This window comes from Dipodomys spectabilis, unplaced genomic scaffold, assembly GCF_019054845.1.
Source record: "Dipodomys spectabilis isolate Male_0828 unplaced genomic scaffold, ASM1905484v1 ptg000094l, whole genome shotgun sequence".
Taxonomy (NCBI): Eukaryota; Metazoa; Chordata; class Mammalia; order Rodentia; family Heteromyidae; genus Dipodomys; species Dipodomys spectabilis.
Window position 1 is genome coordinate 16,387,715 of NW_024870771.1, and position 144,179 is coordinate 16,531,893.

At 45.5% G+C, this 144,179-nt stretch overlaps 1 protein-coding gene across 2 annotated transcripts; it reads right to left on the reverse strand.

Annotated features, from left to right (window-relative positions):
* Positions 1 to 32,720: 32,720 nt before the first annotated feature.
* Steap3 (STEAP3 metalloreductase) lies at positions 32,721 to 83,587 on the reverse strand. 2 transcript variants are annotated; one of them, XM_042685247.1, is made up of 5 exons: positions 83,434 to 83,587; positions 53,601 to 54,100; positions 50,605 to 51,132; positions 43,643 to 43,807; positions 32,721 to 35,526 (listed from the first exon to the last, which is right to left on the reverse strand). In XM_042685247.1, the coding sequence occupies exons 1-5, from the start codon at positions 83,534 to 83,536 to the stop codon at positions 35,245 to 35,247; spliced, it is 1,578 nt and encodes a 525-aa protein (XP_042541181.1). In that variant the 5' UTR covers positions 83,537 to 83,587; the 3' UTR covers positions 32,721 to 35,244. The 2 variants fall into 2 exon arrangements, with proteins under 2 accessions (XP_042541181.1, XP_042541182.1); XM_042685248.1 differs by lacking the exon at positions 83,434 to 83,587 and adding an exon at positions 76,597 to 76,641.
* Positions 83,588 to 144,179: the final 60,592 nt, after the last annotated feature.

Consider the following 144,179-nt stretch of genomic DNA (forward strand, 5'->3'; position numbering starts at 1 on the left):
TGTTTTCTTTTGATTGCTAGTTTAACTGTCTTTGGAAGGGTAAAGGAGGGCAACATAAAGGGTGAACAAATGAACAAATGTAGCAGTGATATTCACGAGACACTGAACTGACAATGAACTGTACAACTTGTGAGTGGGGATGGGAGGGAAAAACTGGGAGAGAGCAAGGGAAGGGGTGACACTGTTCAACAGTAACAATACAAGTATTTTTCAAAAAAGAATCATCAGATTTGTAAGTGAGAAGTCTGGGCCCTGGATCAAGGTGGGAGAGCTTTTTCAGCTGGAGTTGAGGACAAGAGACCAGAATGTTCAAAGTCAGTGTGTATTGGTCTGGAGCCTGTAGTGGGTGCCCCTGCACTTGAAAGCATCTGACTGCTTTTGTGACTGCTTTTCTGCTGTGCTGTCTGCCCAGAGGCGATCCTGAACCTGGTGAGGGCTTTATCTCCCAGGTAGGAAGCAAAGCACTGTGGTCGTTTTTGTTTTTTTTTTTTACCACAGGCAAGATAAGTGTCCTAGATTGTCATTTGTTTCGTTTTGAACTGTCCCTGGAAAGCGGAGCAGAAATGGAATAGTGGCTTTACAGCTGTACAAATTTCAGAAGATTCTTTTCCCCACTTGCCTTAAAGCAAAGTTGCTTGTTTAAAAAATGACCTAGAAGTGAACTTGCGGTGACATTTAAAATTATACAAATTTGAAAAGGCAAATGGTGCACTTTTGCATGTATTGGAATTATTTGTCTTGCTGTGTTTGCTTTCAGCAAGCGTGAGCTGAGGAAAGAATGCTGGCTCTGCAGTCAGACAGCCATGGGGTGGAAGAAGGGAAGCTAGCTCTGGTGCTAGCTAAGAGGGCTCACCTGGAGCGACTGCTCAGCCTCTCCGACTTGTTTCTTGCTCTGTCAACTGATGGTGAGAATCCTGACCTTACAGAATTGCCGTGACTTTAGTAGCATGAATCTAACTCAATGCTTATCTAACCTAGATTGGGAGAGGACTTTTGTCACATCAAAAGTTCAAGAAGGAATAGCTGGGTGCTAGTAGCTCAATCCTATCATCCTAGCTACTCAAAAGGCTGACATCTGAGAATCACAATTCAAAGCCAGCCTGGCAGGAAAGTCTGTGAAACTCGTATTTCCAATTAACCACCAAAAAAGCCAAAGTAGAGCTGAGGCTTAAGCTATGGTTCACCAGCTTTGAGTGAAAAAAGCAAGGGACAGCACCTAGTTCCTGAGTTCTAGCGTGTACAGGTGCACATGCACACGCGTGAGCATGCACACACACACACACACACACACACACACACACACACACAGAAAGTAATACTATCACACAAGATGAGTAGATATTGAAGGAGATCTGATATCCCATCCCACTTTCAGTGGTACTAGGCCTTTTCCTGGGCAGGCCCATCCCCTGTCCTCCTGCTTGCTAATTCTGGTTGGCCTGTCTGATTTTGCAACACAGTCCAGCTGTGTCCTTGGAACCCAGGAATCCTTGTTATACAAGGATCCATCCCCTGTCTTTTCCCCAAGTGTCTTGCCCTTCGCCCATTGCTTGTCACAGGATTCTTTTCCATGTCTCTTGTCTTCTGCTTAGAATGTTGCCCAAATAGGACTACTGCATCCCTTTAACAGTACAGTAACTTAAATTTCCTTTTTGTCAGAATGAAGACATCCCTTTACTGATACCAAGGCTTGAACCCAGGCTCTCAGCTTGTTAGTTCACGACTGGGACTCTACCGTCTGAGCTACAGCTCCTTCCCAAATCCATCCCTTTATTCTATAGGCATGACTTGCCTAAACCAGAGTAGGTTTATCTGTTAATTTTTTTTTTCCTGAATGACCTATCTTTTGATGAAAGTTAGGTTAATAAGCACTACTATTTTATCTTGGCTTATCTGTCCTTTTGTCTAACTGTGTGTGTGTGTGTGTGTGTGTGTGTGTGTGTGTGTGTGTGCGCACGTGCGCACATGCACCAGTCCTGGAGCTTGAACTCAGGGTCTTGGGGCTGTCCCTGATCTTTTGTGTTCAAGGCTAGTGCTCTACCACTTGAACCACAGCTCTACTTCCAGCTTTTTTGGTACTTAATAGGAGATAAGAGTCTTGTGGTCTTTACTGCCCAACCTGGCTTTGAACTAAGATCCTCATATTTTGGCCTCCTGAGTAGCTAGGACTACAGGCATGAGCCACTGATGCCTGACTCTAGTGCTGTTTTATGAAATTAGAGTGCATCAGATTTGGTGCATGTATGTTTATCTTTTTGACATCTTCTTGATAGATGATTCCTTGAATATGTAGTGATCTTCCTCTCTTCTGACTAATTTTGGCTTGAAGTATCCTTTGACAGATAGGAATATGGCTATTCCTGCTTCCCTTCGGGTCCATTTGTTTGGAATATCCTTATCCATTCTTTCAGATTCAGTCTATTTTGTCTTTGCCAGCAAGGTGACTTTCTTGCAGACAGCGAAGTATTGGATGCTATTTTTTTAATCCATTCAGCCAGTCTGAAATTTTTTTTTTTGGTGCTGATCCTGGGGCTTGAACTCCAGGCCTGTATATTGTCCCAGGAGGCTGATATCTGAGGATTGTAGTTCAAAGCCAGCCTGGGTAGGAAAGTCTGTGAGATGCTTATCTCCATTTAACCATCAGAAAATCAGAAGTGGCTCTGTGGCTCACGGTACTTGCCTTGAGCTGAAGAGTTAGAGGCAACACCCAGGCCCAGCGTTCAAGCCCCATGACTGACCAAACAAACAAACGAACAAAAAACCCCAACAAAACAACAAAACCAACCAACCACCCCCTAAAATGATATTAATAAAGGAAGAATGATAGTAAAATACACTAAAAGGAAATAAAAATAAACCTAAGAACTAGAGAAGATTCTTTCTAGGTCCTCTACTTTGGGAGCCTGCCAGGGGTTGTGGGTAAGGCAGTAGCTTTAGCTGGAGTTTGTTAATAGTTTCTGCTGTTCAGGCCAGTGCTGTCTGTGGACTGAGAACCAGGCCAGTTAAGGATCAGTTGTGCTTCAAGGCTGCATTTACTTTAGAAGCTTCATTCCTTTGCATATTGGGAGTGACTGCTCACTGGGAAGAACTTTGCATCCTGTTGGCTGGGCTGATCCTCATATATTCCAGAAGCCTTCCAATTAATGAGGGCCAGGACCAGCAAATGTCCAAGGTGAGGGCGTATCTCTCAGGTGTATGGCAGAGGCAGAGCACTGAGTTCTATACAGGAGAATGAAGGGAACTTGACTGCTTATCTATGCCAGTGCTTTTGGGCCTTAAATCACCCTACAAAAATAAAGAAAAGTGAAATGGAAGTGATCTGTGCAACCCGGGCCCAGAGCTTTCAGTTCTGCTGGACAGCAAACCACTTGCTGCAGGAAGGCAAGCCTGCAGGCTTACCACAACACTGACCACTGGTTTAAGAGCTCCATGGCCCTGAATTAACCCTGAGGATGGGGCTCCCTCCTCACCACAGAGAACAGGGCCACCAACCACCATCCCCTCCACAGCACAGGCTCCCTGTTTCTTAAACTCCTCAGCAGCTCCGCATCTGACCTTCTCTATTCCAGGACTATCTCTAGTGATTTTCTTCACCTACTTGGAATAGTAAAGTGTTCCCTGGTTCCTTAAATTGTGATTGTTCCTTGTTTTCAAGTTGCCAGAGTAGCTCAAACTCAAACAGGATGGCACTAGGCTATAGCTTCTGAGATATGGAGAGACAAAATGGGTTTCTCCAATGCTGGCCTGACACACGGGAGTCACAGTTATACCAAATCTCCACACTGGATTTGAGACTTGTGAGAAATGTAGGTTCATCCTGAGACTAGGATTGCTCATCTCCTGTTACCAAGGCTGCCCAGTTTATCTTTTGGCTGTGGTTTCAGCATGTGTGTGTGCTGGTATTGGGGCTTGAACTCAGGGCCTGAGCACTGCTTCTTAGATTTTTCGCCCAAGTCTACCACTTGAGCCACAGCTCCCTTTCTAGCTTTTGGTGGTTCATTGGAGAAAAGAGTCTCATGTACTTTCCTGTCAAGACTGGCCTTTGAGCCACAAAGCTTAGATCACAGCTTCTTGTGTTGCTAGGGTTACAAGTGTAAGCCACCTGCCAGCTCTTTTTTCTTTAGTTGGCAGCACTAGGGCTTGAATTCAAGGACTCATGCTTGCTTGGCAGGTACTCTGTCTTTTGGGCAAGATCTCTAGCTCTCTGCTCTGACAATTCTGACTCCAACTCTTTCCCAGCTTCACATTTGCATCAAGGAGTTGGGAATATGGTTCAGTGGTAGAGCACTTACTAGTGCATGCAGAACCCTGGGTAAAATCCTCCTCACTGAAAAACAAAAACCAACAAAAAAACACCCCAAACCCAACCACCAATGCGCTTGTGCCTTGTATCTTTCCCCCAGGACTCTATCTTCATAGCTTTCTGCTGTATTATCCCTGTCTATGGCTTTGCAGAGGAAAGTATCTCAATGAACAGTTCAGTCAGTTGTGCTGAGCTAGAGATCCACTTGCATGTCTTCTCATTTCCTTTTCAAATTGTGAAGAATAACTTACATAAAATAGAAGGCAAAGCTTTTGAGGGTATAGTTCTTTGAGTTTCATAGTTAGCAGGTATAGTCCACCTGCTAACTATGGAATAGGTGCCTGGACTCCTGAAATCTCCTTGGTGTCCCTTTCAGCTCCTTCCATGCTCCACCACTGCTGATTTCTGTCACCATAAATGAGCTTCTGGGACCATCAGTTCTGAGTATGTGAGGATAATACATGTATATATTATATGTCCATATATATGCACACACATGGTCCAAATCACTCTCCCAACTAAACTAACTGAAGAGCAATTCTATTATTATGTGACATTGGAATTTAAGTAAGAGCTTTTATTTAAAAAAAAACAACACAACAGGGCTAGGATATAACTCAGTGGTAGGAAATCTGCATGAGGCTCTTGGCTCCATGCAAAACACAAATAACAAAAACAAACAGGAAAAAAACAAAACAAAACTCTAACCAGCCGCAGCCAAACCAAATCAAACAAAGCACAAAAACAAAAACAAAGCCCACAGAATGTTGTCCAGATCTGACCTCCTCTTTCCGAAGTGAGGAAACGTTTTATTGTTTTCTGGAAAGGCCTTTGAGAGAAATCAGTTTTCTTTATAAGTGATAGGCCTTCATGTCACTTAAAAACTCACTCAGGGATGGACTTGAGGAAGATGGCGACGGGGCAGTAGGGAAACGCCACAGCTCTCTCCAACCAAAAAGAGAGTTCGAGTTCCAACCTTTAATCTCCCCAAGAGACCGACAACAACAAAAAGACGAACACTCAGAGAAAAACCAGAGGTGGAAAATAACAAAAAAAGAAAGAGAGGAAAAGAAGAATTTCAGAACAGAGAAGAGCGAAGACCCCTCCCCCAACCTTTCCTGGCCGCGCGGCAGTGCGCCAAGCCGCCGGCCAGCCGGCCCGGCAGGGGCTGCCGGAGCCACAGAGACACAGGGGGCTGCTTGCAGATCACCAGGTACCGGATTGCAGAACAGTGGATCGCCAGGAACAGAGAAACCTACCAGCCGGGAGTCTCCAGGAGGATCCCACCCCACCCATCACTCTCCACCGGAGCGGAGAGGCTCCATCCCGCCAAAGCCGCCCGGCACCAGCAGCGCCACAAAGGGACCTGTCGCGATAGCAACGACCCGGCGGGGGGCCGCCCAACCCAGCCCGCAACCACCCCAACTGAACTCGGACTGCAACAACAACTGACGGACTGCAACAACAACTGACGACCTACAGGGTGAGTACCCATCAGGGGACAGGGAATCCATCAAGGGAGACCAGAGCTGGAGGGAATCCCCAGACCCTGACCTAGACTCCCTACCCCAACACCCGGACCACAGGACCCACTAAAACTGGGAACTGTTCGAGAGCCCCACCAGCCGGTGGAGCACACTCTGCTGGCCAGGCCAGAGCAAGAGCGCCCCGGGAAGGGAGCTTAAATGCTCAAGCCAGGAACAGTGCCCCTGGGTCAAGACTACCAACAGTAGAAGAAATTTGAACTGTGTCCTCCAGGCTGCATAACCAAGGTGGTATACACATTAGCACAGGCCTAACGAGCGCGCTCCAGGCTGGGGCCGGAACCAGGCCAGGGGACCGGCGCCTGAACAAAGCAAAAAGGGTCAGAAGTGGGGCTGTGGCTCAAATGGTAGGGTGCCAGCCCTGAGCTGAAGAGCTGAGGGACAGCACCCAAACCTAGAGTTCAAGCCCACAACCAGCCCAAAACAAACAAAAACACATCAGGAGCCCATAGCAGACTCCAGTATTTGGGAGAGTGCATCCAGAGCATCTGATCTTCCCAAGAGCACCCGCAGGAGCAAACACAAGCAGTCTAGGCTGCTCAACCCTTCCAAAGGCGGGAATTGCTACAGCAGAGAGCTGAGAATCCTAAGTGAATAGCAGCTGGAAATAGGCTCCCAACAGAATCCAGATCAGACACAGACTCTCTCTACCAATAGAGAATCAGCAACCAAGCAAAGACAGACACACCAAAACAAGATTGAAGAGCAGTCTCCTGAACCCCCATGCGAAAATCACAGAGAAAAATCACAAGGTTTACCACTACCCAGGACAGCAAGCTCACCTCAAAAGCCAGCAGCCACGCAGGGGAGAGCCCCAGTGGGAGCAAAGCAGGAATGGAAGACAAAAACTACATCCAAGGGTTGCTGGAGGCAATGACTCAAGAAATAAAGCGAGAAATGGATCAGAAATTGAAAGAGCACAAGGATGAACTATCAAAAGATATACAGGATATCAAACAAAAATTGGATGCAAAAATAGAAGCTGCACAAACCTCAGTAAGAAGTGAGATAAACGCCAAATTAGAGGTAATGCATACTGATATCACCTCATTGAGAGGTGAGATCAGTACTCTGAGAACCAACATTGAATCCATAAAGGGATCCATTTCCATCATGCAAACCACAATAGAAGCCACGGTCAACAGAGTGAATGAAATGGAAGGTAGAGTGTCAGATACAGAAGACAGAATACACCAACTGGACCAAAAAGTGACAGATATGGAAAAATCACTCAAATTAAACCAAAGGGAAATTCAAGAGCAAGCAGATAATGCTAAAAAATTTAACCTCCGCATAATCGGAGTGGACGAAGGTGAGGAATTCCAGAGCAAGGGAATGCAACACCTATTTAACAAGATAGTCAATGAAAATTTTCCCCACCTCAAAAACGACCATCTTAACTACATCACAAAAGCTTATCGAACACCCAACAAGCAAGATCCCAGGAGAAACACTTCTAGGCACATAATAGTAACAATGATGGATCTGAATAATAAGGAAACAATCCTGCATGCAGCAAAAATGAAGAAGGAGCTATACTACAACGGGAAAAAAATTAGAATCACTGCAGATCTCTCCACACAAACAATGAATGCAAGAAAAGCCTGGGAAAGCACCATACGAGCCCTGAGAGCCAATAACTGCCAACCCAGACTGATATACCCGGCAAAGCTAGCATTCACATTCGATGGAGAACTGAAAACTTTTAATAGCAAAGAAAAACTAAATGAATACATAAACATTAAGCCAGCATTACAAAGAATTCTAAGAGGGGGGACACAACCTGAAGAAAGCAACCAGGAACTGGGACCTGCCCCAAACAGGCATTACTCAAAGTCTAACTGAGCAAGCACAGGAGGAAAGGAAAGAAGAAAAACTTAGGAAAACGGAATGGCAGGGACAACAATGCATCTCTCTATACTTTCTCTTAATATAAATGGGCTGAATTCGCCAATTAAAAGAAAACGAACTGAGGACTGGATCAGAAAACAAGACCCATCCATCTGTTGCCTTCAGGAGACCCACCTCTCAGCCAAACATACAAACAAACTCAGAGTGAAGGGGTGGAAAAGGATCTACCAATCAAATTCCCCCAATAAGAAAGCAGGTGTAGCTATCCTGATATCTGACAAAATAAACTTTTCATTAAAATCAGTACAGAAAGACAAGGACGGACATTACATATTAATAAAGGGAACAATCCAAGAGGAGGATATAACCATCATCAACTTATATGCCCCAAATATCGGTGCACCTAGATATGTTAAACAAATGCTCTCAAACTTACAGAATAAAATAGATCCCAATACGATAATACTAGGAGACTTTAACACGCCACTCTCACCAAAGGACAGGTCTACCAACCAGAGGATTGGCAAAGAAGCTACCGAATTAAGTGAGGCCATACTTCAAGCGGAATTAACTGACATCTACCGAGTATTTCACCCTAAAACAACACAGTACACATTCTTCTCAGCAGCTCATGGAACTTTCTCCAAAATAGACCATATCATAGTTCATTCAAGGAACTTAAGCAAATACAAAGGGATCGACATAATCCCCTGTATCCTATCTGACCACAGTGGAATCAAGCTAGCTCTCAATAACAAAGCATACCGCAGAAATTTCTCTAATACATGGAAATTGAACAGCACACTCCTTAACAAGGCCTGGGTAACAGAAGAGATCAGAGAAGAAATAAAGCATTTCCTAGAACTCAATGAAAATGAAAACACCTCACAAAGAAACTTGTGGGACACAGCAAAAGCAGTCCTGAGGGGCAAATTTATTGCCCTCAGTGCCCACATCAAGAGAATGGAGACAGACCAAGTAAATAATCTCATGTTGCAACTAAAACAGCTAGAAAAACAAGAAAAAATGGGACCTAAAGCTACTAGACGAAGCCAGATAACCAAATTGAGAGCAGAGATTAACCAATTAGAAAATCAGAAAACCATAACCAAAATAAACCAAACAAAAAGCTGGTTCTTTGAAAAAATAAACAAAATTGATGGCCCGTTGGCAAGATTAATTAAAAAAAGAAGAGAGGAAACCCATATTAATAGGATTAGGGATGCCACGGGAAACATCACAACACGTACCCAAGAGATCCAAACAATTCTAACAGACTACTTTCAAAAGCTATACTCTCTAAAGGAAGAAAATCTGGCGGAAATGGATGCATTTTTAGAGAAATACAAGTTACCCAAACTGAGCAAAGAAGAAGTTAACCAATTAAATAAGCCAATATCCTATAATGAGATACAGGAAGCTATCAAAAGTCTTCCAACAAAAAAAAGCCCAGGACCAGATGGATTCACAGCAGAATTCTATAAGACCTTTAAAGAAGAACTAATACCCATACTCCTCAAGCTCTTCAGAGAAACAGAGAAGGAGGGAGCTATCCCAAACTCATTCTACGAAGCCAATATCACACTCATCACCAAACCAGGCAAAGACCCAACCAAAAAGGAGAATTACAGGCCAATCTCCTTGATGAACACAGATGCAAAGATCCTTAACAAGATTCTAGCTAACAGAATCCAGAAACACATAAAAAAAATAATACACTATGATCAGGTAGGCTTCATCCCAGAGACACAGGGATGGTTTAACATACGTAAGTCAATAAATGTAATCCAGCATATCAACAGAGCCAAGGTCAAGAATCACATGATTATCGCCACAGATGCAGAAAAGGCCTTTGATAAAATTCAACATTCATTCATGCTAAAAGCTCTGGAGAAAATAGGAATAGAAGGAACATTTCTAAAAACAATAAAAGCCATTTATGACAGACCAATAGCCAATATTATACTTAATGGGGAAAAGCTACAACCAATCCTCCTAAAAACAGGAACAAGGCAAGGATGTCCACTGTCTCCACTCCTCTTCAACATAGTCCTAGAACCCTTAGCCAGGGCAATAAGGCAAGAAAAAGACATTAAAGGGATCCGCATAGGGAAAGAAGAAGTGAAACTATCCCTTTTTGCAGACGACATGATACTATACCTCCACGATCCCAAAAACTCCATCCCCAAACTTTTAGAAATCATAAGTCACTTCGGCAAAATAGCAGGATACAAAATAAACCCACAAAAATCAGTTGCCTTCCTATACACTGATAACGCACAGGAAGAGAGGGAAATAAAGGGAGCAACCCCATTCACAATAACCTCCCAAAAAATAAAATATTTAGGAATTAACCTAACCAAAGATGTAAAAGAACTATTTAATGAGAACTATAAAAAGTTAAAGAAAGAAATTGCAGAAGACACTAGGAAATGGAAAGACCTCCCATGCTCCTGGATAGGCCGACTTAATATAGTAAAGATGGTGATACTTCCAAAATTAATATACAAATTCAATGCAATTCCTATTAAAATCCCAATGACGTACATCACTGAAATACAGAAAACAGTCCAAAAATTTATATGGAACAACAAAAGACCTAGAATAGCCAAAACAATTCTAGGGGATAAAGACAATATGGGAGGGCTATCCATGCCGAACTTCAAACTCTACTACAGAGCTATAATCACAAAGACAGCATGGTACTGGCACAAAAACAGACCCGAAGACCAATGGAACAGAATAGAAGATCCAGATATAAATCCACAGGCCTACAGCCAGCTGATATTCGACAAAGGAGCCAAAGACATACAATGGAAGAAACACAGCCTCTTCAACCGCTGGTGCTGGGAAAACTGGGCAGCCACATGCAGAAAACTAAAAGTGGACCCCAGCCTATCACCATGCACCAACATCAACTCAAAATGGATTAAAGACCTTAACATTAAACCTGAATCTCTGAAACTACTGCAGGACAGAGTAGGAGAGACACTTGAACTAATAGGCACAGGAAGGAACTTCCTGAACAGAGTCCCAGGGTCACAACAAGTTGGAGAGAGACTCGACAAATGGGACTACCTTAAAATAAAAAGCTTCTGCACAGCTAAATCTATCGCAACTAAGCTAGAAAGACAACCAACTAATTGGGAAAAAATATTTACCAGCAATATATCAGACAAGGGGTTAACATCCTGTATATACAGGGAACTCAAGAAACTAATCCCTCCCAAACCTAACAAACCAATTACTAAATGGGCAAGGGAACTAAAGAGGGACTTCTCAAATGAAGAAATAAAAATGGCAAAGAAACACATGAGGAAATGTTCATCATCCCTGGTGGTGAAGGAAATGCAAATAAAGACAACCCTGAGATACCACCTTACCCCAGTCAGAATGTCCCACATCCACAAATCAACCAACGACAAATGCTGGAGGGGATGTGGAGAAAGAGGAACCCTATTACACTGCTGGTGGGAATGTACACTTATACAACCACTTTGGAAAGCAGTCTGGAGGGTCCTTAGAAAGCTAAAGATTGACCTCCCTTACGACCCAGTCATACCACTTCTAGGCATCTACCCTGAACAACAGGAACCAATATACAAGGACACGTGCACCTCCATGTTTATTGCAGCACTGTTCGCAATAGCTAGGATATGGAAACAACCTAGGTGCCCCACCACAGATGAATGGATCCAAAAATTGTGGTATCTATACACAATGGAATATTATGCAGCCATTAGAAATGACAAAATAATGGCATTTGCAGGGAAATGGATGGAGCTAGAAGGAATCATGTTGAGCGAGGTAAGCCAAGAACGAAGAGACAAACGGTACATGGTCTCCCTCATAAGTGGATGCTAAATCCAAAAGGTTAGTGATACGACAAAACTAACAGGACTTAAGAAACAAAGAACTCCCGCTCATCTGGTTGAACCACTACTAAATATCCTCATGCTGCTGATCACAAATATGGTATATAACATGTGAACACTGTTATATATTACAGACTGTGGTAGACAATTTGCTCCAGGGAAGTTAGAATGAACTTGTGACTTTGAAATTATGTAATCATTTAATCACAATCAAAAAAAAAAAAAAAAAAAGAACCTCGGGGAAGGGAGGGAGGGAGGGGATGGTAGGGGGAAAACAATGGAGGGGGTAACAATGTTCAAGAGGAAGTGTACTCATAACCTCACTCATGTAACTTTGACCCTCTGTATAGTAGCTTTACAATAAAAAAAAAAAAAAAAAAAAAAAAAAAAAAACTCACTCAGAGGAATTCTCAGGTAGTCAAAAATAGATCCTAATATCTTTGAACAAGGATCATTTCTCCTTCATGGACCTTCGATGCCACTCTCACAGAGCAGAACCTGACATATCTCCTTTCAGAAATGTATGTCTGAAAGCAGATTGTTCCTATCTGTAATCCTAGATACTCAGGAGACTAAGATCTGAGGATGGAGGTTTTCAGGACAGCCCAGGCAGACAGCGCAGACAGAAAAGTCTTGAGACTCCATCTCCAATTAACTGGGAAAATGTTGGAGTGGAGAAATTGATCAGGTAGTAGAACACCAGCCTTGAGCCAAAAAAAAAACCCAAGTGAAAGCTCAAAGCAGAAAGCAGAAAGTGCAAACCAGCCAGCCAGAGAGGTCCTAAGGCTCCATCTCCAATTAACCAGAAACATGCGGGGCTGGAGGCAGAATACCACGTGATAGAACACAAGCCACAGGCAAAAAAGCCAGGTGAAAGCACAAGGCCCTGAGTTCAAACCTCAGTACCAGCATATATGCAAAAAACAGGGTGTATAACCTCTCCTCAAATAGTCAGAATTGATTGTAATGTAATGTGTGGAAATTTAACAATGAAATCCATTCCCTCCTGACAGGGGCATCAAGCGCTCTTGGGCCCTGCTCCTGTGAGTGAGAAGTATGTTATGGAGGGGTAAAGACGAGATGCACTATTGTCTGTTCCTGGCTAGTGGTCACTCACCCTGTAGGAAAGGCAAAGTCGGGGCTGGGAAGGTGGCTCAGTGGTAGAGCACTTGCCTTGCATGGCTGAGGCCCTGGGTTCGATTCCTCAGCACCACATAAGCAGAAAAAAAAAGCTGGAAGTGGCGCTGTGGCTCAAGTGGTAGAGCGCTAGCCTTGAGCTGAAGAGCTGAGGGACAGCGCCCAGGCCCAGAGTTCAGGCCCCATGACCGGACCAAAAAAAAAAAAAAAAAAAGGCAAAGCCTTCAGAAGAGAGACAGGCATAACAGGTGGTATTTGTGGATAGTCCACCGTGTGGGGCCCGACTAAAGTACTCACATGCACAGCTGTCGCTCTGTACGCTTGGGGGCCATCATGGGCAATAACATCCAAGTATACTCAAGTCCCATATATAAAATGGTATGCTGTTTGCATTTCATCAACACAGACCCTCTGAATACTTTTTATTTTTTTCTAGTACTGGGGCTTGAACTCAGGGCCTTGTTCTTACGCAGCTTGTTCCTCGAACCTGGTGCTCTACCGCATGAGCCACATGTCCAATCATGCTTTCAGCTGGTGAATGAAGATAAGAGTCTCATGGACTTTTCTTCCAGGGCTGGCTTTGAACCACAGTCCTCCAGATTTCAGCCTCCTGAGTAACTAAGGTTGTTGGCTTGAGCCACTGGCATCTGGCCCTCCCATTTACTTTAAATAATCTCTAGAGTATTTATAACACTTCATATCATGTAAATGCTATACAAATAATGGTTATGCCACACAACAAGAAATCTGTTGTGTTCAGTAGCGATTTTCTTTTATCAAATATTTTCTCCCTGCAGTTGGGTGAGCCCAGGCTTGCAGTATTGGTGGATCTCAAGGGGTGACAGTAGGAACTCACTACTGTTCATGAGCACCAATGAGGAGCAAGACATTGCAAGGTATAGTAGCTTGCCCAAGATCGCCCAGTTAGCAATCCCTAGAGCCTGCCTATAACTAGCTTTTAAGAGGAAGAGCATGGGAGGAGAGGTTCCCTCTGATCACCGAGTTATCAGAAACAAGCTCCTAATTTTAGCTGCAGTAGATGATACCCTACTTTGTCTTTCTCTTCTCACTGTTACCCACTTCCTTATGAGCCAGCTCAGAATGGCTGGAATCAACATCACCCCAGCCCTCCCTTCCTTCCTTTTTCTACCACCGCCTTGCTCTTTCCTTCTACTCCCTCATTCCTCATCTTGACCATTGAAACACTCTAATGTCTGGTGTCCTTCCTTGCAGACTCTTACCCATGAGCCTATCCTTCATGCTTGCTGCCAGAAGAACTTTTAAAAAATGCAAGTCTCACTCTGTCCTTCTCTGTTTAAAACCATTTGGTGGATCCATTTCTTTCAGAATAAAATGCGCATTCTGGTAGGGCACTGGAGACTTCTAACCGTATTTCCTACTTTTTCTCTTGCTTTTCCCTCTGGACCTACTAGGTTATCCTATCCTTCAGACTTCTCCCATCTACCTTCCACCAGTCTTGCATTCAGTTTAAAGACCACATCTCTCTCCTGCTACCAGCTAATAGTCACTAGACTGGACTCTTTCCTCCTCACTATGACTGGCCAGGGTGTGATAATATGCTATGGACTTGCTTTTTGCCTTTTTTTTTTCTTCCGTGCTTGGGATTAAACACCTTGTGCATGCTAGCATTCTACCACTTAGCTGCCCTATAGCCAATCCATTTGTTTGTTTGTTTGCATACTGAGCAAGTTTATTTGAAAGTTAAAGGAAAGCAATTGAAAGTGGGAAGACTCTCCGAAGAAAGGGGCCCCAAAGAGGAGTCCTACCTGTTCTTTTAAAGATTGATCTTTTCAGCCATATAGATGCCCCATGGCTCACACCTGTAATTCTAGCTACTCAAGAGATTGAGATCTGAGGATCTCAGTTCAAAGCCAGCCTGGGAAGGAAAGTCCTTGAGCCTCTGATTTCCAATTAATTGCCAAAAAGCTATAAGCAGAGCTGTGGCTCAAGTGGCTGAGCACCAGCCTTGAGCACTAATGATCAAGGATGGTGCACAGGTTCTGAGTTCAAGCTCCAAGATTGGTATACGCGCGCGCGCGGACACACACACACACACACACACACACACACACACACACGATTGATCTTCTTCCATAAGATGGGGCTCTCCTTGACTTTGGGGATCAAGTCATCTTTATTGCTGAACCTCTCCTGCTACCTGGCCTCAACTAGGAGTTAATAAATGTGTGGCTGTATTTATTTGTGTGGAAGAATGGATTATCTTTCCTTGTTGTGTTGTTGTACCCTTTTAAAAGTTCTTGAGCTTTCTGAAACTTATATTAAGAAAGTCAGATGCCAGCACTGATATCCAGATAGCAGCCGCTGCCCAAATTGCTTGACAAGATTATGTGTGCCCCACAGCCAGGACACAATTTCTGCTTCTTTGATATTCTCTGAGTGCTCTGGTGCAATGTTGGATATGCAGCACCTGCTTAGAATTCACTTGTTGCCCTGAGTTGGCTGGAATGGGACATAAAAGACAGAGGAAATGTTCAAGCTATAGAGGACTGGACACATAAAAAGAGACAGGATGGATTCAAGTGGGGGAGGGCATGGCTCCATTAAACCAATTACTGAGACTTTCTACCGATGTCCCCAGAGATGCCCGCACACGCCTGCGCCAGCCCTTCCCAGCGCTGTGACCCCAGTGAAGGTCTTCATCGTGTGATTTGTTGCAGTAAAAATAAGGAAGAAATTTAGAAGTAGTGAAGGTCACTTTGTGCTGAGACTATGGCACTATATCATGTTCAATAACTTGTCAGCTAATAGTTATTGTGTCATTCTTTTCAAAGGATTTTAGGCATCATAGGTACCTTTATTATATATGTACCTGTGTGATTTGGATTTGACTACATTTTCCATTTTTAAGACTTTAATAAGAACATGTAAATAAATCCATATTCCTCATGGAAGGGGATGGAGGAGGAAATAGCAAATGAATGACATTTTGTGAAGACTGTGGTAGGCTTTTTGTCTATGTTGTCATCCTTTGTGATGATGGAGTATAGATTTTATGTCCTCTGCTCATAGTTAAGAAAACCAAAGTTCAGATCAGTTAATCTGTTGTTAATCTCCCATACTCCAGAGTCTGAGTTGAAATGTTAGGTTTCTCACATTATGTTACCTGTAGATAATCAAACCTAAATTTATTCACATGAGGTGATGGGTTACATCCTTAAAAAAAAAAAAAAAAACCTTCCATCTAGTCACATTCTGCTGACAAATATCTGCACTATATTTCTTTTAAAAATATCCATGTAAATATGAGAAGCTTTTTAGCTGTTAAATTGAGAGAGGTGCCAGATGCTGGTGGCTCATACCTGTAATCCTAACTACTCAGGAGGCTGAGATCTAAGGACTGAGGTTCGAAGCCAGTCAGAGTTGAAAAGTCTATGGGACTCTTATCTCCAGTTAACCACCAGAAAGCTAAGGTGGAGGTGGAGCTGTGGCTCATGCGGCAGAACACAAGTCTGGAGTGAAAAAATGAATGGACAGCTTCCAGGTCCTGAATTCAAGCCCCAGTACTGGTGTGTGTGTGAATGCACACACATATACAGTGAGACAGAGAGAAAGGAGGGAAAGAAGGAGGGAGGGAGGGAGGGAGAGAGAGAGAATGTAAAAGAAGCACAAGTCACGGCATGCAGGCCAGTATTCTGGGGAAAAGGTAATTTAGCCCATTCATGCATCAAAGCCTCTTGGGGATCCTATACAAGGAGCTGGTGAGTAGAAGTTAAGGGAGAGGCCCTGGGGACTAGAGCCCTGCTGTGGGAAAACTTTCTGCCCTTCCCCATCCTCTGTGGTTCTGGGTAATTCAGCATGAGCTCATTTTCATCATTGCTGAACTTAGGCTACTTGTTCCTCCCTCATGGGGTGTGAACGCTGGGCTGTCTGTGGAGCACGTGGCCTGCTTCCTGTCAGGTTTATACTCCAGCCAGGGGAGACATTCTGCTCAAGAGAGGGAAGAGGGACAAAACTGACTTTGAAATCACAGTGGTTTCTGTGGAACTTAGTGTTTGGAGTAGGTGAAGGATGTGGCATTGGGGAGGCATGGAAATGATTGTTGAAAGTATTTTCTGTCTCATTGATTGTCTGGCCAGACCACCGAGTCTTCCAAGTTCCCGCAGGTCTGAGTCCTTTGATCTTGCAGTCAGGGGCTCACTGTGTTCTGGACTTCCTGGAAAAGGCCATTGCCTACGTTTCAGTCACAATGGCAAAGCCCAGTTCCAAGTCTTGAAGTAGGAAATGATAGGAATCTGCAATTCTCAAAAGGTGAAAGTCCACTCCCCCCTCCCCCCTTTGGCCAGGTAGCAGGTGCCTGAATTCCTCGAAGCAGGCCACACCTGGCTGAACTGGAACCTGTTCAGTGGGTTTGGATAACAGGTTCCTGGAACCAGCCCTACATAAATTACTTCAGGTCCAAACCACAAACTTACAAAGCTCGTGCAGAAACTTTTTGTACTCCAGCCACCTTCACCCAGGACCCTGCTTAAGTCCCTTCATCCCTGTCCCCAACATGCCACACCTCACATCTCTCCTCAGGTCTCCATGAGGAGCTGATCTGGTCTGTTGAGATCGTTTTCTGCTCTTTCTTTATTCTAATACCCTCATGACTCAGTTTCCCACAGGAAAGACCTCCAATCTGGGTCTTTAAGTGTTATAAACTGGAAAATGGACACAGGGAAAAGAAAGTGGAGAGAGGGGAGCAGGAGAACTGAGAGCAAGAAGGAAGATTAAGGGAGGGAAGAGAAAGTTGGAACCAATGCAGATCCTGAACCAGTGCCCAGAAGCTTGGGGAGAGGAGGTGGCGTCACTGGGTAGGGCTGGAGCAGGGTGAAAGTGTTCCTGCCAAGCACATCACATAAACCACCACAAGAGGGCACCAGAGGATGCTAGGTGCTCAGCCTCCACTGCCTCTGTCCCAAGCTTATTATCTGGGTGCCACTGTGTATCCAGCCAATGTTTGAAGGGAGATGGTGTAGCAGCATTTCTCAGGCAGCAGTGCATCCCCCCAAAGGCCCTGCCGAGAGACTTTCTGGTCTGAGGGATGGGGGAATGTTCACTGGGGCTACTTTACTGTGAATGGCGCAGCGAATTACCTTGGGTCACCTGGGCTTCCCCAGCCCTCAACCCCAAAGACAGAACCTCAGAAGTGGGCAGTCTGTTATTTCAGGGGTGGACCCTGAAATACTCCCTGGAGGGCAGATATATCCTTTTCTACATCGGCCTTGAGGCTTTTGTAAGAGCAAGATAGGCTTTGGTGACTTGGGTTTAGTGCTTTCACCCGATTGCCTACATTTCATCACAGTACGCTCTGCTATGAAATCTGGATTACTATTTAATCTTCCCTTCCCAGTTTTGCTGTTCCGGCCTGTTACTGATTATGCAGAAGTACGTGTTGCTGGCTGTGTGATGCCTGCCCTCCAGGACAGAGCTCTGCCTTCTCCACAGCCCTTTAGTCTTACAGATGGAGACCCCGGGACTCACCTTGCCCATCAGAGCCCACAGGACTGACACTTCACAGGCATTTGTAACCTGGGCTACCAGACAGGAAGCTCAGTACCACCAAGATTCCACATGTTGTTTCCCTGCCCCTTGACCCCCATCGCAGGGGCTCAGGGAATAAATGCGTTCAAAGGAAGAGCCAGCCTCAGACACCATGGGGAGGAGAGTGGCTGTATGCAGTCACCCGAAATCACCTCCAGGACGGGAGTCTTGGTGAATGACAGGTCCACCCTAGCCGTGGACAGGTCCAACCACAGCCGCAGTTCACAGTGAAAACAGGTACTTGCGTGGAGGATAAACTAGCAGTAAAATAGTCACTACTTAAAAAGTGACACCTTTAGCAGGTAAATAGTTATAACTTAATTATAAATGAATTTAAACTTTAAAATTAATTGTTTATTTTGTATTCATACTGGGGGCTGAACAAAGGGCCAAGTGTACTTACTCATTTGCTTGGCTTTTTTCATTCAAGGCTGGCACCCCTATCACTTGAAGCATACCTCCATTTCTGGCTTTTTGCTGGTTAATGGGAGGTAAGAGTCTCATCAACTTTTCTTCCCTAGGCTGGCTTTGAACCATGATCCTCAGATCTCAACCACCTAAGTTGCTAGGATTCCAGCCGTGAGCCATGAACCACCTGTCCTAATTAGTTCTTTATATGACCAACGGTTTGGGTCTGTTTTCTGTTATAACCAAAACCTAGAGCCTGGGAAATTGATGAAGAAAAGGGTTCTGAAGGCTGAAAAAATTGGGTGGCCGTATCTGCCAGGCCTCTAATGAGGGCCTCAGGGCTGAGCAACAGAAGGCCAAGCTGGCTGTGTGAAAGAGAGAAGCCAAGCTCTGCCAGGAGCTACAGCATTCCCTAACAAAGGTGTCAACCCACTCATGAGGACCCTACCCCAGCACCCACACGCCCCTCCACCAGGGCATATCCCCAGGACTGCGATATGGAGGGGTTTCTACACTTGAATTTCATGGAGTACAAGCTAGGAACACCAAAAAAATAGAACAATACTTTGCTAAACAGTAATGAAGTCTAACAATTATCTATGAAAATGAAAGAGCATTTCAACACACGCATAGAAGGAAGTCTTGGAATAAACTTGGACTAACCCTGTGTGGTTTTGTGCACTTATGTAAATAACATGTGCTTAAGACAAATTAAGCTGGATATGGTGGTGCATATCTGTAGTCTCGGCTCCTCAGGAGACTGAGGCAGGAAGATCACGCCAAGTGAGGTGTTTCTGTTGGCTCCCATTGACTGCCCTAATTATCTTAATTTAAAACTTTCTCCTTCAAGAAGATATCCCACAATCTAATGGCTCAGATTGTGGATTGCCTTCTACTTTCTGCAGATTTAAAGAGCAAGCTCACACCCAACCCTCTTTATCCTGGGAGGCTATGAGGCTATGCTTTTTTCCTTGCTCGGTCCTAGAACCTAGGACAGAACAGAGCTTTGTGTCTCAGGCACACAGCAATCATTTGCTGGCCAGTGAAAGGGGAAATTTAAGTTTTTTTCTTCGCATATGAATCCAATAAACTATCCATAGAAGGCACAGTGGTAAATTGTGAAACATGGCAATAAAAATGTATGCCACAAACCTACTACACAACTTCAGAAAAAACTGTCCAGCTCCTACCCACCCTTGCTCCCCTAGAAATATAAACTATCCTGAACTTTGGCTTTATCATTCCCTTGCTTTTATAGTTTTAAAAATCACATATGTATGTGTTCTTAAATAATATTGTTTAGTCTTTTTTTTTTTTTTGGGTCCGGTTGTGGGGCCTGAACTCTGGGCCTGGGCGTTGTCCCTCAACTCTTCAGCTCAAGGCTAGCGCTCTACTACTTGAGCCACAGCGCCACTTCCGGCTTTTTTCTTTTTGCTTATGTGGTGCTGGGGAATCGAACCCAGGGCCTCATGCATTGCAAGGCAAGCGCTCTACCACTGAGCCACCTTCCCAGCCCCAATATTGTTTAGTCTTAACTTGTGTCTGGTCATTATAAAAAGTGTACTCCAAACAGCATATAATCTATCCTCAATTTGTTGTTTATCAGTTGTGTTTCCTTAAAACATTGTTTTAAAAATCACATACATACATATTGCTAAACAACACATCATTGCTTTGCTTGGTTTCTGAGGTTTACACAAGTAGTACCACAGAGCATACACTATTCAATCACTCATGTTTTTCCCTATTCCATGTTATGGTTTGAAGTTTCACTTGAGCAAGTCAGTTTCTTTTCTTGCTGAATAACTTGTCCTCATTTGCAAGGTACACTTTATCAGTGTAACTCTCTGTTGATACAATTCATGTTGCCTATAGTTTGGAGCAAATATGAACACTACTGCTATAATATTCTTTAAAGTGAGAAGGAGAGGGAAGGAAAGATGGAGCCTACAGAATAAAGGAGATGGGAAAGAGAGGAAAAAAAAGAGGGGTCAGGAAGGGCCAACACCTCAGGTAGCCCCAAAGTTAAATAATACTTGTTATTGTTTTCAATAGATGCCCCTGGGTGGGCATGATAGTGCATGCCTGTGACCCCAGCTTCCTGGGAGGCTGAACTGGGAGGGTTGTGAGTTCCAGAACAGTTTGAGCAACTCCATCAAGATCTGGTCTCAAAAAACGAATGAAGGAAGAGAGGGAGGAAGAAGGGGAAAGAGGGAAGGAAGGAGGGAAGGAAAGAAAGAAAAGGAATGAAAGAAAGTAAGAAGGAAGGAAACTTAGCACCAACTATGTCCTGGGGAAAGGCCTTTTTTTCCCACTGTGTTTCCTGAGAGGTCAAATAAAGAGCCTTGCAGTCTTGAGGTCCCCAGAGAACAATCTCACAGTTCAAGTGATAGCAGTTTTGTGGGAGTGAGGCCCTGGGAGGCTCCACTTGGCCCCTGAGCTCATCCGTGGCTGCCTGGCTTTCCATCATGACTGTGGAAGTCTGGTGTTCAAAGCAACGATACTACAGAGCAAGGAACAGGAGCAGAACAAACTGCAACAACAAAAGCTCTGTTTTTTTACTGAGATTCAGCAGTTCCCATGAATCAATGTTTGGATTGTTGTAATCATCGGATTAATTTCCAGAGTTCAGAACGTGTTGAGTCTGACTATGTATTGCTAGCTTTCTTGTTGCTCTGATGGAGAAGATAATCTGAGGGTCCTCCTCCATTATCTTCATTGGTATTCCACTTAGGACTTAGAGTAATTGGATCCATGCTTTTCCTCAGAATATAAAACTGGGGGGGGGGGAACTCATACTTTTAATCCTAACTACTCTGGAGACTCAATCTAAGGACTGAGCTTGGAAGCATGCCGAGGCAGAAAAGTCTACAATTAGCTGGGTACTGGTGGCTTACGCCTGTAATCCTAGCTACTCAGGAGGCTGAGATCTGAGGATTGTGGTTCAAAGCCAGCCTGGGCAGGAAAGGCCGTGAAACTCTTATCTCTAAGAAAACAGCAGAAAACTGGAAGTGGCACTATGGCTCAAGTTGGTAGAGTGCTTGCCTTGAGCTGATGAGCTAAGGATCAGCACCCAGGCCCAGAGTTCAAGCTCTACTACCGACAAAAAAAAAAAGTCTACAAAAACAAACATACAAACAACTTTGATTCATCAGGAACATTGTTGATATATAATATTTAAATGTTTTTTTGAAGCCCAGTAAAATGTACAGATCTTACATATACAGGTTGTTGATTTTCTACAGTTACACATATCTAAACAACTTGCACTCTAATCTGTATATTAATATATAAACATTCAGTAATTTGATACACAGTTTCCATCACCCCATTCTCATTTTCGGTCAACCTCCTCCTCAAAGAGATGACTGCTCTTCAGAGTTCATTCATTATGGAGTTCTTTGCTCTTAGTAGTTTGTTTATATAGAAATTAAGTTTGCCTAGCCCAGAAATGAATGTGAATGAATGACTTCCGGGTCAACATAATGTTTTTACAGAGAACTGTTGCATGTCAGTAGTTCAATCCTTTTTTTTTTTTTTTTATAATACAAGGCTTCCAAAAGAATACTTTGTAATGCTTTATTATTATTATTTTTCTGGAATTTTCTTCCATGCTGTTGATGCCTATTTTTGTAAATTGTAGTAAAAGCACTCTGTGTGTGTGTGTGTGTGTGTGTGTGTATATGTGCATGTGTGCACGTGCATACATGCGCGAGTTGGTACTGGGGCTTGAACTCGGGACCTGAAGACTATCTTTAGTTTTCCTTTGAAGGCTGATATTCTACCACTGCAGCCACAGTACCATTTCCAGCTTTTCTGGCTAACTGGAGATAAGAAATGGTTAGATTTGTCTTCCCAAGCTGGCTTTGAACTGTAATCCTCAGATCTCGGCCTCCTGAGTAGCTAGAAAACCAGGCGTAATCTACCGGTGACAGGCCCAACACCTTATTTGTGAGTGTATTTCTATTGGCATACATTCCTAGTCTGAAAGGGTTTCATTGTGGTAATCCTTTAAATAAAACACCTTGACTTTCTTCTTCTTCTTTTTATGTGTGTGTTCATATCTTTCTTTTCTTCTTCTTTTTTTAAAAAACCAGAATGGAGTTATACATCCTAGGCTCTTAGTTCATTTTCTAATGTTCTTGGAATCATTTGTTGGCTGAAAGATCAAGTACGCTGGTGGGAAAGTCTTGTCTAAGCCCTGGTGGGCTATGACAACCAAGTATGTGACGGTAGCTAGGCCACTGTGAAAGGAACGTTGGAAGAACTTCCAGAGAAATTAAAATATGCAAAAAGTGTATCTCAAAAACCAATAAAACATGGTGTATCAAGTTTCCATATCTGCATGGATCTGTTTTTAGGTTCTCTGTTCTGTCTATTCCTGTGCATATACCATATTGTGTTAATTAGGATAGCTTTAAAATACATCTTGATATTTGGTGGGGCAAGTTTCCACATCTTATTCATCATGTGTACCTTAACTCATCTTGGGATTTGACTTTTCCACAGAAATTTTGGAATAAGTTTATATACTAGCCATGCTTTTAGCTCTGCAAACCCTACGCATTGCCACCTGTCCTGTTTGCATGCCAGGCGCACATTGATGGCACATAATATGACCCCATCACTTTACCATGGCCCTGCCGCGGTGTCGCCACCACCTTTGGAAAAAGTCCTCTTCTGGCTGTTTCTTGTTTATTTATTTAGTGCCTGTCCTGGGGCTTAAACTCAAGGCATAGGCATTGTTCCTTAAGTTGTTTTAGTTTTGCTCACAGCGAAAGCTCTACCATTTGAGCCACAGCTCCATTTCCAGCTTTTTGGTGGTTCTTCACAGGTAAGAGTCTCACAAACTTTCCTGTCCAGGCAGGCTTTGAATGGCTATCTTCAGATCTCAGCCTCCTGAGTAGCTAGGATTACAGATGTGAGTCATGTGTTTTTACATTTGTATTGGCAAACATGAAGTTATCCACAGTAAAGAGTTTCATTATGGCATTTAGATAAATGCATATAATAATGTCAGTCATGGGGCTTGAACTCCGGGTCTGGTGCTGTCTCGCAGCTCCTCAGCTCAAGGCTAGTGCTCTACCACTTGAGCCACAGCGCCACTTCCAGTTTTCTGGTGGTTAATTGGAGATAAGAGTCTCATGGACTTTCCTGCCTGGGCTAGCTTTGAACCAGGATCCTCAGATCTCAGCCTCCTGAGTAGCTAGGATTAGAGGCATGAGTCACTGGTGTCAGGCTGGGGTTGTATTTTTCAAACACAATCCAGAGCCTAGACTCTCACCAAGTCCTTATTAGATTCTCAGACTCCAGCCCAGCATGCAACCACACTAATCACCACAAAGCCAAGTACAATACAATCAGAGATAGCCTTTATGCCCCAGACCTAGTGAAAGTTTAAGCCTGCCTTTTCTGCCTTGCCTGTTCCCTGGGGCATTATGAGTGCCTGCCTACCTTTCTGGGTCTCCCTTTGTCTCCTGATTGACCTCAGGGCTCCCCTGTGTGGCAAAGCCTGGTATTACATGCATTCTCATGGGATTGGTGAGGTTTTATTTTTTGTTGTTTTGTTTTTTGGTTGGTTGTTTTTCTGGATCTCCTGCAGTACCATTTCTAAAAACAAGAAAACCTATTACAATCGCTTACCAATTTCTTTTAAAAAAAAGCCTATTGGTATTTATTGCATCAGATCTGTATATCATTTTACAGAAAAAGAATAAAGTATTGACTTTTCCTTTCCAGAAGCATGTATGTATATACCTTGTTTTCCTTTAATGCATTCAATAAAAATTATATAAGTTTCTAATTGCAGGGCTCCCACAAATGTGTTTATATTTTGTTGTCACTATAAAATACATTTCTAGTAATCATTTTGTTTGATTTGTTGCTAGTATATGACAACTCAGATTTTTCTTTCTTCTTTTTTTCTTCTTGGTTGTAGGGCTAGAACTCTGGGCCTGGGCTCTGTTCCTCAGCTCTTCATCTCAAGGCAAGTGCTCTACCACTTGAGCGATAGTACCACTTCTGGTTTTCTGGTGGTTAACTGGAGATAAGAGTCTCATGGACTTTCCTGCCCAGGCTGGCTTTGAACTTTGATCATCAGATCTCAGCCTGCTGAGTGTCTAGGATTATAAGCGTGAGCCACCAGTGCCTGGCAGATTTTTATACTTATGTAAAGCAACTATCTGTACAAACTCTCTCATTGTCTAAAATAATGTTTAGACCTTTTTGAGTTCCCAGTGTGAGCAACTGTGTTAGCTGTAGGCAGTGAGAATTTCATGTCTTCTCTCTTCTGTTCCATATATCTTTATTCCTTTTATTATTTACTTCTTTTGCATTGGCCAGGACTTCTGGTACAACCTTAACTAGAAATGGTGATAGGGCATCCTGTCTTGTTCCTGACTTATTCATTTATTTTAATACTATTTTAGTAGTGTTGGAGATGGGATCTAGGGCCTTGAACATGCAAGGCTAGTGTTCTACCACAAAGCTATTCTGCTAGTCCTTGTTCCTAATTATATGTAAATGATTACCAACATTCTACCACTAGAATATTTCCTGTAACTTGTGTGTGTGTGTGTGTGTGTGTGTGCACATGCGTGTGAGCATGCGTGTGTGCTGAGCATGAACTCAGGGTCTGAGTGCTGTTCCTTTTTTTGTTCAAGGCTAGCATTCTGCCTATTGAACCACAGCTCCACTTATGGCTTTTTGGTGGTGAATTGGAAATATGCTCATGGACTTTCTTACCTGGCCTGGCTTTGAACCTTGATCCTCAGATCTCAACCTCTTGAGTAGTGAGAGGCACTGGGGTCTAGATAGCCTCTGTAACTTTTTACTAGATTATATTTGTCAAGTTAAGAATGTCCCCGTTCAGGGTTGGAAACGTGGCTCAGTTGGTAGAATGCTAAACAGTTAGTGAAAGCAGCAGATACCCCAGTCTCGGGCCAAACAAAAAAAATGTATGTTTAGATGGTTAGTCTATTGCTGTAACAATACCTGAGCCTCAGTAATTTATTGGGAAAAGAGGTTGACTTCACAGTATGGGAGGCTGAAAGCCCATGCCTGGTGGCCCTCTCCATTTGGCCTTTGACAATTTTGTGGTATTTGGCATCACAATGTTCAGAACACTTGTTAAAAGAGAGACTATGGTGAGACAGAAAGCCTGCAGGGCGGGGGAGAGCAAGACTTGTGCTTTTCACAGCAACTGGCTCTTGCGGGAAGTAACTGGGCCCCTGGAGAACATTAACACTGTCCTAGGAGAGTGCTCCCAGTGAAGACCTACTCTTCTTAATCCTGCCGCATTGGGAACCTAGCTTTCAACTGTCCAACCCTGAGGGATGCATGCAAACAAAATCCAAATCACAGCAACTGAGTGCTGAGTGGGGATAATTTCTTTTTCTCTATCTATTGAGATGATCAAAAATTTTAATGTGGTGAATGCTGTTAATAGTATTTATAGAGCTTATGTTAAACTACACTTGCATTCCTAGAATAAGACAAACTTAGTCATGATGCATGATCTTTTTATATATCCCAAGATTACATTGGCTAATGTCTTTGTTTAGGGTTTCTGCATTTGTGTTAAGAGTGAGGTTGGCTTGTAATTTTCCTTGATATTTCATGTCTAGTTTCTTTTTTAACCTCTCACGACCTCATAAATTAAGTTGGAGAATTGTTCACCTTTTATGGGGAGGGAGTAGTGGTATTGGGGTTTGAACTCAATACCTCATAAATACTTCATCTTTTAAACATTTTTTTGGAAGAGATTTTATAATAGAATTATTCTCTCCTTGAAAATTTAGTAGAATTTTGCTGCAAAACTACCTGGGTCTGAGGTTGTGGTGTGTGTGTGTGTGGCAGGGGGGCATTTTAAACTACAGATATAATTTCTTTAATGACGTTAAGAATATTCACTTTAGTTTCTAGATATGTACCTGTAAAGAAGATGTAAAGACCTAGGAGATGGGGATCTAGCACAGTGGAAGAGTAAGCTCAGTCCTCTAATCTGAAAAAAAAAAAAACCCAACCCAAAACATATAACTGTATTCAAATCGAATTGAGTGGCCTTTAATCTTCTTGTATTTTTTTTTTTTCTAATTTTTACTTTTGGGAGGACTAGGGCTTGCACTCAAGAGCTTGCACCTGCTAGGCAAATGTTCGACTCCTTCCAGCTCTATTTGCATTTATTTTGATTATTGCAAAAGCATGGGTCTCGTGAATGGCGTCAGTGGATTCTGTCACCCTTTTCTTGCAATTTTTGTGCAGGAAGTACCTTGAGATGAAGGACAGCTATTGAGCTGGCCCAAGCTTTGTCTTCATTTCTCCCAGAACAGGATGCCTTGTAATGCGTAAGCTCAGAGTTCAATGGCCCTCAGGTATGAAGCCTGAAGTGGACTGCTTTGGGGGTTCATCAACCACAGTGTGAAGTGGACACATGTGAACAAGACTCCACTTGCCCTAGGCAGCTTCCTTTCATATTAGCGGGTTGATGGCCCTAAATCCTAGGCTTCTGTGCACCCTGTCTGTGAAAAATCCACCACACCTGACTCGGGAAAGTGTTCTGTGTCATGGATTCAAGAAACTGGTTTGTAAAGTGTGTGCTAAGATGAGTGCCAGATCTAGAAGCTGCTTGATCTGGGAACCTTAGCAGAAATTAGTAAGAAATTTAAAGTCTTCCCTGGATACCTAGTGAATAGACTAGCAACCCCCTCCTTCCCCCCCCTCCCCCCCCACACAGATAATACAGGGAGGGTAGGAATTCCTCTTCCTAGTTGTTCATAGGTACATTTCTAACGCTGACTTTTTGTTTCTTAGGGTTTTTTTCTATGCTATTTTTTGCTTCTTTTCTTTCTTCATTTTATTCCCTCCCTCCCTCCCTCCCTCCCTCCCTCCTTCCCTCCCTCCCTCCCTTCCTCCCTCCCTCCCTCCCTCCCTCCTTCCTTCCTTCCTTCCTTCCTGTTCTTATCTTTCTTTTTCACTTGGCTTGCTTACTCATCTGGTGTTCTACTACTTTAGCCATACCTCCAGCCCAACTTTCTCTGGTATCCCTATTGGGATACCAAACTTAAACTCAGGGTCTGGGAGCTATCCTATAGCTTTTTTGCTCAAGGCTGAAGCTCTATTACTTGAGTCATTGCTGCACTTCCACTTTCTGCACTAACCACTTTCTGATGGTTAATTGAAGATGAATCTGCTGCACTGTCCTTTTAGGGTTGGCTTCTAATCATGATCATCAGATCTCAACTAGGATTATAGGTATAAGCCATGAGCACCTGCATCCCACCCAGCATTTTGGTGGTTAATTGGATATGAAGTCTCATAGACCTTTCTGCCCAGGATGGCTTCAAACCTTAGTCACTCAGATCTCAGCCTCCAGATTATTAGGATTACAGGTGTGAGCCACTGGTGCCCAGCTCATTTCTTGCTTTTAAAAACTAAAATTTAAAGCATTGGTGGCTCACTCCTGTACTTTTAGGTACCCAGGAGGCTGAGATCTGAGGATTGTGATTCAAAGTCAACCTCAAACAGGAAAAGTCATGAGACATTTATCTCCAAATAACCACCACAAAGCTGGAGTTGGATGTGTGGCTCAAGTAGTAAGGTACCACATGGTGTGAAAAGCTAAGGAAGAGCATGGGGCCGAGTTCAAGCATCAGTATAGTACTGGCACATGTGTGTGCGCTCGTGTGTGTGTGTGTGTGTGTGTGTGTGTGTGTGTGTGTACCCCCACCCACCCCCACACTCCCACCCCAAACAAAAACTCTGAAATTTTTGCCTTACTTTATTTCTTCTGCCCCAATGTTTAGATGCTATATGTGTAATTTCAGTTTTTTGCTGGTTACCCTTCACATTTTTCTGGGACTATTTAACTTAGTTCAATGAGTCCACATTTAGTCCCATTCCTAGGCAAACATAAGGATATTAGAACATTTTAACTTATTTCCTTAGTCAACTAACTACATGGTTTTTAGTGTGTTTTTAAACACACACATACACACACACACACACACACAAACACACACACACACACGGGCTGGGGGTGGAAGGAAGTGTGGCTCAGTAAAAGACAGTTTGACCAGCATACATAAGGTCTGGAGTTTGATCCCTAGCACTGAAAAATAAATAAACGGTAATAAAGCAAACCCCTTGTATGCGTGGACATGATTATTCTGTGCAGGCCAGGGTTGCTAAGATATCCTTGCTCCTCGTCTTCTCCTTTTTTCAGATCCCTCATTTTTTGTTTGTTTGTAACATCCTTACTTTGCCTTCTCTTTTGAAAAGCAGGAAAAGAAATTGCAGAATTTATGATTCTAAGCTGCCATTCACATCTTCTCTGCATTTTTAAGATACTATGTCACTATAATTTTTATTCCTATTGTTAGGAAGTCTGCTATATTATTTTAATTTCACAATTGTGGGTGATCTTTTCCATTTTTTATTTTTTAAACTGGTTGCTCTAAAGATCTTCTTAGTGAGCCTAAGTGTGGCTTTACTTTTAAGTTGCTTTCTTCTTTTCCTTTTTCTTTTTCTTTTTTGACAGTTGTGGGGCCTGAACTCTGGGCCTGGGCGGTGTCCCTCAGCTCTTCAGCTCAAGGCTAGTGCTCTACCACTTGAGTCACAGCGCCACTTCCAGCTTTTTTCTTTTTGCTTATGTGGTGCTGAGGAATCGAACCCAGGGCCTCAGGCATGCAAGGCAAGCGCTCTACCACTGAGCCACCTTCCTAGCCAAGAGTTGCTTTCTTATCTGGTGGTAGCATTATGATTTTTGATTTTTTTTTTTTATCAGTTGTGGGGCTTGAACTTGGGGTCTGGGTGCTTGCTGCCTCCAAGTTTCTGCTCAATGCTAGCACTCTACAACTTTGAGCCACAGCTCCCTTCTAGTTTTCTGGTGGTTAATTGGAGATAAGAGTCTCATGGACTTTCTTATTTGGCTTCCATCCACAATCCTCAGATCTCAGCCTTCAGAGTAGCTAGGACTACAGGTGTGAGCCACTAGTGTCTGGCTATGATTTCAGGTTTGTTTGTTTTCTTGGGTCCGGTCGTGGGGCCTGAACTCTGGGCCTGGGCGCTGTTCCTCAGCTCTTCAGCGCAAGGCTGAGCCACACCGCCATTTCCGGCTTTTTTCTTTTTGTGTATGTGGTGCTGAGGAATCGAACCCAGGGCCTCAGGCTTGCAAGGCAAGTGCTCTACCACTGAGCCACCTTCCCAGCCCCTGGTTTCAGATTTTTATTTTATTTTTTGTTCCTGTCTTTCATTGGCCTGAAGAAAACGCTCAGTTTTTACCTCTGAAACATTTGCCTCTCTGCCACTATTTCCTGGAACTGTAGTTATTGGTATCATAGATTTTGTCTTAACTTGTTTCTCCTTTAACCTTTCCTTTATATTTTCTACTCATTTGTCTTTTTTTTTCATTCTAAGCAATTCAACTGCATTTTAAAATTCACTAATTTCCTCCAGTCTGTTGATAAGCTCAAAAAGAATTTTTGCAACCATTTTTCATTTCTTTGATTTTTTTTAGAGGAGGCATAATTGGGATCTGAACTCAAGGCTTAGGGCTTGCTAGGCAGGTATGCTATCACTGGAGCTACAACTTCAGCCCTTGTGTGTGTGTGTGTGTGTGTGTGTGTATGTGTGTGCGCACGCGCGCGTGCATGTGCCGGTCTCCTGGGGCTTGAACTCAGGGCTTGGACACTGCCTCTGAGCTTTCTGTTCTCAAGGCAAGTGCTCAAACTTGAGCCACAGCACCATTTCAGCAGTTGGAGACAAGAGTCTTATGGACAGTCCTGCTTGGGCTGGCTTTGAAACATAATCCTCAGATCTCAGCTTCTTAAGTAGCTACTATTACACTCATGAGTCACCAGCACCTAACTCTTCAACCCATTTTTGCTCTAGTTAATTTTTTGGCTAGTCCTGGGGCTTGAACTCAGGGCCTGATCACTGTCCTGCGCTTCTTTTTGCTCAAGGCTAGCTCTCTACCACTTGAGCCACAGAGATACTTCAGGCTTTTTCTGTGTATGTGGTACTGAGGAATCAAACCCAGGGCTTCATGGCATGCTAGGCAAGCACTCTACCATTAAGCCACATTCCTAGCCCTGCTCTGGTTATTTTTGAGATTCTCATTTTTTGCTCAAACTGGCCTGAACCATGATCCTATTTATGTTTCCTGCCACAGCTAGAATGACAAGCACATAGCACCAAGCCAAGCTTTCTCTGATAAGATGGGGTCTCTCCAACTTTTCTTTTTGCCTATGCTACATTCACAATCCTCCTTCTGATCTCAGCCTTTTATGCAGCAGAGATGACAGGCATGTACCACTATACCTGAATACTAGTTTTATATGTGTTCAATACTAGTTTTAATAACCTAATAACTAGTTTTCAATAACTTCTTGTTTTCAGTACTAGTTTTCAATAACCTCTTGCTCAGACTGTTTTCCAATCAACCCTCCTAATCTCCACCTTCTGAACAGACAGGATTATCAGTGTCTGGTTCAATGTTCAGCTGGCTCAACTGTTCAATTTAAGTTTATTTTTCATCATGTCTAGTCTTTCATAGTGTGTATTTGCGTTCTTATTTTTGGGACTAATTTTTTAGAAATTTTATATAATTATTATATGCTACAATCTATATTTTCTAAAAGAAAAATCCACTCTTTCAAGTTCACGTGGTATTTCTCATGGTTTGTTGGTCAGAGACTAAACTCCTATTGAGTTGCTATGAGCTGGCATGCCCCTCCACCCACCCCCACCACAAAGACTTGAATCTGCGATTGCCAAGAACCAGAGTGCTCCGTTTGTTTGTTTGTGTGTCCCATTTATTTTCTGCCCTGGTAGTTTTCCTGCCTCCTGAGTTGGGCAATTCTGTAAAAGTATGGATTTTGTCCAGGAACTACTTGTTTTGTAGCAGGATGTCCCTCAGGAAAGCTTTAAGGCCCTGTTAATTTCTGATCGGGGAAAAGTTTTCACTGTTGCCTCAAGTTACCTCTTTAAGAGTACGCTCTGCCTGTGACAGGGGTTACAGAAATAAGCCAGATTCCTGTTCCAATAATGACATCAGCACGCAGCAAACAGAGGCTGGCTCTTCACCTTACCAAAGAGCTGTGGGGTATGGTGGGGTGTTGGCCAGTGCACTGAAGTCTCCATTTGTCACTGTTCATTTCTGAATAGAGAGAACAACCACCAAAGCATTTTTTGAGTATTTATGGATGACCAAACTGAGCCAAAGAGATCAAATGACCAATACAGACATATGGAATTACTACAGAAATTTGTCAGGGAGAAATGAAATTTCAATGAACAAAATCAACTTTGTATACTTTCAATTAGATGTATTTCTCTTAAGAAAAATGTTATAATCTATATGTGTGTGTGTGTGTGTGTGTATGTGTGTGTGTGCGCTTGTGTGTGTGTGCACATGCATGCCAGTAGTGGGTCTTGGGTTTAGGCCCTGGATGCCATCAGCTACACTTCTAATTTTTTAGTGGTGAACTGGAGGTAACAGTCTCATGAACTTTCCCGCTTAAGTTGGCTTTGGACCACAATCCTCAGATCTCGTTCTCCTGAGTTGCTAGGATTACCGGTGAGAGCCACTGGTACCTGTCTTCAAGGGTTTAAAAAACCTAAACCCCAAAACATTAATTAGCATACTTCCCTGGCTCACTTTTCCAGTAATTAATTTTAACTACTGCATTCCCAGATCCCAACCTCCTCTTTTCTCTGCTGCTCTTATAACTCTCCAACCTCTCCCAGAAGCTAGTCTTTGATCCCATGGCCTGGGGTGTTTCATCCACAATCTCATCTCACCACAACTGGCTTCTGCCCCCCCCCCATTTCTTTTCTGGCCTGTCACTGGCCCACATGGCTACTTTTCCGAAGTGGTGGGTTCTAGCACATATGACACATTCACACTGGCTACTCCAACACCGAATGCACCAGGGATCAGGACTCACTGAGGACAGGCGCCAATCAGAGGCCGATCTAGTACTCCCCCTGGAGCAAACCAACGCATTTGGGATCCCATGCCAAAAATATATCTTGGAATTTCACAGGGTAAGTGCTTTATTTTTGCAGCTTCTTAGACAAACTCTACAAAGTAAAAACAAAATGCATACACTCTGTCAATGGCATAGATTTAACATGGGAACCTTGGGAGTTCCAGAACACATGGTTGAGGCACTTCTGTACCAGAGGCACATAGATTTAACTGAGCTCAGGGACTAACTTACTCTCTTGGGGATGCTATGGCCAGCTGCTTGGCAAGATTTGGACACAAGGTCAGGGCCGAGCACATGGCGCATAGCTGACTGTTCTGTCCAGGAGAACAGGTGACAGGTCCTCTGCCCCACCTCTTACCTCCTGCCACTCACTTGAAATCTTTTCTCCTGATCTACACCTTCAGCAGAAGGCAGGTAGGGTCAGGAACAGCTTAGATTAGGCCCTGTGTCAGTGTCTTTGGTATGAGCAACCATCCCCAACCCCCGCTGGGGAAAAAGGAAGAACTGAAAAAGGAAGTAGTCCACACTTACTGGGGAGGAACTGGGGATTTCCACTGCTTGTATTCTTCCTGCTTCCCATTAGCAGGGACTCCACAGGCCTGCGCAATGCAAGCATGTGCTAACCTCTGATTTGCTCAACCCCTGTGCAGGGAGCTTCTCTGTGGGCAGTGTTGTTGTTCTATCAGGTCCAATTGATGGCACAAGTTCTGTCTCCCAGCCTAGAACAGCAGCTAGAAGCACCTGCTGCTGGAAGCAGCCTGTCCACTCACCCCCGCCCCCCACCCCAACCAGCCCTGAACCTCACCAGAGGAACAGGCTCTTGCCTGGGTGGTCCTGTGTGTCCTTCTCACTGAAGGATGCTAACGTGAACTGGGCAGCAGGGGCACCCCATCTTATACACTCCAGTTACCCGTCCCCAGTCCTACTTTGAAAAGATGCTTCCGGGCACAGGAGGACCTTTTTGTTGAGTGGGTTTTTGGTGGCTGATCGTTGGCTCAGTCAAAATTTGGGGAATTTGGAGACTAGCTGTTTCTCTCCAGGGGAAGAAAACTTGTTTGAGTCTGAATCAGTGGCAGATGGAGGGCAGAGGACTGGTAAATAGATACTGGAAGAGCCTGGTTGTAGTCTGGGATACTGGTGTTTAGTCCTTTCCAGATGCTTTAAACGTATAATGTGGTAGTTTCTCCTTTCTCCACTAGAGGTACATTCCAAGACCCCAGTGATGCCTGAACCTGATGGTAGGCGATCCTATACATAAAACTTCATGATGAGGTCTAACCAATAACTTAGGCGCAGGAAGAGGAAAAACAACAGAACACAATCAAACCATTATGGCAATATACAATAATAATGTTTGTGAATGTAGTCCCTCCCTCAAGAATCAACATGAATGCTAATATTTTCAGACCACAGTTGACTGTGGGTAACTGAAGCCAAGGGAGGTGAGATGTGGATGGGTGACTGCTAAACCTCACAAGGTGGAACTTGGAGCTAGTATGGTTTTCTGAGTGCTCTGACAAGAGGCAGCAAAGGCCATTTGAAGGGGGGGGGTCCCTATTATTTTCCCACAGGCCCAAATGAATGATAGCAGCCCCTCAGCCAGTGGGGCAGGTCCAAGAGGGTCTAGCAATAGTATCACTCAACCTGACATCTCCCTTGCCCTGGGACCTGTCAGGGGTCTACTGCAGGCCTTCTGAGGAGATGGCTAAATTAATGGTGGAAAAGGCGAGAAGGCACAGCGGTTTAAAGAACGGTCACTGCCAACTTAATGGAGAGAAAGCAATTACGCTTGTTCTGAGATGGGGTTCGTTAGTGGCTGCAGCGCAGAGGTGTCTTCACACTGACTTCACACCCTTGCAAAAGGGTCAATTTACAGGCTCTGTGGTAACTCCACACTTTCGGGGTGGGGGGGGACTAAAAAAAAAACCACGTCCTCAGCTGAATGAGGATCAAGTGGAGCTGCTTCAGTCCCCTGCCCACCCTATAGGACAGAGAACTGAATATTCATGGCTCTAGTACAAGCTCCAGCCTCCATCCCTGCCCTGGGTTCCAGTCTGAGCAGCTCACTTCTGCTGCCAAAGGCTAAAGGGAGAAACAGACTTGCACCCCTTGCACCCCAGACTCTCTGAGCTCTCAGGTATAGCTAGAGATGTGGACATTCCAACCACTTCAGAGTCCCAGCTCTGTACTTTCTTTGGGGTGTAGCTAATGGGTACAAGAGAAGAGGAATACAGGATGGAAGCCTCCAAAGGATAAGTTTCTGGACAAAGTCTGTGTAAATTTTAGGAGTGCATGGTCTGCTCCTTTAACATCTGGCACTGGCTTCTAAGTCTACAAGTTGACATCTCAAGGCCCTAACTTTTTAGATAAGGAAGTATAATCGCAAATCCTGTTTTATGTATAGGTATGAAATGTATGTACATGTATGTCACACGTATGAGTGTGTCATTCTGAATACTGCATAATGTTCATTCCAGGCATTCCAACCTTACATTACCATTACTCTGCACTGGATCATTCAGGAGTCCACTGACCATCCGGGCTTGGTATTTGGTGCAGGCCCAGACACCTCACACATGGCTTGTTTTCTCTAGCAACATGGGGTCTGTCGGCAGCGTGAACTTGACAGTGCCATCCTTCTCCCAGCCCCTCCGGATCTTGGCGAGTCTGCGGCTGAAGCAGGGCAGGAGGAACAGGCCCTTGGCCAGAATGACCACACAGGGCACCAGCAGCGTGAGTGTGAAGGTAGGTGGCAGATAGAACTTGTAGCGGCTCTCCTCGAAGGCACGGGTCCAGCCGTAGGTGAGCGTGTGCAGTGTGCTCAGCACCAGGGCCATGAAGCCCAGTGTGGACTGCGGGAGGAAAGAGGGCTAGAGTGAGGGCCGGCCATGACCATGCTTTGGCTCCCTCACAGGGAGTCAGGAGTGTGGCTTTGGAATGCTTGGCTGTGGGTTTGAATCCCAGTGTTATATGCAAGAGTATCCCAAGCAGAAATGGGAGTAACTCTTCTATACAGAAGGTGTACAAAATAATTCAGGATGAAGCTTCTCCTTTGGGGCTGCCAAAGAGTTTAGAATTGCTCTCTAAGGACTTTAAAAACATTCTATCAATTTTGTGCATAGTTTAATGTACATTACAGTGACAAGATCTGCCTGCATCCCCAAATCAGAATTTCACAGTAGCTGGCCTACGATAAGACTGGATATATATTCAGAAGACTGAAATCTGAGGCTCAAGCTTCAAAGTATGCCCAGGCAGTCTGAGATGCTTATCTCCAATTAACCAGCAAAAAGCCAGAAGTCAAAGTATGGCTCAAGTGGTAGAGCACTATCTTTGAGCAAGAAAGCTAAGAGACAAAGCCAGATGTTGGTAGCTCAGGCCTGTAATCCTACTCCTCAGAAGCTGAGATCTGAGGATCCTGGTTTGAAGTCAACCCAGGCAGGAAAGTCCATATGACTCTTAACGCCAATTAACTACCAAAAAGCCAGAAGTGGAGCTGTGACTCAAGTGGTACAGCACAACTTTGAGCAAAAAAGATTAGGGCAGTGCCCAGGCCAACTTCAAGCTTCAATATTGGCAAAAAAAAAGGATTAGCTGTATTGATTTTAAACACAAAGTAAATAATTTACAGGCAGCAATAGTAAAAGTGTCACCAGAGGCTCCAGTCTGGGTGAGCTGGCATTGGGCAGAAAGCACCCAGGCAGATGCTCTGAGGGTAGAGGTCCCCCTCCTCCTGCCCTGCATTAAGCTAGGAGCTCCCCAGGCAGAAATGTGTCAGGCCTGCTTCCTGCCAGAAGGGGAAGAGTGATGGGCAGTGGGCCCATCAGAGCTCCCAAGAGAAACTTTTTATCATTGCTCTGAATACAACTTTGTGTAGGAGCTGGGTGTGAGAACACCCAACATACTCTTTTCCTGATAACTATAAACGATCTCATGGACCACAATAGGAAGATGTAGATTCTCTGGAAGGGATGCTGGTTTTGGCTAGCTCTGATCCACTTAGCTTTAATGAGAAGCAGGGGATTCTAAAAGCCAACTTGAGTAAGCTCAGGCAGCGGTAAGGGCACTGTGCATTGGGCTGGGTGGAGAGGGAGGAGAGGCTGTGACAGTTGTAGCTAAATTCTTTTTCTTTTTGCTGGTCTTGGGGCTTGAACTCTGGGCCTGGGCACTGTCCCTGAGCCATAGCAGCACTTCCGGCTTTTTCTGTTTATGTGGCATTAAGGAATCAAACCCAGGGCTTCATGCATGGTAGGCAAGCACTCTACTAACAAAGCCACATTCCCAGCCAGTTGTGGCTAAATACTGTGACCACTAAATATAGATCACAGGCTGGAAAGTTCTATGTTTATCATACAGGAATGAAAATAACAGTGAGTGACCGCCAAATCACTGTGCATTTTCTCCAAGGAAAGACTGCAAGGATTTAATTTATATGGGGTGGGATGGAATGTTTTCTTACCTATCAGTCATGAGCTTTCCCAAAGAGCTTCAGTGGGGATTTCTAGATTTCCTTCGAACCCTGCCTTGTCAGCATCAATCCAGCATCCCAGTGGGGAGATACAGTCTTGTCTGCCCTCCTGTCACACACTCAAGTGGGGCTGGAGGAGTGGGTACATAGATCAGTGGGGGAACACTTGCCTAGCATGTACAAGGCCCTGTGTTCCATCTAATACTGGAAAATAACTACAAATGAATAACTGATTGAATAAATGAAATACATTCTTCACTGGGCCTTCTTTTAACTACTCCCTGGGGACAGAGATGGCATACTTGTACCCATTTATAAATAATACCAGGAGAGTGAGGTCCAATGAGTAAAAGAATATTGCCCAGAATAATTGCTTGCAATGCTTTGGCATTTCCCACTTACGATGCACAGTATCATTTTGTGAACAACTTCCTAAGTTCCTTTTACCCAAATAAAACAAAATGCCCAGTCCTTATTCTTCTTTGCCCTCTCTGGGTTTTTTTTTTTTTTTTTTTTTTGGCTTTGTGTCTATTCAAGGATCTGGTCTCAGATTAATGATGTCTGGACTCAGTGAGAGCAGTTGAGATATGATGCTTGGCTTTGTTTTCTGATCTACAATTAATTCATATGTTATTCAATGCCATCAACCCCTCCATCAAATGGATACTTCCTTCACTGTCACTGAAAACCAAATCCTTGTCACTTCTAGAAGTATCTATCAAGAACTGTAAATCTGAAACTTCTGGTTCACACTAACTTTTTTTTTTTTCTACAATTCTGATCTCTCACCATAGAAGACTGGGGTTAAACAAGTCTACAGCACTGACCAGGAGACTAAATGTTCAGTGACCTGTCAATCACCCTCCTATTCTCCAATCAGGTGCCCAGTCCCAGCAGGTGGCTCTCCCTCCCTCCTATTCATGGAGTGACAGGAATTGTCAAGAAGGCTAGGAAGTGTCATTTGTCCAAGATCATTGGCCAATCTATTTGCAGGCCCAAACTATTTGCAGGCAGCTCCCCAGGGGAGCTGGGGAAATGTTGGTGCTCTAAGCTCCACTTCGGAAATGCAGATTAAACTGGTTTGAGGTGGGCCCCAGGCATCTGTTGTTTTTCAAAGTTCAGCAGATGATGCTAATGCACAGCCAGGACTACGCCACTAATTTTGGAAGTTCTCAACACCCACGTCCTTCCAGCTTGAGGTTGAAAGTGCATCCTGACCTGGTGCCCAGGTTGTTTGAAAAGGCCCTGAACACAACTGTCCTTTGACAAAGATCCACCGAAGCCATTCAGAGCCCACCTGCTATGTTGTGGGTTTTCCCAGACAAGGCAATAAGGAGAACCTAAGAAGGTCTAGAAGAGTGGTCCCACAGAAACTCAGCATCTCCAGAGGTAGCATGCTTTATGGTTCTAGTGCTTGCCACGAGTGGGCCATTAGTCCTCTCTGAGAGTGAAGGATGGGCCCTGTACTGGGGCAGAGATGCTGTCCTGTGGTGTTGCCCTGGAGCCCAGGGGGTGGCAGCTGGTGGCCCCAGCTTACATAGTCTCATTCCTGGGCCTTCCAAATGCCTTAGTGTAGATGGACAGCAGGAAGTCCTAGCCTCAGGCTAATGGTTCTTAGAAAGGGATGACAGCCAAAGGCTAGCCAATAACAAGAGACCTTTAGATTTTGCAATTGAGCTGGGCAGCCTGGATGAGTCCAGCCAGTTTGTTTCCCTGGAACCCTCCCTCTCTCTGGGAACAACTTAAGAATTTCAGAGGCTACAGAAAACAAAAAGAAGGGCAGGGTTGTCACAGGAGCAATTAATAACCCTCCCTCACAACCAAAGTTAGGACCATTTTTATTATACAGTGGCTTGTTAGCAAAAAAGTCACAGCCAGGTTGTAAGTGGCTGTTGCTGGTACTCAATAACTATGGCTTTGGCAATCGCTCACCAGGCTGAGGTCAGTCTGGTTTCTGTCATTATTCCGACCAAGGGGCTGCCGAGAACAAAGTCAGAGGAAGCTTTTTTTTTTTTTTTGGTCATGGGGCTTGAACTCTGGGCTTGGGTGCTGTCCCTCAGCTCTTCAGCTCAAGGTGAGCTCTCTATGGCTTGAGCCACAGCACCACTTCCGGTTTTCTAGTGGTTTATTGGAGATAAGAGTCTTTCCTGCCTGGGCTGGCTTTGAACCGTAATCCTCAGATCTCAGCCTCCTGAGTAGCTAGGATTACAGGTGTGAGCCATCAGCGCTGGGCTAGAAGAAGCTCTTTTTTTTTTTTTCTTTTTGAAAAGGCCTTAGTTTTTCTGTGCAAGTGAGCTTTGTCATCTGGGAATTTTGCAATTTAATGTTCTACTGGCTGAATTGGGAGTGAATGAAAGAAAGGGGAACTGTTAGATAGACAGTCATAAAAAGTAGTGGACATAATATGTGGCAGATAACATGTGGCCTGTCATGGAGCTTCTTGTTCCCATAGGCTCCTGCTCAAATGCTTCTTCTTCCTACTATGCATTATGTTTCCTACAATACACACTTCTTCTTCTCATTATGCCCTGGTGCCTGCTCATGCCTGGAAAGAGCCAAGGTGGCATACACACAGGCCATCCAGCAATGAACACAAAGCCCAGGAGAGGAGATATGTGAGGAGCCCCATACTGTCATAACCACCATTCATTGGGTTCTTCTTTGAGGCCCCCTCTCTGAATGGAGGGCCTTGCTACTTTCCTTTCACTTTCAAATAAACTTGCTCTGTTTAACTTAAACACTTTCTTGCCTCTCAGCTCTTTAATAAGAGAAAAAACAATTCCATATTCCTGGATGGCATCAGGAGCATTTAGCATAGAAATTGAACAAAAATACCCGAAGAAACACAAACCAAAATTTCAAACTTTGAAAAGCTCCTCAAAAGCCAAAGGCTAGATGTAAGCAGGGTCATCTCTCTGAGGAATCAAGACAGTGGTCCGATGGCTCCCCACTGAATTAAACATGCAGACTCCATCAGCCCAGGAGCCATCTCGGTTTTCTAAGCTTGGGCTATGTGATTGTGGGTGGCAAGGGAGGACACAGTTTCCTTCAAAACTCTCCTTGGCACTCGGGGGTGTGCAAGGCTGGCACAGCACACATCCTTGAGGTGACAGTGAGTGGATGCAGCGGCAGGTAGGAACAGAAGCTTCTGGAGGCTGACCTGATTTCCTATGGCAGGGCTGGTGAAGGGTCTGGGCCTGGTGAAGGGTCTGCCAGCTCCTCGTCTGTGCTCCCACCACAGGAGGGCACCAGCAGTGCAGCAGTGCACCTACCTGACTTCTAGAATCATCTGAGTTCATAGGTAGAGTATATTGGTACCAAATCTTTGGCTGTAATTTTTTTTTTTCTTGGTGCAGGTTCTGGGGCTTGAACTCAGGGCAGGGCCACTTCCCTGAGCTTTTTTGCTTAAGGCAAAAAAATTCTGGCTTTTTGGTGATTAATTGGAGATAAGAGTCTTACAGACTTTCCTGCCCATGCTGGGTTTCAACCATAATTCTCAGATCTCAGCCTTCTGAGTAGCTAGGAGTACAGGCATACCAGCACCTGGCCTTTAAACCTTTTTGGATGTCAGCGCACAGTTAGAAATGTGTGTTACATGATACATTGCAAATGTCCGGTGGATAACAGGCACACCACACTGACACATACGTGTCAGATCAATATAAGAGAACGCATATCTACCCTTATACCATCTAAGGTACTCTGGTGGTTTCTTTGCTATCCTATTTTTAAATATGTTAGGTACAACCCACCATGAGAATGTATGCTGTAGTTTATAAACTCTGACCTGAACCACTCTGATGCTTAGAGTTAGAGTCTCTTGGCTTCTTTCTACCTTCTACTCATTTCAGACATGGATGGTGGGAGCCAGGTTCAGTGACTTGCATCTATACTCCTAGTTACTCAGGAAGCTGAAGAAAGAGAATCACTTGGACCTAGGAGTTTGAAACCAACCTAGATAATATAAGATCCCTACCTCAAAAAAACAAAGGAAGCCAGGTGCCGGTGGCTTACGCCTGTAATCCTAGCTTCTAAGGATCATGGTTCAAAGCCAGTCCAGGCAAGAAAGTCTATGAGACTCTTATCTCCAATAAACCACTCAGAAAACCAGAAGTGGCGCAGTGGTTCAAGTGGTAGAGCACTAGCCTTGAGCTGAAGAGCTGAGGAACAGCATTCAGGCCCAGAGTTCAAGCCCTATGACTGACCAAAAAACAAAAACAAAAAGAAAGGAAACAAAACAAAACAACAACAGAACAAAACAAAATATGTGGTTAGATAAAAAAGTATGACTGGTAGCATAGTCAGGGAGAGTAGAAATATGACCAGCTACTCCAAGAATAGAAAAACACGTTCTATTTTTATTACCCACAGGTCCTCACTGTTGCTTACAAAAATGCCTGTAGGATTAAAGTGATGGAGGATGAATTTGATCAAAGTGCATTATATGCATGGATGGGCATGCAAAATGAAATTCTCTTATACAACTAATTGATGCTAATTTTTGAAAAATGTGGACAAGAACAAATGTTAAAAGTCCTGGTAAAACATTTGGTCCATTTTTCAGCTGTGGAAACTAAGGCTTGGGTTGGACACAATCTGCCCATGGTTATGGATAGGGACCTGGGGAAGCAGAGCTAGAAGCTGGGTTTCCAGAGTTGGCAGTGCCTCCTGTCTGTTGGCACTGTTGGGAGACAGAACAGTAGGATATGTAAATTAAATGTAGGTATTTGATTTCCACAAATAAAAGCCTGCCTTTCTACCTGCCCAGCTCCCTCTCTGGCTCCTGCAGTGGCAGAAGGACTTTTATATTTTTATCTCTACTCTTCAATATGTAAAGCAGAGTGCAGCTTTTGGGGTCCTAGGCAGCTTTCACTAACAAAATCAAATCCACAGGCTTTCTCCAGCAGCCAGAACTGGGGCTTGTAATCTGTGTCTGCTTAAGGGCGCAACTTTCTGGTGAGAGGAGCAGCCTGCAGGCTGTTTTAATTGTGGACAAACCGTGTACCCTGAATACTCCAGGCAGGAACTAGAAAACCCTAGATTTGGGTGTGCAAAACATGGGATTAGTGGCAAAGCAATAAAATTCCTTTTCCCCTTCCTTCTTAGGCCAATGAATGGCAGCCTGAGCCCTCCTCTAGGGACTTCTGAGATAAGCTAGCCTCAAGATTCACAGACACACTTTAAAAACAACCACGACTGTTTAGTTCTAAGATACAGCTAAGGGTCCCCAGTCACAAATAATTAACTAAAGTTATATAAGAACAGTGCATAGTCACTGCCTCTGAGCCTTCACCACAGAGAAGATAACTCTATAGATTCCTGGTGACAGAGGGGGTAGATATGAGGGCTGTTTTGGCTGTTTGGAGTCCTGATACAATCAGTCAGGAGCTAGCATTGGTCAGCTCCATCCATGGGAAGAGAGATGTTATCCCACCAAGTACAAGATGAAGAACAGCGGGAAGAAAGTCTAAGAAATATCCTGGTTGTTATCAGTTGTCTCCATTATCACAGAAACAAGGCTCAGGGCATCCCAGGTGTCCCACAATGCCAGGCCTGCAGTACATGCTTAGTACATGCCAACCGCATGAACAACTGCATAGAGATCTTTTACAAATGTTTTCTGCAGTGTTGGTGGCTGTTAGCTGAGAGACAGATGCTAAAGCTCAAAGAAGCCTGGTTAAGAGGGGTTTGTGTGATATACAGGTGCTGTCCCTTAGCATTTTCCCTCAAGGCTAGCTTTCTACCACTTGAGCCACAGTTCCATTTCTTGCTTTTTACTGGTTTAATTGAATATTAGAGCCTCACAGACTTTTTTGGAGGGGGGAGGGGGCCTGGGCTGACCTGTGATCCTCAGATCTCAGCCTCTTGAGTATCTAGGATTATAGACCTTGCTTATCTGTGATGTACCAAGATTTCCCCTAATTTATTTGATGGCAGACTCCCCCACCCCCACCCCAGTTCTGGGGGTAGAGCAAATACTCTACCACTGAGCTACTTCTCAGACCCCAGAACTCTTTTGATCTTTCCTAGGAACGAAATTCTCTGGGAAACAAGCATCTCTTACAAAGGGCTCCCCTCCCAGCTACTCTGCAGGACGCAGAGCCTATGGCACTGAGGATGCAGTGGGTGGGGCTCACACGTTTCTGACTCCCACTTAAATCCACAAGATGTACAGGCTTGCTCAGCAGCAAGACATGTTCAAAGACTCAAGGACTATAATAATTGGGGGGTGGCTTTACCTGGGATCCCCTCTTCTGGTCTTATCACCGCCTCTATCTAGCTTCCTAAAATTCAGAGAGCTCAGGAAGTTGAGCTTGAAGCAGGCAGTCCTGTGTCAGAAGCTGAGGAGACCCGCTTGGGCGAGAAGGCCCTGGCACTTAACTGGGCAACTCTGCTGTGTCTGTGAACCATGCTCAGGTATTTTTTGGAGAGAAAAGCCCAGTACTGGACAGGAGGGCCACACCTGAGATGTGGCCAGCTCTCCGGGGGGCCTGTTTTACCTGCACGAAGCTGAACTCCCTCCAGTTCAGTGAGTTTGCAATGGATGGCAGCGAGGTGACAGCCAGCAGGGACAGTGTGCCAAGGGCCAGCACTCCCAACGACAGGTAGATCTCCATTCGCCAGACCTCCTCCTCTACCCACAGGTGGCTCTTGTTGGCCAAAACCTAATGCAGATACAAGAAAAGCCATGACCACCATGGCAAATGCCAGTATCCTGGGAGATGAGGGGGTGAGCCTTAACGGACAGGAGAGAGGCAGCCACAGCTTTACACGTACCTCACAGACATCTGACACATGCTTGCTGTCTTCCAGTCACTGCCCAGCTGTTAACCCATTTTACAGATGAGAGAAATGGGGGCACATAGATCAAGTCACTTCCCCCAGGATCTGTGAGGCTCTCATACATCTGCCTGGGGGGACCAGCCAATCAGAAGGGTTTCATCAGTCAAGAGCAAAGGGTCAGAGTAATTGACAGTACAGACTCTCCACTCAAGACTGTATCACAAAGGTTGCTAGTCCCCAAGCTGCAGGAGAGCAGAGAGGTACAGTCCCATCTCTGAAACCCTAAACCATATGGGGCCACACCTTCATGGGCTGCCTCTCCTCCCAGCTTGCCTCACCCTCAACCCCTGTCTTTATGGTCCTTCACTTACCTTCTCTGTCTCTCTTTGTCTATCTGTCTCTCCACACAGATATACACAGATACTGATCTTCCAACATCCATCTCAAAGCTCCCGAATCTCATTTTCCTACCCACTCATCCATTTCCATCTGTAGAATATAGTTTGGGCTTGATGGCTACCAGGCAACAGAGACTGATGTCCTTTCTCCAGGACATTGAAGGACACCTACTGTGTGCTGAACCCTGAGCAGCGAAGCACAGTACCTGTTCTCAGTTGCCCTGGGGTACCTACTAACTCTAGGGACCCTCTGCAGGCTTCAAAATCACCCCACCTCCTCCTACCTAGACTGAGCCTGCAGCTGAACCTCTCTGTTAGCCTCTGCTCATACCAACTGGAAGCATACAAGCATATTGAGGTCTTTCCATTTCTTAACTCACCAGGAAGCTGGGTTCCTGGAAGTCAGGGTGTTCTGAGAAGCCCCCTGAAACACTAGTGCATTAATTCTACCAGAGAACAAGCGAGGATTCTTTCACGAGAAGATGGGCCTGTGTGTGAGCCAGCTGCCTCTCAAAACAGAATGACTCATACAGGTTTTTTGAGACACTACTTCAGCAGAAAATGAAATATAAGCCCGGTTACCAGAAAAAAATTATTAAAAATGACTCCGGGGGCTGAGCAAAAGTGGCTGAACACCTCATGAGAGAAAGTTTAAAGAAACCCAGAAAATGCCACTCACTAGGCCCTCTGCCTGTGTGGGGAAAAGGGTGGGTCTTTGTAGTATTTGAGGGAAGGTAGGCTCCTACTGGAAGGGTCAGGAGTCTGGTGACCCTGCTTATCCTGACCACTACTACGGAAGATTATGGGAAACTGGTTTCAGGCCTCAGTTTCTCTGCCTGAGACATCTGCATGAGGTTACACCTAAAACTCTGGGCTTGTGTGTGGGCCTGGCTGACTCACTTGTGGTACTGTCAGTCTATCATGTCTCCTGTTTGTCTGCAACCCCACTTTATTATTCACTCGCTCCATTTTTGCTCAGAGCAGGCAGTTGAAGTCACTAGTCAGGCCCTGCAAATCTGCACACAAGGACCACGGGGGCTTGCAACATTCCTCATTTGTTCCTGATACTTACAGCCTCAATGCGACTGGAAAGAGAAAGGGGTGAGGGGAAATAGTGATGGTGGAGAAGTTGTCCAGGGATCTGCATTGTGGCTTCTTTGAATATCCTGTGCCACTCTGTGTCATCTCACAGTCCACAAGTGCTAGCCAGTGCTGCCCATGGCCAGTTGCTCTCCAACCTTGGGGAACACCCCCACTCATATAGCTGACCAAAGGGTGGTGGACACAGGATTTTTAGTGCTTCAGTCATCTGAGACTGCCCAGTGAGGGCTGTGAGCCAGGGATGGATGTGGGACTACCTCTCCCTTCTGGTGTTGGATTAGATACAACAGGACTCAGGGGTAGGAGGACATGGAGATGACAGTGTTATTCCTCTTCAAGTCTCTTTAGTGGGTCTTTCGTCTGTCGAGGCAGAGCGTAGCGCCTACTATCTCTCAAACCCAAGTGGCCAATTTCACAGACACTCAGTGAACCTGCACTAGGGTAAAGAAGGACAGAACTAAGGGCTGGGAAGGTGGCTCAGTGGTAGAGTGCTTGCCTTGCATGCATGAGGCCCTGGGTTCGATTCCCCAGCACCACGTAAGCAAAAAAAGAAGGACAGAACTCACGGTGTTGAAAGAGGTTGTGTGTAAGAAAATGAGGGACGTCTATATAAAATACAGCAGATGGCAGGTGTGAATGGAGAAGTAGGGGGACAGTTAGGGTTTTACGGGAGGGCTAGGAATTTGCTGGACTGTAGAGGTGTTCCCAGATGGGTTTTCCAAGCCAGGAGGAATGTGCAGAGGACAATGTGGTGTGACATGGCATGAGAGAATAGGGTGAGGAGGCAGTGGAGGGAGTGCGGCTGCACTGTGAGGAGCTGATCATTATCCCAAGGTCAGAGGGGTCACCGGCTGCTTCTCAGCAGTGCTGTGATGTGGTTAGAGGAGGTTTGGAATGATCTGAGAGCCACATGCAGATTAGCTTTGGGAAGAGGGAAAAGTGTGCACAGCCCATTGTCTTTCATCTTGATTCCTGATTTTGATCTGGAAATGCATCTCTGGGGAGCTGCACCAGCAAATTAGAAAAAAAAAAACTATATAAAATTAGTTATTGTTAATAACACTGCCCACAAACACAGTCTCAAAATCTTCTCTATCCTGGGGCGCAGCCTTGCTGCCTGATCTGTATTTAGGGGCTTAAAGGGAATCTTGGGGACAATTCCTATACCCAGGCTAAGGCCCTCCCTTTACCCATGGTTTTTCCAAGGATCTGCCTCAGAGAGGCACTGTGGAAATGCAGCCAAGGGTGGGCAGGGGCAGACACCCAGCAGGTAGGAGCCATGGAGAAAGCCCTGCTATCAGGGACTAGAGGCAGGCACCCAGGCTTAGGATCCAAGCCTTAGGCTGATGTGTTCTACCTGCTAAACTCTTCCAGTGTTGTACAGTTCACCACTTCCTGGTGGCTATGTGTCAAGTCCCAGCCTCCCTCTACTACAACTCCAGACATCCAGACATATTCCATCTATCTGGTTCCACCCTCGAGAACTCTGCAGAACAGTTAAGCCCTTCTAGTCACTGGCCTTCTGGATCTCTGATAGTGACCTCTTATAAAAGATGGTTGCCTGGCAACTTCCATCCCTTAGAGGGCTTTGAGATTCAGGGAAAATTGCCTTGTTTGTACCTTCTGGGCTTTGGTATTGGCATCAAGGCAAAATTGGGCTAATGTCATACTGAGGAGGGTGTGAGTTGGGCAGGGACCTTAGGGAAAGGAAGTTGGTATCCAAATTTGGACAAAGCAGTGGTTTGCCCTGTGCCCTGGGGGACGGTGGAGGTCACACTCAGATCTGCCTTGTCCAGTTGACAATGATGACATGCCCCCTCCCCCTTACAAGAGCCACAAAGAGATTCTTGATGGCTAGGCTGGCTCTTTTTAAAGATGCATGAAAAAATATTAAAAATGTTAGTGCTGCATACTAGTGGCTCATACCTATCATCTTAGCTACTCAGGAGGCTGAGATCTGAAGATCATGGTTTGAAGCCAGCCTGGGGAGAAAAAGCCCCATGAGACTCTTGTTTTCAATTAACTACTCAAAACTGGAAGTGGGGCTATGGCTCAAAGTAGTAGATCATTATCTGTGAGCAAAAGAGCTCAGGAGTGCCCAGGCCCTCAGTTCAAGCCCCACAACCAGAATAAAACCTGTCAGAGCAGGTGCTCATTGAATGAGTAAGTGAATGGATGGATGGATGGATGGATGGATGGATGAAGAGTCTGAGATCTTCTACCTAGCTGCTAACTTGGCTCTGTTTTCCTGTAGGAAGCAGGATGGATATGAGCATGGATCTGGAATGGAGTGGCTGGTTCTGAGTCCTACCTCTACTGTTGATTGGCTTTGTGACTTCAGTTAAGTTTCTTAACCTTTCTCTGCTTCAATTTTCTCATCTATATATTAAGGGTAGTATAGCTCTTGCCTTACAGGAACAAGATAGAGAAGAAATGAACTTATAGAAGAAATATAAAACTCAGAACAGCAAGCTTTCTTTCCTTTTTTCTTTCTTTTTTTTTGGTTGGTCATGGGGCTTGAACTCTGGGCCTTGGTGCTGTCCCTCAGCCCTTCAGCTCAAGGTGAGTGCTCTACCACTTGAGCCACAGCACCCCAGTTTTCTGGTGGTTTATTGAAGATAAGTCTCACAGACTTTCCTGCTCAGGCTGGCTTTGAACCGCGATCCTTAGATCTCAGCCTTCTGAGTTGCTAGGATTACAGACATGAGCCACCGGCCCCTGGCTCAGTAAGCTTTCTTTCTTTTTTCTTTTTGGGTCCGGTCGTGGGGTCTGAACTCTGGGCCTGGGTGCTGTCCCTCAGCTCTTCAGCTCAAGGCTAGCGCTCTACCACTTGAGCCACAGCGCCACTTCTGGCTTTTTTCTTTTTGCTTATGTGGTGCTGAGGAATCGAACCCAGGGCCTCATGCATGCAAGACAAGCGCTCTACCACTGAGCCACCTTCCCAGCCCCTCAGTAAGCTTTCTTATGAGCTTTGTAACTATTACTTTTTTCCCTTTACTTTCTGCAAGCATCTTGCTTCTATGCCTGAAGCCGGAGGTTCTTGCTTTCTCAGAAAGTCTGGGCCACTAGGGATGGTATCAGGTGTCCGAGGGTGGGACATAAGGGCTTTTGAGAAGCTGCCAGTGGGGAAGTAGGAGCATCAAGAGTGAGTGGAGGCTGAGGTATGTGGTTCCTAGGCAGTAGCTGACCTTGCTTCCTCCTCTGAGGAAGGAGGAGTGGCTCCATGCTGGGCTTCTTGGTGGTGGGCCTGGCCTCATCAGGGTCCCTACATCATGAGCAGGATAAGGAGCTGCAGGGTCTCAGCTGGGACAAAGGGGGATGACACATATCTTACCCAACCCTGCTGGGCAAGTAGTGCTGTGGTGTAGACAGGATCCACAGTCAATCAACCTAGGGCTAAAGGTGTAACTTGGTAGGAAGGAGCAAAGTGAGGAAAGAAAGATAGGTACAACATTGCTTTCAGTGCTGCTGAGACTAAGAATGAATCCTCAACTGTGAGCTAAAAACCAGGAGGCTTGGGCTGGGAAGGTGGCTCAGTGGTAGAATGCTTGCCTTGCATGTATAAGGCCCTGGGTTCGATTCCTCAGCAGCACATAGCAGAAAAAGCCAGAAGTGGCGCTGTGGCTCAAGTGGTAGAGCGCTAGCCTTAAGCTGAAGAGATGAGGGACAGCGCCCAGGCCCAGAGTTCAGGCCCCACCACAGATAAAATACCCCCCAAAAAACAAACAAACAAAAAACCCAGGAGGCTTGTGAGGTCTGTTCTGTATATACCACCTCCCACCTGGCTTGGCCTAAAAGCCTCATTCCCCATGAGTCACAGGTAGAAGGACATCATATCTATTCTAAATGAATAGTAATAATCCCCCCCACCTCCAAACAAAACCACTCACTCCTGTAGCCTTCCCTGTGTTGACTGTTGGCATAGCTACTTTTGGGGTGCTCAGACTCAGCCCCCAGAGCCGCCCTTGACTAGCTTCATCTCTACCAGTGAACCTCACCTTCATTACTTCAGTAGCTCTACATTCTCTTGCTTCAAACTATGCCTTCAATACTTTATGTCCTCCACAGTTCCCATCCCACTCCCTGATTCCACTGCACTGAGTGTGGGGTCAGCACAGCAGTGTCTGCCTTTGGCCCTTTGGCTGTTCTGGGCCAGGCAGCAAAAGCAAGCCAGTGATCAGGAAGGCCCTTAGTCCCCCCCATCAGAATCCTTCAGTGACTGCCTGAGTCCCTCAGGGCCTAAAGCCAAAGCCCTCCTCCCTTAGCCTTTAAGGTCTCAACTTCTACTTGCTCCCTGATCTTCAGCCCCACATGCCTCTTAGTTGTCCTTCAAATCTGCCAGGCCTGCTTCTATTTGAGGACTCTGCTCTTGTGGCCTTGTCAGACTGTGACACCTCTAGTTGGCCACCAATGAGGCTCTCACCTGCTTTATATCTCTGCTCACACAGCATTATTCATTAGGCCTCCCTGATTCCTTTAAAACCCCACCCTGGGCTGAGCATGCAGCCCATGACTGTAGCTCACGACTGTAGCCCCAGATACTCAGGAACTAGTGGTTGGGGGCTTTAGCTTGAGGCCAAGGAAAAAAAAGGTGGGAGACCATATCTGAAAAATAAGCTAAAAGCAAAAGGACTGGGGTATGGCTCACATGATAGAGTACTTGCCTAGCAAGGCCTTGATGGTTAATAATCTCAGTATTGCAAAACTAACCAACAGAAAACAAAACTGCATCCTGCCCTCCTGATTTTTGTTGGTTTATTGATTTTTGTACTCACGGCCCTGGCACTGTCCCTTAGCATTTTTTTCTCAAGGCTGATGCTCTCCTACTTGAGACATATCTCCACTTCCAGCTTTTTGGTAGTTTATTGGAGATAAGAGTCTCATAGACTTTCCCACTGGGGCTAGCTAGGAGCCCCACTCCTCAGATCTTAGCTAGAATTTCAGGTGTGAGCCGCAGGGGCCTGGCTGCTCCCTGCTCTTTGATCCTGGATACCTGTGGCCCTCTGTCTGCTTTTCTTTTCTTTTTGTTTTTCTGGTTCAAGTCTAGACCTAGGCAGCGGGGGGATTTTCATCTGCTCTGTTTGCTGCCAGGAAGATGTGGGCACTGTCCAGCTGGAACAGCGCCCTTGGCCACTGTCTGTCCTGTGCACCTGGTGGGGGCCACAGCACGAACTGAGTACCTGCTTGACGGCCATATTGATCAGTTCGTAGCGGTGGGAGCGGCGCAGTGGCAGGCAGAAGCTGTAGAGTGCGTGCAGCGCAGCACAGAAGAAGCTGAGCAGCCCGATCTGCTTGCGGTGCTGTAGCCAGTGGTCCAGCCAGTCAGGGAAGCGGCGGTACTTAGTGCCCCACTGCAGCTGCAGGGTGGCGGCCAGCACGCCAGGCAGGTACACCAGTGACAGCAGCACATAGGCCACGCAGGGCAGTGTGGTGTTGACCACGGATACCGGCAACTTGTAGAACTTGTTCTTGCCTTCCTGCACATAGGGCTGCAGCACATCCCGGATGAAGTTGTAGGCGTAGAAACAGACAAAGAGCCCCAGTGCCAGGAGTGTGGGCACCTTCCAGCCTGGGAGGAGGCGCAGGGGCATGGCCTCCACCTCCCGGGCTGAGGTCAGGGGGCCCATGTCCACTGGCATAAAGCCCATGGCACGCACCATCTCTGATACTATATGCTTGGCTTCTTGTTGGTCACTGCAGATGGGCACCTATGGGGAGAAGGACAATCAGATGGATACATGGGCCACAGGGGCAGGCAGGGCCTCAGCAACCATCAAGCCAAAGAGCCACGGAGAAGCTAAAGAAATTGAGGTACATAAGGGGACTTGTCCAAGGAGCTAGCAGTTAATAGTACACGGGGGACATAAAGTGGCTACAAGTCCCAGGCCAGGGGTCTGTCCAGTTTTCTCTGGGGCTTCCAAGACAAGCCCCACCACTCAAGGAGAGATGCTAGTCACAGTGAATGTCTTGCATAGCGCACTCACTTAACAGACACAAGAGAGTGCCTGGCCATGTAGCCTCCTTGGGTCCTAGAACAGCTACCTCCCAAGATGGGGCTTACCCTAGGAGAGGATTTTGCATGTGGTCCAGACTGTGCATCTCTCTGCACAGAAGTGTCCTTATTAGTGATGGCCCTCAGTTCCATGGGGACTTCGGCACACAAGCTTTCTTCAAGCCAACCCATGTCTGCTCCTCCAGAGCAACCTCTGAGGGCATGATGGTATCTGGAGGTCCTGAAGATCTCACCAATTTTGCTGGCACAGATGGGATCCAGTCCAGCTCCTAAACATTCACTAAGAACCTAGTCTGTGCTAGGTTTTACATACACGATTCCTTAGCTGCCTTAAGGCCTCAGGTAGGGACTCTTGTCCTCATTTCCCAGATAAAGAAACTAGGGTCTGGGAGCCTTGTTTCTTACCTTACTGCCCTTGCACTGTTGTGCCCACAGCCTTGAATACCTTCCTTGTTCCCTGATCTAAGAACATAAGGTAGCCAAGCAGCGGTGGCTCACGCATGTAATCTTATCTACTCAGGAGGCTGAGATCTGAGGATCACAGTCCAAAGCCAGCCTGGACAGGAAAGTCCATGAGATTTTTTTTTTTTTTGTCCGTCATGGGGCTTGAACTCTGGGCCTGGGCGCTGTCCCTCAGCAATTCAGCTCAAGGCGAGCGCTCTACCACTTGAGCTACAGTGCCACTTCCGGTTTTCTAGTGGTTTTTATTGGAGATAGGAGTCTCACGGTCTTTCCTGCCAGGGCTGGCTTTGAACCGCGATCCTCAGATCTCAGCCTCCTGAGTAGCTAGGAGTACAGGCGTGAGCCACCGGCGCCCGGCCCCATGAGATTCTTATCTCCAATTAACCACCAGAAAACTGGAAGTGGAACTGTGGCTTAAGTGGTAGAATGCTTACCTTGAGCTGAAGAGCTCAGGGATAGCGCCCAGGCCCAGAGTTCAAGCCCCCTGACCGACAAAAACAAACAAACAGAACATAAGGTAAACCCAAGCCCAAACCCATCTTAAGGCCTTCCCCAGCCAGCCAGCTTGCACCACTCCCTGCAGGCCTGCACCTTATACCTACACCTCTGCACTCTTCCTCACAGCTGGTACTTGGCTGGACTGGTTGGTAGACATTCTTCCATACGTGTGGAATTATGTATTTTTGCCCCAGGGAAGAGGCAGGTGGATTTTTAGCATTAAAAACCACCTTGTCCTAGTTAGACCTCTTCCTTTTTTTCTTTTTTGCCAGTCCTGGGGCTTGAACTCAGGGCCTGGGTGCTGTCCCAAGCTTCTTTTGCTTAAGGCTAGACCTGAGCCACAGCACCTCTTCCAGCCTTTTCTGTTTATGTGATACTGAGGAATCGAACACAGGACTTCATGCATGCTAGGTAAGCACTCTACCACTAAGCTTCCTTCCCAGCCCATCTCACATGTTTCTTGATACATATGCAGGTCTGGCTGTTCTATAGAGCCATTTTCCAGCCTCTGTTGGCCATTCTGAGAAAATTACTAGGTTCTTAGAAGCCCTTGTCATAAATGTGATGAGGTCTGGGACATGCCTGTCTCCCTCCGGACTGGCACAGAAGTGTATTACTGTCCTCTTTCTGAGTCTGATTTTATAAGCCACGTCTCCTTCTTGACTTGAAACAGCAAAAAGGCCAGACACTGGTGGCTCATGATTGTAAACCTAGCTACTCAGGAGGCTGAGATTTGAGGATCACCGTTCTACATCAGCTTAGGCAGGAAGTCCATGAGGCAGTCTTATCTCCAGTTAAGTATCAAAAAAAGCTGTAAGTGGAGTTGTGGCTCAAGTGGGATAGCACTAGTGTGGAACAAAAATGCTCAGGGACAGTACCCCGACCAAGTTCAAGCCCTAGGACCAACACAAAAAACCAAACTACAGTATAGAGCTATTACCTTTTAGGAAGCCCGGGTATCAAGGCAGAAAGAACATGGATTTCTAATTCATAGGATTAAGGTTCAAATCCCGGCTTACCAACTGAGGGTCTGTAAGATCACTAATATTCCTAGGCGTCTCCTGCCATGTAAAATAGATTTTTTTTCCAGCTATGAGATTATCTCAGACTATATAGAAAAAGTTGGCATGCTGCTAGCTTATGAGAAAAATGAGCCACATATTTATTATAAAGAGAACTGTTATGAACTTCTTATGAACCTACCTGCCTGTTTCCATCCCTCGGGCCAGCCTGTAGGGTCCAGGCAGAGATGACATTGAAGGCCTTGACCACTGTGCAGGTGGGGAAGAGCGAGGCCAGGAACTCAGCATTAGACTCGCGGTGCCGAAGGTGCTCCTGCTCTGTGGGATTGCTCACATCCACCAGGATCTTGCCGGCTAGCAGGTCACTGAGACTGCACAGCGTGGAGTAGTGCTCCCGGAACACTGCCACGAAGATGACTTCCGGGGAGCTCACTGCCTCCTCCTGGAAAGTTACCTGCGCAGAGGCAGGGAAGAGCCCAGCCGTACGTTTGGGGTTGCGGCTTCCCACCACTACACTGAAGCCGGAGCCCACCAGACGTGTGGCCAGGGAGCGGGCAAAATCCCCGCTGCCCAGGATGCCCACTTTGGGGGCCCCACTGGGGGCCTCCGCAAGGCTTCCATCACTGTCTATCAGGCAGCGACTAATCAGGGGCTTGTCCATCTCCCCTGACATTTTGGTGGCTGCAAGAGAAGACAGAAGACTGGTTATTGGAGGACTCCCGGATTCTCTGCTTGCCACCTCCTCCTTTTGTTCAATGTGCATGGCCAGACCTCAGCCCTGCAGGTGTTCTGAGTGCTCCCCATCCCATGGAGGACAGAGACTCAGCAAGGGGTGGGGGAAGGACTGTTGCCCATCACCAAGTCCTGCCTTGGGATCAATAGGCTTGAGTGCTAGGAAAGGGGATGGGATTTCTGTCCTGATTCTTTTCAGAAGAGTTATGCAATGTGGAATGACCATGCAACCCAGCTTGTAGGGTATTTATGTATGTATGTATGTATGTATGTGTGTATGTGTGCCCAAAGTGGGTTTGAACTCTGGACCTACATGCTGTCCTTGAGCTCTTTTGCTCAAGGCTAGCACTCTACCACTTCTGCCACATGTCCACTTCTGGCTTTTTTGCTCATTAGAGATAAGAATCTCATGAACTTTCCTGCATGAGCTGGCTTCAAACCCCAGTCCCCAGATCTCAGCCTCCTGAGTGGCTAGGATTATAGGCATGAGCCACTGGTGCCCTGCTTGACCTGTTTCTTCATCTTGGGGTCTGTTGCTGGTGTGGAGTTCAATATCTACCAAATGGATGAATGCGCATTGTATCTGACAGTTCTGGGGGACAGTGATGGGACTTCAAGGCATTTTGGGTGCCTTGGGATCTCCTTCAGCGAGCACATGATATCAGTGGATACGAAGGACACCATGGATTTGGGCCAGGGGTCCGCAGTACACCCAGATGGTTAAATTCTATTTTAATTGTCACCATCTGATGCTGGTGATTTTATTCAGGCACAATAGTGAGCACAAATCATGGTAGTGTTGGTGAGTCCTGTGAACTTGTGACCGCACTGACCAAAGTCAGGTAAGGGATTCCATCGTAAAAGCATTCACCCAATAGTATTTAAACTTCTCTAACTGAAAGCTATGGTAGATATCAGATCTGTCACTAGATCATGTTATTCAGCCTAGTACTAAAGAAGCATACACAGTGTTAAAACACTTTTAAGGAAAATAAACAGTATCTGTGTTGCATGTTGGTTCCTTTGTAAGCCTAGAGTGTTTTATGTGTGGAAGAGCATCATCACTGTGAGCACAACGCACACAGGCTTGGCGTAGGATGGTCAAAAGGCTGTCTCTGAAACTAGCTGGGTAGCAGGAGTGGCTTGTCACTACTGCGTGATCCTTCCCCCCACATTTCCATGAGAAGCTCCTAAGACCATGTCAGCACTGGACAGTGGCGGTTGGGGAAGATGGGCTATAACACAGGGTAGAGCCAGGGGACTGAGAAATGAAGCCTCAGCTCTAGCATACATCAGTTGTGTGTCCTTGAACAGGTCCCTACGCCTCTCTAGGCTCCAGCTTCCACCTTTGCCAGTAGACATCCCCATGACAAAGAATATGATCTTAGGGCTGGGAAGGTGGCTCAGTGGTAGAGCGCTTACCTTGCATGCCTGAGGCCCTGGGTTCAATTCCTCAGCACCACATAAGCAAAACGAAAAAAGCCGGAAGTGGGGCTGTGGCTCAAGTGGTAGAGCGCTAGCCTTGAGCTGAAGAGCTGAGGGACAGCGCCCAGGCCCAGAGATCAAGCCCCACAACCGGACCCAAAAAAAAAAAAAAAAAGAATATGATCTTAAATGGTTGAAAAACTGTGACATGGAGTTTTTTTTTTTTTTTTTTTTTTTTTACAAGGGAGCAACGAATCCTGTTTATAGGATACAGACCAAGTACTGCTGTAAAGGCCTTTCTTGAGTCCTGGAGTAATAGCCCTCTTGGGAGTCCATGAACTGGGTACCATGTTAGCTTGCTTTCTCTCTCTCTCTCTCTCTCTTTCCCCCTTCCTTTTTTTAAAAGAGTGGGTTGCAGCTGGTTGCTGGTGGCTCACGCCTGTAATCCTAGCTATTCAGGAGGCTAAAATCTGAGGATCGTGGTTCAAAGCCAGCTCAGACAGGAAAGTCTATGAGACTCTTATCTCCAACAAACCACTCAGAAAACTGGAAGTGGTGCTGTGGCTCAAGTGGTAGGGCGCTAGCCTTGAGCTGAAGAGCTGAGGGACAGTGCCCAGGCCCAGAGTTCAAGCCCCATGGATAAAAAAAAAAAAAAAAGAATGGGTTGCAGACTGCCCTTGAACTTCTGGGCTCAAGTGATTTAACTGACTCACCCCCATGTAGCTGGGACTATAGATCATACTACCCTGCCTGGCCGAGTACCACTCTTGAGTGTCAGGATGGCTGAGGACCGTGCTCCAGGTGGCACAGAGGCAAGTGGAGGAAGGAGACTCCAGCCTATGTTCTACCTAGAGAGCAGGGAGCTATACACTGATGCCTTGAAGAGATGCAGAACAGGAACAACACAGCTGAGATATGAAGTCAGTATGGAAGGGACTGCTCTAACCATCCGTTCCTGTCTTTCCTCTCCCATCTTTCAAGTTGTGATTTAAAATGTCACAGTGTCTCTCTCACAGGGCAGCAGAGATGGTCTGCTGTCAATCACTGTGATAATTCTGCAGGCCCATGTTTCCTGAGTCCCCAGATGGAAGTCACACCTGCACAGACCTGCAGGCCCAACCATGCCTCCAACCCTGCTCTTCCTGGACTTGGCCTCCCTGAAAGACAGGAGCAAGTGTTTCCTGTTTGGTTCATTTGGGGTAAGAGGTGATCAAGTATACTTTGAAAAGAGGCCTCTTGACTCACCCCACAATTCCCACATAGGGAGGGCTGGGCTAGGGGTTTTCCTTAGGGATCCAGGCTGCCTGGCTTGATTCTGACTTGTGTTGAGTGACCTGTGACCTGTCTGTGCCTCAGTTTCCTCAGTTATAAAATGGATAAATAGTTTCAGTAAGCAGACTTTGAAACCATGCTAGGCATATCATAAACCCTGGGTAGGCAGGTTACTGCTACTAGGTGGGAGGGAACCATGTTCTGCACCAGCAGCAGGTCAAGGGTGGAGGAGTAGGGGGCCCCTCCCTGTGTTCCTCTGTCCTAGCAGCAGGGATGAGAGCTGGGCTAGAGGGACACTTGATGCCCAGACACTTGGCACTGGAAAGGCAGGGAGACACACATCGCCCTGCTTTGATGGGGAGGAAGTGAACCACTAGGAGCTTCCTGACAGGCCTGATCACATTTGCCAGTAGATGGATGGTACTAACTGGGTTCTCTCATGGACCAACGTCTGGTATCTGTCTTAGTCCCTAAGTAACTGTTGAGTGCTCTGGGAGTATCAGTAGGGGTAGGTAGATCCTGCATTAGTGACTACTTCTTTAAAAATTTTGTGAGGTGGTGGGAGGGGTTGGATAAAATCTGTCCACAGAGGACAGACACGGGACAGGTGGGCAGGGCTCGGGGCTCGTTTCCAGGTGGGGCTGAAGCCAGCTCCCAAAGCAAAGCCAGATCAGGCTACAGGATAGATGCAACACTGGATGATCTTGAAGAAACGTGTTCAAAACAGCATGGAGCCAAACCAGGGTGAGAAAAGGTGGTCAGACTCGGACTTGGAGTGTTATCTGTGTTGAGCCCATACTTAGCATCCTGGGGAAGGATTGTGGCACTTGGGGTCCTGCTTGCAGTAGAAGAAAGCCTCAGGGAGGGGGTGATTCCATTTCTGCTCTTGACTAGTATCACCCAGCCTCTCAGGGTAGTTTCCCCTCCCCTCCCCTTCCCTTCTATGAGTAGGTGTAACTGCTCTAAGTAAGTTCCCCCTGGGCAGTGGCCATACGTCCTAAGGCCTGCTGCTGGTCTGAAGACCAGTAGGGTTGGGGGCAGAGAAACTGATACAAGTCGTGGAGGTCTGAGAGTCCCTGCAAAGCCCTGGATGTCTGAGCATGTGACCTGAAGGTGAGGATGTTACAAGGCCTGTCTGGGCCCCTGGCCAGGCCTGGCTCCCACTGGGGTTCTATTTATAGATTGGGAGCATGGTGGAGGAGATCACATTGCAGCTGGTGGGCCAGATTCGTAGCCTGCACACAGACCAGCTGCTTGCCTGAGGCTTGGGTGTCCCTGCTTTCACTTCCTGCCTTCAGGGGCAGATTGTGGGCTGTGATTATGGCCAGGAGCCACACCTGGCCCATGGGCAACATGCCAGCTCCAGCCTGTTCTCAGGCAGGCCCTAAGGATGACACCAACAGCTCCCAGCCTTTTCTTCATGGGCAACAGCAGCACGTTGGGCATGGGGCAGCCAGAACAGGCTACCATTTATTCTTGGAGTGAAAAAGTTCTTCCCAAACATACTACACACTTTAAGCCCCAAACTGCTCAGGCTTCCCTCAGTTGTTACTTTTTCCTATTTCTGGGGATCAAACTTAGTAATCTGCCCCTGCCAGAAAGTGAAAGCAGGGATACCCAAGCCTCAAGCAAGCAGCTGGTCTATGTGCAGGTGGGCCTCATACAGTGATCCTCTCTACCTCTACCTCCTGAGCACCTGGAATAACAGGCCTGAGCCACTAGTGCCCTGCTCCACTTAGGTTTTTATGGAAGATTTTTGTATGTCATAAGTATTTTCTCCCTTTGTTAGACTACTGCTTTCTTCCACAAGACCTATCCCCAGGGCCTGCTAATTTGCTAATTTGTTCAAGTGCACACCATCTGGAGAGTTACAAGACAACCCACAGAATGGAAACAAATGGCAAGTGACATATTTGATGAGGGACTTGTTTCTAAATACATAAAGAAGTCATAATTCTTAAAACTTACCACACATTGCTGTAGAAGTGTTAAATGGTGTCACTACTGTAGTAAAGGGTCTGATAGGTCCTCAGAAAAACACAGATTTTTGTTTGTTTCTTCTGCAAGGGTTGGTGATATTGGAGCTTGAATTCAGATCCCTGGCTCTGCTCCACCAATAAGCCACACCTCTAGCTCTTTGCTATGTTAGTTGTTTTTCACTTTTTTTTGGGGGGGGGCGGTCGGGGGTCGGTCGTGGGGCCTGAACTCTGGGCCTGAGTGCTGTCCCTGAGCTCCTCAGCTCAAGGCAAGCACTCTACCACTCTACCACTTGAGCCACAGCACCACTTCAGGCTTTTTCTATTTTTTGTGGTGCTGAGGAATGGAATCCAGGGCCTCATGCATGCAAGGCAAGCGCTCTACCACTGAGCCACCTTCCTAGCCCCTCTACATTAGTTATTTTTGAGATAGGGTCTTGCCTTTTGCCTGGTCCCATAATTGGTTCATAATCTGCCTATTTTATGTTTACTGACATACCTGAGATGCCACCATGTCCAGACATTGGTTTAGAAGGGGTCTTGCAAATCTTTTGCCTGGGCTGGCTTGAAGCTGTGATCTTCCTCCATCTCTACCTCCCAGGTAGCTAGTATTGCAGGTATGTACCACTATACCTGGATAAACACAGGGTTTTTCTTGTTCCCAGTAATTCTGCTCCTAGGTGTATACCCATACCCAAGAGACATGACAGCATATATTCACATGTACAGCTGCTGGACACTATTGGCTCCTCCCTGTGATCCTAGCTACTCAGGAGGCTGAAATCTGAGGATTCAGTTCAAAGCCAACCTGGGCAGGAAAGTGAGACTCTTCGCTTTAAATAACCACCAAAAAGCTGGAAGTGGGAACATGGCACAAGTGAGTAGAGTGCTAGTCTTAAGCACAAAAGCTCAGAGACTGTGTTCCAGCCCAGAACTGGTACAAAAAAATATGTACATCAGCATTTGTAGCACCCAGAAAATAGAAATAACTCAAAGACCTATCAGTGGATGAATGACTAAACAGATGTGGTCTGTCCATAAGTTGTAATAATATTCAGCCATATAAAAGGAACTAAGTATAAATGCCTACACTAACATGGATCAATCTTGAAAGTATTATGCTTGCTCAGTAAGCTAGTTGCAGAGAACTACACTTATTATATAATTGTGTTTAAGTGAAATGCCTACAAGAAGCAAATCCATAAAGACAGAATAGATTAGCTTGCCAGGGAATGGGGTTTGAGGGAAATGGAGAGCAACTGTTCAATGGTATAGGGTTGTTTTTTTTTTAACAAGATGATGGAAATATTACAAAATTGACAGTGGCAGCTGTATAGTTGAACATACTAAATAATAAAACAAATTGACTTGTATACTTTAAATAGGTAAATTATATGGTATGTGAACTATAGTTCAATAAAGTTGTTACAAAAGAAGCTGACAATCGACTGGGTACTGGCGGCTCAAGTATGTAATCCTAGTTAAACAAGAGGCTGAGATTTGAAGGTCTCAGCTCAAAGCCAGCCTGGGAAGACAAATCAGAGAGACTCTTTTATCCAGTTAACCCGCAAAAAGCCAAGTGGAGGTGTAGCTCAAATGGTAGAGCGTCAGCATTGAGCAGACAAAGGCCAGTGAGAGGATGAAGCCCTGAGTTCAAGCCACAGTTCTTGTGCGTGCGTGCACGTGCGCGGGCACACACACACACACACACACACACACACACACACACACACACACACGAAGTTGATAATAACCATATTTTTTATGCCCTGGCTTCCGTCCCCTTTATCAGATGCAGACTGTCACTGGTGTATATAAACTAAGAAGCTACAGAGCTCTGAGGGACTTGCCGTAAGCATCATGCCTGTTTTGTGACTTGATGCTGCTGGCTCTGCACCCTTCTTGGCTATTTCCTAGTTGGTTTTTTTCTCTCTTTCTTTCCTTTTTTTTGGGGGGGGGGTCAGTTGTGGGGTTTGAACTCAGAATCTGTCCCTGAGCTCTTTTGCTCAAGGATAGTGCTCTACCACTTTGAGTCACAGCTCCACTTCCAGTTTTCTGGTGGTTCACTGGAGATAAGAGTGACATGGACTTTCCTGCCTGGACTAGCATGGGACTGTGATCCTCAGATCTCAGCCTCTTGAATAGCTAGGATTACAAGCGTGAGCCATCAGCACCCAGCCCCTAGTTGAAGTTTCTAAGCTCCAGAGAGTAATTAATATTGTTATAGTTGTTGGTGGAGAAATAGTACCTTAGGTTGAACCACCTCCAGGGCTGGGTGGGACTTGTAGCCCTTGCTCTTCCAGCTGCTTTTGTGTATGCCACTCACATAAACAGACTACCATTCCTGAGCCCTGTGGGGTGGGTTGGTATGTTGAGATCAGAGGCCCATCCAACCAGCTCCCGGGGTGGTCAGGAATGGAACACACATGTTTTGGTGGGAAAGTTGGGAGGCATTAGCCGCCTGGAGCAGGGAGGGTATTAAATACCGTGTGTAGCTGGAAATCAACCACAACTACAAATCTGCTAAGTGTGGTATTGGGTCTGACTAGTTTCCTGCTATGGTTTGAACATGCTTGGTCCCATAGGTTGAAATTAAATCTCATTCTGAGATACTGAAAGATGATACCAGGTGAAATCCTTAAGAAGTAATTAGAAGTAGTATGGTGTCTTAGGTCAGTAATCCTGGCCTTCAGGATGCTGAAGCAGGAGTTTGAGGCCAGTGTAGATAATGTGGTGAGAATTTGTCTCAAAATAAAACAAACAAAGGATAAGAAGAAATGATAAAAAGAAATCCAGGTATTGGTGTCTCACACTTATAATCCTAACTACTCAGGAAGCTGAAATCTGAGGATCACAGTTGAAAGCCAGGCTAGACAGGAAATTCCCTTAAACTCTTATTTCCAATTAACCAGCAAAAAACAATCAAACAAAAAAATGGAGCTGTGGCTCAAGTAGAAAGAGCACCAGCCTTGAGAAAAAAGAAAAAAAAAAGCTAAGGAACAGCACCCAGGCCCTGAGGCCCTGAGGTCAAGCCCCAGTACCAGCACAAAAATTAAATTAAATTAATTAAAAATAAAAAAAAGTAGGGGCTGGGAATGTGGCTTAGTGGTAGAATATTTGCCTAGCATGCAGGAAGCCCTGGGTTTGATTCCTCAGTACCACATAAACAGAAAAAGCTCGAAGTGGTGCTGTGGCTCAAGTGGTAGAGTCACAGCCTTGTGCAAAAAGAAGCTCAGGGACAGTGCCCAGGCCCTGAGTTCAAACCCCAGGACTGGCCAAAAAAAATTAGTTAAAAAAAAAAAAAGTAAATAAGAATCTGCATTAATGGGTTAGAGTAGATTCCTACAAAAGCCAGTTGGGCTAGATCTCTTTGCAATGCCTTGTGCCACTTTGGAATCTTACCACCGAAGAGGGCATCACCAGCTATGGCCCCCAGATGATAAAGCAGAACTTAGAGCCATAATAAACATCTTTTTTTAAAAAATAAAGTACACAGCCTTGGGTATTCTGTTATAGGAACAACAAACTAAGATTCTTCTTTCTCTCAAGCTCATCCATTCCCAAATTAGGTAGAGGATCAGAGTAGGCCCAAGACTCTCCAAGGCTTGCCCTGAAAACTACCTTAAGTCCTTGGCAGCTTACCCAGCCAGGCTACACTGCCCTTAATGCTACTATCAGGAAACATCTAAATAGTCTATATTTATTAAGGACTGATTACCTTAGGGAACTTCAAGGTTACTGGACAAGGGTACAGCTTGGAGGCAGCCTGAGTCATATCTCAACCTGACTGCTTACCAGTTAGGGGCTGCTGAAGCCACTTACCTTTCTGAGCCCAGTTCCTACATACAAGAGATGCAGTAACTTTAATGTATTGTAGTACGGGTTAAAGGCCACACTTTGGGCTTGTTAAATTCACTCTATTTTCTTTCTTTCTTTTTGTCAGTTGTGGGGCCTGAACTCTGGGCCTGGGTGCTGTCCAGAGCCCTTCAGCTCAAGGCTAGTGCTCTACCACTTAGCCACAGTACCACTTCTGGCTTTTTCTGCTTATGTGGTGCTGAGGAATTGAACCCACGGCCTCAGGCATGCAAGGCAAGCATTTTATCATTGAGCCATCTTCCCAGTCCTTCACTCCATTTTCATTATATTCCTCTGTCTAGGATTTTTTAAAACCATTTTTGTCTGTATAAAGCAGATATAGATACCATCAAATCAATATACCAAATGGACAAAATTTCAGTTTTCTAAAAATGTGCTCTAAGATAATGCCCTGAGTGTTCACACATTCCTCCTGAGATGGCTGACAGAGAGGAGACACAGCTGTCTGGGACTTGAGGAAGAGGGACAGCAGGGCCAGGGGAGGGGGACACTAGGACTGGCATAAGGAGCAAGGCACCAGGATATTTGGTATGGGCATTGGGCTCCTTGCCAGTACAGTCCTCAAGCCATGGGGTTCCCAAGGATCCTCAGCACCTGCATCAGCTTCTGCCCCGAAGGACAGCCCATCTTTGTGAAAAGCATCTCCTCTTTCCCCATTTGTCTCCTCTCCTGATTTCCAAGTTCCTTCAGGACAAGAGGTCGGCACTGCTGAGACTCCAGCACTCATCAGTGCCTAGCACAATCAGTCTGAGTGTGCTGGCCTCCGCAGAGGCCATGAAGCTCTGCTGGGCTCTTTCCCTGGGATTCTGATGTTGCTTGTCCAGGCACCACACTCTGAAGCTACTAAAGTAGGCGCCCAAGAAAGGACTGTGCATGTAATAGTCTTGTCTTTCCAGGATTTCTTTTTCCAGGTCCTTATAGTCAGCCCAGGCCCCAGCCCATCTCCTCCATAAAATTCCCCTTGGCTATACGGACCCCCAGAATGGTCTCATCTTCCTCTTAGTTGTGAGGGTCAAGTGCATTCCCCCTGCCCCTCCTGTTACATGTGGGTCACCAGACACAAGAAGGGGTAGAGGAGAGAAGTAGTATTGGCATGGGGTCACAAAGATCTAAGAGGGGGAAGGCAAACCCATTAACTCCCAGGGGCCTGAGTGTCCTGGCTGTTCAGGAGTCCAGATAGTGACTGGACATGGTGGCTCATGCCTATCATCTGAGCTACTAAGGAGGCTGAGCTCAAGAGGATGCAGATTCAAAGCCAGTCTGGATAGAAAAGTCTTCCCCACTCCATCTCTAAAATAACCAGCAAAAGGCCAGGTTAGAGTTTTGGCTCAAATGGTAGGAATCCAGCTAACAAGTAAGCCAAGTGAGTGTGAAGCCCCGAGTTCAAATGCTAGTGCCAGGGGCAGGGGTGGGGCGGGAAGGATGGGGGAATCCAGATGACCACTTTCCATCCAGGACTGTCTCACTTCCTCAATTCAACAACCTAGCTGGGAAGACTGACTCTTTTGAGTAGCTCATCACGGGGACGTCAGGTGGTCAGGGCTGCTTTCCAAGTCAGGAGAGGAAGACCCAGTGGTCAGCACCACGGCCAAGGACTCAAAGCAGCAAGAGGTGGTGTAGTCTCAGGCTTCCTTTGCTGCATCTCCTAGAGAAATCATTCACTTAAGAGTCAGTCTAGGTGGACAGGGCCCTCTGCAGTTGTGCAGCACACAGCCTGTGCAGCTATAAATTATGGTCAGTTTAGCCGGGCGCTGGTGGCTCACGCCTGTAATCCTAGCTACTCAGGAGGCTGAGATCTGAGGATCACAATTCAAAGCCAGCCCGGGCAGGAAAGACCGTGAGACTCCTATCTCCAATAAACCACTAGAAAACTGGAAGTGGCGCTGTAGCTCAAGTGGTAGAGTGCTTGCCTTGAGCTGAAGAGTTAAGGGACAGCACCCAAGCCCGGAGATGAAGCTCCACGACTGACAAAAAAAAATTATGGTCAGTTTGACCAAACCTCCTTTAAGAAATTTTCCCATTTATGAGTTCCTGAGCCTCCACTAGGTACCAACAGGAAGTAATGCACTAGGGCCATGGGGGGCGGGCGGGGGGTGCGGCTCAGAAGACAACCTGCCTTCCAGGTGTTTTTAGGAGAATGGCCAATTACCCTATGCACATCAGTGCTGTGTGGTAGGGAGCAAAATGCTCCAATGAGGGCCAAGTCAGGGAAGAAGGGCTTAACTCTGCCTGGGGAGCCCAGGGAGGTGGCATTTGGAAGTATCTTGCTCCCTGTGGGCTGGTTAGTCCAGCCAGGCAGGATGCCATCAGAGAGCAGTACTTGACTCTGCAACCTCAGCGTCTGGGGTCAGGTGATTTCTTGCTTTCCAGGGAGATCTGAAGCTGCAAAGCCTGGGGCCAGTTGGTCTTGTGGGCTGTGGCTGCCCTGCCTTTACCCTGGCCATGGTGCAGGATCTGCAGAGTCAGGAAGGAGCCTCGGCCCCAGGCCAGAGCAGGGAATGTGTGGACAAAAAGATAGGGAGGGCGGCGGAAGCCAAGACACACAGAGGTAACACCAGGGTTTCAGCTGAGGAACTCAGCCTGCCTTTGCCAGTCTGAATGTCATGCTTGGGGATGTCATTTTTCTCTGGTTTTCATACTATGAGTGCCCTTTCCAGAAAGCCTCTGGAAGGCATTTCTTCCTGCCTCATCCCTCCCTCTTCCCCCTCCCCTTTCCCACCCCCCCCTTGACCCCCTCCCCCCCTGCCCTGGGCAGCTGCTTCCTTTTGACTAATAGAGACACTGAACTTGGCCTATATGTTCTCTTCAGTTGCTTTGCATGCAAAGCATCATACAGCCCCTTCTCAATCTTGCCATGGGACAGCTCCAACTTTTGCAAGAGTCCCCAAGAGCTCCCAAGACTAACTCCAGAAGCAGCTCCTGGAATGGGGGTGGGGGCGGGGAAGGAGATGTGCATGTGGAGAGGGGAACCTCATGTTCTAGGACGCACTCAGTACTTTGATGCTTCATGTGCCTATTAACCTACTAGGTAGAGGCCACTTCTTAATTTTGTGCCTCTGGGGCCCAGCACCCAGTAGGTGCTCAATTGATGTGTATGGCTTGAGTGAAATAACTTCTGGATTCTGTGCATAAGGGCAGGGTGTGCCCGTGGGTCTTGGCAATTGTCCCAGAACCTAGCCAGGGCTTTCTGTACCTTGAGATGATGAAGTAACACATGGATCTCTAACCCCACTGCAGTGTAGTGATAGGTCAGATTTAGCCTAGTATTTCATTATTTGAGAAACTTATTAATACATAGGCTTTTGCATGCACAGCTGTGTTTAAATACTGCAAATAACTATAAATGCATAAAAGGCTCCTGCAGCTTTGATCAAAGTAGAAAATCTGAGGGGCAACCAGAGTATAGCTCAGTATGGGGTACAGTCCAAGAAGGCTTTGGGGATGGTGGGTTAATGGCTTCTACAGTAAAGCAGAACAACCATATAAAGCAACCAGTCTCCATCAGACAGGAGTGCCAGGAGACACAGGTGAGACCCTACCAATGGCAGATATGCCCTGCCTAGCTGGGCCAGCCTATTCCATAGTTTCATTTCTGAGATCCAAATCGCAGGCTTTTTTTCTGCTCAGGATGTAGGACCTCAGGTCCAATAGGAAGACACAGACCACTCCCTAAGAAGTCCAAGGAGTAGAAGTGGGGCTAGCTCTCCAATCCCCTCTCCCCTCCCCACACGTCTATGTTAATAGTAAACCTACTGCCATTGATAGGAACAAGTCACACCTCCCAGTTAGGCAAACAAATCTCATTTTACTGACCTGAAATGTATGGAGGTTCCCTGAGTTACAATGGAGGTACTGCCAATAATACCATCATGACCTCATCATGAATTGCGTACTGTAAGGCTGGAGAAAGATCCAAATGGAAAATGTAAAGTGTGGTCTCTAGTAGATGCTTACTCAGTTTACATCATCATCAAGTTGAAAAACCCAAAGTTGAACCATCAAAGCTAGGGACTCCAAATTATTTAAAAAAAAAAAAGCTGGGGACTCTATACAATGGAAGTGAAAGTCAGGACCCTGGCTAGGCAAGCAGAAGCAAATCTTAGGGATGTTCCCTAGCACCACCTTTTCTAACACATATCTGCCCTGTGTAGTTTTCCTTAAGAAGGAGCAGGGTTAGCACACCCCAGTGCCCAGCAAGTACATGGCACCAGCACAGCTGAAATCACCAGGAGTCAAATAAAGGACTAGGAGGTGAGGCCCGACTCTCATTGTGGAGGGGTCATGACCTTGGATGTGACCCACAGTAAGCTATCATTGCTTCTACTTTGCACATCACAAACCAAAGGTCTGGACAGGTTAGGGGACAGGCTCCAGGCCTAGTCACTAGCTCTGGGCTGTGCCAGGACCTGCTGCCTCTGGTCCTGTCCAGTCTCTCCATCCACACTGAATCAGGGGTGGAGAGGGTGAAAGCCCCTATATATGGGTGTCACAGGTAGTTATCTGGCCAACAAGAGGCTCATGCTTGCTCTCTTCCCTTTAGCTTTCCCTCCCCCCTGAGCTTCCCTAACCCATTTCCCAGCTCATCATTCTGAGGCTGATTTTGCAAACCTGGAGATGCCTGCCCTCTCTCCTAAATCCTAAAACCACAGCCAGCACAGCTCTTTCTGGGTCTCTTACTGGCCCAGAAAGAGGGATCTCAGGTTCCTCTCCCCTCCCACCAGTACCTCTCTCACTGGATAGAAGAGATCTCAGAGAATGTCCGCCTCAAATCAGGATTGAAAAGTGAGGTGAGGGCCATATACATCTTAACTGCCTCATTTATATTTCCTCTGTGGGCATTTTCCCTTTCTGATGGACTCTTGCAAACATTTCACTGTTATATTTCTTGTAATACTGCCTGGAATTGTTATTTAGACATCATAAAAAAATCATTATATTTTAAAAAGAAAGGCGGATATGTTCTTACCAAAGAGAAGACAGAAAGCTCGGGCACACACATTAGCCAACACACACACACACACACACACACACACACACACACACACACACACACACACACACACACACACACACACACACAGTTTGGTCTGATGGAAAACAGAATTTTACCCCCACATCGCTTTGCAAAATAAAAGCGAATGAATAATTTATAAGGCTTTTTACAAATATCTAGATTTCGAAGCATCCTAGAAAAATCCGGTTCGATTACTTGAAGCTGCAGTTCCGTGATAAACCAATGCAGAAATGGTTCCCAATAAGTAAAATTTATAATTCCCAATGGACTTGCTTTCTACAGAAATGCACCATAAACATTAACAGTTCTTTTTTTTTTTTTTAAACACACACACCAGAACCCACAAAGCAACTGCTCTCTGCTCTTGCTACCTGCAGGCACTGTGATAAATCCTGGAACCCTTTACTTTGAAAAGGCTTCTGTCTTAATTGCCTGGACTCCACTCCTTCCACAGGAGGCTGAAACAGAGGAGACCATCTTTTCCTTTCTTTTGCCAAGAACCCCATTATACTGTACTCTTTGCTGCCAGTCCAAGGCAATGCAGCCCCCTGGGAGAAATCTAGTTCTCTGGAGATATAGGACACACTCCAATAGGCCAGGGGCTAGCTTAAGACTAGGGCCTGCCACTCCCCGTGCCACCTCTGAGCTGGATCGGAGCCCTATCTGGACTTACCAGCTTCAGGAAGGTTTGGCATCTGGCCAATGCAAGGGTCTGAAGTTTTGGTAACTCCACTGTGAGCTGGATCACCCCTCTCATTCAGGTCTCCACCTGCGTCCAGCCTGACCATAGCTTCTCAGATGGGGCCTGACAGGGAGCTGGGTTGCCTCCTCTTCAACCTGCACTCTTGCTGTGGTCTCAGCGGCTGGCCCAGGAATGGTGACTGATAAGTCAGTCAGAATGTGCCCTGAGAGAGAGCAGTTCTTCCAGAGACTTCCTGTTTGGGGAGGAAACCTCCCTGGTGATAATTAGTGGCTCAGCCTCTGGTGTGTTTGCTACAGGAACTGTGGTGGGACAGCCACAAAACAAATAAATGTCATCCCAGTGCAAGATGTATATATATATATATATATAGAGAGAGAGAGAGAGAGAGAGAGAGAGAGAGAGAGACAGAGACAGAGACAGAGACAGAGAGAGACAGAGACAGAGACAGAGAGAGGAGGGGGGGAGAGACTCTTAAGCAACAATTTATCTGGGTGCCAGTGGCTTTTGCCTATAATCCTAGCTACTCAGGAGACTGAGATCTGAGAACTGCAGTTCAAAGCCAACCCCATGCAGGAAAGTCCCTGAGACTCTTATCTCCAATTAACTAGCAAAGAGCCAGAAGTGGAGCTGTGGCTCAAGTGGTAGAGCCCTAGCCTAGAGCAAAAAAGCTCAGAGACAGCACCCAACTCTGAGTTTCAGTCCCAGGATCCATATACACAATCACATATGCACATATAAACACACACACACACACACACACACACACACACACACACACGAAGGAAAGAAAGAAAGAACGAAAGAAAGAAAGAAAGAAAGAGAGAAAGAAAGAACGAGAAAAGGAAAGGAAAGGAAAAGAAAAGAAAAGAAAAAAGAAAGCAATTTATCAGTTTCTACAGAGGTAATTTATTGCCATTATCACAGCTGACTTAGTCAATTGACACAGCATTTTGTGTGGCCTAAGGGTTCACTGTCATCTTTACCTGTCACATGGTATCCATGGCAAGAAGAAAGATGAACAGACAGAAAGACACACAAACAGAAGACAGTTCTGTCATGAGGGCAAATCTTGAGTGTCAGCTGAAGACACGAGGATGTGTCCACCTGCTGCTGGTGGCTTTCAACTGACCCTGCAGGCTACACCAGCAGTCCCATGAGACAGAGGCTTACAGACTTCTGCACTGTTGAAGTGAATTATGCCCAGTTTAGGCTTATGGAGAAGACTAGTTGACTGCGGAAAAAGCTGGAGAGAACAGTAGCTCCAAGCAGTGCTGGCCTTGAATACCAGAGCACCCAGGGCCAGGTTGAAGGCAGGTATCCTCTTACCTCTTACAATCACCAATAATCATTAGAGCAGAAACAGAATTGTACTCATTGAGGTGGGCCCTGCCACTGTTTCTCCCCCTGCAGTGAAGCTTCCTCAGGGCAAGGGCAGATACTGGAATCTTCCAGCTCAGGCCAATATAGAGATTTTTTTTTCACTACCCCCCTTCTAGGACTGTCCTCTCCTCACTTGGCTTACTACATCTCTCTGTCTCATCCTAGTCCTCCCTTCCTTGAATATCCAACCCAAGCTCTTGAGCACTGAAGGCATTTCTGCCCCCATGCCCACTGTGATAGCTGGCTCCAGTAGACACAGTGCTTTCAAGTCAAGAGATTCCCAGAATCCACCACAGTTGCCCAGGGAGCAAGAGTGGCAGGTTTCTGGGAGGTTCCTGGTGAGATCCAGTCACTGGGTGAGGACAGAGGTGGAGGAGGGATGCTCAGGGGTTCCAGTAGAGCTCTAAACACAGTGTTCCTGTCAGTGTGGTGGGTGTTCCTGGAGCTCCCCACCCTGGAGAAGCGGAAAGGACACTTCCCTAGGAAAGAACCCCTGCCAGGCAGAACACACAAACACCGGACAGTTCCCCAGGCCTCACCTGCTTGGGTGGGGGGGACACACTGAGATCAGAGCTGTATACTAACTTCCCCCCTCTCTTAGTACCCCACACAATTATTCTAGATGTTCAACAGGAGTTAGTTACAACAAGGGCCCTGGGAGGACAAAAAGCAGCCTGGACAAATTTGGGTATTTTTTGGTTGTTTTTTTAAATATGCTTTTTATTGTAAAAATACTGTACAGAGGGGTTACAGTTACATGAGTAAAGGTAATGAGTAAATTTCCTATTAAGCATTGTTGCCTCCTCCTTTGTTTTTCCCCTACCATCCCTTCCTTGCATCCTCCCCAACTACTTCCCCCGCCCCCTGCCAAAAATGTAAAGTTCTTTTTCAACATAGTGTCTTGTACATCTCATTGTTACAATGGGTCAACCTGTACCCCTATGTAAGCATTTTGTTTTTCCCCTTCTCCTCCCCAAATTAGAAGATGTAGGTCACCAAAATCAAATACAGTGAAAACAGGGGTTATACCTTGGGGGAGGAACATACCAAAGAAACAACAAAAAAAAATCACATAGTACATTATAAGAACGTTAAAAACAATAGTAAGAAAGAAAAAAAAACCACTTGTGTCCCTGTCTTGGGGTTCATCTCACTTAACATCATCTTATATGGTCATATGTATACAGCTTTTGACTTTTTCTGCTTGTCCTAGTCATATACTAGTTGTTGCAAATAAGGGAAATCATGGGACCTATGTTTCTTTAGCCTGGCTTGCTTCACTTAATATAATTTTTTCTAAGTCTTTCCATTTCCTAACAAATGGGGCAATGTCATTCTTTCTGATGGAGGCATAGAATTTCATATATATATATATATATATATATATATATATATATATATATATACACACACACACACATATATATATATATATATATAGGCATAGAATTCCATATATATATATATATATATATATATATATATCACATTTTCTTGATCCATTCACCTACTGAGGAGCCATCTGGGTTAGTTCCATGTCTTAGCTATGGTAAATAATGCTGCAATAAACATAGTTGTGCTGGTTGATTTAGTATACCCTTGTTTGTGATCATTTGGGTAAATGCCTAAAAGTGGGATTGCTGGGTCAAAGGGAAGCTCTATGTGGAGTCTTTTGAGGAACCTCCATACTGCTTTCCAAAGTGGTTGAACAAATTTACACTCCCACCAAGAATGCAGTAGGGTTCCCTTCTGGCCACATCCCCTCCAGCATCTGTTATTAGATTTCTTGATTATAGATATTCTAAATGGGGTGAGGTGGAATCTAAATGTTGTTTTGATTTGCATTCTTTTTATGGCTAGAGAAGTTGAGCATTTCTTCATGTGTCTATTGGTCATTCTTATTTCCTCTTCAGAGAAGTTTCTCTTTAAGTCTTTAGCCCACTTATTTATTGGGCAGTTGTTTCTTTGAGGATTTATTGTTGGGGGAATTAATTTTTGGAGTTCTAAGTATATTTTAGATATGAGACCCTTGTCTATTGTATAGCTAGTGAAGATCTTCTCCCAATCCATGGGCTTTCTATTGATCTTTCTAGCTATGTCCTTTTCCATGCAGAAGCTCTGTAGTTTCATGTAATCCTATTTGGCCTGGATAAATTTCTAAGAGCCTGGAGTTGTGCTCTCCATCTCTACCCACAGATCCAGGATTCCTGGGGGCAGGGCCTTCCAGGATGGTGGGCCACCCAGCCTCCATCACAGCCCTTGGGTGCTGGATCCAAGGCTTCCTTCCTTTCTAGATCTGGCCAATATAAGCCATCTCCAAGAACTAGATACTGAAGCCTTGGGCCTTGTCCCACCTTCCAAAGCGTCTCAGGCCTCATATCCACACTAGAGCTGACTGGACAGCAACCTCACTGAGTCCAATCTAGGCTAATAAGCCCAATGCAGGCCAACTCCCCCAACACACTCAACACACAACAAACACACTAAAGTCCAGTTCTGGGCCAATTTACACTCTATCTTCTTACCAAGTGTGTTTATCTTCACATAGGCTCTCACTCCAACTGTGGGTGTCCTGTCACCCTTGAAAACCCATCATGAAAATCACAAACCTACTGCCCCTATAGCCAGACTAAAACACCACAATTACCAGAAAGCTAGAGTGATGAGAGAGGTCTGACTGTGAACCAAGGTCCTGGTAAAGCCTGCCAATCCCCACATTCCTTTACAGTTGAATCACAGGCAAGTTTTATCCTCTGGAACTATACACAGATTTTACATCTTAATCTCCTAATCTGATAGCTGAAAAGGTTTAAAAATGGGCTCTTTGGGGCTGGAGTGCAGTGTGGTGGTAGAGCACTTGGCTAACAGGCTCAAAGCCTGAGGTGAGTAAAGGGCAGGAGATTATGATTCACTAGCAGTCACCAATGTCTGCCCGCCTTGCTCCAGCACAGTGGCCAATGCCTCTAACGTGGGGGCAGGGAGGCAGTAACTCTGGTTTTGAATCCTGATGCACAGTAGCTGTGGGCCCTGGGCCTAGCTGAGGCCATTTCCTTACTCTTTTATTCAGAAATTTAGAGAATGGGAGTGGCTGCAGCCAGGGGCTGCACACCTGTGGTCACACCTGTGGTCCTAGCAACTCAGGAGGCTGATATCTGAGGATCTGAGTTCAAAGTCAGCCCAGGCAGAAAAGTCCATGAGACTCTTATCTCTAAATAACTAGCAACCCCCCCCCCCCCCAGAAATGGAGGTGTGGGTCAAGTGATAGGGCACCAAGCTTGAGCAAAAAGCCAAGGGAGAGCATGAGGCTTTGAGTTCAAGCCCCACTATGGCATGCAAACAAATAAATAAATAAAAACAAATGATAGATGTGACACTCATCCTGCTACATGTGTTAGTCAACTGGTTTTAGAGTAGCTAGCCCAAATTAGTACTCAGTAAACACTTGTTGAATAAATATATGATAAGCAGAATATTGGCGGTAGCTAGGAGTCTCAGATTTGAGGTTAAAACAAGAGTCTCTTCTGTCCTTGGAACAGTTATGTGTTGGGAAAAATAACATGATCGTCTCCAAACAGTCCCAAAGCACAAATGAGCTCATGTATACAACTGTGCTTGGCCTAGGGCCTAGCTTCAGGGAGGTGGATTGGTCAGGGATGAGGACTGTCATCTCAGATGTGGGTGTGTGGTTTAAAACAAGCAGGCCAACCACAGGAGGGGCTGACAAGCTGGAGAATGCAGAGACGTGGGATCTTTGGGAAGCAATCTGGACAGGGAGTTTGGTCTCTTCAGGGGGCAGATGGGAGGCTGTGAGACCTGAGCAGCTGAAGAATGTTTGGATACCACCCAAGGTGCATACCCTATACTTGCCTTCCACTCTCCAAGTTTAGAGAGGAATGGAGTTGGCAGAGAAGGGTAGCAATAGAAAAAAGAGCACTTAGGGCTGGGAAGGTGACTCAGTGGTAGAGCGCTTGCCTTGCATGCCTGAGGCCCTGGGTTCGATTCCTTAGCACTACATAAGCAAAAAGCTGGAAGTGGTGCTGTGGCTTAAGTGGTAGAGCGCTAGCCTTGAGCTAAAGAGCTGAGGGACAGTGCCCAGGCCCAGAGTTCAGGCCCCACAACCGGACCCAAAAAAAAAAGAAAGAAAGAAAGTAAAAAGAGCACTTGTCCTTTCAGGAAAGAGAAAAGGTAAGTAAGTGAAAGCATTCTAGAGTGGTAGGTCACCAATTTTGTGTGAAAAAGCTAAGGAGGAGAATAAGGCTCTGAGTTCAAGTCCCAGAACCAGCACAAAAAAAAAAAGGAAGTTGGCCTTAGGTTTTAAAACAACTACTTAAACTGACAAGTTTTCTTTTAAATCCACAGGCCCATTCCTGGTCCAGATGCTAGAAAGTAATTTTATGGAGGGCTGAACTCAGCTCCTGCCCACTTAGCCCAAGAAATCCTAGCCACTGCAGATGGATAGAGGGCAGGAAGGGGTAGAGACAGCCTCAGCTACAAGGCAGGAGAAGCCATTTCCTGAATGTCTATTCCTGGACTCTCATCCCAACCTGAACAGGTTTCCAGTTACAGGTTGCATGGAAAAGGAAGTAGGTAAGTCTTCTCCCAGGCTAGCAGTATGGGCCAAAACATTGATCAGTTATCCTGGGGCCTGGAAGTGAGGTCAGCTCTGCCACAGAGAACTTGAAAGCTACACTCTGGGCCTCCCTAACCGTCTTTACGGCATTCTTAGAGCTCAGAAGGGCAATGAACCTGGAAGGTCCCATTCGATTGACACTCAAATCCCTAAAGAGCAAGAGCTATTCAATGTACTCATACAACTTAGTGTTTCTCACTGCCAGGCAGGCACCACTGCCTCTGCTTTATGAAGATACCATGTCTGAAGCCCTAGGCAAAGTATCCAGATGAAGAAATATATAAGAAATCTGAGGACTCTGCTGCACCTAACTCCAAAGCCAGGCTCTCCTCCATCAAACATCACCAGCCTTCACGGCACCCAGTGCTCAGGTGTGCGATTTGGACTTTGGTCAAGAACTTTCACACTCTCACTTTTTAACCTGCCTTGAGGCCCTGCCCAGTACACAGGTCTCTAAGTCCTAGAAAGGAAGAGCCTGTCTAAGGAGGAAAGGAGATAGAAATATATTTGATTTCTCCTTTCTGCAAAAGGAATATCTGTGGGTACAGGTGACCTGACTGGGTCCTGGAGACCTCAACAGGTTTGGGGCAGGCTGTTCAATCTTCAGGTGACCAGGTGGCCCAGCCTAAGTTTCTCACTGCTGGCTCTGAGGCTAATATAACCATATCTTCATCCCAGATTGCCTGGCTGGGGCGTATGTACCATTCAAAGAGCTTCCCCAAGAAGCCTTCCCCTTCCCCTATCTCTGCCCAGTGACACCATCTACCCCACTATGCCTATTCTGACATCCATCTATCACACACTAATTAGGCATTTGCAGCCACTGGTGACAGAGATGAATAAAACAGTCTGGGACCTCCAGATGCTTCTAGCTGATTGGGTCAATTGCTAGCAGGACATAGCCATGTACATTTTAAGAGAACCTCTAATCCTAGCTACTCAGGAGGTCGAGATCTGAGGATTTCAGTTTGAAGCATACAAATCCAAGAAACTCTTATTTCCAATTAGCCAGCAAAAAGCTGGAAGTGGTGGCATGGGTCACCTTTGACTCAGCAAGAGCATGAGGCCTGAGTTCAAGTCCTAGTATTGGAGAGGGGGAAGAAGAGGGAGAGAGGCAAGGAGGCAGGGGGGCCTTGAATGTGATTGAGGGGGCCACCCTGGTGAGACCCTTGGGTCTTGTGGGCATTCTAATTCCATCCTCTGAGGATAATAACGACCTGTCTCTCCTAATAGTAGGCTCATCTACGGTGTCCAAGTCAGAAGACTGGGTTGGAATTCTACTTCTGCAACTTGCTACTGGCCACTTGCAAAATACCCATGCTCTCTGGGGCTCAGCATCTCCATCTGGAACAAGAGGCAATAATGCTGCCTTCCTGCTGTGAGGATTAGCTGGAATGTAGTGCACCCAGCCCTTAGCAAGGGGCGTGGCACACATAAATTCGCAATAAGTATTTGCTATTAATTACATCATGGCTGCACTCCGAAGGGCAGAAATACCTCCCTGGGGGGCATTTACTTAACACCCGCCCCTTTTGCAGGAGATATACTGGTGACCTCCGACTCTGGGAGGCCTCTCGGCTCCCCAGGTCACATCTCCAACAAAACCTCCCCCTCACCTCCCAACCTCCTCCACCCATCGCGAACCGTGTCTCGGGACATCCAAAACGCCGAATGCAACCCTCTCATTCATCTAACCAGGGACCAAAGTTCTAACCACACTTTTCCGGGCAGACGGCTACCCAATTTCTGGGAAACGGGCAGGAGGGGGAACTTTACAGACTAGGACTCGGAGTGCAGAGGCGAGTCCCGGCAGCCCGGCCTCCGAGGTACAAGGTCGGCGCCCCCGCCGCGGCGCGGGAGGCGTGGGGCGGAAGGTCCCGCCCGCTCAGCCCGGGGACCCGCTGGGGAGGCGCGGGGTGCGCGGGACTGCCGCCAGCCGCGTCCACAGCTGCACCCCAGGGTCCGGACCCCTGTTCCCGCTCCCCGCACCCCGCCCGGCCCTGCACACGGGGTGGGGCACCAGGACCCAGCTCCTCTGCCACCCGGAGCACGGTTCTAGGGGTCTGAGCTCGCCGGACGGGTAGTGAACACTCTAGGTGCAGCCGGGCGGGAGCCCCGGGGACCCGAGGCAGCCCACTGCCCCGCGGGGCCCGGGGAGGAGTCACTCACCTCAGCGGCCCGCCGCTCCGAGGTGCGACGCCGGCTGCAGGTTCCCCCCACCCTCCCCGGCCCCGCCCCGCCCCGCCCCGCCCCGCCCCGGAGGCGGTGGCTCGGCTCCAGGCTCCGCCCCGCACGCGCCCCGCCCACCACAGGCTCCGCCTCCCGTCGTGACCCAATCCCCACCCACCGCCTCGCTCCGCCCCGGCCGCGCCCGCCGGCTAGCTCCGCCCCCTGCCCAGCCCCGCGCTGGCAGGCCTGTCAGGGAGGTGGCCACCAGCCAACCCGCCGCCACCGCTTATCCGACTCGGCCAACTTACCCCAGGCTGCAATCGCCAAGCTGCAGGGTCCTGGGTCTCTGCCCCGCCCTGCATCTGAGGAAGCCACCAACGACTCTCCTCCCTCCGCTCCTGGCTGGAAGTTCAGGACTAGCTAGGGGATTTGCACAAAGTGAACAAGAACTCCTGACAGTCTGTTAACGGGGCAACTGGGTATGGAGGACAGAGTGACTTCTGATACCTCCTTCTCAACTCCTTTATAATCGAGGTCATAATGGCTGGTCCACTGGTAGGTTAAGACTGTAGAAGAGGTATACCAAAGCCAAGATGTAGGGAATGCAGAATAAGGGAGGGAGGGGGGTCTTTACCTCCTCCTAATGGAAGTGTGGGACAGAGGGGCCTCTCCTTTTTCTGCCAGTTTTATCCAGGCCTGTGTGGTCCTATGGCATGCCTATCCCTTGTCTCTTAGGGCAGATCTTTGACTATTTCTTGGAGTCTGCAGTTTCAAGGCCTGGGCCTTATGTTTACCATACCATCCTGACAAGGTGTCCCTACCCTGGGACTGTCAGGGTTTCATAAGCAGGGAGCTGGGACTCAGGATGTCACTGGATATAGTCACCACCTGCTTCTGACAACTACTCCCCTCCCCAAACAAGTGAGGAAATAGAGGTACTTCACCCAGCTTCCGAGAAATTGAGTGGGGATTTCCTAGCCCCTTCAACTCTTTCTAGAATATCCCATCAGCCCCTGATAAATGGCTCCAAATTACTCTTTTAAAAATTTGTTTTAGATGAGGTCTTCCTATGGTGCGTAGACTGGCCTTAAACTCATAATCTTCCCTGCCTCAGTCTCCTGAGTGCTGGTTTTGCAGGCATACATCTAGTTTCAAGTCACTCTTAAGAAGTTGAAGAGGGCCAGTGTAGTGAACATACATAATTCCAGCTACTCAAGAGCTGGAGAATCATAAGTTCAAGGCCAGACTGGGCAAAGGTAATGAGGAGACACTCTCAAAAACAACAAGGGCTGAGAGCATAGCTCAATTGGCATAGCACTTGCCTAGCATGAACCAAGCCCTAGGTCTAATCCACAATACAAAAAAAAAAAAAATTCAGAGAAGACTTGCTTCTAGGAATCCCAACTGTATCAGGGAGATAAGGGCTAGAAGGTCAGAGGTAGGACATGGCTTCAGGAATGGGCCTACAAAATGAGATGGCTGGGGAGTCAGAGTTCTGCCCTCACACAACCTGTGAGACTTCTTCCTATGAGAGCCTTACCTACCACAGGCTTCCTCCTCTTGTCACGTATTCCTGTCCCAGCTCTCTACCCTGCCAAGTCCCAGGTTCCCTCTGGTCTCCTTCAAGGAGCCTCCTGCCCCACCTTGACCAGCACCAACACTCTCTGCACTCTAAAGGCAGCTCTTAAGTCCTTTATCCATTCATGTCAATGCTCCCCAGGGCTGGATCTGAGCACAGTAGCTGGTCTTTAAATGTCTGTTGGCCTGATGGAGATCTCTTATCATCCTACTTACAACTCCAGTGAGTGGTACATGCAGCTAGAGCTTGGGAAATGGAAGTCCTGGTGGAGGAGGGGAAATAATGTTGGAAGGCTTCTTGGATCCACCTAATGTCCCATGATCATGGTGGATTTCTTTGTAGGGCTCCTCATATGTGGGGGTTGTCTGAAGGAGGCTAGATTGACAGAAATGACTATCATAGCCAGGAATGGGATCATATGCCTAGCTATTAAGGAAGCTGAGATATAAGGATTACAGTTCAAAGCCAGCCTGGGAATGGAGGTTGGCGAGATTTTATCTCTAATTAACCACCAGAAAGCCAGGTGTGGAGCTGTGGCTCAAGTGGCAGTATGCTAGCCTTGAGTGAAAATGCTAGTGGACAGCATCCAGGTCCTGAGTTCAAGCCTCAGTGTACTGACATAGAAAAAAAGAAACACAGGAAGGAAGGAAAAATTAATAAATATAAAAATAAAATAGAGAAAAGAAGACTGTCTTAAAGGGAACATGAACCTTTTAAGGGAAATGGAGAAGCCTGAAGGGCTTAGGGAGATAGGCCAACAAATCTCTGCTGGGACAGATTCCTTAATGGACATAGCAGCTCCACGTCATTTATTTTTCTATCTACCTCCCCCTTGACTGGGTATGCCTGGAGTGTGAGCTGGCACAGGATCTGGAGTGGGTGAATACTCAACAAATGTCTCCTAAAGTTTGTAGGCCTGACTCCCCAGAGCAGATGAGACTTTTGCTCTAGGTTTGCTGAGCACCTTCTGTAGACCAGATGTTGAGATCTTAAGCCAGTCCAGGGACAGCAATTAGAACCGCCCTTGAGGTTGGATTCTGAGCTGACGTCCCAGATTTCTTAGCAGAAGCCAAGTCCTTGGAATGGCCACACAGCAAGGTCAGACATGATTAACTCTCTACCTCATCCTCCCCTCTCTGCTCATACTCTATTCTGCCCACTGGCCTTCTTTCCTTCCCTTGGATTGATGGGGCAGGATACCTAAACAGGCCTTCAACAGGGCCATTCCTTTGCTGTCCTCTTTGCTTAGACCCTAGGGCCCTATCCATCCTCCTTCAAGCCTTTGTCAAAATATTATTGTCTAGCTGAGTGTTGGTGGCTCACACCTGTAATCCTAGCTACTCAGAAAGTCTGAATAGCTAGGATCTGAGGGTCGTGGTATGAAGCCAGTACAGGCATGAGAATCTTATCTCCAATGAACTACTAAAAAAGCCAAAAATAGAGCTGTGGCTCAAGTGGTAGAGTGCTAGCCTTGAGCAAAAGAAACTCAAGGACAGTACCCAGTCCTTGAGTTCAAACCCCAGGAATAGCACACACACAAAACATCATTGTCAAGAGACAAACCCTTATCATTCCCTCATTCCTGGCCCTGCTCACTTTTGTTTTCTTCTACATCATTCTGTGTTGTTTACTAACTCTCCCCTTAAGAAACATGAGCTCCTTTAGGGTGACAGTATCTGTTTTACCCACTCTGGTATTTTTGTGTTTAATGCAGTGCATGGCCATAGTAGGTACTCAGAAAACATTTGCTGAATGAACACATTCCCATTCTCACCCTCCCTTCTGTCCTTCAGTATCTCTGAGGAACTTCTGCGAGGGTTCCTGGTCACTCTGATCTCCTTCAGTGGGTACCTACTGCTGTGGGCCACATGCATAAATCATGTATACATTTATTGCGCCTACAGTTTCTGAGTATCTGTATGTGGAGTAGTAGTGATTTTCCTTGAGGACAAGGCTAGCTAGCCCCTTAGCTAAAAGGACAAGACTATCCAGGTCAAGAAACTGGAGACATTGTCTAGTTAGACCAAGGAAGAATGGGATATTGTTCAGGTTCAGCTTCTTGGAGCAATCCCACATTTATAAAAGGCTGGGACAAAGCACATCGATTTCACAAAATAAATACCTAATTGACTGTTAAAAAGAGATGGCTGCAGGAAGCCTTGGGTCCAGATGCTCTCTAACAGCCCTGGCCAGGAGCCAGGCCACCTGGATCACATCCTATTCTGGCCAGACAGGGTAAGCTGTGGCTCAGGAAAGGTATTTCTGCTCAGGGATGCCACAAGAGGAACCTAAGCTTTTAGGGTACAGGAAGCTATTCCCTTCTGTAGGAGAAAGAGGGGCTGCACTTAGGGGACAGAAGATCCTGAGAAATGAGGAATCATTGTTATCCTGATGATGACAGATGGGTAAGGCCATATGGGCCACATCCAGAGCTAAAGGTAGAGGCTGGGTGTGCCTTCCACGGGGAGTTATCGTGATGTGCTATCCTATACTGTACATATTGTATATTGTGCGGCATTGTAACATGTGGTTTATAAGGTACTGGGAATACCCCCCCCCCACCAAAAAACAATCTCCCTGCACTGGAGTTTTGTACCTTGCTGTGGTATAAGGTTGCCTCTTTCCAGCTCTCTATTAAAATTTGAGCTCTCCAGAGAGGAAAAGCAATCTGAGCTCAGAATAATAAAGATTGTGTGTCCACAGGGAGATTAACTGTGGCAGCTAACAGTGTGGAGAAGGTTCTGTAGGAAAGTGGTGGGGGAAGGGGGGATGGGAGAAGATGGAGGGGAGAGGAGGAGAACCTCCCATTTTTCTAAGGGAACTTCCTGATACAAACAAGGTACTTAATAAACTTGACTGTGGCCTGGCGCTGGTGGCTCATGCCTGTAATCCTAGCTACTCAGGAGGCTGATGAGATCTGAGAATCATGGTTCAAAGTCAGCCGGGGCAACAAAGTCTGTGAGACTCTTATCTCCAATTAATCACCAGAAAACTGGAAGTGGCTTAATGGCTCAGGTGGTAGAGTGCTAGCCTTGAGCTAAATAGCTTAGGAACAGTGCCCAGGCCCAGAGTTCAAGTCCCACGACTGACAAAAACAAAATAAAATGAAACACAAAACTTGTATGTGTAATTAAAGGTCTTAGATTTTCACTGCAACAAGGGAAGGTGTGTGAGCCATACTGGCACTGTGTAGACACAGTATCTGTATCTGTGTAGACACAGCATTGACTTTCCTGTTAGGGACCGTTGGGGAGAGACTCACTTATAGAAGGCTGGGCCTCAGACCCTTGAAGTTTCCAGCAGGATGCAATTGAAGGGTTAAAAATTAGGAACCTCACTTCACCATTACCATTATTAACTTGCTAACTGCTGACTTTGCTTCTGTAAATATGCTTGCATTCAGACCCCCTTTCCCTGGGAGATAAAATTGGGCAGTGACTCAAGTATTGGCCGGCCCAGATGTCCGGATATCAGCCCACCCAGGACAAGGACAGCGGTTATAGATAGTACATGTTCTTCAGTTCCAGATTAATTAAGCCATCCCTGGGACAAACCTTGACAATGACCACCTGGCCAGACCACAAACTGGGCCAAATGTCAACCAATCACAAGTCTGTAACTATGTGAACTCCCCTAACCCTTATTGTCCAAAGTAACCACCCTCCTTGAGTCCCCCGCGCCAATCATTTTACAAAGAGTGTTACAAAATTTCCCGCGTGGCAAAGTGATTGTTGGTGTATATGATGACCTTTAAATGGACCAATCATGGGATGCTTTGTGTTATGCATTAATCTTGTGGTTTTTGCCTTTAAAAAGGCTTGTAACCGCTGCTCGGGGCTCCCTGACCACCTGGGGCAGGGAGTCCGTTTGCGCAAACGTCAAATAAACTCCTCTTGCTTATTGCATCTCCCGGCCTGGAGTCTGAGTTTTCTGGGGCGCCCTCCCGTTGACGAAAGTATCCTAGGGGACTAGGGTCTTTCACAATGATGCCTAGTGGGGGGTTTCAGAATTGCACAGAAAGGCCCACCCCAGGGCTCCTGAATTTGAACTGCATTTCCACAAGACCCCATGGGAAAGATTGAAATGGCACCTAGACACTGCTGGCTCACAGTTTGTAATTCTAACTACTCCAGAGGCTGAGATCTGGAAGCTCAGAATTCAAAGCCAGCCCAGGCAGATTCTATCTACAAAATAAACAGTAATAAGCAGGCCTAGAGGCATGGCTCAAGTGGTAGAGTGCCAGTACAAGTAAAAATAAGCCCTGGTACAGACAAAATTTAAGAGACTGAAAACTCCTTTGACAGTACAATTGTAGAAATGGACAATTCCTTGCATACCTGGGTCAGGGAAAATCAATAGGAGTCTGTGTTTGGGTGACACACTCCTTGTATGACACTAGTGTGTTGTCAAAGGCCCTAATGAGCTGCATAATCCTATTTAGTCTGCTTCCCAGTTTCTTATAAATAAGGACTTATCTTTCATAACACCCTGCCTATTCTCAAAGCTTCAAGAAAAAAAAATTATAAGACACAATGTGGACTTTTTTTTTTTTTTTTTGGTCCGGTCGTGGGGCCTGAACTCTGGGCCTGGGCACTGTCCCTCAGCTCTTTAGCTCAAGCCTAGCGCTCCTACCACTTGAGCCACAGTGCCACTTCTGGCTTTTTTCTTTTTGCTTTTGTGGTGCTGAGGAATCGAACCCAGGGCATCAGGCATGCAAGGCAAGCGCTCTACCACCGAGCCACCTTCCCAGCCCGTGGACTTTTTTTTTAAGTGTTTGCCTTCTGATCATGATGATTAAGTTACTCAGAGCCAGGTTCCTAATTATATTATTTTTATTATTCAGTAATTCTCCATATGGACATATTTAGTTTTTACTTTTCTTTAGTCCATGACTTTTCTATCTAGTTTATTATTTGCCCCATTGCTAAACCTTTTCATTCTAAGCTATGCCAGATTGTATTTGGAACAAGCCAAAATAAATGGGAAAGGTGTGCTCTCAATCATAGCCCATCCCCCTTCTTTTAGACCAAGTCACCCTCTCAGGCTATTGACACAGAGTTAGGATGAGGGGTTGGAAGAGGCCCACCCCCTGGGATTTCTGCCAGCAGTTACTGAGAAGAGAACCACTGGAATCTGGAAGGGTGTTGGCACCGGAAGTTGGGGATCACTAGTGGGAAAAGGGTTGGCATGAGAAGCTCACTTTGTCCCATGTGCCACCTACTCCTTGCTTCTTCCCAGCCTTTTGGAGACTAACTTACCAGTTATGGAGTAGGAGGTGCTATCCTTGTCAGGCAACTTTCCACAGCCTTGGGCAGGGATGGTGGGGCAGGAATTTTGGTCACTGAGGGCCTCAGCTGCCATCTCTCTCCGTGTTGCTCCCTCTGCTGTTGAGACCCCCAGGAGAGTTGTGTGGAGCTCTTTCAGTACAGCTAGGGAACTGGAGATCAGAGTGAGCTGACCCCGCCCAGCATGTGGGATGAAGCTGTTGGTCAACTGCCTCTGGTTCATCTGTAAACACTCTGAGGTCAAGGGCAGCGGTAAGGCCAGAGATAAGACCAGCAGTGTGATTATGCTGTCCAATTCTCTGCTTCTTGATGAGGGAGATGAGGGAAGGGAAGTGACGTTTATTGAGCCCGTACTGTGCAAAATGAATGTCTCAGCTCCACTGTTTAGAAGAGGATGTGATTACCTTGTTACCCTGCAGGGAGGAAATGACAGATCTGGGATTCAAACGGGGCTCTCCAACTCCCAGATCTCCCTACCTCTTGCTTCCTAGGCGGAGGACTTCTGTGGGAAGTGACCTGCACTTCTTCAGTGACCCTATTAATACAAGAACTGAGCCATCTGAATGTGTGGCCCCATGGGGGCTGTGCATGTAGAATGGATGGAGGGAAACAATTCTGTTCTGAACATTCACAGTGCTGCTGAGGGAGGTCTCCCAGCTGTCCCTAGCCTCTTAGCAAAGGAGCAGCTACAGGAATCAACCTGACCTGAAAGTGGCTCATTTGGAGAGCAGGTGAATGGACTGTCAGGGAAGGCACCAAGACTGGCTTGGTGGTATGCTGGCTGACTTCATGGACATCTACACAAGAGGGCCATCATTAAAACCACCTTTAGACATTGCAGGTGACTCCAGCATGGAAGAAGCCTAGGCCCAGCTTGAAAAGACAAAAGAGATAAGGGTTCAGGACCTGCTGAGTGCCCAGGGCTCTGGGCCCCAGCCAATTGGACAGAGGGGCCTCCAGAAAAGAAAATTGGCTGGACCTTGGCCTCCGGAACATCCACAAGGTAAAAAACCTAAATAAACATGGGCTTTAGAGCCCTGTGGATGTCAGTTTGGATTCATGTTTTGCGCTGTTTCTCTGTTTGCTCCACTGAGAAATGGGATTGTGTGTTCCTGCTGATTGTAATATGTGAGGCATTACCAGGAAAGTGCCTGGCACTTATTAGGTGTTCACAAAACACAGGCCATCAGAATGGAAGTCAGAGTGTGGAAAAAGCCAGCTCCCTGAGGAAATATGCTCCCATGCAGGCTCTTCTCCTCCCTGTAAGAGGACTTCCCCGGACAAATCTGCAGGGAGCTGGTTCTACTTTCCTCTGCCCCAGAGCAAAGAGCCCAAGTGGGCAATGGCTATCAGCCCTTCCTCATCCTCTCTGTCCCAGGTGTGAGTGGGTACCCTGGGTTTTCTGGTCTAAGAATCAAGAAACCTAGCCCTGGCCTGCTTGGGTGGCTGGCTGACTCATATACTTTCTTCTAGCTGAGAGTCCTCCTTAGGCCACCTCAAAATACCTGGATCTTAATGTTGGCAACTTTTCCACTGCTGTGGGAGTTGGGAGCAAGCCCTACCTTGTGCATGGGTTGAGGGGCCCTCAAAGATGCTACAGGAGAGAGGCTGGGGAGGGGGAAGCAGGCAGGGAAAGAAAGGCTTGATCTCACTGGAAGTAGGAACCAGGAAAGATTTAGAGTGATTATATTTGCTTGACTTTTTTTTAAGGGAGGCTTGCTACATCCTGGGTACTATTCTTTGCATTAAGTATTAGAATTGTATTAGCTCATTTAATCCTGTAGAGAAATTTGCTTTTATATCCTTGTTTGTTTGTTTGTTTTGTGCTGTTATTAAGACTTGATCTCCATCTGTGCCTTAATCTCTCACTGTTTTTTGAACTGTGATCCTCATACCTCAGTTTCTGGAGTACTTATGATTCTAGACATGAGCCATTGGCACTTGGCTTTGCCTGTTTTCACATAGGGAAATGGAGGCAACAGATAGTTAAGTCACCTGCCTGGTGTACACAGCTGAGCAAGGGATAGACCCAGTACTCAGCCCATGCATCTGCCTCAGCGCCCAGGACCACCCCACATTCTTGTTGCCTAGATGGCCTCACTCCTTTCAGAAGTGAGTGCCATTCTCCCTGATAGCCATTGTGGGTGGAGGAAGGGAAGATACAAGGCTGGGCTAAGCCTAGAAGCAACAGGAAGCAGGTGGAATTGTCTGAGCTGCGTTTAAAGTCTATCTGTGAATGGCAGCAGCTAGCCAAGAGTGATGGGGAGATGCAAAGCAAATCTAAAGCAGAGGACAGGCTCACAGGATCTGAGAGAGAAAAATGCATTGTAATTCGGCTTAGCCCAGGAGACCCTCCAAAGTCACAGAAGGTCACAAGATAAAGATGGTTTTGGGGGAGGGGTACTCCATCCTCTTAAGGATTCATTCCAGCCTAAGTGGGTCAACAAATGGTTCCTAACATAAAAGATCTCCCCCCCCCCCAAAGACAGTAAACCAGGATCTAAAGATCAAATGTAATTTAGAAAACCTCCCTTACCCTTGGGGCCCTTGACTGCCTAGTGGGCTTATCTTGGAGAAGGACTTAATACTCGAAGCCTCTTACACTTTAACAAAAATGAGTGTGTGGGTAAAAGTTATTGCCATGATCACCTTAGATAGGATCTTCTTTCAGACTATTGAAGTGCATTCCAGGCTGGGAATGTGGCTTAGTAGTAGAGTGCTTGTCTACCATGCATGAAGCTCTGGGTTCGATTCAGTACCACATAAACAGAAAAGGCTGGAAATGGTGCTGTGGCTCAAGTGGTAGAGTGTTAGCCTTGAGCCTAGAAAGGCTAATGGACAGAGCTGAGGCTCTGAGTTCAAGCCCCAGGACCAGAAAAAAAAAAGAAAGAAAGTGTGTTCCTTTTCTAATACACTTTCCTATCCATTTCATTATGTTTGCCTGAATTCTTCTTCTTCTTTTTTTTATTGTGAAAATACTGTACAGAGGGGTTACAATTACATGGGCAAGATAATGAGTACATTCCTTCTTTCCTTCCTTTCCTTCTTTCTTTCTTTCTTTCCTTCTTTCTTTCCTTCTTTCTTTCTTTCTTTCTTTCTTTCTTTCTTTCTTTCTTTCTTTCTTTCTTTCTTTCTTTCTTTCTTTCTTTCTTTCTTTCTTTCTTTCTTTCTTTCTTTCTTTCTTTCTTTCTTTCTTTCTTCTTGGGTCTGGTTGTGGGGCCTGAACACTGGGCCTAGGCATTGTCCCTCAGCTTTTGATCTCAAGGCTAGCACTCTACCACTTGAACCACAGCACCACTTCTGGCTTTTTTTTTTTTAAATGCTTATGTGGTGCTGAGGAATCAAACCCAGGGCCTCCTGCATGCAAGGCAAGCGCTCTACCACTGAACCATGTTCCCAGCCCAATAAGTACATTTCTTATCAAGCATTGTTGCCTCCTCCTTTGTTTCCCCTTCCCATCCTTTCCCATACTCCCCTTCCACCCCCCAACCTGGTCCTTCCCCCTCCCCTCCCCACCAAAGTTGTAAAGTTCGTTTTTCGACATAACAACTTGTACATCTTCTTGTTGCAATGGGTCCACCTATATCCCTATTTAAACGATTTGTTTTTCCTCTTCCCCTCCACAAATTATACTAACATCAAATACAGTGAAAACAGGGGTTATACCGTGGGGGAGGGACATACAAAGCAACAAAGAAATCATCTTATAAATATGTTAAAAGCAATCGCATGAAAGAAAAAAACATTTTAATACATATCTTGGGGTTCATTTCCCTAACATCAACTTATCTGAATTCTTCTCATACTGGACATAAGGATGGGGTGGATTAGTAATAGCTGGCTTTCTAGTAACACCTAGGGGTCACAATTTGTCTTCAGGCTTTGGAGCCTGTTCCCAGATCCAGGGCATCACATTTAATCAGAGTTCACATCAGGCCACATCTGGCCCATGGCCCAGGGCGAAAGGCTGAAGAAAGGCACACATCTCACCTGCCAAGACCAGGGAGAGAAGTGATTACAAGACCTACCATCCATGTTCGACTTTGTCACCTAGGTAAAAACCCAGATCCTTACATGCTTGGCCAACATTCTCTCTAGTCTCTGACTTTCCTTGGCTGGAGGAGAGAATTCCATAGGGAGTCTCCCTGGGCTTGTGGGGGGAAGGGTGGGGAGGGGGTGGCGCTGAAAGCTGACTAGGTCTTGAAAGGATCTCGCTTCCAAAGGTGATCATTGTGTCAAAGCACCAGTCTTCAGGGTGGTGTTTTCTGAGCTTCAACAGTCCATTTCCTCAGAAGTGAAATGTGGGAGGGGGAACTCCCAGTCAGTCTGAGGAGCTGAGGGCTCTGCATAAGCCTTTAGGAATGAGGATGTGGAGGAAGGTGGTACCTTCAGCCCCGCCCACCTCTTAGCCAGACCCTGACCTCCACTTGACACAGGTGAGGTCATGCTGAACATCTGGCTTTAGAAATCTCAAAATCTTCTCCACACCTAAAATTCTAATCTACTTAAGCCAGGGTTGCTTAGAGGATTAGATGTGCCAAGATCTTGTCTCCCCTCCCCCCTCCTCCTGTCAATGGAATGTCTGGTGATAGCTACCCAAAGCAGTGGGTAGTAACCCCTAAAATGAATTTAGTGACAGGTCAGGTAAGCCCAGGGCAGACTTTTTTTATTGGGTGGGGAGCTTTAGAAGGGTAGGAAAGGGGCTTTGGATACGACTTTGTCAGGAAGCTCAGGAGACCAGGCCTCTGCTGCTGACCCTTCCTGGCACATGTTGCTGCTTGAATGCAATCATTGACTCCAAGGCATGCTGGGAATAACAGAGATTGGGCAGATTTATGCAAAAAACATGCAAATGCAGCCAGCCTTAAGGGCTGAATGTCCTGGGATGGCAGCTGGTTGGATGTGGGGTGTCCTCCCTCCTTTTGTTTTTTTTTTACTTCTGACTTTGCCTTAAGCTTCTGAATTCTTTGAGGGGACAGGACCACTGTCAATGGTGTTTCTCATCAGGCTTTGGCAGATGACAACAAACAACATGGTGTGTTGACAGTAAGTGGGTCCCTTTGAGCAGAAGGTACCAGGGCACCAGCAGAGGGTCCTATGAGGGGCAACTGTAGACACATTCGTGGGCTTTGCACAGGAGTGTTCTCCTAAATCCAGTGAACTTGGAAAGATGATGTGGCTTTCCCTGCTCCTCCACTGGAGATACTGGACCTCAGAACCCACCCACCACCATTGTCTGTTTCCTCCTTGCCTTCAAATGCAGCTGCCTACGTTGCTCTGGCTGTGACACCTGATCTAAAAATAATGGCATGGCTCAGTGCCTGGGGTAAAGGAGGCCTGGGGTTCATCCCCAGCATTGTAAAGATAAATAAAGAAGCTGGGCAACATTGGTTCACACCTGTAACCTTACCTATTTAGGAGGTTGAGATCTAAGGATCACAGTTCAAAGCCAGCCTGGGCAGGAAAGTCTGTGAGACTCATCTCCAATTAACTACAAAAAGAAAAGGAGGAGAAGAAGGAGGAGAAGGAGGAGGAGGAGGGGGAGGAGGAGAAGGAGGAGGAGAAGGAGAAAGAGAAGGAGAAGAAGAGGAAGAGGAGGAGGAAGATGAAGAAGAAGCCATCACCACCGAAAGTGTAGCTGTGGCTCAAGTGGTATAGCATTAGCCTTGAGCAGTAAAGCTCAGGGAAAGGCTCTGTGTTCAAGCCCAGAAATGGTACACATGCATGCGCATGCATGCACACGTGCGCATACACACACACACACACATACACACGTTAAGTAGTGTGACAATATATAACAGGTCAAGTATGAGTCAACATGTGAGCATTAGATCCCTTCTAACGTCCCTTCAGCCCCTAATATGATAGACAGTCTTGTGGCACCTCTCCATTCTTAGTGCCATTGTCTGACTCAATGAATGTTGCTCTTAATGAATGAAACTATTAATTAGTTAGTTAGTTGTGGCACTGGGGGTTGAACTTTTTACTATTGAGCCATGTCTCCAGCTTTGCTTTTTGCTGGTTATTTTGGAGATAGTCTCAAGGACTTTATTGACTGGGCTGATCTTGAAAGCCATCCTCAGGACCTCAGCCTCCTGTGCTAGGATTACAAGCATGTACCACAGGGGTCCAACTTGAAACCTCATCTTTGTGCTGCTGGGCATTCTGCACTGCTGTTTTCTGGGCTGTTGGGGCTAGAACACAACTGTGTCGTGGTGAGATTTTACTGCAAGCAGGGAATGTGTGTTCTCCTAGCCAGACATCTGGGAAAAGAAGCCACGCTTAGAGAGAGTGGGAAGGAGACAGGAGGGGGGCATGGATGAAGAGAGCTTTGGACTTGGGGCTGGAGGACCCATGAAGAGCTTGATTTGGACACTCCTGCCTGGAGTACGTGGAGGCCCTGCTTACAGGGCCTGGAGCTGCCACCTCCCTTCTTTTCCCCTCCCACCCACTCTACCCTCAGGTCCAAGGAATCACATGGGCACAGGCCAGAGCTGAGGGGAGCTCTGTAGCCACACTGAGTTTTGTGTGAGTGGTGAGAGAGTTGGACTGGGGCTAACTCCAAGCTTTGAGGGTATTTTGCTGGAAGTCATGAGCTTAATTGCGCAATAAGGGATTCCATCTTCTCTTCAAAGAAAGCCAAGGGCATGAAGGTCCCCAGTGGAGAGAGCTCATCTTATGTGATCACCCACATTCAACTAGACACCAGGGCAGTGGCAGGCCTGAGGCTAGGGGAAGGAAAGCAGGCGCCTTACTCAGAGCTCTGGGAGGCAGTGTTTTGGGAAATACTCAGACAGCACAGTGGTGGGGTGAGGTGGGTTGTGGCAGGGGCTGTGTTATGGGCATTTTGACCTCAAAAGCAAGAGTCCCATAGGTAGGGTCAGAGTGCTGGACTCAGAGACCCACGCTCCTCAACCTCAATGCATCTCCAGAACAGAGCAGAGTGTGGTATCACAACACCTGAAGAGGCCAGAGCAGTGGCGATCACAAGATGGCCAGAGCTGGCTAGAGCTCAGTGTCGCCATGGCAGCATAAGATCTCTAGGCCTGGCATCCAGGCTCCCCCACTACAAAGCTCTGGGCACTAGGGGGTCTGCCCCACAGCATGCATTTCAGGATTTGGCTGGAACGAGACAGAACACTCCACTTCCTCAGACCTATGCCCAGGGAGCAGGTTGAATTATGGGTAAGATATGATGACAAACCCCAAAGCAGAGGCTGAGTGCTTGACAGAGTTCAAAGCACAGTGGATGGCTGTGCCGAGAATGGCTGAGAGGCAGCCCTAGGCTTCTTATCCAGGCACAGCAGAAGTATGGGAGATCAGGCAGTTGGGCAGGGATGGAAGCTCACTCTGTTTCCAGGGCTTAGTAACATACTTCGGAGAGATGTCTCCCCATAGCATGTTGTGGCCCAAGGTCCTTACCTTGAGAGAGAGCTAGGGCTCTCTGCCTTTTGGAAAAGAACAGGAAAAGAAACAAAGAGCTGTGTGTATGTGTGTGTGTGTGTATATGTGTGTGTGCACACGTGTGTATGCACACACAGACACAGACACAGACACAGGTACATTTGCCAATCCCAAGGGCATGAACGCAGGGCCTGGGAGCTGTCTGAGTTTTTTGCTGAAGGCTATCACTCTACCACTTGAGCCATGCCCCCATTTCCTGCTTTTTGGTGGCTAATTGGAGATAAGAATCTCACAGACTCTCCTCCAGGCTGGCTTCAAACTGTGATCCTCAGATCCTCAGCCTCCTGCATAGTTAGGATCACAGAGCCTCCAGTGCTTCTTTCCCCTCTCCTCCCCATACTTCTTCAAGGGTGTGGGCAGTGAGTTTGAGATATGGAGAGTCACTAGCACAGACCTTGCTGAGTCTCAAGCCCTGGAAACCATCTTTCACCCTTTTCGTGGGTTGCATTATGTACCATTAGGTCCTGGAGGGCCAGTGAGTATGGAATGGGCGTGGTGGTGGGGAGTTGTGCTTCCAACAAGCACCTTAATTGACCTAGGGTGCCTAGAATCTCCATTATTTCAGACACATCTAGTAAGACCTGGAATCTTTGCTAAAATCTCTGCCCACTGCCTCCAAATATTAGTGGGTATGGATATGTGAATAAGTGCTGAAATGCAGAAGATTTGGGACCCACTTAAAGAATGGGGTTCAATGCTTGTGGCAGAATTTGGAGTCACACCAGAGTGAACACCCTTTCCCTCACCAGCACTTACAGTTCTATCTCTAACCTCGAGTGACTCGTTTTTCTTTTTTTCTGGGCCTCAGTTGCTCATGTATTAAACCCCATCATACTCTCACACAAAAACATGCTTCAGGACCCACTGCTTGGCTAAATAGAACAATCCATGCTAGCAGACTTAAAAATTCCTTGTATCCAACCTCTCTGAAAGGTGGGGAAACTGAGGCACACACGAGGAAGTATGGATTGTCCCTTAACACTCACAAGCAAATAATGGAGGCAAATGCTTAATCAGTAGCAGAAGATAAGTGTCAGGTGTCATAGTAGAGGTAAGTAGTAGGGCATGGTAAAATTGATCCCCACTGCTTCAGATATAAAAGTGGGCTGGAACCACCCTCCAATTCCAAGATACCAAGAAGTCTGCCAGTGTCATGGCCCCCAACCCTTCCTGCACTTCAGTGATTATCAGGATTCTGGCCTCAGCAGACACGGACTCTGGGACAGGAAGGACACAAGCTGTCTTAGAGCCTAGTAAGGCTTAAAGCTCCAGGTAGCAGGGACTAGAGGCAGAGACTTCCCAGTTACTGGTATGGACACTAGATGCCACCACTGGCTTTGCTGCCTCAGTAAGTGAGGCTGAAGGCCCACTTCTGACTGCCCTGCTTCTAGGTATTACTCCCTGTAGACCCAGGTCCCTGGCTAGAGCATCAGACTGAACACAGCTCAGCTTCCCAGGACAAGGTGAGTAAGGCAATGCTAAACTTTCCTCAAGGAGGGAGCTCCTCTGCTCCCCAAATTCCCTAGGGCCCCTTCCTGATGCTTGACTCCCTTCTGCTGCACCTTCTCCCTGTACCTGCTCTGTGGCCTTTGTTCTATGTAGGAGTATTTAATTAAATAGAAAATATATGAACTCACCAACATGGCACTGCCTGGTGCTGGGCTATAAAGATATCATAGTTTTCTGGCTAGGTTATACATGTTAATTTCTTGAATATAAATGTTGCGCCAGGACTTTTCCTTCCTGATGGAAGAATTGGTCTCAAGGGCTTCTCTTATCCCTCAGGGTGATGGCTGTCAGGGTGAAGGAGGGGTTGAGGGAGATTTCCTCTGGCCATCCTCTCTCTTCATTTGGAGCTGATTGGCCCTGTGGCATGCTCATTGCTCAGCCAGCAGGAAACTACAGTGGCCCAAATAGAGGTAAGAATCCCTTGACTGGCTTAATAGACACATCCATCTGTCTATCTCTCCATCCGTTGATCCATCCATCTATCCATCCAACCATCCATCTGACCATCAATCCATCCATCTCTTCTTTCATACATTTCTGAGCACATTCTCATTTGGGCTTGGAGATCTACAAGATGAGGGGAAGGCAGGGATTACAGAGATGAAAAACAGTGAGTAAGACTTCAAAATCTTAGAATTGGGTGTTGGTGGTCAGGTCTGTAATCTTAGCTACTCAGGAGGCTGAGATCTGAGGATCTTGATTTGAAAGTTCTTGAGACTCTAATCCACCGGTTAACCAGCAAGAGATGAAGATGGGAATTCACAGGGGTCAAAAGTTACTGGGATGTCAAGGGAACCACCACAAGGAGGTTTCTGGTTTACTTTGTGGACCCCCCTCGTGGCTTTGGGGGACTGACGAGTAGTAATTGAGAGCACAGATTTGAGGATCTGACCTGGACTTAGGTTGGAGCTCTTTTGCAAGCTCTTTTACTTGGAGAGATTATTTAATCTCTTTGATCTTTGTAATTGTCATAGGGACCTAAGAACACATGAGAGGGAGGAAAGAAAGCACTTGACCTAGCTCCACTCACTTTTTCATGGGAGTGACAGCCACAGGCAGCAGGTGTCACTGCAGAAGAGTGGAGGCAGGAAAGGTTTTGTGTGTATGAGGGCAGGGAGGAACATTCCACATGGGGTCTTTGAGGTGGGTTGAAGTAGACATAGGGAAAGATGCAAACAAGCAAGGGGCTAGAGGCAGTGGCATGGGCACAGGTACGGAGGGGGAGAAGAGTCTAGAAGCTTCCTGGGCCCTTCAGACTCAGAGGAGCAGAGCTCCTCATTGGCTGTCATACCAACCATTCACCAGCATCATGGGTCTGCTCAGGGCTGTAAAATATGGGATGACACTAGATTCGGTCATTAAGTAAATGGGATAAATAAATAATTGGAAAATAGATCCTGTCCGGAAGAAATGGAATTGTTCCCTGGGCTATTGTCCTTGTCCAGCTCTCTGAGTAATCTGCCAGAGCCAGGCAAAAAGGGACATCAGGATTAGGGGTGATGAGAAACTCTAGCTTGAAAAGAACTGGAAATTACCAGCAGCTGTAACAAGAGCCTTTGTCTCCTGAGCAGAGATAGAAAATAGGCCCTGAGTGCTCTCTGGAGTTGGGCACCAAGGGGAATTAAGACAGTCACTGACAGTGCAGATGCCAAACCTGAACCCCACTGCCTTCCCTGGCGGGATGAAGTGAGTAAGAGGGTGCATCAGACCCTGCAAAGGGGCGGGGTGCAGCATGCCCTCAGGCTATGCAAGCTGGAGCAGGTGACCATAAGTGAGGAGCACAGGACAGGCTCTTTTCTGCAGGTGACTCCATCACCTCCTGGCCTCTATAGTTCACACCCTTCCAGGAAAGCTTCTCTTGGGTACCTCCCAGTGGAAAGAAAGTGGGGGTGATGCCTATTTGGGGAGGGTGAATGGCTACCATTCTTACCATGTGTCTGAAATCCTTTACAAAAGAACCTAGGGTGTTGGATTAAAATACCAACCTCTCCTCCCCACCAAACCACTGTCTACTCCTGATCAGAGGTATGACAAAGAAGATAGCTGTCTCCTCCACCCCTGTGACCTTCCTAGCATTCACTCAAATAATGTTTTTTTGTAATTATTAGTTTTTCCATTCTACATTGGAAGAGCACCAGCCAAGGCACTTGAGGTAACAAGAGCTTTGCCCTTAAGCTATGGAGTCTGAAAGCAATAATTTCAAGATGGCAGAATGAGCACAGGCAGAAAACTTTCCTCCTAGAGCCATTATCAGAAAAGCAAATAAGCTGGGCACCTGTGATTTCTGCCTATAATCCTAGCTATTCAAGAGGCTGAGATCTGAAGATTGTAGTGCAAAGCTAGCCCACGAGGCTCTTAGGTCCAATTTACCTGGAAGTGGAGGTGTGGCTCAAGTGGTAGAGAGCCAGACTTGAATGAAAAAGCCAATCGAAAGCATGAATCCTACAAAGAACCCAGAATGTTGGATTAAAATACCAACACACACACACACACACACACACACACTCACACACTATATTGCATATATTTATATAATTGCATATATTTATATAATTTTAAGAATGAAGAGGAAAAATAGAATTTTAGAAATATAACAATAAAAAGATAATTTTAGAAAATCTGGAAGTTGTACCCAAAGAAATAGTTGTAGACTAAAATATAATCTTTAGGAAGCGAGAAATTGAACATTGACTTAACTTTAAATAAGAAGTTTAGAATCCTACCATATAATCACAGTCCACTGGCTAGGTGGGGGCTATAAAATTTGTTAAAATGGAATGAAATTAAAAATTCAATTCCTTGGTTACAGAAAAGCTTACTTCAAAAGCTCAGTAGCCACATATGGCTAGTGGTGGAAATCGAACATGTTCCTTAGGTCCAAAAGTTCTATTGGAACTTCTGGTCTAGAAAAGAAATGTATAATGGAAGAAGAAGAAAGTTGAAGGTTTAATTTAACATAAGAAGAGATACTTTGATTAATAAAATCAGGGCTAGAATCCTTAAAAGATGTCCAATAAAAGAAAACCTTTAGTGAGTATTACCAATATTTTGTCAGTCGTGGGGGCTGAACTCTGGGCCTGGGCACTGTTCCTCAGCTCTTCAGCTCAAGGCTAGCACTCTACCACTTGAGCCACAGCCCCACTTCTGGCTTTTTATTTTTTCTGCTTATGTGGTCCTGAGGAATTGAACCCAGGGCCTCATGTATGCAAGGGAAACATTCTACCACTGAGCCACCTTCCCAGGTGACTCACACCTGTAATCCTAGTTACTCGGGAGGCTGAGATCAGAGGATAAAGGTTCAAAGCCAGTCAGGGCAGAAAAGTGAGATTCTTACTCAAATTAACCAATAAAAAGCTAAAAGTGGAGGTGTGGCTCAAGTGGTAAAGTGCCAGCCTTGAGTAAAAAAGTCAAGTGAGAGTGTGAGGCTCTAAGTTCAAGTCTCAGTACCAGCACAAAAATAAAAGAAAACAAAACAAAACAAAAGCAGAGAAGGAAGATTCAACGGATCCAAAGAAATGGAAAAGGAGACACAATACACAATCTCAAATATGAAAGGGATTTAAATAGTATTACACTTTGAATAACTGTATGCCAATAGAGTTAAAAACTTAGATAAGATGCTTTTTTTTTTTTGCCAGTCCTGGGGCTTGAACTCAGGACCTGGGCACTGTCCCTGAGCTTTTTTTTTTTTTTTTGTTCAAGGCTAGCACTCTACCACTTGAGCCACAGTGCCTCTTCTGGGCTTTTCTGTTTATGTGGTATGGAGGGATTGAACCCAGGGCTTCATGCATGCTAGACAAGTACTCTACTATGTAGCCACATTTCCAGTCCCAATAAGATGCTTTTGACAAGAATAAAACATAGTTGCTCAAAGAAAAAATATTTTAGGGGCTGGGAAGTTGGCTCAGTGGTAGAGCACTTGCCTTGCATGCTAGAGGCCCTGGGTTCGATTCCTCAGCACCACATAAGCAAAAAGAAAAAAGCCGGAAGTGGCGCTGTGGCTCAAGTGGTAGAGTGCTAGCCTTGAGCTGAAGAGCTGAGGGGCAGCGACCAGGCCCAGAGTTCAGGCCCCATGACCGGACCCCCAAAAAAAAAAAAATTTAAAAATCTAACAATACAGCCGGTGCCGGTGGCTCATACCTGTAAGCTTAGCTACTCAGGAGGCTGAGATCTGAGGATCATAGTTTGAAGCCAGCTGGGGCAAGAAAGTCCATGAGACTCTTATCTCCAATAACCTACTCTGATAAAGCCAGAAGTGGCACTGTAGCTCAAGCGGGAGAGAGCTAGCCTTAAGCACAAAGAGGCTCAGAGATAGCACACAGGTTCTGAGTTCAAGCCCCCGGACTGGCAAAAAAAAAAAAATCTAACAATACCAATGAGGGGAATAAAATTAAAGTTGGGCTGAGTTCCAGTGGTCATGCCTGTAATCCTAGCTATTCAGGAGGTGGAGATCTGAGAATGGTGGTTTGATCTGTTCATGTTCAAGGTGCAAGGATCAGCTAATTTCATCTTATACAAACAATTATACAGAGTATCCAGAATTCAACCTATTTCCATATGAACTTGATTAGTACAGCACAGAAGAGAAAGTATGATCACTAATGTAAACATTCTAAACAAAGATCTATATTGAAATAAGTAACTTATTAAAGTACTTATATGTCACAATTACTAAGGAAATATAGCTGGTTTAATGTTAGAATATCTGCCAGAGAAATTCACTATATTAATTGATTTAAAATCAAGGCAAGACTACCTCTGTCCCTACTACTACTACTACTACTACTACTACTACTTTTGGTTGGTTGTTGGGTTTGAATTCAGGGGCCTGGGTGCTGCCCCTGAGCACTTTTGCTCTAGGCTAGTGCTCTACCACTTTGAGCCATAGCTCCACTTCCAGTTTTTGAGTGGTTAATTGGAGATAAGAGTCTCAAGGGGACTTTTCTGCCTCAGCTGGCTTTGAACTGTGATCCTCAGATCTCAGCCTCCTGAGTAGCTAGGAATATATATATAAGCCACTGGCACCAGGCTTACTATTACTTTTTGTACTAAATAATGCAATAAGACAGGAAATTTTTTAAAAAGGAATAAAAAAATTAAAAGAAAAAGCCTTATAATTAATGAGCATCTACACAGATTTCACAGCAAATAAACTGAGAATACTTTTGAGTATATAATTTAGCTTAAGATTAAGAGTAGTCGCATATAAAAACACTTGCAAATAAGTAGCATCTCAATATACCAACAATAATTAGTGCTGCAATAGAAGAAAACATTATTAAGAGTAATGGAAACAAAAAGCAAAAAGGATGTTAATGCTATACATATATATATATATATATATGTATATATATGTGAATAAATTTGTTTATAAACTGTTTGTGTGCTACTATTGAGGTTTGAACTCAGGGCTTTACACTGTCATTTGGCTTTTTCATTCAAGGTAGACTCAACTACTTGAGCCATATCTCCACTTCTGGCTTTTTGCTGGCAAATTAGAGATAAACATTGAGAGGATTTTTCTCTTTGGGCTGGCCTTGATTGGCAATCCTCAGATCTCAGCCTCCTGAGTAGCCAGGATTACAAATGTAATCCACTAGCACACTGTGAAAATTATAATTTTTTTGGGGGGGTCCAGTCGTGGGGCCTGGGCGCTGTCCCTCAGCTCTTCACCTGAACTCTGGGTCTGGGCGCTGTCCCTCAGCTCTTCAGCTCAAGGCTACGCTCTACCACTTGAGCCACAGCACCACGTCCGGCTTTTTTCTTTTTTGCTTATGTGGTGCTGAGGAATTGAACCCAGGGCCTCAGGCATGCAAGGCAAGCTGTCTACCACAGAGCCACCTTCCTAGCCCCGAAAATTATAAAATTTTATAGAAGAAATTTAAAGACATCTAGGTACAGTTGTTCACAAGACTCAGGGCACTTGGAAGATTGCTGGAAATGTCACTTGCATCTAGCCTACATAATGATATACAATCTCAAAAACAGAACAAAACAGAGCACCAAAGTTTAACTATTCAGATAAATAAATTGGAAGTCTCAATATTATAAAAAGGTAATTATTACCCATTTAATCTATAGATTTAACAAAATCCTAGTGAAATTACCATCAAAATTTTAGTGTAAATTAACAAATTGGTTTTTAAAATTAACTAAGAAGACTAAATGAACCAGAACTATTTTAATATATTGTAAAAAAATAAAAAAGAATAAGGGAAAGCAAAGCATGGTAAGTAAGCAAGCATAGTATGAAGCCAGAGAATTGAACAGACTGAGGTAAACAGATAAACAGACTAGCACAAAGAGCCAACACATGCATGGGAACTTGCTACATGTTCCAGCCTGACATCAAATGGGAACTTGCTACTTGTTCCAGCCTGACATCATAAATCTTTGGGATAAACTAAATGCATAGGGTTGATATACTCAGGGTACCATAGGAAAAAATTGAATTTAGACTTCACACTGGAAAGAAAAATAATATTCATATATAACATAGACCCATTTACAAAATAATGACATTTAATGACAAAGGAAATAAAACAGGCTAGTTGGGGGGGGTATTAGCAAGAGAGGGGCTCTCTTCCTGAATTTCATTGAAGAACCTTGTATGTGTGTATGAAACTGGAACAAGGAAACCGGTTGAAATTGTTTTAAGAAGAGGAGAGGCAGGACAAGGGAGAGCACAGAGGAAGTTAATTATTTTCATGTATAAAAATATTACAGGGGGACCCTCTGTATAGCTAATGCATGCTAATATAGAAATCTTTTTTAAAATGACATTTAAAAAGAATTACAAATGTGGAGGTTTGGCTCAGAAGTAAGAACACTGCTTGGCAAGTGTGAGGTCCAAAATAAATAGGTGAACCCTGGTGGCTCATGCCTGTAGTCTTTTTTGTTTTTTTGGTCAGTCATGGAGCCTGAACCCTGGGTCTGAGCGCTGTCTCTCAGCTCTTCAGCTCAAGGCTAGCGCTCTACCACTTGAGCCACAGTGCCACTTCCAGCTTTTTCTGCATATATGGTGCTGAGGAATGGAACTCAGGGCCTCATGCATACAAGGCACTCTACCACTGAGCCGCCTTCCCAACTTCATGCCTGTAGTCTTAGCTACATATGTTGCTGAGACTTGGAGGATCCTGGTTTGAAGCCAGCCTAGGCAGAAAAAGTCTGTTAGACTCCATCTTCAATTAGCCAGTGAAAGATCGAGACTGGAGGCATGCCTTAAGTGGTAGAGGCCATATGGGAGCTAAAAAGCTGAACAAGAGCTCAGGGTCTTGAGTTTAAACCATAGTACCAGCACACACACACACACACACACACACACACACACACACACACACACACACACACACACACAGAGGCATAGCTGAATATCATTAAATTAAAACAAATTAACAGCATTAGGAGACACTATTGAAAACTTGCTTTATTATCTAGGGCTAGAAAAGATTTAAATGAGATATACATACATGTCTTTTCTTTCTTTTTTTTTTACTGTTTCATTTATTTATTTATTTTTAATTTTATTGTCAAGGTGATATACAAAGGGGTTGCAGTTACATATGTACGGTAATGAGTATATTTCTTGTTGAACTTGTTACCCCCTCCCTCATTTTTGTCCCACTTTCCTTCCCTCCAACCTACCCCCAAGTTGTACATTTCCAACACATTGTCTTGTGAATATCACTGTTGCATTGGATCTCCCTTGGTCCTTTGTCTCATTATTTTGTTGCGTCCCTTTCCTTCCCTAATTCAGATAACTGTATATACAATACTCAGGGTACCAAAATTCAATACAGTAACAACAGAGGTTAAACTATAGTTGGAGCTGGACACTGGTGGATCACACCTATAATCTTAGCTACTCAGGAGGCTGAGATCTGAGGATCGTGGTTCAAAGCCAGCCTAGGTAAGAAAGTCCGTGAGACTCTTATCTCCAATAAACCACTAGAAAACCAGAAGTGGTGCTGTGGCTCAAGCAGTAGAGTGCTCGCCTTGAGCTGAAGAGTGCAGGGACAGCAACCAAGCCCAGAGTTCAAGCCCCACGACCGACCAAAAATAAAACAACAACAAAAAAACCCCAATCCCTCCACCCCAAAAAAACCTATAGTTTGAAAACACAAAAGAAAGGGCTGGGAAGGTGGCTCAGTGGTAGAGCGCTTGCCTTGCATGCATGAGGCTCATGGTTTGATTCCTCAGCACCACATAAGCAGAAAAAAGCTGGAAGTGGCGCTGTGGTTCAAGTGGTAGGGCTCTAGCCTTGAGCTGAAGAGCGGAGGGACAGAGCCCAGGCTCAGAGTTTAGGCCCCATGACCAACAAAACAAAACAAAACAAACAAGACAAAAGAAACAAGAAATCACATAATATATTAAAATAACAACAACAAAGAAAAACGTCATGTTTCCATGTCTTGGAGTTCATTTTGCTTAGCATCATCTTGTATGGTCTATTCTGCTCATCTGCTAGGATTAACCTAGGCATATAATAATTATTACAAATGAGGGAAACCATGGGGTCTATGTTTCTTTGGGTCTGGCTTACTTAACTTAATATGATTTTTTTCCCCAAGTCTTTTCATTGCCTTACAAATGGGGTGGTATCATTCTTTCTGATGGAAATATAGAATCCCATTTTCTTGATCCATTCATCTACTGAGGGGTGTCTGCGATAAACATAGCTATGCTGGTAGCTTTTGTATGGCTTTGTTTGGGTAGATGCCCAGAAGTGGGATTGCTTCTACCAACAAAGTAGTAGTGTTTCCTTTTGGTTACATCCCCTCCAGCATTTGTTATCATTAGATTTCTTGATTACAGCCATTCTAACTGGAGTGAAGTGGAATCTCAATGTTGTTTTGATTTGCATTTCTTTTATGACCAGAGATGTTGAGCATTTCTTCATGTGTCTATTGGCCATTCTAATTTCCTCTTCAGAGAAGTCTTTCTTTAAGTCTTTAGCCCACTTATTAATGGGGCAGTTGTAAAATGGCTTTTCTGTATGCCAATAATGAGACAGAGAGGCTGAAATCAGGAAAGCAACTCCTTTTGTAATAGTTCCCCCCCCCCCAAATACTCAGAATTAACAACTAAAGAAGTAAAGAACCTCTATAGTGAAAACTTAAAAAAACCTGAAAAAGACAATTAAAGCAGAACTAAGGAAGTGGAAAAGCCTCCCATATCCCTGGATTGGGAGTATTGCTATACCCACCAATATCTCAACATTATTCTTCAATGAAATAGAGGAAGCAATCCAAAAATTCATATGGAACAATAAAAGACCCTGAATAGCAAAAATAATCCTTAGCAGAAAGAACAGTGCTGGAGGAATATCAATACCAAACTTCAAACTCTATTACAAAGCTATAGTAATCAAAACAGCTTGGTACTGGGACAAGAACAGACCTAAGGACCAATGGAATAGAACTGAAGACCCAGAAATAAACCTGCAGACCTATGGCCACCTAATCTATGATAAGGGAGCCAAAAAAGTAGGATGGAAGAAAGACAGCCTCTTCAGCAAATGGTGCTGGCAAAATTGGTTAAACACATATAGAAAACTAAAGTTAGAGCCTTATATATCATCCTTCATCAGAATCAGTTCCAAATAGATCACAGACCTCAAGGGAAAAGCAGATATCCTGAAAACATGACAGGAAGGAATAAGAGAAACTCTAGGGCTCTTTGGCACAGGCCGAAATTTTCTTCTTTTTCTTCTTTTCTTTTCTTTTTTTTTTTTTTTTTGTGGGTTGTAGGGCCTGAACTCTGGGCCTGGGCATATCCCTCAGCTCGTCAGCTCAAGGTGAGTGCTCTACCACTTGAGCTATAACACTACTTCTGGTTTTCTGATGGTTTATTGGAGATAAGATTCTCATGGACTTTCTTAACCAGGCTGGCTTTGAACTGTGATCTTAAGATCTCAGCCTCCTGAGAAGCTAGGATTACAGGTATGTTCAGCTTTGAAATTTTCTTAATAAAGACCCAGAAACAAAACAAATCGAAGAAAGGTTAGACAAATGGGATTGCGTTAAATTGCAGAGCTTTTGCATGGCAAAGGATGTAGCTAGCAAGATAAACAGAACGCCCACAGATTGGGATAATACATAAAACAGACAAGGGCAATACAATAGACAAGAACCTCGTATCTAGACTATACTTAGAACTCAAAAAATTATATGCCCCCAAAACAAATCCTCAAAGATTTACTTTCAAGAACATTTTAAAATTTAGTGTTTTAGCTGCATTTCACTAAAAATCCGAGCTAAAGAGTTGCATTTGGGTGGTTTACTTTGGGAAGTGATTCTAGGGAGATCGAAAAGGATGAAACGGAATTAGAGAGAGCCAGATATTGCTGTGGGCAATTGGGATGTAATTTAATCAAGGACCTCCAGAGCAATCATGCAGAATTTGCTTTAGAACCGTGTGCCTGAGATCCAGAGGTGTGCAGTATTTATACACTGGAACTTTCCTCTAGTGGGAAAGAATTGCTCCCCTAGGGTTGCCATCCTAGCTTTTCTAGGTTTTCCAGTGTACCAGGAGGCCTAGGGCAGAGAGAAAGGCAAACCTGGTGCTACTGTCAGCCTCATCTGGGAACAGCCTGTTGCCAGAGCAACCGTGGTGTACAAAGGAGCCAAGAGAATGTGAGATTGGGCTGAGAGATGACAAAGTTTCAGAATAATACACAGCAAGACATAATTTCTGCAAATAACAAAAGCACCCACAATAACAGTCTGCATTTTCTAAGACTACATATACATACATACATACACACATGCATACGCATGAATCACGTATTGCTGTTTGGTTGCAAAATACTCAGATGACAATAGTCCCTTAATATTTGATCATCTAGTGACATTATATTTATCTTAGTTTGTATAAACATACTGTATGATGTTCACACAATAACAAAAATCCCCTAACAAGAAATTTGTGAGAATGTAGCACTGTTGTTGAGCAACACAGAAATCTACATATACTCACACTCACATATATGACACTCGTGTATATGACATATACATATATATTTATATGTGAATGTTATATTCACATACATGTATTTAAAATATTTGATTTGAACTTCTCAAATTCCAAGATTGGGGGTCTGGATGGAGGGTTTGGGTCATTTAATTTTTTCTCTTTTTTTAAAAAAATATTTTTTATTGTGAAAATACTGTACAGAGGGGTTACAATTACATGGGCAAGATTATGAATACATTTCTTATCAAGCATTGTAGCCTCCTCCCTTGTTTACCCTTCCCATCCCTTCCCAGCCTCCCCCTACGCCCACCAAATCCTCCCCCTCCACCAAAGTTGTAAAGTTCGTTTTTGACATGACAACTCGTACTTCTCATTGTTGCAATGGGTCCACCTGTATCCCTATTTAAACGACTTGTTTTTCCCCTTCCCCTCCACAAATTATACTGACATCAAATACAGTGAAAGCAGGGGTTATACTGTGGGGGAGGGACATACAAAGCAACAAAGAAATAATCTTATAAATGCATTAGAAACAAATGCATGAAAGAAAAAAAAACATTTAAATACATATCTTAGGGTTCATTTTCCTAACATCACCTTATATGACCTTTTCTGCTTGACTCATATATATACTAGATATTGCAAATATGGGAATCCATGGGACCTATGTTTCTTTGGGCTTGGCTTACTTCACTTAATATAATTTTTTCCGAGTCTTTCCATTTCCTAACAAATGGGGCAATGTCATTCTTTCTGATGGAGGCATAGAATTCCATTGTGTGTATATACCACATTTTCTTGATCCATTCATCTACTGAGGGGCATCTGGGTTGCTCTTTCCTCTTCCAACTGTAAAAGCAGATTAGAAACTTGAGAAGAGCCTTTCAAAAGTGATTCATAGACTTCTTATAGTCACCCTCTCTTCCTGGGGGGAAGACAGGAACACACACTCATACCAAGCAAAGGAATCCCAAGAGAATAGCTTGTGGAGTTTGGAGCACCTACATGATATAGTTCATTCACAGTACTATAACAAAATACTTGAGTCTGGAAAAATTACAAATGAGAATTTTTCCCCTCCTTTCACAGTTCCGGAGGCTGGGAAGTCAAAGAAAGCAGCAGATCCGGAGTCTAGTGAGGACTGCTGTGTGAAGCTGCAGTGTGTCTTGTCTTATTGTGCTTCTGGAAGAGACCCAAGCTGCTCCCTCAGAGGGTGGAGGGGCAGAGGAGTGAAGGGAAGCAGCTCTCTCCTTCTGTACTCGTCCATTCTGGAAGGCTCTGTCATAATCACTTAAGAGTCTCTTATACTGCTGCATTGGGGATTAAATTTCAACATGACTTTTGGAGGCGATACAAACATTCAAACCATAGCACCGCAAGCAGGAGGGACTGGCGTCTATCATTGATGAATGCTTGTCCCAGGAGCGCCAGAAGCGTTTCGGGGGAGGGTTTGTGGCAAGAGCCTGGGAAGGTTGGAGATTCAAGCTGGGTGCAGATGAGCTTTGCCTCCGTGAGAGCAGCGTGATGTCTGGTGAGGTGATAAGAAATACAGATAGTAGTCTCTGCCCCTAGTCCTTGGTATGGAGTTCCAATAATGGTGGTAGGGAGAATCCTTTGTTCCAATATTTGGTACTGACCCCAGCTTTTGGCACAGAACTCCTAAATCCCCTGAGCAGCACTTTTTATTCTCATAATGAGTCTGGGATAGGGGTGTGTGGCATTCCTGGGTGAGGGAGGTTCACCAGGACCGTCATGCTTAGGAGCTGGAGCCTTTTGCCGATTCTACCTCTCTGGGTTGGAAAGAGAGTTAGTTAATACTCAAACCTCCATTAGAATCCCCAAAGAGTGTCTGGGTGGGTGGGCACACCCATGTGCTGGCAGCATGGCACCCCAGCACTAGGAGACAGATAGACGCGTATGTATTCAAGACCCTCCCAGACCTTCCCTTTCACCTGTTCTTTGGGCAGTGTACCTCGCTTTCCTTAATCACCTCCTTCATTAGGAAGCCAGTAAACACAAGCAAAATATTTCTACAAGCTGCCCTGGCAGATGACCTGAATCCATGGAGGGTGTAGGGGAGGGAGCCCTACATATAGACAGTTGGTCAGAAGCACAGGGCACCACCTGCGTTTGAGCTGGGCAGCCCAGGATGGAGGAGGCAGTCTTGGGACTTGAGCCCTTGAGGTGGGAAATCTGCTGCCACCTCCAGGGCAGCAGAATCAGGACAGGCCATCCACCACAGGTACAGCTGGAAAACTGCTTGATGTGCAGGGGGCCGGGTCTATGGCTGCTGGACCTGACTTTACTATAAATTGTATAAGCAGTTGTGGGAAAGCCATTCTTCCACCCTTACTTTTTTTGAGGTGGGTGCTGGTATGGAGACTTGAATTCAGGGCCTGGGCTTTTACTCAGGGTCTGGCCACTGTCACTTAGCTTTTTGGCTCAAGGCTCTATCACTTGAGCCACAGGTCCAATTTTGACTTTTTGCTGGTTTATTGGAGATAAGAGTCCCATGGATTTTCCTGCCTGCACTGGCTTCAAACTGGGACCCTCAGATCTCAGCTTCCTGAGTAGCTAGGAGTACAGATGTGAGCTACAAGGGCCCAGATCATTCTACTCTTGAGCAAACCAAGGATGCAGGATTGTCCTAGGAGTCCAAATTCACCTCCAGGAATTAGGATCAAGTTATTTTCAAGATCCCCCAAGAGATCTGCTTACTGGGGGAAAGATCCTCAGGAAAAGGCTGTGAGGGGTAAGCTACTAGAGAAGCCAGAAAGAGTGGCACAAAGGACCAGCCAGAGAACATCGCCTGCATCTGGAAACTCCTTGTGGAGTGCAGAGACCCGTGTGTGTGTGTGTGTGTGTGTGTGTGTGTGTGTGTGTGTGTGTGTGTTTCTCAAAACTCACTCTGGAGTCCACGGCAGAATGGACACATGTCCCGATTACCAACCAGTCCTCTGGATTTGCCTCTCCTATTAATCTCCTCTTCTGCCACCTGGCATGTGGAAGAGCCAGAAGGTGGAGGAGGATGGTAGAGAGGGAGCAGGTAGAGCACATCACCCTCACCTGCCCACAGGACAGGTCTGAGCTGGGGAGGAGATACTCATGCAACAGAGTTTTGATAGGCCTTTGCTTAAAAATATTCCCATAGTATGGCAGCACAAAGTGACCGAAAAGCTCTGGGACAATCAGAGCCACCATCAAGGCCTGGGAAAGCCTCATTGACAGGGCATGATCAGAAAGTTGTAATGTATTCAGGCTGGCTTTGAACCATGACCTCAGGGGTCATAGTTCATGCCTTTAATTCTAGTGACTCAGGAGGCTGAGATTTAAGGATTGCAGTTTGAAGCCAGACTGGGCAGGAACATGACACTTTTATCTTCAATTAACTAGCAAAATTCTGGAAGCAGAGGTGTGGCTCAAGTGGTAAAGTGCCGTTGTTGAGGAAAAAAAAAACCCCTAAGGCCCTGAGTTCAAGGCCCAGCATTGACAAAGAAAGAAAAAGAGAGAGAGAGGAAGAAAGAGAAAGCAAGAAAGAAAATTAGATATAATGAAGCCAAAAATAAAACCATGTACCACGGGTACATTGAATATACTCATGGAGTCCTGACATTTTGTAAATCAGTTTTTAAAATTTTTCTTTTTGTAGTGTGTGTGTGTGTGTGTGTGTGTGTGTGTGTGTGTGTGTGTCTGAGATCAGTGGCACCCACCTATAGGCCCAGCTTCTAGAAAAAAATGAGGCAAGAGATAGCTGCCTAGGAGTTTGAAGCAAGCTAGGGAAATATAATGAGACCTTGTCTCAAAAAAAAAAAAAAATGGGCCGGGTCGATGGCTCATGCTTGTAATCCTAGCTACTCAGGAGGCTGAAATCTGAGGATCATGGTTCAAAGGCAGCCCGAGCAAGAAAGTCCGTGAGACTCTTATCTCCAATAAACCATTAGAAAACCAAAACTGGCTCTGTGGCTCAAGTGGTAGAGCGCCCACCTTGAGCTGAAGAGCTCAGGGACAATGTCCAGGCCCAGAGTTCAAGCCCCATGACCGACAAAAAAAAAAGAGTTGTAAAAATTATATATATATATATATATATTTTTATACATTATATAAGTGAATTAAAAATTATATATTTTATATAAATTATGTATTATATAACACAGACACATTACACATACAGATACAGAAATACATCCACAATGACATATACAAATCCATTCAGTTGTCTCTGTGTTTCTTGGGATGAAGAGATAGTTGGTTTACCTAACCATTCTTGAGTCACCTTCTGTGTTCTATATGAACCCTCATTTTGTTCTTGTGCCACCCAACTAAATGCCCTACAGTACTGAGTAGTCTGTAATGACAGAAGATGTCCCAGCATTTCACTTGCCTTTATTTGAATTTTACTAGTTCTACAGAGGAGATTCCATTGTGACATTCCTATGCCTGCCTGCCACGTACGCCATCAACCTCACCCCCTCCATCCCTTTCCCCTATCCCCCCTTCTTTCTTCATCCGTTTCTACTGATGTCATGGTTCTTACTGGACTTCCTGACATCCCAGGAAACTTTTGTGAAATCCTTTTTAAGCCTCACATTTCACTGTAGTTCATGTATAAGCTTCATGTATCTTTGTGCTTGTTTTCAACATTCTCAATTTCCTAGGCGTGACACCACCATGTCAATCAAGGGGAGATGGCGCAGGGTTTTGTTTGGATTGTTCTCAAGGATTGCTTCTGTGTGGAGAGAAGCACTATCCATCGTAGTGGCCTTGTGCCAGTGAGTCATCCTCCTGTTGGTCTGTGCCATGCAGCCTTGGCATTTTCTGGCATAGCTGCAGGAGTCTCACCACTCCATTGTGTCTTACAGAGTATGCCGCCTGAGCATTTGCTTAGTCAAAGATGTATTCTTTCATTATAAACTATAATGGCTGTTACAGAGCTGGGGACTAAACCCAGGGCTTCATACCTGCTAGGCAAATGCCTAGTCCACAAATTGCCTTTAATTCTTCTTAATATTATAGCTAGAGTACCATTTTTCTTTCTTTCCAGTATGAGGGTTTGAATTCAGAGCCTAGGTGTGGTCCCCTCATTTTTTTCACTGAAAGCTGGTGCTCTACCACTTGAATCACACCTCCACTTCTGATTTTTTGGTGGTGAATTGTAGATAAGAGTCACGGACTTTCCTTCTCAGGCTAGCTTTGAACCATGATCTCAGATCTCAGCCTCCTGAGTACCTAGGATTACAGGCGTGAACTATTGGTACCTGGCTCATTTGATTGTTTTTTTGAAATGCATATTTGTAGAAACATTGTAGTATCATGGATATGTTTTTAAATTGAAAAGTAATGGTCATTAGTAGTTATTTTCAAGAGAGGTAGCTGAGCTGGGTGCTTGTAGCTTATGTAGTCCTAGCTATTTGGGAGGTTGAGATCTAGAGGATCAAGTTTCAAAGCCAGTTTGGGCGGAAAAGTCCATCAAGTACTACCTCTACAAATAATCAACCAAAAGCAGTGCTGAAGTCATGGTTCAAGTGGTAGAGTGCAAGGTAAGCAAGTGTGAGATCTTGTGTTTAAACTCCATTCCAGAAGACAGAGACAGAGATACACACACACACACACACACACACACACACACAGACAGAGACAGAGACAGAGACAGAGAGAACAGGACTGATATTGTTAAGGAGCCCTGCTTACTCTGAAAGATCAAGGTTGTAAGGTAGTATTCTCCCTTGCTAGCCACTGGCTTGTGGACCTGTGATATCATTCTAGTCAGTGAGATATTTGAGGGAAGTCTCTCTGGAAGTTTCTTTAACCCTATAAACAGAAAGGAAAAGCTGGTTCCTTTTTCTATCTCTGGCTGCATGTTTTTTGGCCATACCTGACTTTTGTAGCCACAAGGTTAGGAAAGCAGGGACAAGGTCCACAACCAGTCACATTACTGTTAAATAACCAGTCAGAGGCCCACCCCTCATTTACATTTAGACTACTTGTAAATCAGAGAGGTGAGACTATGACTGGATATCATTGCCATTTTATTTTGTTCTTATTAAATTGCCTTCCAAGAGAAAACAAAAATCCAACAAACTAAAAATCCCCTCTGGAGGGGATGAAAGCAATAATGTAGGATAGAAGAATATAACACTATAAAATGTTTAGAATGAAAAGTCAGTCTCCTACTAGCTGCCAATCTTTCCTAGAGGCAACAAAGTTTCTCATGCAATTTTCTAGAAATACCCTATGCCTACATAAGCACATACATATGTACAATCATTTTAAGTTGAAAAATACCAGTAAGTGGAAATTGTATATAAGACACATAACCTACAAAATATTCCAGGCTACATTAGCCTAGCCTGCCTTAACTGAATTCATAACACTTAACATAAGCTTATAGTTAAATATCATAACATAGTGTTGAACATCTCGTGGAACTTATTGAGTACCTATATCCAAACAGCCTTGGCAACATAGCACATTGTGGGGTCTTGACTGTTTTCTCTTGTGATTGGGAGGTGGACTGAGAGTTGTGGCTGGCTGCTGTTGCTCTGAATCACAAGCGAGGATCCTTCTGTGTGTTCACAACCAAAGGCCACAGTTCAAAGCATGGTTTGTACTGTTGCAAATTGAAAAATAAAATTAGAACCCTCATAAATTGGGGACTGCCAACATATATGTATTTATGTGTGCATATACTCACATATACTCTTTTCTTCCTTCTTTTCTTCCCTCCTTCTTTCCTCCCTTCCTACTTTCTTTTTTTAAAATAAGTTTTTTTATTGTGAAAATACTGTCCAGAGGGGTTACAGTTACATGAGCAAGGTAATGAGTACATTTCTTATGTAGCATTGTCGCCTCCTCCTTTGTTTTTCCTCTACCATCCCATCCTTTCCACCTCTTCAACTATACAACCCCCCATCCCCGGCCTAAATTGTAAAGTTCGTTTTTTGACATAGCGTCTTGTACATCTCACTGTTGCAATGGGTCAATCTGTATCCCTATTTAAACATGTTGTTTTTTCCCTTCTCCTCCCCAAATTATACCAACATCAAATACAGTAAAAACAGGGGTTACACCATGGGGGAGGGACATAAAAAGCAACAAAAAAAATCACATGGTACCTTATAAATATGTTAGAAACAATGGCAAGGAAGAAAAAAAACCACTTGTGTCCCTAGTTTGAGAATCTGGAAGAAAGATTGACATGCCAAAACTAAACCAAGATGAGTTAAACCAACTTAACAGGCCCATAACAAGCATTGAAATAGAAACAGCAAGAAACTTCCCATCTAAGAAAAGCCCAGGACGAGATGGATTTACAGAGGAATTCTACAAGGCCTTCAAAGCAGAGCTCACACCAATACTCCTCCAACTTTCCAATGAAATTGAAAGAGAAAGTTCACTACCCAACTCATTCTATGAAGCCATCATAACCCTCATCCCAAACCCAGGCAGGGACCCATTAAAGAAGATCTATAGACCCATTTCTTTGATGAACAGCGATGCAAAACTTCTCAATAAAAATTTGGCCAACTGACTTCAACAACTCATCCAAAAAATCATACACCACAATCAAACAGGATTCATTTCAGGGTTGCAAAGCTGGTTCAGTATATGCAAATCAATTAATATAATTCATCACATCAACAGGAGCAAGGATAAGAACCACATGGTTATCTCAATAGATGCAGAAAAAGTATTTGACAACATCCAATACCCCTTTATGATGAAGGCTCTGGAAAAACTAGGAATCCATGGAACATTCCTCAATACAATAAAGGCTGTATAAGACAAACCTACAGCCAGCATTATACTCAATGGTGAAAAACTGAAGCCATTTCCTCTAAACTCAGGAATGAGACAAGGATGTCCACTCTCTCCACTTATCTTCAATCTTTCTCTCTTTCTTTGGACAGTGTTTGGGGATCAAATCCAGGCCCTATAGTGTTCAAGAGCATGTTATATTCCAGCTTTGGTACTTAATTTTTTTTAAAGTTGGAAACTTCATATAATATGTAACTTGGTAATCTTCTTTCTGCCTACAAATGATCCAGTTTTGAGGACAGTAAAAATGGTTTCTCATTAGAGAGCCTGCCAGTCTTGCTAGAAAAGCAACTGGAAATTACTTCAAAATTGTTTCAGGGCCACCCCAAATTTAAAAAGAAAATATGTCAACACAGGCTGGGAAGGTGGCTCAGTGGTAGAGCACTTGCCTTGCATTCATGAGGCCCTGGGTTCGATTCCTCAGCACCACATAAGCAGAAAAAGCTGGAAGTGGTGCTGTAGCTCAAGTGGTAGAGCACTAGCCTTGAGCTGAAGAGCTGAGGGACAGTGCCCAAGCCCAGAGTTCAGGCCCCACAACAGGCAAAAAAAAAAGTCAACAATATGTATGATGTTTTTTTCCTCTTAACTACTTTGTTGAATTAAGTTTCATAAAACAGTGTTGTAATTTGTCATCAAGCTGTGTTGTTCTAGCTCCAGATGAAACAGAGAGGCCTTCTATATAGAATGTATTTATGTAGAACTTAATGTTTGAGATGGATCAAAGGATTATTGAGTATTTAGTGTGTGCCAGGTACAAGCTAGACACTTAATTTTTAAAACAGAATGAAGTTGATGATGTGGCTACATCACCAGAAAACTGCTCAGATGAGTTGTACACATCAGCCCTCTGAAATGCAGGCTTGGTACCCAAGTTCCTTAGTTTCCAGATGGCATATTTTGGTATTTCATTTTAAATGTATTATTGTTATTGTATATTCTGAACAATTCTTTTCTTTGTGTCTTGTCCAGTAACTATGGAGTTAGGAAGTCAAGTATCCTTGTTATTACTTGGAGATTACTTACAGAAGTCATGTTCTTAATACTCCGAAGTAGAAAACTACATGCTAGTATAATGCTTTTTTCACTACCTATTCTGCTTTCTCCCCTCAGGTTGTCACTTTACTTTCCGTATTTAACTGTGGCCCTTCTTCTGTTTCTAGGCTGCTACGATGTGAGCTGTTCTGCTATACCATGCCCTCCCTCCTATCACACAGATACTTCTGGAAATGCAGCCTGACAGAAGATGTGAAAGAAAAGTCCTCTCTTTTTGGCTTAAGAAACAGAAGAAATGGCTGAAAACTCCACAAATTTAGTAAGAAACATAAACTCACAGATACAAGAAGCTTAGTGACACCCAAATCAGATAAGTTCAAAGAACTTTTCTTCTTGACATATCATAATCGAACAACGAAACACCAAACAGAAGGGAAATCTTGAAACCAGCTAGAGGAAAACAATCTTATATAGATGCAATAGTTAATTTTACATATTATGTCTATTTCAGCTGGCCACATTGCCGGGATATTGGGTTCAATGTTATTCTGCATGTTCTTACGAAAGTATTTTTCAGTAAAACTAACATTTTTTAATTGTGGAGTGCTCATTTTTTCTTTCAGTATTTTAATATTAGTTTACATCAAAACCCTATCTGCAAAATTAAAGTGAAAGGATTTGGAGGCATGACTGTATGGTAGACCACTTGCCTCACAAGGATTAGGATAAGAGTTCAAATGTGGATCTTTCAAGAATGCACAGTTCTGGCAGAAGGGTGGATAAAAACATGGGTGGGGCTGAGGAAGCCAGTGCTTGTACCTCTGCCTATATCAGAGATGCTCAGAGGATCTCCTTATGTCTGGGTTGGTGGGGAGAGCCTTGGGATTGGAGCTGAGCCTCAGTTTCCCCTCTGTATACATTTGTACACATTCCCATTCCCCTCTTTCTCTACTATACTTTACTCTCATAGAAAAACAAAATAAGGCAGGCATCAGTGGCTCATGCCTATAATTCTAGCTACTAAGGAGGCTGAGATCTGAGGATCAGAGTTTGAAGCCAGCCAGGGTAGGAAAGACTGTGAAACTCTTACCTCCAATGAATCACCAAATAGTGGTGGCTCAAGTGGTGGAGTGTCAGCCTTGAGTGAAAAAACTAAGGGAGTAGTAGGGCGTCAGTGACTCACGCCTGTAATCCTAGCTACTCAGGAGGCTGAGATCTGAGGATCTCGGTTCAAAGCCAGCCCGGGCAGGAAAGTCCGTGACACTCTTATCTCCATTTAACCACCAGAAAATCAGAAGTGGCGCTGTGGCTCAAGTAGTAGAGTGCTAGCCTTGATCTGAGAGCTCAGAGACAGTGCCCAGGCCCAGAGTTCAATACCCATGACAAATTAAAAAAAAAAACAAAAAACTAAGAGACAGCATCCAGATCCTGAGGACAAGCCCCATACTAGCACATACATAAAAAACTAAAGCAAAATAAAAACAACGTATTTTGCCCTAATTACTGTGTTGTTCTCTCTCCTGCCTTACTCATCCAAATTCTCTGAGCCCTGCTTTGTCTCTACTTCCTTTCTTTCCATCCATTTCAACCATCAGTTGTAAAGCTGTTCTTGTCTATTTTCTAGTAGAGTCTCATTGCAGCCCAGTCTGGCCTGCTCCCAGCTATGGCTGTGGCTGCATGCTGTTAGGGAAGATCCCCAGGCCCCACAGACATTGTGGCACAGCCTAGTGTGAAGGTCACCCCTCCAGATTCATGGGCCACACACTGACCTGAGTTGAATTCTGGCACGAGGCAAAGGTACCGCAGTAATAAGGAGGTGCAGACATCACTTAGGGCAGGAACCAGGGAAAAGAGGACAAGGCTTCACAGAGAACCCACAGAATCATGCTGATGGAAAGCACTAGGCTTTAAAAAACTGTAATAATGAATAAATGATACTGAATTCCTGTCTTTGTGTGTGTGTGTGTGTGTGTGTGCGCGTGTGCTTGTGTGTGCTTGTGCACAGTAGTCCTGGGGCTTGAATGTGGGGCCTGGGCACTGTCTCTGAGCTTCTTTGGCTAGAGGCTAGTGCTCTACCACTTGAGCTACAGTTCTAATTCTGGCTTTTTTTTGATGATGATGATAATGAATAAAAAAGGAAAGAATTCAGCTTTATTCAAAAAAGGCTAGCCTGTGAGATCCTAGCTATTCAGGAGGCTGAGATCTGAGGGTCAAGATTTGAATCCAACCGGGGCAGAAAAGTTCCTGAGACTCATCTCCAATGAACCAGCCAGAAGTGGAGGCATAGCTTAAATAGTAGAACACTAGTCTTGAGCAAAATAACCCAAGGGAGCATAGGCCCTGAGTACAAACCCAGTCCTGGCACCCCACCCCCCAAAAGTCAGACTGCTAGGTAACCAAAGACTAGATGAGTGGAGCTGTCTTCTCTCTAGCACAGCATAGGGAGAGACAACAAATTACCAGTGAATTCAAGACCTAAATGCTGAGCGCCAACCACTGCTATCTTTACAGAAAGAGAAACAATTAGACACCCGGTGCCTTTGCATGGAAAAATACCACACCACCTTTGAGGTAGTCTTGCCAAAAGTTCTAACCCTCATCTGATCGAGTTCCAAGTTCTAATTTGCAGAAATACAGAGGATCAGGGATGAGTAATGTGCACTGTAGGGGGAGGGTTGGGGGTTGCAACCAACACAATCCAGACTGGGAAATTTAGGAGGAAAATCAATCCAATTTGTTCAGCAAGCAAGTGAGGGGAGGGGGGAATGGGTAGATGAGAAGGTAGAGAGGTAGAGAAGGAAGAGGAGGAGGTGGAACGGGAAAGAGGAGGCCAAGAAGGAGGAAGAGGAAGAGAAGGAGGAGGAGGGAAAAAAAAGATTGTTGAGGGGTTTCTAGATTAAAAGAAGCTTTGAAATTCCATTTTTAGCAGTAGTGCCTGAACTTTATTTGGTTTCTGACTCAAATAAATTGTGATAAATAGTATGGCATTTAGACAAATGGAAATTTGAACAGTGCCCAACCATTTGATGATATTAAACAATTATTGTTCCTCTTTGTAGGAACAATAATAGTATTGTGGATATAGTTTTAAAGAGTTCTTATCTTGTAGGGTTTGGGGACTCAGAAGACAGTATCCTCAAAGCATGGCACTTTGGCACATGGAACACTTTGAACAGAAGGGTCACTGAAGGTCTTAGAAGCAGCCTTGGGAGAAAGGATGTTCCGAAGGTCCCCTGTCTCCCCAAGGGCAAGATGGAAATCTCCCTTTCTGAAGTTCTCATTCCCAATTCTCCCACAGAAGGAACTCAGTTGCATCTGATATCCCAGTAAAAGGGAGTAGGGGGAGGTGAACTTGGCTGGCAGGAAGGAGGGCAGGTATGCCATCAGTCCTAGATAGCTGCAAGCTATTGTCTTGTCTTTGGGGCTCATTGGACTCTCCTAAGAACAAGGTGGAACTCCTTAAATTAGCCTGTGCTGCCTTTTCCTCTTCCTATGGAGAGGCCACCTAAACTTCTGTGCCTGAGCTGTGTCCTGGCTCATCATTCTCCTGAGATCCTATCACATATGAAACCAACTTGTGACTCCCTTTCTCCCTTAGTCTATTGTCAGTTTGTTGCAGCTGATTTGAGCCTTCCGCGAGAAGGCAAAATGCCTTTACCATTACAATTCTCCATGCCAGGTGCCAGTGGCCCACACTTACAATTTGAGCTATTCTGGAGGCTGAGATCTGAGGATCAAGATTTGAAGCCAATCCAGCAGGAAAATCTGTGAGTCTCTTATTTGCAAGTAACCAGCCAAACAAGCCATAGCTCTGACTGAGTGGCACAGTGCCAACATTAAGTGAAAAAGCGAAGGGACAGCTTCCTGGCCCTGAATCCAAGAGTACACACGTGCATGTGCGCACGCACACACACACACACACACACACACACACACACACACACCACAGCCTAATGATCTGGGGGTGTGGATCAAGCAGTAGTGTGTATGCGTGTCCTGGGCAAAACTAGGAATAATTTCAATACTACAAATGATGTCGGTGGTTAAGTAAGTTAACATTTATAAAGAGAGTCCTGGAACACTTTTTTGCTTAAAAATTTTTATTGTAAAGATGATGTGCAGAGGGCTGGGAAGGTGGCTCAGTGATAGAACGATTGCCTTGCATGCCTGAGGCCCTGGGTTCGATTCCTCAGCACCACAAAAGCAAAAAGAAAAAAGCCGGAAGTGGCGCTGTGGCTCAAGTGGTAGAGCGCTAGCCTTGAGCTGAAGAGCTGAGGGACAGGGCCCAGGCCCAGAGTTCAGGCCCCACAACCAGACTCCCCCCCCCCAAAAAAAGATGATGTGCAGAGAGGTTACAGTTATATAAGTCAGGTAATGAGTGCATTTCCTTTTGAACAGTGTCATCTCCTCCCTCATTTTCTCTCAGTTTTTCCTTCCAGACTATCGTCTTCCCCATGTATTAAAGTTCATTTCCAACATAGTGTCTAGTGAGTATCATTGCTGAATTTGTTCATAGTTTGTCCCACTGTTCTGTGCTTCCTCTTCCCCTCCCCAAATCAGGTAAACTTATATACACAACAAAGGATACATAAATCAAAAACAGCCACAGAAAGTGGTAAACAAAAGAAAAAAAGAAAAGAAAAAAAACCAACTACCAGCAGTACTATATAAGAAAAAAAAACAAAAAAACAAAAAAAAACCCTCTTGCCTCCATTTCTTAGAGTTCATTTCAATAAGCATCATTCCACAGTAGGCTCTTAATGCTAGTTGCATTGTTATTGCTTTTTTGTTCCTCCCCATCCCTGGGCACTTACCTGAGTGCCCCACTTTGACTTACTTGTGCCATGGGTATAACTGGAAGGCCCAGCATCTTTGACTGGGAGTCATGTAGCCTCACCTGTAGTACAATGTAGTCAGTGAGCAGGAGTTATCCAGGGGTGGGAAAGAAATGCAAAGCCAACCTCCAGGCACCAGAGTCAGCTTCTGTCCTAGGCAGAAGCCACTCCTTTACCCATCAGCCGAGCAATTTTCTCTAGCCTCCCCAGACTGGATCTGGATAAGGGCTTCCTCTACTTTATGATCCTGATCTGAGGGTTATGGTTTGAAGCCAGCCTGGGCAGAAAAACTCTGAGAGACTCTTATCCATGGCTCCTGTCATGGAACACCAACCTTGAGTGGGAAAAGACCAAGTGAGAGCTCGAGGTTTTGTATTCAAGCCTCAGTACTGGCATAAAAATTCATCCAATAACCCATAGTTACTTGCAAGTATTACAAGTTGAAAGTGCACCAAACATACCTAAGCTGCTTGACACTGTAGCTCAGCAACACTGCAGTGCAAAGTTAGTTGTTTCCTTTGTGTTTGTGGCCCGAGGCACAATTTTTACTGAATGTGTGTTGCTTTGAAAAATAGAAAACTTAGTGGGGAATAGAGACACATACCTGTAAACCCTGCACACAGAAGAAGAAGGAGGAGGAGGAGGAGGAGGAGGAGGAGAAGGAGGAGGGAGGAGGTGGAGGAGGAAGAGGGAGGAGGGAGGAGGTGGAGGAGGAGGAGGAGGAGGAGGAGGGAGGAGGTGGAGGAGGAAGAGGGAGGAGGTGGAGGGAGGAGGGAGGAGGTGGAGGAGGAGGAGGAGAAGGAGGAGGGAGGAGGTGGAGGAGGAGGAGGGAGGAGGGAGGAGGAGGGAGGAGGAAGGAGGAGGGAGGAGATGGAGGAGGAGGGGGGAGGGGGAGGAGGAGGAAAGCCCAATAAATGAACCATGGTTAACCAGGAAGTTTTGTTCTCCCTCCCCCACATCCCACATCTGCTTCCTTGGCTGCTAGGGTCTTTAATCTGGAGACCCTGGGGGCTGGTGAGATGCTGTCTGTGGTCCCTGCCTGCCGCCTGCCTGTGACAAGGGCATTGGCAGCTGTGCTAAAGTCCCCAGGGGAGCCCTGCCTGGGCTGCAGTGGGAGGGACACCAGCAGTTGGGTGTGGCTGGAGCGTGGCCTATGTGTGGGCACTGGTACAGAGGAGAAGTGAGCCAGAGTCAGCTCTGGGTGGTGACTGAGCCCCAGTGGCATCAGTGTGGCTCTGATTGGCAGGCTTGAACATGGCTTTTAGCTTCCTGGAGAGAGGTTACTTAGGTGCAGCTGTCTACAAAACGGGGCTCCAGGAGAGAGGCTGATGACCACTGTTCCCCTGTGTGGGATAGTCTGTGAGCAAGGTGATAGATACCAGCCACAAGTGCCCAGGGAAGCTTGCTCTCTCCCTCCCCACAGAGGAGGGCACGAATGACCAGAAGGCTTCATCTTCCGCAGAATGAAAAAAGTGGATTTTTGTCTTAGAAGTCAGGTGGGAGGGTTTGGAGTCTGATTTGGGTTGAAGACGCTTTGCCCTTACCAAAACTCAGCATGGCAGTGTTGGGAAATGGGGCCTAGAGGAGGTATTTCTATCATTGCCTTCTTTGCTGGTTTAGTTACCTGGAAGCTAGCTATGATCTTCAGCTGTCTCTCTTTTCTTCTGCATACACCAGTTTGCGCTGGACAGCTCCACTGTGCAGACGGCCACACCATGCTGCTGGAATTCTTAACGCTGGAACCAGGAGCCAAAGAAACTTCTACTCTTTATAGATTACAGTTGCTCTGTTAAAGGAACTGACAACAAACCAGAAAAGGAGTTTGGAGGAAGAAGGCCCAGCATGTGGAGAGAGGAGCTCAAAGGCCTAGGATGATGCTCCAGAGTGACAATGGGAGACATTGTGCTTAGCCACAACCTGGCCCCTGGTGTGGGCTGGCTGGGGCTCTGCCTGTCGGCCCACAGATATTCCTATGAGTAACATCTGGTGACAAAGGGCCATCAAGGCACCCATTCTGAAAAGAGAAGAGGTTCTATTCAAAATATGAGAGAAACTGATCCTCGTGTTCCTTCCTCTAGGATGTGTTAGCAATGGGACAAGTCCTTTTCTTTTGTCAGCTTTCCCCAAATCATGAAAGAAAGGGATGGAGGCAGAGAAGGTGAACCACAGGCTTGGCAAAGTCATCAGGAGGAGGGCAGCCTTGATGAATCCATGAGGAGAAGACTACAGGCTTTCAAGAAAGGCAGGCTGGGTCAGGAACAGAGCAGCTGGGAAGGAGTTGGCAGAGAGCTGAGGGGAGAGCTGGTTTGAGCTATTTTTTTTTTTTTCAGATGAGACAGTATTCTTTTTTTTTTTTTATTGTGAAAATACCGTATAGATGGGTTACAATTACGTGGGCAAGATAGTGAGTACATTTCTTATTCTTTTTTTTTTAATTTAATTTAATTTTATTTGTGAACATACTGTACAGAGGGGTTACAATTACATGGGCAGGATAATGCGTACATTTCTTACCAAGCATTGCAGCCTCCTCCTTTGGTTTACCCTTCACATCCCTTCCCAGCCTCCCCCCTCCCCCCCAATCCCAATCCCAATCCTTCTCCTTACCCCCCCTTCCCCCCCCCCCCCACCGATGTTGTAAAGCTCGTTTTGGACATGAGACATGACAACTTGTACTTCTCATTGTTGCAACAGGTTGGTTTGAGCTATTGCTGGTGGAGGTGTCAGGAAAGGCTTTGTGGTAGGGATCCCCTATGCCAGGAAATGTGGCACCTAAGCAGCTGTCAGGAAAGCCATGCCCCAGATGCCACAAGGGCATCAGTCAAACAGATGGCCTCCCCAGAGAGGCAGTGACAGAGAAGAGCACAGCAACATTCAGACAGTAGGTGACGGTAGTTCCTGTCTAGCCCTCTTTTCCCAAGTCAACCCTCATGGGACACAAAACTCATCAGGGACTGGTAGGGAATAAAATGACAGCTCTCATCTTCAACTCTGTGTGTGTGTGTGTGTGTGTGTGTGTGTGTGTGTTATAAACTGGATAAAATATTGGGTTTCATTGTGCCATTTTCATACCTCCATTTAATGTACTTTGGCCATATTCACCCTTCTGCTTCCTTCTCTTGTCCCTTTTGTCCCTTCACTTTTGAACTCAAGGTTGGCTGTTTATTACTTGAATGTTTTTGTGGTTAACTTTCCTGCCTGGCTTCAAACTGGGACCCTCAGATCTTAGCCTCATGACTAGCTAAGATTATAGATGTGAGCCACTGGCACCTGGTAAAGTTTCTTTCTTAGTGGAAGGATTGGCCTTGTCTTTTTCCTTTCTTTGGTTACAACCAGCTCACAACTATTGTTCCATTTCTTTTTCCTGCTACCTTTCAATTCAATTTAATTCTGACATTATCAGAGTTGGTGCAGGCCCTGTTGGGCCCCCTCTTAACATGCTAATTGCAGGTAATAGGCCCCTACGTTATCTGTAGATTACCTACAATTTCTATTCCACTTGGCTACAAACCCAAGATTCCTACCACCCCTTTCCTGGGCTTGATTATTTGGAAGTGTGGCTCACAGAACTATGAAACTGGTTTACTTATAATTACTGATTTATTACAAAAGATTTTTAAAATATTTAGTGAAAGGATTTAACAAAGGATATTTTAAATATTTTATGAAATCTTTGATTTCATTGCAAGTGAACAGCAGATGAAGAGCTACCCTACCAAAGGTGGGGCTTAGAACAGCCCCAAGTGCTGGTGCTTCTGTCCCCTAACAGTTGGGACATGCTATACTCCGCTGGATATGGGTATGTTTTTGTTCAATAATCTGAAAGCTCTTAGAGCCCTGTGTGTCTGAGGTTCTATGGAAGCTTTGCTGTATAGGTGTGGTTGATTGAATCTTTTGTTTGATATTGTGATCAACTCAATTTTCAGATTCTGTCTTCTCTCTGGAGGTGGGTAGTGGGTGAGAGCAGGCAGAGCACAGTTAGGTCCCCGGACAGCCAGCTCCAGCCTGGTTATACAGGGCGTCAGCTAACAGTGTGTGTGTGTGTGTGTGTGTGTGTGTGTGTGTGTGTGTGTGTGTGTGTGTGTGTGTGTTGAGTACTGGGGCTTGAACTTAGGGTCTAGACACTGTTCCTTGCCTTTTGTGAACAAGGCTGGTGCTCTACTACTTGAGTCACAGCTCTGCTTTTTTGCTGGTTAATTGGAGATAAGAGTCTCATGGACTTCCCTGCCCAGCTGTCTTTGAACCGTGATCCTTAGATCTTAGCCTCTTGATGACTCTCATGATTGTGGCGGGATAGAATGTTACAGGTTGAAAGACAACACCATCTTGGGCTATCTTAAACCTTTTACTTTCAATCTCTGTCTTTGACTCAACATTCTCATGACCGTTAGGTAAACCTCTCAGAAGTTTCTGGCTTAACAGAATATACCGATGGCTACCACTAATGTGAAGCCAACAACCTATTACATATTATCTTCCTGGAGGAGAGATATCCCTATTTCTCCATTGTACAGCTGACCTACCAATGCCCCACCAACGCAGTTGTGTATTGAATATTGACTTATGAGTTTCTTTGTTCTTGACTATAAAAACATGTCTCTTTCATGAGGAAACCCATCATTCTAGGTGGCTGAACCTGTGTTCCAGGGCCACACTCATTCATTTTTGGCTTAGAATCAAGTATTTTCTTATTTCCTTTATAGCAGAGTTATTTTACAGGTCTAGTATCTTTACATTAAGGTTTTAGGGGTTATGTGTCAGGAAATGAAGCTATAGATGAACGCATGTATTAATTGCAGAATAACTATGTTATCACAACTACATACAACCAAGTTCTCCAGCGCCTACCAAGTCTTCAGATCACAGTAGCCCCAGCTGACATGGGAATATCACCCCTTGACAGATCTCAAGACAGTACTACGTGGCCAAACCTCTCCCAAATCCCTGAGCTACAGATTATGGCTTTTCTAAGACAATAGGTTTGTGGACAATTTATTACACTCAGGAGAGGCGGGGAGGGGGGGTGGGGGTGGGGGGGAGGGAGACAGGTAGAGAGGGAAGGAGAGAGAGAGGGAGAGAGGGAGAGAGGGAGAGAGAGGGGGAGATAGAGAGAGAGAGAGAGAGAGAGAGAGAGAGATAGCACTCAACCATGAGAGCCTTGACTTTTCACTAAGAAAAACATTTCTGGATGAGTCAGGCATGAGACTAAAGCAGACTTAGAATACACATTTGAAAAGGTGAAGTGCAAACATGAGACAAACCATTCTCTTTAGGAGACACGTGTTTTGGGTTTCTGTTATATATTGATCTTCTTTGTACTGACCATCTAGCTAGTCAATTCCCAGCTTTAAATGTGCTGGTAGTCTTATCTGATCTTTCCTGTCTTATGTTCTGTGACTTCAAATAGTGAGAGGGTCAAATGAGAGGGAACATATTTATTTAATGTTATTTACAGGAACAAGCTCAATTTTTCTAGCTATACTTTAACATATGCTTTCTCTAAAGTCCAGTATATATATATATATATATATATATATATATATATATGTATGTATGTATGTATATACATATATATATCTCCTCTGTGGGGACACTATGAAAAGTTTATCTTAATATTTTACTTCTTTTTCTGTTTTTCCTTCCTTGTCCCTAACTCAAAAGGACAGAATTACAAGATTTAGTGTAAATATCACATATATGTTTTTATATATATATATATGTATATATATGATTTTATAATCAGGCAGCGTCTTGTTCTGTGTACTACAATGACCGTTCCTGATGATCTGAACAGAGGAGGTAGACCTTAAAGGTGAAAAGGGCTAAGGAAGTCAATAATGGAAAACAAAAAGTGACAGCTTACTCTTGTAATCCTAGCTACACCGAAGGCTGAGCACAGGAGGATCAAGGTTCAGAGCCAGCCCAGACATAGTTTGTGAGACTCCATCTTCCAAGTAACTGGCAAAACAGGGCTGGAAGTGTGGTTCAAGTGATAGAATACCAGACAAGCAAGCTGAGTAAATGTGAAGCCTTGAGTTCAAATCCCAAAGCTGTAAAAACCAACCAACCAATCAAACAAACAAACAAAAATCCAAACATGGACAAGTAATTCCAGAGCTTCTTTCCTGGTAGAGGTAAGAGCAAATAGGACTTCCACCTCTAAAGTGGCTTGTTTGAGAGTTTGGCTGTGATTTTCTCTCTTCCCATATCCAGAAGGCAAACTGAACAGCTTAGTTTGTCTTGGTGACTTAGAACTTGAGCATGCGGGACTCCATTTTGATTGTGTCTATTGGGCTTACTGCAGGAGCTCTATCTTAAACCAATGGTCTCCGACATATTTTATTTAACAACGATGTAATCCTGTGGCAGAGCTTTTAATTGTATCTCCAGTGGGGTTCATGGTCCATAAGGGTATGTGAGAAAACCCTGGGAACATGGGAAGAAAAGATGAGACTTTTTATTTCTGTGCATTTTAAAACTAGACATAAGAAATTGTCTCACTGATATTTAGTGTGCAGAAAGACAAGGCTCCCCGAGGTGCTGGATGGTTATGTGGCTTGCAGGATGGTTTCCACAGGTATCTGAGGACCAGGACAGTGGAGCTGCACTTACTTACTTTCCTCCTGTGATTCATGTGCAGGTAGACACGTGTGCAGATGACTTGGTTCAGATCTACTCAAACAAATCTCCCAAAGTAGACATGTTTGGAAAAGTGCCTCAGAGACTTCAAGGACTAATGATGTTACATGTGAACATGAAGATATGGGAACACTGACATGCCTCTCCTGGGAGGAGCTCTTCGTCAGATGCAAGAAAAGGAATGAGAAGAGACTTACTTATCAGATCTGTCAGCTCAAATACCTTTTTCCCACTAATATGCTATTACAATTATCCTTTAGCAAGAATATGTTGTGACTTTCTTTGGTGCCTCTAACAAGTAAAATTAAAACAGCACCGTGAAAATATTTATTTAATCTTTATATCATTTATTTACTTGATCTTTATATCATTTATTTATTTGTAATGATGGGGGTTGTGTGTACTGAGCAAGCATTCTACCACTGAGCTATGTTCCTAACCCTTCTTTTTTTTTTTTGCTGGTCCTGGGCCTAGAACTCAGGGCCTGGGCTCTGTCCCTGAGCCTTTCTATGCTCAAGGCTAAAGCTTTACCACTTGAGGGGCCACAACATCACTTCTGGCTTTTTCTGTTTATGTGGTACTGAGGAATTGAACCCAGGACTTAATGCATGCTAGGCAAGCACTCTACCACTAAGCAACATTCCCAGCCCTAATCCTTCTTTTTTTTTTTTTTTTTTTGGTACTGGGGATCGAACCCAGGACGTTGCACTTGCTAGGCAAGCGCTTTTGCCACTGAGCTACATCCCAGCCCCCCTAATCCCTCTTTTAATGCATACTTTTGCATTAGATTTCTGGGGACATACTTTGAAAGGGATGTTGGTACTTCTGCTCTTTCCTGTCTCTCTTTTTGCTTCTGATCACCATGAGATGAGCTGTACTACAGGCTCATATGCAATGGAGTCAACTGAGCATGGACTGAAGCTGTGAGCCAAAATAAATCTTTCTCACACATTTTTTTTTTACAGTAACAAAAAGGTAAATAATGTAGATACTTTGCTCAAAAGAACTTCAGGGTCTGGATATTTCTATTGGGTCTGGTTTACCTGGAAGGGCCATGGTCCTCAGGAAAAACCATTTCTAGAGTACCAAGGAACATGAGCAATGGGGGTGGTCTGCATCAAGAGGAGCTAATGAAGATAGGAGATCTTTGAGTGAGTTTGAACATTTAAGACTCTGAAGGAGAGCATTAGGCTAGAGTGGAAGTAGGTAACTTATCTACAAGGTTGCAAGAAACTCCTTAACAAATGTGAAGCTGTGGATGATTACTTGCTGCTCCTCTTACTACCCCATCCCCAGCTTCCTTAATTTTCCTATACAGTCTTCTTCCCCTTCTCCTCTCTCCTAGAGCCCTTCTCTCCTATGTGGCCTCACTCTCTCTTAGCTGTATCTGTTTCCTTCTGCCTAGTCCCCACCTGTCCCCTTGTTCTCTTTTTCTAATTACCCCTCTTCCTTTTCTTGAACTATCTCCTTTCTACTCCATCCCCACACCTGCCTGTCTCCTACTCCTCTTTCTATCCCAGCTCAGTGAGCAGAGATTGGAGGTGAGTAAGACATGAGTCCAAGGAAGCTTTTGCCACTTCCTTTCTGTGCAACCCTGGGGCCATTCATCACATTCTATCTGCATCCTTCAAAAGTAGAAAAACAATCCAGCCTTAAATATTCTCTTCAACATGGTTTACAAAAGTCAAATTTTAGAAATAAGCCAATAAGCATCCTTACAAAGCTGCATGGATGAAATAGGAAATAGAAATAAGATGTATATGAATCGTATATTCTGGAGTAGCTTGTATTTACCCAAAAAAGTGAGATTGGATGCTGGGGTTGTGTTTGAGGTGGTAGAACACCTACTTACCAAGTGTGAGACCTTGAGTTCAAACCCTAGTACTGCCAAAAGGAATGGTGAACACAGGAAGGTGTGCAAGGCTGGGTACTTGGGAACTGACAATGAGTGCTTGAGTCACCGGCACTTGGTGCAGTATGGTTCCACTCTGATGGCCATGGCAAATTATTAACTGTGGTCATCCCTGAGGATTGAGTGAAAGGGAGAGAGAGATTTGGGGGTACTTTTTAAACTTCATATTCCTGTTTGATTAAAATGTCATTAAAACAAACATATTAATTACGCAATGTAATTTTTTGGCAAGGAAGACAAAACATTTGGTAGTCCTTTTCTGAGAGTGCTGAGTATCAAGTGACACCTACGAGAGAGTTCTGGGCAACAGGAGAGAGAGTGTGTATGCGTGTAGGATTATTTCATTCCTCACTCATCTATTACTGGTTCACTTTGCTGTGCCTACCCTGTTTTGTCTCTGCCCTTCTCCTTGACTCTTCCCCTCCCCTTTTCTTCCCTCTTTCTGCCTCTCTTCTTGTGGATAGCTTGTGACAAGGATGACAGGTTGGAAGAGGGAGGGTCTTAGACCCATTCCAGTGCTCTGCTGCTCATTCCTTCTTCCAAGTTCTGTCTAGGAAGATCCTTATGCAAATGTCCTATGGCTGCCTGCCCCACCCCTGGACACCTCCCAGGGTCACATAAATGGTCCCTGGAAACTCTGCCACCTGCCCTGGCTCCCAGTTCCTAGCGCATGTACCCCAGAGCCCTGGGCTCCTTTCCCAGGAGCAGGGCAGGAGCAGAGGGGCTCGGCCAACTCGGCTGTGGAAGCCCTCAGGATTTGCCATGCAGTGTTGAAGTCAGAGCTGACAGATGGAGTCATATGGACAAACTAATTATATTTTTCATTTTTTCCTGGGCATTTGTGCATCTGCAGGAGCTTAATTTATGTATTAATTACACCTCAGAGCTAAATGAGGGGGCTGGAGTGCCTCAGACAGCCTTTGCATTTTATTAAGAATGGTGGCATACTCATTTGGCTCAAAAGGAAGGAAACAGCCATGGAAACTTCCTTGTGAGGAGTCAGCAGGCCTTCGGGAAGCAGAACATTCCAGACAGTTCAGGTGTGTGGCCCAGGTGGGGTTATCCTGGGCCAGGCTTGCATTCTGCTTGAGGACAGGCTCTGAACTGGCTGGTGTCTTCCCCCCAAACCCCAGTTGCCTCAGTTCTGTGTGGGTGCTGACTGGCTAAGGATGGCTATGTCAGGCTAAGCTGTAATGAGCCTGTTGTGGCCCAGCAGGGAGGCCTTGGGCTTATGTGTACTAGCTCAGGCTTCCAGAAGGAAGTCAGTAGTATGGAGCAGGACACTCAGCTAGACAGCCCTATGTGTGGAATAGGGTCTTACTAGAGAAAAGTCCAGTTTTCTCTCCCGAGTCTGACTTGGTGGGGTCTAGCAGTCATAGTATGAAACTTAATCCCTGAATGTCCTGCAGAGGCCAAGAGACTAGCAGAAAAAAAGCCACATGTGTGTGTGTGTGTGTGTGTGTGTGTGTGTGTGTGTGTATGTGTGTGTGTGTGTGTGTGTGTGCACGTGCGTATCGATAAGGAAAACCTGCCATTATCAGAACTAGTTCAATCAAATATTGCTAGAACCAGCTTGCAGGTAATTTTTAAATACATTTTCTATTGTAAAAATACTGTACAGAGGGGGTACAGTTACATGAGCAAGATAATGAGTACATTTCCTATCGAGCATTGTTACTTCCTCCTTTGTTTTTCCCCTACCATCCCTTCCCTCCCCAACTCCACAACTATACTCTCCCTGCCCCCTGCCTAAATTGTAGTTTGTTTTTCAACATAGTGTCTTGTACATCTCATTGTTACAATGGGTCAACCTGTATCCTAGTTAAGCATTTTGCTTTTTTCCTTTCCCCTCCCCAAATTAGAGAAATGTATATATAAGATTCAGGGCACCGACATCAAATACAATAAAAACAGGGGTTATATCGTGGGGGAGGAACATACAAAGAAACAAAAAATCACATGGTACATTATAAATACATTAGAAACAATAGCATGAAAAAAAAAACCACTTATGTCCCTATCTTGGTGTTTGTTTTGCTTAACATCATCTTATTTGACCATATGTACATAGCTTTTGACAAATACTAGTATTTTGACAAATACCAGTTATTGCAAATAAGGGAAACCATGGGACCTATATTTTTGGGGGCCTTGCAGGTAATTTTTGAGAAACTGTAACCATTAGAGTAAATGAAAACTCAAAATGCTTCTGCTCTATCCAAAACTAAAACCTGGACCTCAATCATGAAAAGGATTGTACTCCTGCCAGTCAAGGCTCAGACTTTGGAGTAGGCTTTCCTCTGGACATGTCTGGCATAGTGAACCTGATATCTCCAACTCTCTGAATGCTGCTTGCTTCTTCCAGTTCTGGGGCTTGAACTCAGGACCTCCTGCTCTTGTTTGGCTTTTTGATCAAGGCTAGCACTTTACCACTTGAGCCACACCTCCAGTCTACTTTTTGCTAGCTAATTGGAGATAAGAGTCTCATAGACTTTTCTGCCAGCGCTGGCTATGAACCATGGAGATCTCAGCCTCTTGAGCTAGGATTACAGGGGTGAGCCATCATTGCCCAATTGAAAGCCACTTAATCTTGCAAGCCAGCTTGTAGAGCCTGGGAGTCTTCAATTCCTCCTTTCTTGTCCTGTGTCTTCATAAGGTCTTGTCTGCTCCTTTTAGTATCATGGAGTAGGGATGTGGATCTTTGGTCAACTATTTGGCCAGTTTTCCTGGGTGAAGTAGTACTAAGGTCTTCTGGTACTGGCTGTTAGTATAAAGGGGATCACCAGAAAGATAAAAAAGAATTAAGATCTCCAAAGTATGGGCAGTCCTTGCAGATCTGACCTTAGACAGTCTACACTGGATGATGCACTCCATTAAAAGGGCTCAAGGAAGTCCCCCCCAGGCCTTGTGCCCACAGATGGATGAACACCTACCCAGGTGACTGACTACTGAAAGCTGAGGTATCTAAAATCTGAGCTGAGATGTATACTAGTCTACCTCCATTCCAGGCACTTCCTATTTGCCCAGATCGTTCAAGAGTTAAGAGAGCCCTTAAGGGCAGACACAGTGCCTTGCTCAAGGACTTAACAGGCTTGGGGTGTAATTGAATGGTAAAAACCTTGCCCAGTGTGTGCTGAGTTCCAGCACCAGCACCCAAAGGGAGGTTTGACTTCAATTGCAAACACATTCTGGACCACATCTCCCAAGATCCTAGAACAAAGAGAGATGTGCACAGAGCAGATGGCCCTTAAGTGAATGCACAGGATGCAGAGTTAGGAAAGATGGTCATAGCTGGATAAGAATCACCTCTGGGGTAAAACTGATGAATATGGGGCTGAGGAATACCAGAGAGCCTCTCTCATGTGCTCACCTATTATCAATTGAAGGCTGGGCCAGCTCCATTCACCTACTTCTCATTCTCTAACCCTCTCTATCATGTGGACCCTGTGGCCATTACGTCCATAGCCAGCTGAGCTAATTGGCAAGAAATCTGCTTAGCCTCCTGCTGTGAGGGATGCTCAGATTTGTTTGTCTAGGAATCCTTATTAGTGAGATTCCATCATCTCAGTAAAAGGTGACCACCCACATGCATGCTGGCCAGGTGAAGGGTGGTGAGGGAGCCAGTTCTTGGGCTTGCACAGCGTGTGTTCACACTGTGTTCTCTTAAGTCCAAGGCTGGAAGATTTCACTCGTGCTACTCCACCTGAAGCCTGCTACCAGCTGCACAACCAGCTTGTCTGTGCAGGAAGTGTGAGAACACAAACCAGAACCCTGGAATGTTTGGCCCTGTGCATTCTCCCAGACCTCAGCATTCCCTTGATCCACCCAGCAGAGTGAAAGCTGATGGAATTGGCTAAGCCAGTTGCTGAAATTATGCTGTAGTCAGATGTCTGATCAGAATCCTCCTGGGGCAGGAGCAGGCACTGACTGTTGGTCTTTCTGCAAAGGACTGGCTGTTGTGGGTCCTGACACCTTCCCCCGAGGGCCCTGGCTTCTTCTGTCTCCTCCCTGAAGCCTCAGGGTCCAACTTCTAAGATGGGATGGAGGGAGCCTGCAAGATCTTCTGGGAGAGGTGGCCAGCGTGTTTGGCAGATAGCTCCCTGCATTGAGGCTGTCCGAATGCATTTGTCTAGTCCCCTCTCATCCAGCCAGCCTGGAGACAAGACTAACCCTTCCTGACAGAATCAGTTCATCCCTGTCCTCTGAGCAGGGCCCAGGGTGGGCAGGGGGCTGGCTGTGGCTGGCTGGTTCTCTGGCCATTGCAGGCGAAGGAACGTGCTGGCTGGAGAAGGAGATACAGGAAGCTCTGGTGGGCCCAGCAGTCAGCACCCAGCCTGGTCCAGGGGACTGAGGTGGATGGAATATGGAGAAGATGAGAGAGGTCCTTATCTTTGCAACTTTTCCCAAACCCCAGACAAAAGTAGAGAGGGAAACAGGTTTTCATTCTCATGTAAAGACCCTTTCTGGAGGATCAGATTAGCTTGAATTTGATCCTTGGAGGCCTAGAGGAGAGCAAAAGGATTGTCTGGGCCTCTCTGAGAGCACTTAGTGTGACTATCCCAAATAGAATGCTGTCTGCTTTGCACTGGACCCATCCCAAGTCCTGTCCAGTGTCCAATGTCTGAAGGCCATCATGTCCCACCCACCTCTTTGTTGGAACTTTTCTTCATACCTTCTTTAATAAATTGTACCCTCTTTAATACCTTCACAGAGCTTGTGAGAGTGCATCTGGTCTTGGAAGGGCCAAGACTGTAGTGAGTCACTAGGGAGTCCTCAGTAGGAGTAGGGAGTGAGTTCAGGTAGGCTGGGGATTTGTGAACCTGGGGGCAAGGACTGTGGCAGGATGCCCCACTGGGGTGTCTGGATACCAGGAGTAAGACAAGGTAGCTGAGATAGAAACAAGGTCTCAGCTGGCCTCTAACCACACGGCAAATAGACTTGGAGGCTGGTGCTCTGCTTGGGGGAATGAGGGAGAGGCTCTGCTGGGGATGCTTAGGGAGCCTAACAAAGAGGCCGGGGGAGGCATGGTAGGGCCTGCCTGTTTTTGTTTTTGTGAGAGTTGGAGGACAGGATATGCAACTTCCTGGCCTAAAAGCGTTATGAATTCAATATTTCCTCAACTCCCATAAAATAGCAAGCCGTTCTGAGTCCTTGTCCTGTGCAGGCAGGAATGTACCTGCTTCTGATCTCACGTGTCCTCCCAGACTATGCCAGGGTGAGCCAGCCAAAAGAGCTCACAGCCATCTTTGGACCACTGATAGACCATGTACATGACAATAGTGGCCTTGTTAGATCACAAGAGTGGTGAAAAATCCCCATCGTCTGCTGATGCCATAATTGTCCTAATGTCTAGTGCATCACATCACATTCTTTGTGTGTGTATGTGTGTGTTGCTGCTGATGTTAACCAGCCTACCAAACTACCAGTTGTATAAAATAAATCACATACCATAATGTACAGTCCATAACATGTGATAATAAATGGTAATTGGTCTATGTATCACCTATGTTATGCTTGTCATCCTTATTTCAGTGTGCTCTTTCTGATTACACAGGTGACAGCCACAATCACACATGTCAAGGACAGTACATAACTCTCAGGACTATCTGTGCTTAAGCATCATGACTATACTCTCTTTGAGAAATGAAACCAGAAGGCCCAGAAGCCCCAGGAGAGAGGTGGGAGGTGAGACAGGCCAGAACACGTAGATAGTGTGTCTCAGAGTGGCCGCTTGAAGGATAAGGGACTGGAGAGCTTACACATAAACTCCCATGGCGCTAGTGAAGGGCTACTCTGAGTGGTAGATTCCAGGGCTCCTCTAGCCTTCCGTGCAAAGGGCCAGAGCCCAGCACGGGTTTTGGTGGCAGCTGGCCCTTTCTGTACTTTCTGTGGATGGAGCACACAGATGTGGATGCTGGCACTGGAAGGTGGTCATATGCATGGAGACTGGGTGGGCATGTGCTGTCTGCTGCAGTACTGTTAGTCCCTTTGTCAGATGGTAAAACTGAGGATCAAAAGGGTCCCTTATCCAAGGTCCTCCGGCTGGCAGTCACTAGCTGAAATCCATGCATTTTTTATTTAAAAAATTTTTGCTTTTAGCCCATGTCATTTCTATCTTAACCCTAACACAGTTGTTTTCCTTCTCAGATGGTGAGGCCCTGGGGTGATGACTCTGTACCCTGTTACCCCAGCAATGCCCAGCATGTGTCAAACACTAGGCCAGTGCCCAGAAGCAGAAAGATTATTTCTGACTACTAGGATCTTACTACAGATAGATGAATGTCATTAGTGCTACTGATGTGAGCCTGGGAAAGGGAGAGGATCAAGTTCTCTTTCAAATGCACCAGCCGGCATATGATGGAGGGCTATTGCTGAAATTTTGTTTGGAAAACGAGTGTCTTCTCTATTACGGGCCCAATGATGTCTCACCTCCAAACTCTTGTGATGAAACCCTAACTGCAGTACCTTGGGACTGACTATATTCAGAAGGAATGAAGGTGAAATGGGGTTAGATGTGTGCACCCCAATTCACGACAACTGTGGCCTTCTAAGAAGAGATACCAGGACCCAGACATACACAGAGACAGTGAGGTGAACACACAGGGAGAAGACAACTGTCTGCAAGCTAAAGAGAGAGAGAGATCGGGAGAAGCAGCCCTGTCAGAACCTTGATCGCTCAGACTTTAAGTTTCCAACACTGTGAGAAAATAGATTTGTTTGTTTTGGTGCCGGCTTGAGCTCAGGGGCCTGAGTGCTGTCCCTGAGCTTCTTTTGCTCAAGGCTAGTGAGTTCTATCACTTGAGCCACAACTCTAGTCTGGCTTTTTTTTTGGTAGTTTATTTAGAGATAAGAGTCTCACAGACTTTCCTGTCCCAGCTGGCTTCAACCTGTGACCTGTGATCCTCAGAGCTCAGAGCTCAGCCTCCTGAGTAGCTAGACTTAGAAGCATGAGTCACTGGAGCTCAGCAGATTTCAGTTTTTAAGTTTCTCAGTCTGTGGTGTTTTGTTATAGCAGCCTGAGCTTGTCTAACACACTCAGAGGTTTCATGGGTATTTGAGTTTTCAGATGATCTTTTCCTGTCTACTCCAACAGCAAACAGAGCCAGACAGGGGCTTCACCATGATAATGGCTGATGCAAACTAGATATTGCTTCCCAATATCCAGATCTTTGGAACACAACGGGAGAAAGTTGGGGCCCAGGAGCATTATTGCCTAGAAGTTTTCTCATGGAGTTCCAATATCACTTAGTTACTTAAGCGCAGTGAGGTACAGGGAACATATTTAACCTTCCTGAGCTTCAGTTTACTTATCTGTATGTATACAAATTTCTGTTAAGAAATTATATAAGAAAATGGAGCCAAGCACCTGTCTGTACTCACACAAGACTGAGATCTGAGGATCACAGTTTGAAGCCAGCCCATGTAGACAAATTCAAGAGACGTCTATGTCCAATTAACCAGCAAAAACCTGAAAGCTAAGGAATGATTCAAGTGGTAGAGCATCAGCCAAACAAGAGCATGAGGCCCTGAGTTTAAGCTTGAATACCAGCACAGAGGGAGTAAAAACAAGAGAGTGAGAGAATGAGAGGGTGGGAGAGAGAAAGAGAAAGAGTGAGAGAGACAGGAAAAGAAAGAGAGAAAAAAAGGAAAGAAGAAAGAGACTCTGATGATCTGGCTAGTATCCCCAAAAGGCTGTTAAGATGCCTCCTTTACACCCTCCTCAGTTGCTCCTCATAGGAGGTATGGTCTTGTAAAGATGAGATTTAGGGCAATAGTGCTCTAAGGCAATAATGCTCCTGGGGCCCCAAGTTTCTCGTGTTAAGGATGGACCAGGCGTGGCTGGCAGTTCCTTGCCCACTCCCTTCTGGTTCCAGGAGCCTGTCTGTTCCCAGTGAGCTGTTTCCTTCAGCCTGAAGGTCACTTCATGAGTCACACAAATGGGGTCCCAGCAGGAGTCCTCCTGTGTAATAAACATTTCTACTTCCTTTGGAGGTTCTGGCTCACTAGTTTCCCTTTAATTAGAGTAACTCATCCAGGACTTGTAAAAGGCTTGCTCTCTGGGTCAATGGTGTCCACAGATTCTTTCTGGCTCCTCCTTTATTTCTCCAATGGCCCCCTCCTCCCTCCGCATTTCTCTGCATTACCAGCCCTTCGTTCTTACCTTCCTTCTCCTTAAGACCCAAGTTTTCATGAGGTTACCCACGCTCACAAATTCCCTCATATGTTATCTTCTGATTTGTAAAACTGAGATTAGATGGCTCCCTTCTCAGGAAACTTTCATGGCTATCTATAACAAACCTCTGCTCTGGTGGTGATTTTAACTACTGCCAACCTAGGCAAGGATTAGACAGCAATAGCTGCCTGCTGCCACCAGGAGGCGCGCTGCAGAGAAGCATCCAGGATGCACTTCCCCAGGCCTCTTTCTAGCTGGAATCTCAAGCAAGAAGTAAGACTGCTGGGTTGTGGAATAGGAGGTGAAGTCAGGAGATGCTGTCCTCAAGCAGGGAAATGGACTGTGGCTCCGATGATGTCTGCAGCAGTGATCGGAGAAGCCTCTGGGAGGGACTGCTGGGAAACAGCCTGCAGAGGGACAGTCCGTATTTCCTTTCAGAGAGGGCAGGGAGCTGAGGCTGAAAACACATGTCTGCATCTTCATAAAGTCCTCAGCCAAGAGCTGTGATAGGGCAGTTAGAATCAGGATTCTGGGGACTTGGGGGCAGGGGTGTAGTCAGCGGTAGAGCACTTGCTTAGCATGAGGGTTAACCCCTTGTATCTCCTGAACAGCTCCTGTGTGTGATTGAACAGCTAAAGACTGAAGCCTAGACAAGATCACACATAATATGGCCATCACATCACCCAGGGAGAGGATGGGAAGAGGGGGGTACACATGGGCCCCTCCCCTAGTTCCCCAGGACTCAATGGGCTCTATTTCTCCTCTCATTTGGGGCCTTTCGCGAGATCTTTTGTCCCTTAACTGTGTTGTGTGGGAAGTCTGAGGGGCGGTCCTCAAAGTACCACAAGGGCTGTGGAACATTCCAGGCTGCACTCTTGACAGCCCCACAGATCTCTCAATAGCTTTTTTTGTGCTGGTGCTGATGTTCTGGTGGTGTCTATGCTACCAGATGCTGGGGAATGCCCTGTGCCTGGGCTGGATGGGTGGCAGGAGCCAAGATGAAGCAGAGCCCGTGTTGGCTACTCAGAAACTGAGATATTTGTCACATTTAACACGCAGGCAACATATGTCAGAGGAACAATCTATGGCTGCCATTTTATATCTAAGGCATAAAAGTGTGATGTGCCTGAGTGTCACCTGCTGCCAGCCTGGATCAGAACTTCTAAGCTCTAGGGCATAAATTCTAAACCTTCCCCCCCCCCCCCCCCCCCCCCCCCCCCCCCCCCCCCCCCCCCCCCCCCGCCAAATAACTCAAACATGAATCAGTGGCATTATAATCTCTGTAGCAAGATCCTGTCTCAGAAAACCAAAGGGGGAAAACAAAAAGTTCCATGTACTTCTTGTGCTACATGTGGTCCCTTGTCTCCTTCATAATGGAAGGAAATATTAAGTTTCAGTGAGAGGTTGTTGGGCTAGATGTATGGCTCAAGTGGTAGAATGCCTGTTTACTAAGCGTGAGTCCCTGAGTTCAAAGCCTCGAACTGCAAAACAAACAAACCTCCAAAAGCACTGAATAAGAGGTTTATGATAATAAATATATGTTTCTTCTCCATGATAATCAACACACATTTCTTCTCCATCCAAGTTCACAGACTGTTGAGTAACTCGATCTAGGCAGACTTCATCCCTCTCTGTGAGCTGACTGCTCGCTTGTAAGGGATTAAAAGTTCAAGGACAGAAGAAGCTCCTGTTACACAGTAGTTATCTTCCTCCTACTCCCCTCCCCCACGCTTCCCCCAGGAACCAGGGTCCCACAGAAGGAAACTCTCTGCTGAATGGTTCCCAAGCCAAGTGCAGCCTTTTCTATCCTCAGGGCCAGTGTGCATTTATTTGCTCTAGCCTGGGCCAGGTATATTCTCCACACGTCCCTCAGTGTCACTCAAAGCCTAACTCTGCTGCTCCCTTGTTGTTCCTCTTAGGAACAGAGGCCGTGGCCACCATGTTTCCTGTAGGCCCTTCCTGTGTCTGTCCACACGGCCGTGCTGGAGGCTGGTCTGCATACAGAGTGGCTTTGCCAGAAGCTAGTAACCTTGAAGGATGAGGATGGTGGTAAGGTCTCTGGGTGGAGAGTCTGGAAGAAAAGGGAAAAAGGGATGCTAACTTTGGGGCTTTGCAAACACCATTCTACCCATAATTAGGTGCTTGCTTTTGGGGCCTGGGGTGGGGACTCAGGTATGGCAGCTGGAGAAGTTCTGTGCATCCAACGTCTTTTTCCCTTCCCTCTAAACAACCATCACAGCCTAATACGGGCCTTGTTCCCATTCCCCCACTGCCTTCCCACTTCTGGTGATGTCTTGTACTCTGGGTAGGAAGGAGAGAGGGCAGTAATGTGCCCAAGGGTCACTGTGTGCCAGAAGCTCTGGCTCCACAGTTTCACTCTCCTAAGAGGTGATACGAATGGCAAGTTCATCTGTGAAGAGGCCCAGGCTCAGAGAGGCTGTGACCCAGCTGTGAGAGTTAAGATCTGTTCTCATTCCCCGTCACACTGCCAGCCTCTAGTCACCTTTATTACTACCTGCTGCACCTGCCATTGCTCAAAAATTCCTAGCATACTAAATTCAGACTAAAGTGTTTCTGATCAAATTGGTTGCTCTCCTTGTACTTTCATTTTAAGAAGGGTTCAGGGAGAAAGTTACACTTGATTCTCAGAAAAAAGGCTTGGTTAAGTGGCACTGGGATTCGAATGGGACCATCTTGGGTTTCAGGAGAGGGTGTGTGAGATCTGAGTGGAGATGAGATGAAGCTGACAGCTGGTGGACTGATGGATCACAAAAGCATGTGGCCCATTCCAGCTGGCACATTCCATGGCTAGGCATCCTTTGGTCCCATCCTCCTGCTCTCATGTTCTCATGGTGGGTAACTTTTCCCTCCAGGGAACCCCTTTCTCTGAGCAGGGGCTCTGAAGCCATAGCTAGAGCTATCACTCCATTCTGCTTTCACTGACTGGAAGAGAAGAGATCAGAGATTGTGCCTCAGCTCAGGACTTGGGAATTGGTGAGTGGTTGAGGGACTGGAGTCAACCAAGACCCTTTTTACCTTCCTGGGGAGGTATGTGCTCCACCTTTATCCCTTCCTGATTTAGATGAGGTTCCAGTGAGAATATCCATGGGATGGCAGGAAAAACAAGCTGGAGAGAAGCAGGGGTGGAAAGTCTTGGTAGGACCTCTAATTGTAGGAAGAGGCAGGGGGAGACACAGGAAGTGGTGGGGAGGTAAGGGAAGGCAGGAGGAAGCAAGGGGAGGCAGTAGAGGCAGGGAAGATGGAGAGGTCAGAGGAAGCACTGCCCTTGGCCACAGCAATTCTTCACCTTCATTCTAAGAGGCACAGGCTCAGAATTTCTCTCAGCCAAAGCCAGCTCCAGAAATGCTGTCAGTGGACTGGTCTTTATAGCAGTATTTCTGAGGGAGGGTTCCAGAAATACTAGTGCCCTGTCTGTAATAAGGTGAGGCCTCACTCCATACCCAGTGCATACATATATTCATGCATACATACATACATGTTTGCAAAACTCTCTGTGTGCTAACACATCTAACTCATATCACTCCTGAGGCATCTGCTGGTATTGTCTCCACATCACAGAGGAGATAGCAGTGGCGGAGAGACATTAAGGAACTTATCTAAGACAACACAGCCAAGTCTGGTAGTCCAGCAAGAATGGGTTAGAATCCCTACCCTGCTACTCATAGAATCTGGCTCACCAGGTGAGGGGGAAAATAAGCCAATGCCTGGCATGTTGAAGTTATAAAAAAGTTCATCATGACACAAAGTGTTATGGTTTGGATGAGAGGCATCCTTCACAAGGCTCCTGTGTTGAAGGCCTAGTCCTCAGATGGTTCTATTAGTGATTGGGTCTCATGGGGGTTCTGACCTAATCAGTAGATATACTTACTCATAGATTTCTAATTTGGTGGCATTATTGGGAGATGGGGATTAGTTGGCTTATTGGGGGGGGGGGTGGAAGTAGATAATTTTAAAGGGTACATTTTATCTCCAGCACCTTCTTCTATCATCTCCCTGTTTCCTTACTGCAAACATGTGAGCAGTTCTGCTCCAACACAACCTCCTACCATATTGTTCTATCTCATTACAGTCCAGAAACAACATGGCCAAGTGAACATGGACTAAAGCCTCTGAAACTGTGAACCAACTTTGAACTTTTCTCCTTTTAAGTTGCTTCTCTCAGATATTTGTTACAGCAATAGAAAGCTAACTAATACATACACAGAAGAAAATTTAATCCCTTCAAAATTTTCAAGCCTTACTGGGGCTTGAACTCAGTGCCTGGATGCTGTCACTTAGTGATTTTTTTAAAATTTTTGTTTTTACTCAAGGCTGGCATTCTACCCCTTAAGCCATACCTCTTCTGTTAAATTTTTGGTGATTAACTGGAGATAAGACTCTCATGGACTATACTGTCAAAGCTGTCTTTGAACAATAATCCTCAGATCTCAGCCTCCTGAGTAGCTAGGCATCAATCACTGGCAATCTGGCTCCAACATTCCTTGTACCAAGTTTATTCAGCTATGCTTTCTTTTGCTCTCAAAGATGGAAAATTCTTTGGGATTTGCTGCCTTGTCCTCAAGAGTGACTCTGATGGGACTGGGGACTGGAGGATTATTCTGATTTTGATAACCTTAAGCTTATGTTGCCTGGTATCTGTCTTCTTACGGAGTTGAAGGTCTTCCCCAGCAAATCTGCCAGGACTTTGTGTGTGTATTCCTTTCAAATTTTTTTACGAATGGCAAAACTGCCGTTAGACTCAGGAAAACACTTCTGAAACTGTCAAAGCTGCATTTTGGGCATGTGCTTGATTTTTCTCTACTGACAGATGGAAGGGCTGGTAGTTGCCACCTGGCAGCTGTGTTTCATGGTATGTGTGTGAGTGTATGCATATGTGTGCATGTGTGCGTGTACACAGAGTGTGTGCACTCAGAATGAATAACCAAACAATAGGAAATAGGGAGTCAAAGAGCAAGAATAGATCTCTCTGTGTCCCACCCTCTTGTCCTCACATCATAGCCAAGCAACGTGAGCACCATCCTGGATCTCTGAAATCTGATTCCTTCCTGCTGAAGGAAGTTCAGCCGCCACAGCCATTAGCACCATGGACAGCAGCAGGCCCCATGGGTGCTTATGGACAAGTAATGTTTGGGCTTCCAATGCTGATCAAGGAGCAGACACTGGGGAGACTGAGTATATGGCACCAGAGGGTTTATTTGCATTGTAGATAGATAGATCCTAGATGGACTTAACCTAGCCTCTATCTCACCAAATGGGCAGAGGGTCCCAGAGGATGGTGGCAAAGTGAAGATGGTGGTATAGCTATGTCCTCTAGAAGAGTGAAGAGATGACTGAGGTCAGGCAAGATGGCTGCACCACGCGGCTTGAACTCCCTGCATTGGCTGAGTGTTCAGGGCCCCAAGCATCTGCCGAGCCTAGCTGGAGCCTGGCTGCCAGGTTCACATTGATGCAGCAGGAGGATGAGCCTCTACCTAGGACCAAATTCCCCATGTGCACAAGCAAATAAATGCTGAATCTCCCTCTGGGAAAAATATGGTCTCAGAGGAGCTTTCCGATAGAAGGTCTGCTCCCCCAGCAGTTTTCAGCTATATAGCCAGGACACAGAAACTTGCTTTCTTCAGGGAGCTGTTAAGAACACACCATAGCTACACCCTACTCCCAGCCTTTCGGCTGTTGGCAGCTTGCTGTGCTGCTCAGAGAAAAGTGCACCAGCTCTAGGAGGTCTTGTTTCCTTTTCCTCCATCCACAACTTCACTTTGAGTGTCTAGTCCCAAGGCCAGCCTTGTGTGTGGGAGGTGAGGGCACCAAGTGTCAGAGCCTGAAGAGCGCAGCCTTCTAGAAGGAGAAGCCACTTGGGGGGTGATAGGATGTTACAAGGGCCACTGTCAGATTACCATGGGGACAGAGGTGGTTTGGGGGAGGCAGGGTGTATGTGGAGAGGTATTACCAGGAAGGCAGAAGAAGAGGTGGGAAAGGCCCCTTGCCCAGGCTTCGTGACTAATGAATAGGGGAGATCTGGGTTTCTAGCAAGTCTCCTGTATCTTGCACATAGCAGGTACTTGACAGATACTTGCTGCATGTGAGTACTAAGCTGCATCCCCTGACCTGGGAGAGGCCTGAGAAGAGCTGTGGAGGGCAGCAAGCTTTCAGTGGCTGGGGGGGGGGGGGGGGATAATGCTGACTATGGAGCAGCAGCTCAAATCACCTTGGGATTCTGAGACAGCAGTTGGGGGATGATAGGGGAGCTGGACCCTAGAGAAAGCTGACCCAGGGACAGAAGCAGACCTACTACTCTCTAAGTACCCAGAAGGTCCAGCTCCTCAGAGGAGAGGCAATTAGGACTCCCACAATTAGGACTCTAGAGGGCCAGGACAGGGCTTCCTGGGGCAGACTGACCCTCTTGACTCAAATGTGTAAATGCTGCTTGTGCCTAATGGGCCTGGCAGGCGCTTCCTCACTGGTTACTGAGGAAGGCTCTGTGAGCATCTTCAAGGTCTGAGGCTGCTTACCTTCACTGTGAGCATCTGAGGTGCTGGGGCTAGATGGAAATGGAGCTTGGGGTCACCATGGCCCAGCACTGAAGAGCGTCGAGGCCGGTGTGCTGAGTCTCCCCTCCTCCCTGGGGATGGACTGTGGAGCATTGATTTTTGCTTTAAAGGACTAGAGAGGCTGTGATACCCCCACATTCATGAAATATCTATCCCAGTGCCCAGCATAAGCAGAAATATTATTTCCTTTGTTCTTCTTTGAAAATGATCACACCCTAAGCCCATGTGAAGCCTGAAGGGCTAAGAACTTGGCCAGACAAAGCAAAGCCCAGGGCAAGGCATCTTCAAATAGTCCCAAAGCCGTGTGCACTGACAGTGTCACAGGATGGAGGAAGAAGTATCTGCAGACAGTGGGGCCTGGGCTAGGCTTGGTGGGACAGTGCTATTCTGGGTGCGGTCCATTCCAGCCTGCACAGAAACTGCTCTGCCTCGGGTACCAGATACCGTGAGGGCAGCCCTATTCCCATCCTCCAGCCAGACCTCTCCTGGGTCCAAATTTCTCCTGTCACTTAAGATTCTGCTCTTTCTCTTTGTTCGGAGACAAGCTTCCTCTTGTGCTATGGCCACAGTGCTCGCTTTCAGCCCTATCTTCCTGTAGATGTCTTACAAATCCATGCCTGGGCCCTTTCTCTATACTAGTCTTGTTCCCTCAATTAGATTGTGAGCTCTTTAGCAGGAAGTTCATGCTATCTTTATATCATCCTTTCCATCCCATCCCAGAATAGCACAGCACAGTGTTCTGTATACGGTAGGCACTTAATAAAAACCCCTTCCTCTTTTTTGGGCTGGTACTCAAGCTTGAACTCAGAGCTTCATGGCTTGTCTAGCTTTAGCTCAAGGCTGGTGGTCTACTACTTGATCCATAGCCCCACTTCTGGCCTTTTGGTGGTTAATTGGAGATAAGGATATCAGAGACTTTTCTGCTTGAGCTGGCTTTGAATTACAATACTCACTTCTCAGCCTTTTGAGTTGCTAGGACTACGGGCATGAGAGTGCCTAGCAATAGAATTCTTGTCTGAGGATGAGTGATCAGATGAATGAATAAATAAAGAAGGAAGGAAGGAAAAAAGGAAGGAAAGAGGAAAAAACAAAAGGGAGGGAAATCCTTTTGCAAAGGCTAAACCAATAAATTTGTGGTGCTTCTTTGACTTCTTATTTATTTATTTATTTTTGTTGGTTGTGGGGTTTGAATTCAGGGACTGGGCACTGTCCCTGAGATTTTTTTTGCTCAAGGCTAGCACTTTACCACTTTGAGTCACAACATCACCATTTTTCTGGTGGTTAATTGGAAATAAGAATCTCATGGACTTTCCTGACTGGGCTAGCTTTGAACTGGGGTCCTTAGGTCTTAGCCTCCTGAGTAGCTAGTTTTACAGGTGTGAGCCACCAGCACCCAGCTGGTGGCTTTTATCCATTTTTATTAGTACACATTAGTGTACAAATGTTTCACTGTGACATTTCCACATAAGTACACAATGTATCTCAATCCACCTCATCTCTTCCATCACTCTTCCCATTCCATTCTCTCTTCTTAAGACAATTCTTGATTAAGACATTCTTCTTCTTTATTTCAACTGGTTTCATTGTTCTACTTTCATACCCCCAAATAAATGATGTTGGCTATATTTGTCCTCATTTATCTTCTTCCTTGGCCCTTCTCCACTTGCTGGTACCCATGCCCCAATAAAATAACACCCGTTTTACTTTCCTTTTGTTTCCTTTTGTGTGGTGTACACACACTGTCTCTATTTTCTTGTGTGACGTTCACTCACCCAGTCACCATATTCCAGCTTCTCTCACTACTCCATTGACAGGTGTTTTGCTAAGGCTCTGTATTAGCCAGACTGGTTTGGTAGACACACATTATTGCTGCCACGCACTTCCCAGGCATATCTATCTTCCACGCCCAGTGTATTCCTTTGTGTCCTCTTCCTTAATGATTTGTCAGTTTTCAACGTCTTCTTGAAATGTTCCCTTCTGTCATTCCCTTCCCACTCCTCCTTCCCTCCTTTTCTCCTCCTCACTTCCTACATCTCCTCCCTCTTTCCCTTACTCCCCTTTTCCCTCTCCTCCCTCCTTCCCTTACTCCTTCTCTTCTGCCCTCTCATCCCTCCCTCCCTTCCACCTTCTCTTCCTTCTTCTTCCTCTTTTCTCTCCCTTCTTCTTCCTCTTTTCTCTCATGCTCCCTCTCCTCCTTGCCTTTCTTCCTCTTCCTTTCCTTCCTCTCTCCTCTCCCCCTTCCTTCTTTCTTCTCTTCATCTTTTCCCTTCTTCCCTCTCATCTCTTCCTTCCTGTTCTCTCCTTTCTTCCCTCTACTTCCTCCCTTTCTCCCTTCCCCTTCTCATCTCTCCCTCCTATTTTTCCTTCCTCTCTCCCTTCCTTCTTCATTCTCTTCCTTCCTTCTCTTCTTCAGCTCATCTATCTATCTTCTTTCTTCTTTCCTCCTCCTTTCTCCCTCCCCCCTTTCTCTTTTCTTTGTTCCATTTCTCCTCTTTCTTCCCTTTTCTCCTTCTCCTCTCTCCTTCCCTCCCTTTCTCTCTCCTTCCATCCTTTTCTCCCTCCCTTCTTTCTTTCTTCTCCCTAGCTCCACCTTCTCAAGCTCTGTTGCAGACTTCTCTCCTCCCTGTCTGTCTTATCAAAGGCTGGGGCAGTGTATGTGGGAGGATTGTTCATCCTGTTCTCTCTTTCTCTTTCTTTTCCTTTTTTTCTTTTTTTCTCTCTCCACCCATCCCTTACTCTCCATTCTCAAGATCACAAACATCATCTGCATCATGGAAAGCCTCCCATGTCTATCTCTTGTGTTATCACCTCACAAGGCTCCAGACTCAGGTCCACTGGCTACAGGATGTTTTCATGTAGATGTTTCTCTGCATCTCTTAGTTAACATGAACCAAACACAAACAGAGCTCACAGTCCCATCTACCATCTACTACAGAAGACTACCCCTTCTGTCTCTTCACCCAGTCATGAATGCAAGATATGTGCTTCTTTACTGCTGGTACTGGGGCTTATACTTAGCTTTATTGCTCAAGATGGGTGTTCTACCACTTTAGCCTTACCTTCACTCTAGCTTTTTGCTACTTAACTGAAGATAAGAGTCTCTTGGATTTGTCTGTCCAGGCTGGCTTTGAACCATGATTCTCATGTATCAGTACCCTAAGTAGCTAAGATTATAGACTAGAGTCACTGGCGTTCAGCTTTATGCCAGATCTTAACCTTGATTTTCCCTCTTCCTCCTCCTCAAAATCTGTCATCAAGACCCATGGATTCTGTGTTCAAAATATAGCTGGAATTCACATACTTCTGTTCTACCACTTCAAACCAAGCCACTGTTAACCTCTGGTTGGGATTATGTGCTGGTTCTCAAACTGCTACCTTCATTTCTGGTCCCTTTCATACATCTATTCACTACCCAAGAGCTAGAGTTATCTTTGCAAAATGCTTCAATTTGCTCCAATATTCACATATTCTCTATTGGACCAAAGGTTAAAAAAACCCACACCTCTAAACATGGATTCTGAGTGGATTTCCTTTACTGTAATAAATACCGAGGACAAACAAACTGATAAAGAGAAAAGGTTTCTGGGGGTGGAAGCTCACATCTGTAATCCAAGCTGCTCAAAAGGTGGAGATAAGATTGTGGCTTGAGGCCAGTCCAAGGAAAAAGCTCTTGATTTTATCTCAACCTATAAATTCAGGGTGTGGTAGTGTGCATCTGTGATCCCAGCTGTGTAGAAAGCATAAGTAGGAGGATCCAGATCCAGGCCAGAAAAACCACAAGTTCTATCCCCAAAGTAACTAAAATAAAAAGAGCTTGGGAGTGGTTCAGGTAAAGT

Bases quoted from the DNA above. Each gene is read 5' to 3' on its own strand.
- Steap3 (XM_042685247.1), bottom strand. From the start codon at position 83,536: ATGGCAGCTGAGGCCCTCAGTGACCAAAATTCCTGCCCCACCATCCCT. The intron at 51,133-53,600 runs GTAGGTTCATAA...TTCTCCCCATAG, and splicing joins CGAGGGATGGAAACAGGCAG to GTGCCCATCTGCAGTGACCA. The intron at 35,527-43,642 runs GTAAAACAGGCC...TTCCTCCCGCAG, and splicing joins GGGAGTTCAGCTTCGTGCAG to TCCACACTGGGCTTCATGGC.